The sequence below is a fragment of the Coturnix japonica genome, chromosome 19 (genome assembly GCF_054131305.1).
Source record: "Coturnix japonica strain WE chromosome 19, WE-NBRP24, whole genome shotgun sequence".
In the NCBI taxonomy this organism is placed as follows: domain Eukaryota; kingdom Metazoa; phylum Chordata; class Aves; order Galliformes; family Phasianidae; genus Coturnix; species Coturnix japonica.
This window is the reverse complement of record NC_140681.1, coordinates 4,020,361-4,158,261: the sequence shown is the minus strand read 5'-3', so window position 1 is coordinate 4,158,261 and position 137,901 is coordinate 4,020,361. Positions and strand designations below refer to the sequence as shown.

The 137,901-nt window shown below is 50.6% G+C and overlaps 6 protein-coding genes and 1 long non-coding RNA gene across 29 annotated transcripts; 3 read left to right on the top strand and 4 right to left on the bottom strand.

Moving 5' to 3' along the window:
* The first annotated feature begins 9,506 nt into the window (after positions 1–9,506).
* Positions 9,507–29,465, top strand: MTCL2 (microtubule crosslinking factor 2). Of its 2 annotated transcripts, none has more exons than XM_015881369.3 (15): positions 9,507–10,308; positions 14,813–15,037; positions 15,902–16,060; positions 18,237–18,299; positions 20,138–21,349; positions 22,311–22,427; positions 22,608–22,733; positions 23,028–23,258; positions 23,354–23,461; positions 23,622–23,789; positions 24,463–24,714; positions 24,789–24,860; positions 25,242–25,312; positions 25,555–27,004; positions 27,092–29,465. In XM_015881369.3, the coding sequence occupies exons 1-15, from the start codon at positions 9,601–9,603 to the stop codon at positions 27,239–27,241; spliced, it is 5,112 nt and encodes a 1,703-aa protein (XP_015736855.2). In that variant the 5' UTR covers positions 9,507–9,600; the 3' UTR covers positions 27,242–29,465. The 2 variants fall into 2 exon arrangements, with proteins under 2 accessions (XP_015736855.2, XP_015736856.2); XM_015881370.3 differs by having other exon boundaries at positions 22,308–22,427.
* A 6,603-nt stretch (positions 29,466–36,068) lies between these two features.
* ACSS2 (acyl-CoA synthetase short chain family member 2) lies at positions 36,069–64,657 on the top strand. 11 transcript variants are annotated; one of them, XM_015881360.3, is made up of 20 exons: positions 36,069–36,245; positions 36,343–36,538; positions 50,223–50,314; positions 50,570–50,673; positions 50,944–51,016; positions 51,821–51,896; positions 53,430–53,541; positions 53,918–53,977; positions 55,062–55,100; positions 57,684–57,821; positions 58,045–58,215; positions 59,098–59,231; positions 59,743–59,875; positions 60,250–60,306; positions 60,417–60,497; positions 60,872–60,974; positions 61,124–61,192; positions 61,882–62,058; positions 62,766–62,840; positions 63,055–64,657. In XM_015881360.3, the coding sequence occupies exons 1-20, from the start codon at positions 36,122–36,124 to the stop codon at positions 63,180–63,182; spliced, it is 2,142 nt and encodes a 713-aa protein (XP_015736846.1). In that variant the 5' UTR covers positions 36,069–36,121; the 3' UTR covers positions 63,183–64,657. The 11 variants fall into 11 exon arrangements, with proteins under 11 accessions (XP_015736846.1, XP_015736845.1, XP_085375663.1 ...); XM_015881359.3 differs by having other exon boundaries at positions 60,872–60,980; XM_085519537.1 differs by lacking the exon at positions 53,918–53,977.
* Positions 64,658–65,770: 1,113 nt separating this feature from the next.
* On the bottom strand, positions 65,771–72,236 carry GSS (glutathione synthetase). Of its 7 annotated transcripts, none has more exons than XR_014935750.1 (13): positions 72,210–72,236; positions 71,703–71,832; positions 71,480–71,625; positions 70,639–70,714; positions 70,262–70,401; positions 70,060–70,176; positions 69,735–69,815; positions 69,228–69,320; positions 68,338–68,404; positions 67,732–67,926; positions 67,469–67,550; positions 67,047–67,236; positions 65,771–66,530 (listed from the first exon to the last, which is right to left on the bottom strand). XR_014935750.1 is itself a non-coding variant. In XM_015881368.2 (13 exons), exons 2-13 carry the CDS (start codon positions 71,829–71,831, stop codon positions 66,407–66,409), a joined length of 1,425 nt encoding a protein of 474 aa, XP_015736854.2. In that variant the 5' UTR covers position 71,832; positions 72,200–72,236; the 3' UTR covers positions 65,771–66,406. The 7 variants fall into 7 exon arrangements, 3 of the variants coding, with proteins under 3 accessions (XP_015736854.2, XP_015736853.2, XP_085375667.1); XR_014935749.1 differs by lacking the exon at positions 72,210–72,236 and adding an exon at positions 68,048–68,190 and having other exon boundaries at positions 71,703–72,010; XR_014935747.1 differs by lacking the exon at positions 72,210–72,236 and adding an exon at positions 68,048–68,190 and having other exon boundaries at positions 69,243–69,320; positions 71,703–72,010.
* Positions 72,237–76,147: 3,911 nt separating this feature from the next.
* MYH7B (myosin heavy chain 7B) lies at positions 76,148–97,920 on the top strand. 6 transcript variants are annotated; one of them, XM_085519530.1, is made up of 43 exons: positions 76,148–76,256; positions 76,948–77,103; positions 77,926–78,029; positions 79,302–79,445; positions 79,550–79,706; positions 79,811–79,838; positions 80,785–80,881; positions 81,795–81,818; positions 82,399–82,491; positions 82,919–82,982; positions 83,104–83,202; positions 84,198–84,301; positions 84,522–84,660; positions 84,944–85,062; positions 85,270–85,419; positions 85,512–85,682; positions 86,103–86,282; positions 86,366–86,498; positions 87,027–87,103; positions 88,331–88,418; positions 88,814–88,931; positions 89,504–89,627; positions 90,063–90,199; positions 90,478–90,733; positions 91,275–91,517; positions 91,893–92,069; positions 92,397–92,542; positions 93,122–93,212; positions 93,346–93,735; positions 93,873–93,999; positions 94,112–94,230; positions 94,430–94,626; positions 94,793–95,142; positions 95,374–95,498; positions 95,675–95,790; positions 95,935–96,127; positions 96,233–96,436; positions 96,529–96,654; positions 96,767–96,937; positions 97,036–97,140; positions 97,408–97,503; positions 97,580–97,717; positions 97,806–97,920. In XM_085519530.1, exons 2-43 carry the CDS (start codon positions 77,007–77,009, stop codon positions 97,812–97,814), a joined length of 5,826 nt encoding a protein of 1,941 aa, XP_085375656.1. In that variant the 5' UTR covers positions 76,148–76,256; positions 76,948–77,006; the 3' UTR covers positions 97,815–97,920. The 6 variants fall into 6 exon arrangements, with proteins under 6 accessions (XP_085375656.1, XP_085375661.1, XP_085375658.1 ...); XM_085519535.1 differs by lacking the exon at positions 80,785–80,881 and having other exon boundaries at positions 76,238–76,256; XM_085519532.1 differs by lacking the exons at positions 76,148–76,256; positions 76,948–77,103; positions 77,926–78,029 and adding an exon at positions 78,240–78,350.
* LOC146757806 (uncharacterized) lies at positions 87,645–88,814 on the bottom strand. Its single transcript, XR_014935751.1, has 2 exons — positions 88,490–88,814; positions 87,645–87,990 (listed from the first exon to the last, which is right to left on the bottom strand). It is a non-coding gene; the product is annotated as an uncharacterized LOC146757806 (long non-coding RNA).
* Positions 97,921–98,226: 306 nt separating the features above from the next.
* On the bottom strand, positions 98,227–127,811 carry TRPC4AP (transient receptor potential cation channel subfamily C member 4 associated protein). Its single transcript, XM_015881358.3, has 19 exons — positions 127,665–127,811; positions 119,838–119,966; positions 119,461–119,577; positions 117,953–118,010; positions 116,785–116,840; positions 115,167–115,295; positions 113,941–114,142; positions 111,729–111,917; positions 110,152–110,294; positions 108,069–108,200; positions 107,461–107,519; positions 105,959–106,060; positions 104,536–104,619; positions 104,096–104,186; positions 103,595–103,735; positions 102,340–102,448; positions 102,103–102,215; positions 101,705–101,911; positions 98,227–100,669 (listed from the first exon to the last, which is right to left on the bottom strand). The coding sequence occupies exons 1-19, from the start codon at positions 127,779–127,781 to the stop codon at positions 100,532–100,534; spliced, it is 2,316 nt and encodes a 771-aa protein (XP_015736844.1). The 5' UTR covers positions 127,782–127,811; the 3' UTR covers positions 98,227–100,531.
* A 1,034-nt stretch (positions 127,812–128,845) lies between these two features.
* On the bottom strand, positions 128,846–134,529 carry EDEM2 (ER degradation enhancing alpha-mannosidase like protein 2). The gene is made up of 11 exons (XM_085519529.1): positions 134,404–134,529; positions 134,219–134,329; positions 134,094–134,133; positions 133,753–133,858; positions 133,469–133,594; positions 132,834–133,045; positions 132,110–132,251; positions 131,678–131,802; positions 130,849–130,993; positions 130,205–130,326; positions 128,846–129,495 (listed from the first exon to the last, which is right to left on the bottom strand). The coding sequence occupies exons 1-11, from the start codon at positions 134,505–134,507 to the stop codon at positions 129,010–129,012; spliced, it is 1,719 nt and encodes a 572-aa protein (XP_085375655.1). The 5' UTR covers positions 134,508–134,529; the 3' UTR covers positions 128,846–129,009.
* Between the last annotated feature and the right edge of the window lie 3,372 nt (positions 134,530–137,901).

Below are 137,901 nucleotides of genomic sequence, written 5' to 3'. Positions count from 1 at the left end.
AATGTTCTAGACAAGGTGGTACCAGGTTATCATCCACTGTGTGTGATCAATGACCAGAAAGTGGAGCTATTCTTGATTTGCTCCACACAGTTCTGCAGCATCTGATGCACAGACTCAGACTTGAACAATCCAAATCACTTATTACAAGCTCTCACATCCTTTATATACATCCACAAGTTTCCTTTTTTAGCTTTCCCATCCACCTTTACATGACAACATAACCGTGCATGCAGGTGCTTATCCAATCAGAGCCACGAGCCATTCCTTTTGCTTTGTCTCTTCTTTGAGGTGGCCTTGGTTCTCATGCTGTTTATCTTGCTGCACAGCTGCTGCTCTGAATAGTTTTCCTTGTATTCCCCACAACATCCCTCATTCTTCGTAAGGTCTCGATAATAGTAGTGAGCAGCTCTTAGGCTGCTCCAGCCTCTTCTCCACACACCTTGCAGTGACTTTCCCCGCACCTATCTGATTTCAGAACAGTCCACATTCTTTTTCTTGTATTCTGTGCTGGCTGCCAGACAGTTTAATTGAAGCTGAAGGAAATTCATCATGAAACACTGCAGCATGCCAGGCATTTCATCCACAGCCTTCACTCCTCACTGAGAGGACCAACTCTTCCCTGCCTTTCTCTTGCATCTAATGCACCCGTACTGTAGCTTCTTTTCATCCTGTGTTCTTCCTGGTTCTGTAATCATCCTGTGCCTTGGCCTTTCGGTTCTGTCCTGCCAGGCTCACACACTGTCCTTTTGTATTCCTCCTCAGTAATGTGACCCAGTTTCCACAGCCTCAGCTGTTCTACTTTGCAACTGTGGGGACCGAGGGCCACTAACAAAGCCTGTTGGGTGCAGAGAAAGCAAGCCAAAGTGATCCAGGCTACAGCCATATCCCATTTCTCTCCCAAAGCAATAGGAGAAGCTTTTGCCAACAGAAAAAACAGGAGACAATTTTCCCTGAGATGCAACTAGTAATTACTGGCACTAATGTCTAAAAACTGGTGTGCAACTCAGCTGTGCCAGACACTCAAAGTACCAAACACAGCCACATTGCTCCAAAAGCAAGGAGCAGGTCTTAGAGCAGAGGAGTAAAATATACACTACTGCTCATTAAAGGAAGATACAGGGAAGGTTACACCTGAATGACAGGGTTATATAAATAAGAAAAAGGAATAGTTTGAAAAACACAACTGATCATCTCTTGCTATTGTGGAAGTGGAGCTTCAAAGTCACTGTTTGGACACTAACAAAGAATCCTGAAGGAAGAAAAACAAGCTGGGATTTGGGTTTTGGCTTGTTACTGAAATACATTGTGTGATGCCTATTACCTGGCTCAGCCGTTCCTTGGAACAAACAAGAAGCCAAATTTTTTTTTAATAACCTATCTTCACCAATGCAGCATTGAAAGCTCATTGCCTCTAGCAGTGCAGCAGCTCTCCTGGCACAGTCACGAGCATCACTCAAAGCACAAAGCCATGTGCACATCAGGCTGGACGGATCTCACACCAGTGCTGGGAACGTGGGCAAAACCCATGGGAAGGCTTTAAGGAGTCAGACAGACACACAGAGATGGGAAGGAAGACATCAGCTGAGCAGCCTCCAGATCCAGCTCATGTACCGAAGTCAAGGCAGTCTCTATTTGTGGATGTCTCCCTGCACCCCCCGGCTCAGAGCATGTTTGAATAGCAAACAGACAGCAGTGGGAATTTTGCTCTGTAAATTATTAAGCCTCTCTCAGTCCAGTACTAACTGCTGCAGGATCACTTTGAGGAAAGAGTCTTGGCCTGACTTCAGAGGACTTCAGATCAAACCCCAATAATACTTTCATTTCTACATGGTGGGGATCTGAAATTACAAATAAAATAAAGCAGAAGTTAACATTTGGCACCTGGACTTTTTCCTGTTTTTTGGGGTTTTTTTTTTTTTTTCATTTTCTTTATAAGACACCAAAAAAATCTTGCAAGAACTGCCCACATGTTCCATGACACTGATCAAAAGCATCATTACTAAAGAAGAACATCACTGGACAGGACACATTCAGAAAGACCTCTCTCCTTAACAAGACTCAGATCAGGAGCACAGCATCAAAACATAAATGCCCCAAAGAACTCTCCTACACAGAAAGCATCAAAAACAGAGGGGAAATCCACAGGAAGAGCTCTAGGGCAGAAACACTGCATCTTCTCTAGAGACTATGTGCTCTTCATGGCCACATGCCATGTAGTACAGAATTGCTATCACCTGTAAGAGGCCATAAGGTTACACTGATCTGGCCACTGGGTTTGCCAGGACTCGGGAATGCAAAGAAACAGAGACATGGGATGCAATGTGGATGCACAGAATGAAATGCAGCCCTGAAGCTGGGCAGAACCAGTTTCAGGGGTGACAAGGAGCATAAAGGCAGTGCCTCATACATGCAGAAGGAAGTGCATACATTGAATTCGGACATCCTGCTGTAGACCGATGAAGAAAGAGCAAAAGCCAAAAGACAGGCTAAAGCATGGAGGAAAAAAGATCAAGTGCACAACAGAGCAAGCAAAAAACCCTAACATTAACATCATATTTGGTGCAGTTCCCTGTCCCACAGCACCACCTTCTGACAAGCAGCCAGCAAAGCCACCAACTTGGGATAAACTCACTTCCAAGCATCCCAACACAGCAGGACTAACACCGCACCTCTGCAGAGCTCATACCATCTCCTGAGTGCAACTACACAGAGAGGGACAGAGCCCAACCCACAGCATCAGCATGAGCTTATCTCTCCAGTAAAAAGCAGAGCACACCAAACTGCATTGCCAAACCCACGTTCTTTGACACACTGGGATGGATGAGGGCTCAAGCAGGAGCTGGAATGCAGCAATTATTTAGCCCAACTAAAAAACACCCTGTTGCAATTCTTCCCTCTCTTAAGCCATCTTAACCCCACATGCTCAGCTCCTGGGACACAATCAGTGGTAAAGAGAGCCCAAATGAGTCCCCACAGCTTGAAAGACGTGGCCCAACAGCTGACAAAGCACCAAATAACCCTGACAAGTACCCCTCAGACAAAGCAGTTTCATGAAATCTTCCTTTGGACAGGTCATCAGTGGACCCTAAGCCATACATCTTCAGGATATATATATATATATATGTATATATATATATATATATATATATATATATATATATATATATATATATATGGATTAGGGGATATTTTCATCTTCAAAAATATTTTATGTTTGTGGTCCTGTAGCTTGGAGGCTATGACTGAAGTAGGGCAGCCATTGCTTGCCCAAATCCCCTCCTGTTTCTCCCACAGGTGGGCTCTGTACAGCAAGGAAAGGAGAGCCAAGCTGGGTGACTTGTGTGCAGGGGCTGTGCCTGTCCTTCCCAATGTCATGGAGAGGACACTGCAGGAGGTAATCACCCCCACCTCAGAGCAACAGCAATGCAAAAAATAGGCTTTAAGTTGGGCTTTTTTCCACATGGGTTTATGGGGAAAAAAAGCTTGCCTGCAGCTGCAGATGGCTCGCTTGGATACAAGGGAAATCAGAAGGAAAACACTGTTGCTGCAGGTCATTGCCTGGATCTTCCCATGGGACACATGGACATCTGATGCTCCCCCCTTCCCCCAGAAAAGGAACACTGAGCTCATTTCACCCCCTTTCCCTGATGGGCACCAGCACCAACTGCTTCCCAGAAACATCTGTTGTCTTTGAGGATGATATCACCCTCAGCCAGCACTGCTGTGAGAACACAGGAGCACCAAACAGCTCATTGCCTTGTGTGTGCTGCAGTCCTCCGAGATAAGGCACACCAAGCCAGCACTACAGCTCAGTATTAATGGCTCAGCCTGCAGTGGTCAGCAGCACATTGCCCTCAGCCACTGAGGGATCCCCCTTGGTGAGCAGCCAGATGCTCACAGAGGCAGGCACTCACACTGTGTTAACAATATACATACCCAAAACTCAGCTTTGGTCCACAGCCTGTGACTGCAAGAGCTCAGTGCTTCCAGTTCCTTTAGATACCACCCCCAAGGGTTACCAACATGCTCAATTTATTCCAGCACATTGGAAGCGTGGGGTATCAAACATCATTAAGCTCTGCTTTCAGGCATCCTGCAGAGCTTACATCCAGACTGATTTGTTTTTCTGAGCAGTGAGATCCTGGTGATGAAGGGAGCACCGCACATGCTGGTCCCACAACCAGCATCAGACATAAGTAGCTGGGCAAGCAGCTCAACCTCCCCATTTAGATCTGTCCAAAGAATGATCCTGCAAAGAAGTTTGGGCTATTTTACCCACCCTTACCTTCTCTCCTTGATTCTCTTAGTTCAGCAGAGACTCCTGGCCACCACAAGCCCACCCAGAAGGGGTCAGTGTGGCAGAAACCTATCAGCCCATTAGCCCCCAGACCCCAGTTCACAACACTAAGGCCTCTCTCACACTTAGATTTGACTAAGAGGAAAGACTGAAGGGATCCGCTGCTGGCATCTAAAACTTCAGGAACTCAAGCACAGCATGGAAAAGCTTCTACTCCATTTCAAGTTCTGCTGCAATCAACAGGAGACCAAGATTTCTGCCTACACCACAGGACAAGGTTTAGAGCAGAAACAAGGTTAGACCCTCTATAATTCAGAGGAATATCTTCCCAGCAATTAAGCAAAAAGTCTTTCCATTAACAAGAAGGCAGAGCCAAGCAACCCTGGTGCCATCCCAAGTTTTTGGTAAATGGGCCATTCTTTTTGGCTGAACTAAATCCCCTTGAGCACAGAGGGCTTGGCCTCTGCACTGCCACTCCTCTGGATTTTGCAGCCCGAGTCTCACTCTGCTAATTAGAAGGAGCCTTTAGACAGCACATGAAACAGATATGAAAGGCAAGGAGGGAGCAGTAGATGTTGGGCACAGGGGAGGCAGTGGTAAAAGGCTCTGCTCTTGATCAAAGAGCCCTCCTCACTGTATTTAAAGTTTAAAATGCATTTGAAATCATTGGATTGCTTCTCATGTACAGCCAGCCCTCCTCTTCCTCACCACACAGAGCCCTCAGAGGGAGCTGCTGCCAGCCCCCATGTGCAATTTGGCCCCTTCCACATGAGCTTTCCATAGGCCCAATCAGCAGGAGCAGCTGCACTGACACAAGCCCTAAACACACACATACGTAGGAACACGGTTTCTCTGCCAAACCCCATTTGTGTTCAGGTTTCACCACAAAGAACCTCATTGCAAAGCAAGTTTCTCATCATCCAAGCTGCAGCACTACAAAAGCAGCCACGATGGGCTGCCCAGGGATGCACATTAAGACCACAGACTACAACAACCCAGGGGACATGGTGAGGGGAGTAACAGCCCCCCAGGGTTTCCTACGAAGAGCCACATGTTGCACAGCCAGCTACTAGAGAACACACTCCTTGTAACACAGCCTGGCTTCAGTGCTTCCTTATCCCACCTGCAGTGGCACACACACAAAACAGCCACTCAACTTCAAGCAGAGCCCACACTTACCATGTTCAGAAGGACAGCAACAGTGGTTGAGAACTGAAACAAAGTCCCAACAGCAGAATCCTCTCCAAAAAATCACTCCTGGAGCAGAAAAGCAGGAAGGGACTGAGCTTAAATGGAGCACCTGTGCTGCAGGGGGTTGGATGAGCAGGGTCCCAGATGGGGCTCATTAGGGTGTTGAGGCTAATTAGTGCTTGAACCCAGGGCTGCCTCGTGGTGGTTTGCTAAGTACACGTGTTCCTTGGGTGAGCAAGGCTTATGTGCTGAGCTCTTTTCAGGCCAGCAGATGGAGCAGCTCAGCCAACGTGGTTTGAGAAGCCCAAACGCAAAGCTGAGTGTTTTCTCTCCTTTACACTTAATCATCTGTATAGATTAAGTTATTGTGATCTGCTTATAGTGCTGCCTAACGCTCATTCCTTAGCAGACATCACTCAGCCTGCCCCTTTCCCCTCGCTGTACAAGGGCCGTGCTGTGCTCCAGGCTACAAAGCTCCCTCTGAGAAGTGAGAACAAAATCACCCATACACACCCATCACACTTCATGCTCCCAGTGCTGCTGAGAAGCTCTGCTGGGCATCCAGAAAAAGAAATGAATGAGCAATTTGTGTCCTTCAGTTACCTACCTGATATTATCAGCAGAAATACGAGCACAGCAACATCCATGCGTGTAAATCCTCTTGTCTCGTTTCCTCTTGCTAAACGGTTCCATTACCCTGCCTTTAAGAAACTCCTTCCAGCACCGCTAAGAGGAACTGCAAGGCAGCTGCTCTGCTTCCCGTGGTCACCAGGTGGCAATGCAGGGAGAGAAATGGGGCAGGAAATGCAGATTTGGACGGTTACCGCAGGGCTGTGTCTGTCTGGGTTTGTTGTGGGCTTTGGGGCCGGGAAGAGGCGTGTGGTGTGGGTGGGAGGACATCCCTGTCCCCCATGATGTCCCCCCACCCCCAGCGTAACAGCTCTCTTGGAGAGGATTAGGGGAGCCTCCTGCTGCACAGCAGAGCCACACGGGTTGTGTGTTAAGGGGAGGCTGGGGTGGGTCTTTTATCCACCCTTGTGTGGTTTTATGCCTGTTTGTACACTGGGAAGCTGCTTGTGTTGTACCCTATAAACCAGATGCTGCCCTGATCCCATAGCGCTGTCATCTTTAGGGCTAATCGTGTCCCTTAAGTCCCCATGACCAGACCCAGGGCCTCACCTCCAAACCCCAGCAGAGGAACGTCGATGTGCTGGTGCTTGTGCTGCATGCTCACAGGTTGCTCCTGACTCCAGTGATGCTGGCTGCTTTGCTTTTCCTCCCTTCTCTTGCAGGCAGGCAGCACTTTGCACTTTGCTGATGATGCATGGAGGGAGCTATCATTTGTGATGCTCATGGGGGCTTGGCTGAGGCAGGACTGCACCTTCCTGGGGGCACATCAGCCCCTGGGCAGAGGTTTTTGCTGGCATTGCTCAGGCAGTGGCAAATTTGGGAGAAATCAGTGTAATCTCTACTAGCTGGGAAAGGTGCAGAATGAAGGCAGCCCCGTTGCTATGGCTGCAGCAGAGCTGGCCCCAGCACAGCGCTGCATGAAGCAGCAAAATGATGTGCACAGCTGGAAAGCAAATGCCTTCCCAGGTGTGAGCATGGCAGCAAGGCATGGTTGTCACCACCCTGTCCCCTCCATTCCCATGGCCTTGGTCTCCCCGTGCACTGCCTGCTCCTTTGGCTCTGTGTCCATTATTTATGTCCCTCCTAACAGCAAAACCCTTCTGTCAGTGCAGTACTGGGGAGAGGGAAGCTCAGCAATTGCATATGTATTTGTCATATCTAAATGTAGGTGTTCAGTATTGCTGTCAAACACTGTTTGCATCAAAGAGATGCTGAATGTTGGCTAAGCACTTGTAAATATTCTTCTGGCAAGAAATTAGGGGATCACTGGTTTATGGGGTTTTCTCAGCTTTAGGTCAATCTGGTATGAACTGGGCCAGCAGCTGAGGACCTGCTACAGTCTCAGAGGCTGCATCCTCTGCTTGTTGCTGCCCCAGTGCTCTTTGCTATGAGCTTTTTAGCATCTTAGCCCCAAACACAGCTGACAGCAGCCTCAGAGGTCTGGAGCAGAGCCAGCAGAGAGGGAGCTGCCATGGGCTGGGATTATTGGGGCCTGATCCAGGAGGGTGCTCAGGTGAGCCTGGAGGTGGATGAGAGAAGCTTCCCTCTCCCTGCCATGGGCTGTGCTGCATCCTGGCACTGCTGGCTGCCAGCCAGCCCTCCAGGGCCCAGGGGGCTGGTTAAGCTCATTGCTTTTCTTCCTGAGGCTTCAGAAAGCCGCCCGCCTGCATTTAATTCCAATTTATTGAATAATTCTCCTGGGAGCAGCGTGTTGAAGGCCGGCCACTAAACCAGACCCACGATGAGATGGGTTTGGCTCAGCGTCTCTCGCCGAGCTCTTTAATCCTGGCTGCCCACACTGCCTCCAGCCCCAGGGCATGTTTTGAGGTCTGTTAATGTCCTTCCCTCCTCCTCCCCAAACCTGGCCCTGCCCTTGAGCAGATTTCCCCCAGGGAATGGTCCTGGTTTGTCTGGTTCTAGAGGTGGGGATGTGGATGGAGCTGTGCAGCCTGGGGCCACATGGATGGGAGCAGGATGGCCATGTGCCGCTGCATGCACTGTCCTATGGTCAAGTATCCTTGAGGAGCACACAGCTGTGCTGGGAAACGTGTAAGCCTGCTTGTATGGATGGGGTGTGCATTGTGTGCCTAAAAGTGCCACTAAACAAGGGTGAGGGCCCAGTGCTGGGGCTACCTGGTTCACAGCACGTCCCCAAGGACAAGGCTGGACCCACACTGCTGTTGTGTCTGCAGCCCTGTTGCTCTGCAGCCTGATGAGGACAGCACATGATGTGTCTCACATTACGCAATTAACTGCTGCCCCATGGAAAAATAACGATCCTCACTAATGAGCGTGGCACCAGTTGGTCACGGCAGAGCATCCTGCACAGGGGTACGGGTAGTCATGCAGCAGGACTGGATCGCAGCTCCCTTAATGACACTGCAAGCCACCGAGCTGGGGACGCAGACCCCAGTTGCTTAGGAGAGCGGGTTGCTCGAATGTGAAAGCAGCCTGTAGCACGGTGACAGAGTTATGTCGCCGACATCTGCATTGGGGTCGCGCTGCCCGTTGTGCGGAGCCGAATCTGAGCAGCGTAAAGGACCGGGTCTGTTTCCTGCTGCAGGGCTGCATCCAGCCGCCGCGCTCCTGCTGCGCTGCAGCCAGAGCATTTTTCAAACCCAGCTTTTGGCCGCTCGCGGCGGGTTTGGGGCCGGGTTGTTAACGTACGAGAGACGCGTGCTGGTGGGTGGGAGCACTTGCTGCTGAAGGCTTCCCCCGAGAGGCACCGAGCCGCACGCCACGGGGCCGTGTGTGCCCCAATGGCTCGGCAGGCGGCCCTGGGACACGAGGGGGCACGCACTCATGGGGTACCGAGAGAGCTTTGTCTCGGAGGATGCCCAGTGCTTGCAGCAGTGCCCTGGTAGCACCCCATTCCCGGCAGATCCCTCTCACCCACGGGGACGTTAAGGGAGCCCTGGGGACCCTGATACACCACTGGGACCCCTGAGACCAGTACTGCTGAGGCTGTCCCAAGGGACCCGCACTTACAGGGACTCCTAGGGGACCTGCGCTGCCGAGGATGCGTTGAGGGGGACCCTTATGGGCCTTTCACTCTGCTCCCCTCCGCCGGTGATGCCCCGGGGGGGCTCCCACCCAGGGGAGACCCCCATCCTTATGGGATACCTGCAGGGACCTCGCTCGTGGAGATGTGGGGGAGATGGGGACCTTATGGGGACGCCCCGAGGCTGCGTGCAGCCGGAGATGCCCCGGGAGGGACCGCTGGCATCGTGGGGAACCATCCGCGGGGGGAACCATCCTCGGTGCTGCCCGCGTTCACCCGCGGCGATGCCGATGCCGCCCGGCCGCACGGAGGGGTCGCTGTTGCCGCCAGCATCGTCCAAACCTCCCCCCTTACTCCCCCCCCCTCCGCCGCCTTTTGTTCGCCGCCCGCGCTCGTCCCCGCCCGGCAGTGCGGGGCGGGCGGAGCCGGGCGGCAGCCGCAGCCGCAGCCGGGGCCGAGCCCAGCGCAGCGCAGCGGGGACATGGAGGCCGCTCCGACGGAGCCGTGCCCGCCCGGGCCGCCGCCGCCGCCGCTCCCGGAGAAGAAGAAGCTGCAGCGGGCGCCGTCCCCGGCTCGGCCCAAGGAGGTGCCGGGCTGGTCGCTGGCCAGGAGCCGGCGCGGCGGCTCCGCTCACAGCGCGGCGGCCTCGAGGCTGTCGGCGGGCGGCGGCTCCGGGCACCCGCGGCGGGCGGGAGGAGGCAAGGAACCGCGACCCGACAAGCGGCCGCGGGCGACGGCGGCGGCGGCCCGGGGCGGCGGCAGGGGGGGGGCGGCGGGACGCGGAGCGGCGAGGGCGAAGGGGCGGTGCCGCGGGGCGGAGCCGGCGGCCGGGGCGCTGCGACCGGGACCCGGACCGGGACCGGGACCGGGACCGGGGCAGGGGGGCGGCCTGACGGACAGCAGCTCCGAGGTGTCGGACTGCAGCGCCTCGGAGGAGGCGAAGCTGATGTCGCTGGAGCTCAGCGGCAGCGACAGCGAGTCCCCGGGCAGCGCCCCGCCGCCGCCGCCCTCGGCCGGGGAGGCCTCGCCGCTGCCCGAGGAGCCTTCGGCCGCATCCATGGCCAGCAGCCGCCTGCAGCTCAGCACCTCGCTCGCCTTCTCCGACCTCACCGAGGAACTGCTGGACGCCGGCACCGACGGGCTGCTCCGCGAGCTGGAGGACCTGCGCTCCGAGAACGACTATCTGAAGGTGGGCACGGGCGGCATCGCCGGGTACGGCGTCCCTGGGCATCCCTGGGCAGGGCACGGCATCCCACAGCATCCCTGGGCAGAGCATCACATCCCTGGGCGTTTTGTGGCAGAGCATGACATCCTTGGGTGGGACACAACATCCCACGGCGTGCCAGGTGCAGCACAGCTCATTATCTTTCAACGTGGCATTGCTGGGCATGGCACATCATCCCTGGGCACATCCCATGACACATGAGTAGAGGACAGCATCTCTGGGCATCCCGCAGCATCCTTGTATGTAGCATAGTTCAGCATCTCTGGGCATCCTTGGGTGTAACACAGCATTTCTGTGGTCATTGTACTTGTTCTCTGGGCATGGCATTTCTGGGCATAGAGCCTCTGGGCATCCTTGGGCAGGGCATGGCATCCCATGGCATCTCCTAGTCATAGTGTGTCTTAGCATCTCTGGGCATCATTGGGCATCCCTTAGCAGGGCCCAGCATCTCTGGGTATCCTTGGGCATAATACAGCATCCCGGGCATAGCATGGCATGGCTTGGGCACAGCATCACATGGCTTCCTTGGGCATAGTGTAGCTTAGAATCTATGGGCATCCCTGGGAAAGGCACAGCATCCCCAGGCATGACACAGTTCAGCAGTTTTGGGCATAGCATCCCACAGCACCCCTGGATACAACACAGTGTGGCATCCCACAGCATCACTGGGCATGGGTGGGTATGGCACAGGCAAATACAAGGCTCACCTCGGCTCAACCCAGCACAGCTCAGCCCAACATCACTGAGCAGAGCCTGGCATGGTTCAGCTGGACAGCACAGCCAGTGCTGAGCTCAGCTTGGCTTGGCACAGCCTGTCATGCCATGGGATGGTCTGGCAATGCCAAGCTAAGCTCAATGTGGAGAAACCCAGCTCAGCCCAGCACATGGCATGGCACGGTACAGCACAAAGTGGGATGCTGCCACTGTCCTCTCTGCCTCCTGACACTGGCAGGTCCCCAGGGGCAGATTTTCCAGCTCATTTCCCTCCACCAGTCCCTGTGCTTGCTCTCCACGGGGGCCTCAGACTCCCCGGGGCCTTTTTCCAGGCTTGCAACTGGCTGATGGGCACACAGTGATGCCAGGGCAGGTTTGGGGGTGTGTGTCTTGGGGATAGAAAGGAGATAGATGCTGTGACCTGGCGGGCTGCAGGCATTTTGCATCCTTCCCTCTTCCTCAGGGTAAGACCTTGATGCCACTATCTAGGCTGCAGCAGCACCATGAGAAGGGTCAAGTGTCAGTGCTGTGTTGGTGGCATCCCTTCATTGTGGCAGGTGGGAGCAGGCCAGGTCTGCCTCACAGTGCCAGAGCTTGGGAACGTGTTGGGGAGAGCCGGGTGCAACACCCTGGAGATGCTTGGCCGAGCCCTTTGTCCATTAGCAAAGCCCCAGCTCGCAGCTGGTGTCCGAACCCCTGCCAGAATTAGCAGCAAGAGCTTAAGGGCTTTGATTTATGGAGAGCTGGAAAAATACAGATGAGGCCCCTCCGGTTTCCAAGAATGCGTGTGAAAACGCTGCTGTGCCGGCTGGCCGTGCTATTGCTTCCTCCATCTTCACGTGATGTCACGGCAGGCTGCAGGGCTCGGGGTGTTCTGCTGCAAGGAGCAGCCCTGTCATGGAGCAGTGTCCAGAAGGGCTGCAGGGACGTTGGTGTCCTCACTCTCACTGTGTGGCAGCGCTGCCCTCTGGACCCCCCAGCCATGTTCCCTATATTCCCCTTGCAGTCCCAGGGGTGTGGAGAAGTAGAAGTGAGATGTGAAATTGGCCTGAAAGTGCTTTGAGCATCCCATATCCTCCATGCTGATGGGTTAGGGTTCCCTCCCCTCCGGCACTGATCTGTCTGACCTGTCAGAGGTGGCACATCCTGGTGCTAACTGGAACAGTTACAGATGAAATATCGCTTGGTTACAGCTGGATACAAGTCTCATTTAAAGCGATGTGGTTTGGGGATGGACTGGGTGCTGTCATTGGGGCTGTGCATGGTGCCGCTGAGGTGCTACACCTGGGCAGGGCAAGCTGCCAGCTTGTGCTGCTCCTTCTGGGCTGCACTAACCCGGTGCACGTCTATATTTCAGCATGCCTCTCCCGCTGCTCCCTGCAGCAGTGATTTCCCCAGGCTTAGAAGAAAAACATCATTTGACAAAGGCTTTCAGCAAAACACCAGCAGTGCTGGAATGAGCCCCAGGGCCTCATCGTTCCCAGCCCCACTGAGGGTTTGGCAGCACCCTTCCCATCACCGCTGCCCAGCCAGCAGTGAGCCCCCAGCTGTGTGCAGGGTAATTTATGGGGGCAGGTGCAAAGCTGGGAAGCTCTGGGTTTTGTCTTGCTGTGAGGCACAATGAGAAGGGTGGCTGCTGTGCTCTTGCAGCACTTGAAGAAACCCTTGGTGCTGTCACACAGGGTGCCCCTTACCAGCCTTGCATTGCATGGTCGACTGGGGTCTGTGCCAGGACCCTCTTGCTGAGGGGGGTCCCTATTTTTTTCCCGCAGCAAATTATAGCATAATTCCCTCCTCTGTCCAGTGGGGGCTCAGAGTTCATTGTGAGCTGCTGTGCGTGCCCTGTAGCCCCAGTACAGCTGCAGGGTGCTGGTCCTGGCTTGTTGTGGGCTCTCCTGCTGCTCCCAGCTCTGCACAGAGATGGGGATGTATAGCAGCCCCTACCCACACCCCTCCTCGCCCTTTCCATCCTGTGCTGGGGCTCAGTGTGTGCACAGGGCTGTCCCCAGGGTTCAGTGCTTGCTGCTTGGCTGTGCCCCAGAGCCAAACGCTGCCAACCCCAGCGGGGCAGGCTCTGCCAGCAGCATGACAGCCAGCAGTGCTGTCATTTGCATCATCCAGCTTTGCATCCTGCACTGCTTTCTGCTTGTAGGAGATGGTGCTCATGCTGTGCTGCCTTTTGGGACCAGCACTGGCAAGATGCAGTTGCTCTGAGGCTCATGGGTTTGTGTTTATCTTGTGCTCCTCCATAGCCAATGCTCGGCTCATGCAAATACAAGCTGAGCACTGGCTTTTGCACACCCCATCATGTCTCCTGACACCCCCCTCACCTCCATGGCATGCCATATTCAGCACCACATACGTTGCTTTTGCAATGCCAGTCCTGTTTCTCAAGCATTTCCTCTGCTCCTGGCTCTACCCTTGCATTAATCTGCGTTTTCTGGTTGCATTTTGCAATATGCACAGCATCTCCACAGAGGTGCAGCTGCAGGGTGGTCAGGGTGAGCTGTTCTGCCCACAGAGGGTGTCAGCATAGCGCCCTAAGCTGCCCTCAGCCTGCTGGCATCTTGCTGCTCTCCGATCCTAATCCCATTACCTCAGCTTAGCACTGCAGGGTGCCCTGCACGGAGTGTCCCATACAGCACCTCAGCTGCCTCACAGTCCTGTTCAGGCCACCATTCAAATAGCTTTAGTGGTGGAGCTTTCCTGAACCACCCAACCCAGGCTGATTTCAGCCTTCTTACCCCAAGTCGGTGTGGGGTTTCCAGTAGGGATGTCACCCTGGGGAGCATTACAGCCTTCACAGCAATGTTTCTTGGTGCTGTACATCCTTGTGCTTTGTGCCTGGGGGTTTTAGAGCCATGGGATGTATCTGTAGCGATGCCCTCAGTGGGGCAGACTTAGCAGTTCCCAGATCACCCTGCTCCTTCCAAGGGTCACCCCCTGGTTCTTGCCTGCTCCAGAGCCCCGGCACGGTGCCACACAGCCACCACAGTGCTGGCAGCTCTGGGATAATCAGGGATTGTCTCGGTGACGTCCCCGATTTGCCATCTCACTGCAAAAGCCAACAGTGTGCGACTGTGGCTGATCCCTGCAGCTGCCGCCCTCAGGCTTTGTTTTTCGGGGTGGTGGTTTTGGGGGGGGGGCTGTAGAAAGGGAAAATGCAGCTGGGGCTTTGTATTGGAGCTGGGCAGAATGGCTGCCACCCAAATCTGGGGCAGCTCCAGGCGTTGTGTGTGCTGCCAGCCCAGCTTCGTGCTCCCCTCTGTGTCTGCCTGGTGGCAAACAGTGGGGCAGCCTCAGGGCTCAGCACTGGCAGCTTCGCTCATGTCCCTGCTTTGCCTCTCTGCTCTGTGCCTGCCTCCTTCCTCCTGACACATCTTTTGCAAGGCGACCTACATTTCTCTCACTGTAACTGCTGCCTGGGCTGCTCCCACGGCGAATCCTTTCCCTCCCCCATCTTCCTCTTTTATTTTGGTTTATTTATACTAGAGGTGCTGGCAGCAGCACACGTGGTGTTCAGCTCACCGGGAGCCCCAGAGTCCCCTACAGCTCTATGGGGCTCATGTGATTTCACATCCACATCCTCATCCTACAGGGGACCTGTGGGTTGTGGTGAGTTGTCCTTGAGTCACTGGCATCCAGAAGGGTCAGCCGTCCCCTGGGGCATATCAAGCCCAGTGCTGCTGGCTGGGCAAGGGAAGGGATTGACCGTCTGTAGGCTCTGACTTCTCCAACGTGCCTCTCCCTGCAGGATGAGATTGAGGAGCTGCGTGCTGAGATGCTGGAGATGAGGGATGTCTACATGGAGGAGGACGTCTACCAGCTGCAGGAGCTGCGGCAGCAGCTGGACCAGGCCAGCAAGACGTGCCGCATCCTGCAGTACCGCCTGCGCAAGGCCGAGCGGCGCAGCCTGCGTGTGGCACAGACTGGCCAGGTGGATGGAGAGCTCATCCACAGCCTGGAGCAGGATGTCAAGGTGATGCTCAGGGGGTTTGCTTCCCACATCTCCCATCCCAAGTACTGGGGGCAGTGCATAGAAGTTGGGGAGGGATCTGTCCTAAAGCAGTTTGGGCTGAGATAGGAAGCAAGTTGCTGGGGGACAACTTTCCTCTGTAGCTGGGGACCTGGGAGCTGCTTCTTGTCTTGGCCATTATGGGAGCCTTGCAAGGTCCCAGGCTGGGACAGGGACAAGATGATGACTCTGAGATGGCCTTGCATCACTTACCCCAGCCACCAGCCTGCTGTTAAGCTGTATTTGCTGATCGCTTGTGCTGCTGCCAGAAGGAGTGTTGGCAGCAGGGGATGTCTCCAGTGCTGGGGAGTGGCTCAAGGAGCAGCTCAGATTTTGGAAAGAGGTGACAGAGGGGCCTGAAACCAAGCACTGTGCTGACCCTGAGCAATGCCCCCCACAGGGGCTGCAGCAGGGACTCACTCAGCTCTGGGGGCTCTTGTGCAGTTTTTCCGTAACCTAATGCAGCAGCTCGTCTTTCCTTTCCCGAGGGGCTGCTCCTCTCCCCTCCCAGCCACGCAGCAGCTGCTTTCCAGCACAGTGGAGGACAAAAAAGCACAAAAAGCTGACGGGCATCCATCCCACAGCACTGTGCTGTGCTTGGGGAAAGCAGGGTTTGACCAGTAGAAGCAGGGGCAGGAGTAATGGTGGTGATGAAGGGGATATGTGAACTGGGGACAGCATGTTACCTGGCATGGTGTCTGCTCCAGAGTCCTATGGCAATCTCTGTGGGTATTGTATGGGGCTGGTAGGTGCCCATGAGGTCCTGCCCTTGTGCTGTGGTCCCTACATGCTGCACCCAGCCCAGTGACGGTCCCACTGTGTCCCCAGGTGGCCAAGGATGTCTCCGTGCGGCTCCACAATGAGCTGGAGGCGGTGGAAAAGAAAAGGATCAGGCTGGAGGAGGAGAACGAGGACCTGCGCCAGCGACTGATTGAGACGGAGCTGGCCAAGCAGGTGGTACAGAATGAGATGGACAAGCTCCGAGAGGTGAGGGGAACACAGGGGGCACGTGGAGGGGGTGACCCCAAGGCTCAGCCCCCAGCAGGTGGCCTGGCCTGGTGCCACAGGGCATTCATATCGCTGAAACCCAAACCGTGCTGCAGATGCTCATGAAACCCGAGCGGTGCTGCTCTGTGTGGAGTGATGCTGGGGTGTGCAGGCAGCACTGCACCCAGGGCTGGCTGTGCCCTGATTGCCTGGGAGGGGGAACAGCTTCACACTGATCAGGCTTGTCCTTTGGGGCATAGCTGGCACACGTGGTTCCTCTGTGTGTGTCCTGGAAATTCACATGTGTGCTTATGTAGGACTCCAGATACGTTAGTCTGGAGCAAGCTCCTGGCCAGGAGTACTGCTGGTCCCAATGCAGTGAGGGGACATCCCTTCTTGGTGACAGGAAAGGCATCGTAGTGACAGCACAGGCACGTAATCCATCACAGCACTCATAACCCACTTCCCTACTGCCCGGGATGCGATGGGTCCCCAGGGATCTGCAGGCAGCGTGCCAGAGAGGATGTGGTGCCATTGCCCAGCCCTGATGCCCTCACTGTCTGTGTAGGAACAGGGGTGGGGACAAGTAGGTTGTGAGAATAGAATGGGAGGTCTCCCTTCTGCAGCCCTGTGAGCCCCAGTGGGCTGCTGCTGGCTGGTGCAGAACAGGCTGCTATGTGCTTGAGATTGCTTGAGTTCCCTGGGGCTGGCAGGTCTGTGCTGGTGGGATGCTAACGGGCACAAACCGGGCTGTCACCATAGATGAGCCCTGTGGGGACTGAGTGTTGTGTTCCTGCAGTTCCTGCAGGGCTCTACAGCAGGCACCATGGGTTTACATCCGCTCTTGGAAAGGGCATTTCCCCAGGCACTGGGGTTACTCACCTATTCCAGAACACTAATTAGGAAACGAGTTAACAGGGTGAGTTACCAGCCTCAGCCTCCTCCTCCCTTCTGCTGTAGGATGTGAAACAGTGGCAGAGCTTGTTAGCAGCGTGCAAACAGCAGCAGGTTGGGCAGGGCTGGGCTTTCCCCTGGGGGCCACTTATTTCTTGCTTGAAAGAGGTTTACCCACGGTTGGGTTGCTGTGGGTTGGGCAGTGCATCCCCAGATCTGAACCCCCCCTCCCTCAGCTCTATCCTGGGTGCAGGGACTGCAGTGTCCCCTGACCGCTATGCTGTGGGGTAAGGGCATGACTGTCCCTAACACAGCCGGGGTGAGCAATGCCGACGTGGCATAGACAGCCCCCGGGTGGGGTTCGAGCAGCTCCAGCACTGGTCTTAGCCTTAATAGGAAAGCTGGAGCCCTGCACCTTGGCACAGGCAGCAGCTTACATTTCACAGCTGCTTTCTTTGGCTGCTGGGGCCTCAACACCAGCATGGGAACGTGCCTGGGGCAGCCCCAGCTCTGTGAGCCTGGGGGGGCTTCAGCCTCACTGCATTGCCCACCAAGGCACAGCATGGCACTGCATGACTGGGAACAGGTCAACTTGTGTGGGTTCTTTTTCCTATATGGGGCTCCCTGTATCTCAGCAGTCTTTGCTAGCCTGGGGATTGGCCCCTGTCTGCCCAGGGACCCAGAGAGGGGGCCAGCATTGCTCCATTAATAACTGGGAGCCCCTCAGATGTTACCAGGCGCTCTTTGTGTTGGGGTGATCAGAGGGACAGGAGGATGATTGCTGGGGGATTTAGGGTTGGGAATCTTGGTGTCCCATTCTGCCCAGATGTCACTGTCTCTAGCAGTGTGAGAGCCCGTGGCTGATCCCAGTTCCCCATTTGAGGCCCCATCCCTGGGTGGATGGGAGAAAGGCAGCTGGGATGTGCCTGCATCTGCATGCGGGCAAGGGAGAGACACAGAGGAGCTCCCAAGCCAGGATGCCCTGAAGCCATCCCAGCCTGGGATTCCCCACTCCATCCGGCCCATGACTCAGCCTTTCCATTTACTCTCTGCCTGCAAGGGATATCTCTGGCCAAACCCCATGACATGATGTCAGACACCCTGGCTCCCCCAGCACCAGGGGCTCATCCCACTAGTGCTCTGTCCCTTTCCCAAGCTACTGTGAGCAGTCAGCAGTGCCCTGGCTGCAGTGTCCCCAAGCTGAGGGTCCTGGTTGCTCTGTCTGTCTGCAGCAGGGTGCCATGCTTTGGCTGTGGGTTACATCTCCTTCATCTCTCTGCAGAATTCCCTGAAGAAAAGAGGGTCTCGCTCCATTGGGAAGACCGAGAAGAAGCCGTCGGTGCAGGTATGGGCCATGGTGCCAGTTGTTGGCCACTGCAACTTGGAAGCAAATCCTGGGCAGGGAAGAGCCATCTCTTCCTTTCAGAGCTCATCTGCCTTCCCCAGCCCCTGCACAAGGCAGGGATTGATGCACTGAGCTGTCATTGTCTTCAGGGGTCCCTTGTCTCCTTTATCAATGCAGTACCAGTGGCAGACAGTGCCTTTAGCCCCTTCCATGTGTCATTGTTGCCTGTGCCAATGGCCGAGAGGCAAGGGCCTGGGGTCCTGTGGCACCAGCTTGAGGCCACTGTCACCATCCGTGCCCTGTGCAGCCTGCTGGGTGGCTTTGGGGAGGGGCTGTGCTGGGAGCAGGGGGATTTTATCTGTCACTTGCGGTTGCACTGAGCTGCTGTGAGACGTTAATGCTGTTACCAGGGCTCAGAGGGGCAGACTTGTCATTGTGGTGATAGATATACGAGTGTTTTAATACCCAAAAAATCCTCTTCTGAAGGCAGGCAGCCACAGGATCTATTCTGGGGAGTAGAGCTGCTCTCCTAAAGCCTGGGCAGGGAGGGAGCCCCATAAAGCTGTAAGCATCTCATCATGGTGACCCTGGGATTTCTGGGGTTACTGTGTCACTGCTATCACATCTCACCCCACGTGGGGACAAAATGCAGTAAAACACCCCTCTGCTTCCTTGCTTCCCATGCTGTCATCCTCACAGACCCCTTGATTTAGGGACATGGGACCCAACTGTGGCTCAGTGCTGGAGGTTCAAAGCCAGCCTCAGCTTCCTGGGCTGGCAGCATCCCCCAGTCCCTGCTTGCTTCCTGTGCAGCATGGCCGGGTGCCTCCAGGCACAGCTATCTGTGACTTATTAGTAGCTTCTTGGGTTCCTTTCCTGCCTGGCAGTGCTGGGCACTCATAGAAAATGGAGTTGTTGGGGGAGAATAAACTGAAAACCAAGCTCTGTCCCTTCTGTCCCCAACCCAAGGAGCAGTTGAGGTGCTGCTGGTCACTCAGGCAGGGGGAAGTGCCCGACTGCAGCTTTTTTTTCCTGGAAAAACAGGAACTGAGGTCATGTCTGCCTGGCTGGGATAACAGCCCCATGGCCCCGCTCCCGCCTCCCTCCCCATCCCCCCCCTACACTGTCCCTGTGGCTATTCTGGGGAATAAAGCAGCACCCCAAACCCACACCAGTGCTGCTGGGATGAGGGCACCACAATTTTCGGTGGCTCCTAGAGCTTTGAAGGCACCTCTGCTATGCTGGGGGGGCACTGGGGTGCTGGGGGCAGGGGGAGCTTGAGGTGGGTGCCACCTGGTGGGTGATGCTGGTGGGTCCCCCCTGGGCAGATGCTATGCCAGAGTGACCACATTGGACAGGAAGTCACGAGCTAGGAGTCAGGAAATCCTGGTTCTCTGTCCAGAAACATTTCCATAGCTGAGAAATGGTCTCTCGGAGCAAAGAGCAGATCTGGTTATTGATAAATGTAAAGTCAGCCTAAGCACAGCTCCAAGCAAAGGGGAAGCAAAGGAGCCTGGACAGGGCCAGGGTCCTGGCTGGGGCTGTAAGGTACAGGGTGGGGGTGGGGATGGAAGGCTGGGGGGAAAGAGGCTGGGTGAGGGGTGGGAGCATGAGAGAAAAACAAACACACGTGGCTGCTCTGCCACCACAAAGCAGTGGGAGGGGAAGTCTGTTGGTGACTGGAGTTTTCTCCTGTGGCATCTGACAGCTTTCCTCCCCATCTTGGGTGGTGTCAAGGCCAGGTCCCCGCATCCCCCCTTCATGTCCATGCTCCATGTCCCTCAGAGCCACCACCTCTCAGCCTGTCACCCTAACACTTCTACCCTCTGTGTCCCCAGGAGGACAGTGCAGATCTGAAGTGCCAGCTGCACTTTGCCAAGGAGGAGTCAGCCCTGATGTGCAAGAAGCTGACCAAGCTGGCCAAGGAGAACGATGGCATGAAGGAGGAGCTTCTGAAGTACAGATCCCTCTATGGGGACCTCGACAGCTCCCTGTCCGTGGAGGAGCTTGCCGACTCACCCCACTCACGCGAGGCTGAGCTCAAGGTCCACCTCAAGCTGGTGGAAGAAGAAGCCAACATCCTCAGCCGCAGGATTGTGGAGCTGGAGGTGGAGAACCGCGGCCTGCGGGCTGAGATGGACGACATGAAGGGCCAAGGGGACAGGGAGCTGCCAGGGCAGGATCTGCGGTTCCTGGCTTGCACCTCAACCTGCGGGGATGGAGGGGACACGGTGGCAGAGCTGCGGCGGCACCTGCAGTTTGTGGAGGAGGAGGCCGACCTGCTGCGCCGCTCATTGCTGGAGCTGGAGGACCAGAACAAGCTCCTGCTGAACGAGCTCAACAAATACAAGTCGGACCACGAGCTGGATGTGACGCTGTCGGAGGACAGCTGCTCGGTGGTCAGCGAGCCGTCGCAGGAGGAGCTGGCCACGGCGAAGGTGCAGATCAGCGAGCTGAGCGGCAAGGTGAAGAAGCTGCAGTACGAGAACAGAGTTCTCCTCTCTAACCTGCAGCGCTGTGACCTGGCCTCCTGTCAGACCACCCGGCCCATGCTGGAGACTGATGCTGAGGCCGGTGACTCAGCGCAGTGTGTGCCCACTGCTGGCTGGAGGGACGAGCGTGGCAGTGAGGCTGAGGTGCAGGACAGGGTGCTGGATGGCGGTTCCAGCAGCAAGCTGCTAAAGGCCAAGGACTTGGAGACCCTGCTGGGCATCCGGGACCAAGCAGCTCTCGTCAGCAAAGCCATTGACATCTTGATTTCAGATGCCAATGGCTTCACCTCCAGCTTGAAGGTGTGCCTGGACAACGAGTGCGTGGGGGGGCTGCTTGCTGAGGCCCTGGATAACAGCAGCGAGAGCCCCAGCGACGCCAAGCTGATGAATGTGCTCCTCATGAGGCTGGGTGTGCTGCAGCAGGACCTGGGCTGCTTCATGCGGAAGGTGGACCTCCTCTCCAGCGGCCTCAAGGAGCACTCCGGCTCCTTCCACTTCTCCAGCAGCCATGAGGCCACCAAAGAGGGGCTGCAGAAGGAGCATGGCTCTGACTTGCAGGTACGGGGCTCCTTCCCACGCCCCATGGCCGCCCCACAGCACTTGTTGCTTTATTTGCCACTTTTTTGCCTTTTTCTTCCTGCTTTAACAGAACAAACCCCAACCCGTAACATACCCTGCTCCTTGTGCCTCTTCCAGAGCAATCCCCAAACTAATGCTCACCTCGCTGCATGCCGTGGCACCTGGGACAAGATAGGACTCTGCTCCAACAGAGTGTGTGAGGCAGGAGGTGGTGGCAGGAGTCTGCGTGGCTGCAGTGCTGTGTAGCTGCCTAGACAGGGCTGGTGACCCAGCTGCTCCCCTCCACTGCCACCAGGCTCCCTGCAGAGCCAAGTGTCCCCTCCTCTGATGCTCTCTGCTTATTGGGATGGGCGGCATCCTAAGAACCCCCTGAATAGCAGGCAGCCAGCTTGGAAAAAGCCTTATGGCATGCACTGAGACAGGGTAATTTGCAGAGCAGAGATGGCCAGGCAAATTTGAGTCTGATGGGGAGCACATCCACGGTGAGCATCCTGTGCACCTCCTCACCAGGACAGCCGGGGATGGGGACGTGACCGGGGATGTAGGTCCTATCATGGGCACGAGCCCCTTTCTGGAGCACACTCACTTGTTCAGAGTCCTATTTTTCTGCATGCTGCTGGACTGCAGTCCCACCAGCCCCAGGTCCCGGTCCCCCCTAGTCACTGCATGGCACCGTAACTGGTGTTTGCACATTTTTTCCCTCTTTCTCTCTTTTTTTCCCTTCCTTTCCCCAAACAATCCAGGCCACGTGTCTCATCCTGTGTTTCCTTTTGGTTTCCGCATTGTCTCCCGCCATGGTGATGAAGTTCCTTCTCCTCATCATCCTTTTTGTTGTCTTGTAGTTCTTTACTGTTTCGGAAACCCATTGTTTTGTTTTCTGGCTTTCTTTTCTTCCCGCTCTTTTGGTTTGTTCTCATTAACTTGCCCACGCATGCAGCAGCCTGATTTTAGGGACGCCGACCCTTATCGCATCACCCACACCAAGGACACAGACCCCACACATTCCCGGAGCTACAAAACCTGCCGACCTGACGAGAACGACTCCTATGCCACCGAGGTATGAAGCCACCTGTCCCAGAGTGGAGCAGGAGCTGTGTCCCCTCAGTGGGGCTGGAGGGTTGGTGATGCCCCAGTTGGAACTTGGTGCCCCAGTGGGTGTGATGCGGGCTCAGGGAGCTATGTAGAGATGCTGAGCCCTGCCCGGTGGGTACCCACTACCCTCTCCATACCTTTGCAGATGAAGGAGCTGCAGCTGGTGCTGTCAGAAGCCAATGAGAGCCTGAGGGGGCTGCAGGAGCAGCTCTCGCAGGAGAGGCAGTTGCGGAAGGACGAGGTGGACAACTTCTCACAGAAGATCTGCCAGGTGAGCAGGTGCTGCCCTCAGGAGATGGGATCCCTGTGAGCACAGCTGGGACATCCCCAGGCTGGTGACCTGCATGAGGACACTCAGAACAGTCCTCAAGAAACGTGGGGGCTGAGCCTGCCAATCTCTGTACGTGAGGGTAGAGCCATGCAGGACTTCCCTGTTGCCTTCATGACCCCACTGTCCCATGGATGCTGCGGCTCCCCCTGGTACAGAGTCATGTCCTGGGTCTGGTTCTGGGAGGAGGCACAGCAGCCTGTATGGATGCTGATGGCTCAGTGCATCACTCCACAGCTGAAGGAGGACCACCAGAAAGCCCTGCTGCGGCGTGAGTTTGAACTGCAGAGTCTCAACCTGCAGAGGAGGCTGGAGCAGAAGTTCTGGAGCCAGGAGAAGAACCTGCTGGTGCAGGAGTCGCAGCAGTTCAGGCAGAGCTTCCTTCTGCTCTTCATGAAGCTCAAGTGGTTCCTCAAGTGCTGGCGCCAGGGCAAGACGGTGCACAGCGAGGGCGATGACTTCCTGGAGGTACTGTGGGCAGGGGCAATAGGGCAATAGGGCACTCAGCTGTCCCCAGTCCCTGGCTGGGATCCTCAGCAACCTGCCCACGACATCTCCTGCAGGTGAACAGCATGAAGGAGCTGTACATGCTGCTGGAAGAGGAGGAGCTCACCCCGCAGCAGCAAGCAGACAACAGGACCTGTTCTGGAGATGCCTGGACTCCCAACACGGTGAGTAGAGTGGGCAGGATTGGTCTCTGCTGGGTGTCACTGCTGGACTGCAGGGGGGTCCCGTGCTCTGCTGGCATCCCATGTATGTAACGTGGGGGTGGCAGTGTGCAGAGCTGGGGCACCGAGGTGGCTCCCATTGTTCACCTTTGGTTCCTGACAGCCCAACGAGTGCATTAAGACGCTGGCAGACATGAAGGTCACCCTGAAGGAGCTGTGCACGGAGCTGAGGGAGGAGCGGCGTGGTGCAGGCGAGCTGCAGCAGCAGTTCACCAAGGCCAAAGCTGCCTGGGAGATGGAGCGTGCTGAGCTCAAGTGCCACATTGCCCAGGTGGGAGCTTGGAGTGGGGGGGATGTGGGGCTTGGGGGGCTGCCTGCATTGTCAGTCAGAGCTTGGCTGCTGGGAGGAAGCATGGCACGGCAGGAATCACAATGAGCAACCACTCTAGCAGGCGAGTTTCTATAGCAACAGAGCTGGCATGAAAATTGCAGTGGGAGCAGAGGATGCACTTTATTCCTCTGATGGGCTTGCTTAGGGCGGGTAGGATGGCACCAGGGCTCAGCGTGCTCTGGTCATGCACAATGCTCGTTACCCCAGGCTGCAGCAGCACCAAAGCCTTCCTCTCCTGTCCCATCAGCCCGCAGCCCCAGTCTGCCCTGAGCTCCTGGTGATGACAGTTTGCAGCTCCCTTATGCCATTCTGGAAGCAGCCTTTGGCTGTGCATCTGCTCATGAGAGTGATGCCAGTACTTCTTGGGCCATGTTTCTCTATAGTCTCCATCTCTAGTTCCCAGCACCCCTCTCCCCAGAAGCAAGGAGAGCCTCCATGGTGCCAGTTCTCTTGCTCCAGATGCCATCCTGGCCACCAGCAGCAGCAGCTCTGGGGTGCTCTTTGCCAGCCCCACAGGGATGCCACCCTCTCGGGGTTGTCAGGATTGCTGTGGGGACATTCAACCCCCATCCCATTGGGTGACCATGTGGCTGCCAACACTGTGTTCCTGCAGCTGGAGGCAAAAGCAGGCAAAGGCATCACGGAGCGGACACTACCAGACTGGAAGGTAGCACTGAAGAGGGAGCGCGAAGAGCATCAGCATCTCCTGGCTGAATCCTACAGTGCCGTCATGGACCTGACCAAGCAGCTGCAGATCAGTGAAAAGAACTGGAAACAGGAGAAGGTGGAGCTGCTGGCCCGCTTCAAGGAAGAGCAGCAGCAGGCAGAGCAGCAAGCGAAGGATTTGCAGAACAAACTCAACCAGGTATGGTGTCCCCATGCATGTGTCATCTGCCTCTGCTCATTGTGCACATGTTGGGTGACAGATGTGTTCTCCAGTTGCAGAAAGGAGCCAACCCGTGGGCTCTGAAGCACTCCGAAATGGAGAAGCATGGCAGCAACTGGAAAGAGGTGGGCGAAAGACGACTACATGTGTTGTGGCTTCCTGTTGGGCTCGGGTCTATGCTAAAAATTAGATGGAGGTTGGGTGTACCCTGCAGCAACATTCCCTGAACAGCAGTCTCAAGCAGTTGCAAGGGGGAATTAAGTAGATGGAGACAGCAGAGAGCATGGCTCATCTTGCTGTGCCAATCTGCAGGGGCTTCAAAAAGTTGTTAAGAAATAGTTGTGGGCAGAGTGAGCCATGTGTAGCTTTGGGATTGAGGTGCAGGACCTGACTGTGTTTGGGGAGGTGCTGTTGGAGAGGAGCAGGGTGCAGCCCTTACTCCAACACATCTGTGTGTTGTGGTCCTGTGCCTGACTCCACCAGAGCGTTCTTCTGTGTCCTCCTAGGCTCTGAATGAAAAAATCACAGACAAAGAGACAATCTCTGAAGAAGACGCCAAGGGAACCAACTTAAAAAGGTGAGCATGGTGGTGGCCATCATCCCCATGCTGTGGGGGTTATCAGTGGCCCTCACAGCTGGATCAGCATCCAGCTCCATCTGGGCACAGCTGTGGTCCAGGATTATCATCCTGGAGGCAGTGAGTAGGGCTGGGTGCCCAGCAGGGTCCCGTTGGGGTGGTGCCTCCAGCACCCCACATCATCACCCTGTCCCGCTGCCTGGATGGGTGACTGCTGAGCCCTGTTCTCTCTTCTCTCACAGGACCAAGTCCGTTTCCTCCATGTCAGAGTTTGAAAGCTTGCTCGACTGTTCTCCCTACCTCCCTGGAAAGACTGTGCCTGGGCTGGGTGACCATTCCCGAGGCAAAAAGTCATCTGCAGCCTCCCAGCTGCTGCCCAACGGGATCCGGGACAGCACCGGCCTTCCTCCCCCAAACTGTACCTATGTGAATATCGAGCAACCCGTCTCCGACAGCCTGGCCAAGGAGAAGTTGGGCATCTCTTCCTGGGACTACTCACGGGCCAGCAGCCTCTCGGGGCATGACCCAGCCCAGAAGCAGATGCAGAGGAGCTATACAGCACCTGACAAGACAGGGATCCGCATCTACTACAGCCCTCCTGTGGTGCGGCGCCTGGAGGCAGCTGTGGTGCACAACAAGGAGGGGAAGATCATGATTGAGCCTGGCTTCTTGTTCACCATGGCCAAGCCCAAGGAGCCTGAAGAGTCAGCCAGGGCAGAGAGCACGTACAGCCAGTGGTTGTGCAACTTCTCCAAGCAGCAGCGAGAGCTGCTTGATAGCAGCACAGGGGAGAGCACGGTGCCACCAGTGCCCCGTTTCCCTCCCTCACTGCACGACCTGGAGATCTCTGGCAATATGAGTGATGACATGAAGGAGATCACCAACTGTGTGCGACAGGCCATCCGCTCCAGCTCTCTGGAGAGAAAAGTGAAGAGCACTTCGAGCCAGACCGTGGGGCTGGCCCACGTGGGGACACAGACCACACAGACAGTGAGCGTGGGCCTGCAGACAGACCTGCCACGTGGCAGCCTGCACGGCAAGAGCTGGTCCCCGCGCAGCTCCTCGCTCGTCTCGGTGCGTGGCAAACAGATCTCCACCTCCCTGGACAAGGTGCATGCCAGGATCGAGCGGCCCTGCTGTTCACCCAAGTACGGCTCACCAAAGCTGCAGCGGAGATCTTCCTCCAAGCTGGATGCCTCCAAGGACAGGAGCCTTTGGAACCTGCACCAGGGCAAGCAGAATGGCTCCGCCTGGGCCCGCTCCACCACCACCCGTGACAGCCCTGTCCTCAGCAACATTAACGATGGCCTGTCCAGCCTCTTCAGTGTGGTGGAGCACGCGGGCAGCACCGAGTCCATCTGGAAGCCGGGCTGCCCTGAGGGCAGCAGGGCCAAGGCTGAGGCTCCCAAGTACGGCCTGGTGCAAGAGTTCTTCAGGAATGTTTGTGGGCGGGCGCAGAGCCCCACGGCCCCCCCAGAGAAGAAGGATGCTGGTGGAGGGGAGGAGGGCTCCAAGAAGACCGAGCATTCCAGCCTGACTTCCTACCACCCCACCGAGAGCACCTCCCGCATCCTGAGCAAAAAAGTCCTCAAGCAAAGCAGCTGCGAGGACCCCAAGCTGATATCCCCTGGCCAAGGGAGCAAAGAGGCATTCCCCCGGGACCCTGACTTCATCTCAGCCATGGCCAACGAGGTAATGAGGTGGGGGCCCCCATGTGCTGGGCTGTGCGGTGGGGATGACTGCAGCCCTCTCTAACTGCCCTTCAATCTTTCTTTGCAGGACATGGCATGCGACTGCAGCTCACAGTCCCTCACCTCCTGCTTTGCCCGGCCATCCCGCTCCGCCGCCCGCCACTCACCCTCCAAGTGCAGGCTGCACCCCATAGACATCCCCAGGGCGGAGGAGAAGCCCGGGCCGCTGAGTGAGTGAGGACTGAGATGGGGCACGCAGCCTGGCCTGCTTCCCACTCTCCTTCCCCAAGAAAGCCCACGGGGCCCCTCTTGGGGATGCATCTGTCTCCTGACCATCCCCTCTCTTGTGGGGGTGCTTAGGAAGCAGATGGTGAAGGGCGCCGGGCAGCGGAGGCTGCCGGCAGCAGTGGGGCATCCCACCAGGGTGGCCGTGGCACGGGCAGGATGGGAAGCACCGGGGTCCCTGCCATGGTCCTATGAATGGGACAGCTGCTATGTGAGGCGGTGGCTGTGATGCTGCTGGTCCGGGGAGGGGTGAAGCACAGCAGGGGTTGGATTTGACAGATGGATCCGCCCCATGGCCAATGCTGGGTGCATCCCTGCCAGCTCTGCTTGCAGCGTGGTTGCATCAGCCTTGTGAAGGAGGAAGGCGGGGGGGTCCCTGGGCTGGGCGGTGTGCGGAGGCGTTCCCATCCGGCTCCTGGGACGGGTGCTGGATGCACGTGTGTGGGACACCCCCCCCCCCCCGCAGCCTAAGCCCCGCTGAGCCCCCACCTCCCTGCCTGGGGCCACTTGTAGTTATTTGTTCTTCCAAGTGCTGAATTTCCATATTCCTCGCTCTGTTTTTGTTTTTTAATTCCTCCATCTGCTTTTGGCTCTACCCAATTCTGAACAGCCTGCAATGTAAAACCAAGTGCAATTTAAACCAAACGTACCGAAATGAGCTAAATTGGAGATGTACCAATTGGATTAAGAGATTGTGGGCTGGGAGGCTGCATTGTGGTTCCGCAGCTTCCACTGCCCAGAGGTTGGGTCATCACCATGGGGAAAAGCCTTATCCAGGGAGGGAGGAGAGCAGCATCCTGGCAGTGTTGGTGCTGGGCAAGAAGGGAGATTTCCGAGGTGGCTGCTTGACCTATTTTTGAGCTGCGTGCCAGAGGCTGGGCAGGGATTTGCACAGATGGAACTGCCTGCAGGTGCCTCTGCCTACTGGAGCTGCAGGCATTGCTTGGAGGGGCTCTGGGCATTGCTCCAGAGCCTCTGTGCATTGTTCTGAGCCTGTGTATGTTGCCCCATAGGCTCTGCGCATGGCCCCAAGAGTGCCGTGCATTGAGGCTCTGTACGATGCTCCAGGGGTTCTGTGCATGGTCCTGAGGGCTCTGCACATGGCTCCGGGGCTGTGTGCAATGCCCTGGGGCACTGTGCATTGCTTTAGGGGCCATGTACACTGTTTTGGGGGCTCTGTACACAGCTCCAGAGACCTCTGCATTGCTCAGGGGCTGTGTACGGTGCTCTGGGGGCTCTGCACATTACCCTTGGGGCTCTCTACGCCGCTCCAGAGCCTGTGGGCGTTGTTCTCGTGTTGTGTACATCGCCACAGGGGCTCTGTGAGCTGCTGTCATCTCGCAGCCACGCTCAGAAACTGCTCCTTGTGCCGCAGCTGCTGCCCCCTCCCGTCCAGCCGCACACTGCCCGCAGCAGGACGGCTGCATCACTGCCACGTCGCAGCCTCCGTCAGCATCTCCGCGATGGCTGCTCACTGCCTGTGTCTCCGGACACACCAGCATGAGCCAGGGCCAGGCGGCCCAGCACTGATGGCCTTTCACTCCGAGGGCACCTGGCCGGCCCCACGAGGTCCTTGTCACCCAGCCGTGGGGCAGGCATTGCCCCCAGCACCAGCAGCCAAGGCCAGGCAGCATCCCTGCCTGCCACCCTCACGTCCCCGGCACTGCCGCCGGCATTCTCCTGCTGTACATAGATCCTTTCGGGGTGGTTTTTAGCATTTTCCTTGAAAACTAGGCTTTGTTTTGGTTTTTTAAAGACTCTACTTTTGGAATGTGTGTTTTTTTTGGTTTGGTTTTTTTTTTTTTCTTTCTCATTTTTACAACCGCCTTTTAATTATTTGTAATATTAGTCAGTTCTGTCTTACTCTGTAAATAGCGGTGCTGGGTGTTACCCACGAGGATGGGAACAGGGACAAGGGACGGCAGGGGCTTTGTGAAGGCAGCATCACCGAGAGGCAGGAGCTGATTCAGCCAAGCCTGGGGAGATGGGGATAATGAATACGCTGTGGGGGTGCCAGGTTTGGCCTCAGCCCCTGCAGCATCTGCCCCTGTCCTCTCTGCAGTCCCTGTCCCTGCCCCAAGGTCACATGAAGGGCTCGCTCTGCCCCGATGACAGCGCCTGCCCGCCCTGTGCTGTGCCTGCTTGTCGTGTGATAAATAAAAGCCCTGCAAACCCTCCCGCACCCTCGGTGCTGCTTTCCCAGGCTGCAGGGGGCAGCAAGGGGTGGGAGGTCCTGTCCTCAATATCCCTGCCAGCTGCCCACACCTGGTGTCCCATCCGCTCCCCATCTCCAAGCACTGACCGTGGCTGTGCCGCATGGCTCCCTGCCATCACCCCCGTGTCCTCATGGACTCTCACCCCACACAGACACCTCTTAGCTCCATGTTCTCATGTTGCTGGCATTTCTCATGCCTCCCTGCCCCATCCTGCCTAGCTGCTCACTCCAACCTGCTCACAGACCCCATATCACTGCCCCAGCTTCCTGCCCTCATCACCTGCAGGTCCCAGCCCCCCTCTAGGTTCACTGAATGAAACTTCCCCTCCCTGAGCTCCTCCACCACCTCTTGTGTCACACCCCTCCTTATGTTCCTTCTCTATCTTTTGTATTCCACCCCTTCTGTCCCTGCTCCTCAGTCTCCCAGCACATCCCATCCTTTCTTCTTATTCTCCTTTATCCTCAGTCACATCCCTTTCCACTTTCATGTGCTCTTCCATTGGCCATGGTATCCCACACCACTTTATTCTGCTCCTACATCATCCACATATCTCTTCTCTGCTTCCCATGTTCCACTGCCCTCCACAGTCTACCTCTCTTTCTCTGCATTTCCATTTTCTACCATATCCCCCCCTTCCAGAGCTCCTGTTGCCCACTGTTCCCCATCCCTTCCTCCATGCTCCTCCATCACTCATCATGTTTCATTTCCCCTAATTGCTTCTCCATCACCCACAACCTCCTATTCGTTCTTCCTTCCACCATCCTTCACTTCTCTATTCTCCCATCACCTGCCACCTCCTCTTTCCTTGCTCCCTCTTCACCCACCACATGCTGTCCCTCCTTGTGTTCTACCATCACCTACCTCCCATTCCTCCTTCCTGTGACCTGTCACCTCACCTCTGTGTCTGATCCCTCTCTGCCATGTTCCTCCATCACCCAGCATGTCCTATTCATCCTTACTGTGCTCCTCCATCACTCACCATGTCCCCATTCTTTCTGTGCTTGTCTGTCAGCCACCACATCCCCTCACTTCTGTCACCTCCGCATCTCATTCTTCCCTGCCATGTTCTCCCATTGGCCATCTCCCATCTCTCCTTCCTGTGTTCCTCCATCTCCCACCACATCCCATCCCATCCCTTGTTATCCTCATTGACATCCCATCTTTTCTTCCTCCCACCTCCCTGTCTCATCTGTCCTCATCCTCCATCACCTTGTCCTCATCTCAACATCTCACCATCCCTTCTCATCCTCCATGAGCTCCCACCATCATCACATCCTGCTTTATTTCATTTCCCCTCCCTATCTTTATCCATCCACCTCTACCTCCTCCATTCTCCTCACCTCCCTCATCCTCCTCCACTTCCCCACCTCAAAATCCATTCTCACCTCCCACTTTTGCCCTGCGCCTCCAGCTGTCAGCATTTCCAACCCCTTCTCCATTTCCCATCATCTTCTCACATCTTTCTCCATCTCCCACCAATCTCTGTCTTTCTCTAACTTTTGAGCACCTCTCTATCTCTCATCTATCTCTTCTAGCTGTAGATGTTCCTGTTCCCTGGAGGACAGTTGGACTAGATGACCTTTAAAGAACCCTTCCAACTCAAAAGATTCTATGATATTCTGTGATTTCCCATCATCTCTTCATACCTCCAGCATTATTCCCTCCTCCCCCTGCCCTTGTCCTCCATCACCTACCATCTCTCTTCCTGTCTTCTTCTACTGCCTGTTTTTCTATGTTCCTTCATTCTCCTCCAGCTCCTGCTGTCCCCAATCCCTTTCAGCTCCCCAGCACCTCCTGTTCTTCCTCATCCTTAACACCTGTCCAGTTCTCCTCATCCTCCTGCAACCTTTCATAGTCTTTTTGTCGTCCTTCACTTTCCATCTTCTCCTGTATCTCACTGTCCTCCTCTGCTTTCCACCATCTCCTATCGCTTTTCTTTCCTCCATCTTTCACCTCTTCTTCTTCCATCTCAGTTTCTGTCCCTCCTGCCCACTTCCACCTTCCATCCTTCCCCATCCCTTTTCATACTCTTTCAGCTCTATGTCCCTGCCTTTCCTCATACCTTTTCTCCTGTAATCTCACCATCCCTTATCATTGTTCACCTCCCAGTTTCACTTTCTCCTCCTATTCTTCCACTTTCCTATCCCTCCTCATTTTCTAAGTGTCCCACCTCCCTCACTGATTTCCCCTCTGCCTCTTCCTGACCTCCACTCATCCTCGCTCAACTCATACTTCCCTCCTTTGCCATCTTCTCATTCTCTTTCACCTCCCAACTCCATCCTGTCTTCCATCTTCTCCCAGCCCACCCTCCTGCTGTTCTTGCTCTCCTCCATCCTGCACTCTTACTCCTAGCACATCTGTCCCCTGCTGTTATTGCCCCCTTCTCTTCCTCCTCCCTTTGCCTTGTATCCCATCCCTCACCAACCCAGGAAAGCCACTTCCAGCACAGCCATCCCTGTTGCAAGCAGGAAGGACAGAGACTTGAGCTGAGGCTAGGTTGGATGAAGGGCCAGCCTGCCACCCTATCCCTGCTACTCATGACATTTGCATAGCAGCAGTGATAGCCATAGCTTGCAGGTTGGAAGATTCCTGCTGGATGTCAGGAAACATTTCTTCCTTGAGCTGTACAGCTGGAACTGGTCACTGGGGAAGTGGGAAGATTTCTGCTATTAGAACGCAAAACTCAGCTGAAGTCACTGGTGTTCTGACTTGTTAGCAATAACCCTGTGGAACATGGGAGCTCAGCCAGAGTCTCTTGGAATCCACTGAAGCACTCACACCCGTAGGAGATTTCTCCAAACAATGGAGGATTTCCTAGAGTGTCAAGAAAGGCCAGACATGGCTTTGAGTGTGATGTTTGTGGGACATGAGGAGCCATCACTGCTGCTTGCTCTGTGGTACTCAAGCAGGACCACCCTGTGCTGTTTGAGCATTGCAGACTGCCCAAACAGGATCACTCCATGCTGCTGAAGCAGGACCACCCCATACTGCTCCAGCAAGACCATTCCACACTGCTCAAGCAGGACCACGCCAGGCTGCTTAAGCAGAATCATCCCATGTAGCTTGAGCATGGCCTTCACATGTTGCTCAAGCAGGACCATCCCATGTAGCTTGAGTGGGACCATTCCAGGCTGCTCTATCAGGACCATCCCAAGTTGCTTGAGTACCATGGGCCAAGTCAAAGTGGATTCCAGATCCCAGGCCAGTGAGATACACTGAGATGACTGCTCAGCCCCTCAAGCCAGCAACCCTTGCATCATCTTTGTTTTCCTTCCCTTGGATTGGGCCATGCAAAGGCATGACTGTTCCCTCCCTACCACTTTCGACTGCAGCAGGGCACAAACTGCTGGCACTGCCTAGGGGAGGACAGGCCTTCCTTCTCCAGACTTCCCCATCCCATGGGAGCCCCAGACCCTGAGGGACCTTCCTGGAGGACCCTCTCAGAGCATCCTACATCCTTCACGCACAAAGGCCAGCCAGCTCACTTGATGCAGACTTTGCCTTGTAACGCTGGAGGCTCCCAACCACCCCATGGAGGAGCAGGGTCTCTACCCCTTCCTGAGGTGATGTGTCCCACTGCAACACAGGCAGCCAGAGTCTGGATGGGGCAGGGGTGACATTTGTAAAGCGTTCCCATCCAAATGCCTTCCTGGCTGGTGAATTTGGGAGAGGGTGGAGAGAATTTCCTACCTGTGTTAGAACCTAGCTGAACTTACGTGTCTCCCCAAGCTGGATTTCTTATTCCAAACATTCAAACTGTTGTATATTGTACTGGGATTTTTACATTGAATTATTGTAGAAAACAAAAATCTAAACCGAGTCTGTTTAAAAATAAACAATAAAAAATCTCTATGAAAAAAAAAAAAAAAAAAAAAAAAGCTGGAATAAAATCTGCCTTTTTAGTCGTCTTCTCATTAGTGTGTTGCAGCCACCACCTTAAATGTTGGCTTTCCTATTCCAGGTGCCCCTTGGCCACTGCCTGCCACAGCCCCTGTGGGTGTCAGCCACAGTGAAGGCAGCTCCTGAGGCTTTGTGATGTCTTGGGCAATGAATGAAAGAGTTCCCATTCAGAAGCACTGGGCTGACCTGAAGCCCAGCTGTGCTCCCAGCCCTTCTCTGCACCCATCTCCATGCAGGAGCAAATGCTGTTTCAAGTGAGGTATCAGGATTCAGGGCTGAGCACCAGCCCTGAGTCACCCCCGTGCAGCTAGCTAGTAGCCTTAATGCTGGGAGCTGGAGGAGCTTTCCAGTGCAGCTCAGCTCCAGGCTGCTCCAGGCTTAGGGCAAAAGCAGAAGGTGCCAGGTAACAGTGCAGGGATGTGTGTGCTTGGATGCCATGGCTGGGATGTGCTGCACCATGAAGCATAGCTGTCATGAACTGGAGGCAACATCACTGACCCCTGGGACCCCACATCACTGGCCCCATGTGCTGCACATCTCTGCCCCCCCAGACTCTGTCTCACTGCCCCAGTGGTGCTGGCATGGCTGGCACTTCAGGCTTGCAGGGCTGGAGCTCAGCAGCAGAGGGCACGTCGCTGCCATGGGAGTCATGAGACACCAATGAAACCCTATGGCAAAAGCAGCTCCTGAACCTGTCTCTCTTAATGCACTGCAGACCAGTACAGACTCTTCCAAGCCTGGTATACCTTCCTCTGCATGCCTAATGTCCACCATCTCTCTCTCTCTGACTCGGCTCCATCTTCCAGATGGAAAACAGCAGCAACCAGCAGAGCCCAAATAAACAAACAAGCCTTTGTGAGAGGGAGAGCATCTTTATAAGGTTAATTGGCCCCATCTAGGAGACAGAAAAGCATTTTTGTGTGGCTCAATCACTCTGAAAGCTCAAGCAAACAGCAGTAATGTGTCTCCTGGGTTTGATTTAAAACCATGGTTGCATTATAAGCTCATCTACATGCAAAATGATTATGAATATATTGTGTGCACTCTGCAGACGGTGAAATCATCGGTCTCTGATATTCATCAGCTTCTCTCTGAAGCTTGAAATTCAACCATCTGTCTCCCTGTGACAGCAGAGGGATGGGATGGCTCAGACCTGGTTCTGCCCAACCCGACCCACTTTAGCTCCCCATGCCAGCAGGAGGAGAGGACTGAGGAGCCCAGGGGCTGCATGGCTGCCCACACAATGCCCAGAGCTGCAGCAGTATCGAGCAGCCCCATTTGCAAACAAAAGCACTGATAAGTCTCAGCAGGACCCAAAGGCTGTTATCACAGCGCTGATTAAAATTTCTTCCTGCAGCCAACACAGAGGAGTTTGATCTGCAGCGAGACGTGTGTCCTCGTGTTTAACCCCACCACCACGATGTGCTGATTCATCTGGCACATGTGAAGGGCTGCCCAGCCTGGCTCTGAAATGAGAAGTAGAGTGGAAACACCATTGGGAAGAGCCGCATCCCTGCGGATGTGCCCCTTCTATGACTATTGCTCAGAGCTGGTCCTGAACACAGCTGACCTCCAGAACACTCCATCACCTACTATGCAAAACCCTATGTGCCCTATTCATGCTTTTTTATTCCTTTACTATGAGTGGAAGTGAAGGGCCTGAAGAGAAGCTGATTTCCCAAGGTTTCCTGGTGCGCCTGGAGCTGAGCTCTGCCCCACCAAGGCCTGGCTCCAGGGCAGGAGCCCAGCTGAATGCAAGCTGCTCTGGAGCCAAGGGAGGTGGAGCAGCAAAGTGTGGTCATGCAGCATCCTGCCCGTGCCCTGGAGCCTAGGATATAACTGCAGAGAGACCAGGATGTTTCCATATTTCAGGAGGTAATGACAGCACTGGCTGCTGAGGGAAACACCTTACAGGCTTTGGCCGTGCCTGTGCCATGTCTGCCCATATAGACAGCCTGGGTGCCCATGGGTCTGTCTGTGTAGCAACACAACGCTCCGAGGGTGTGTATTGAACATGGAAAATACCAAGGATCCCAGAATAGACTGGACCTAATCGCTGACAGGAATACGTGCCAAGCACGAGCTTCTGGGTTTTTATCTTCTGGGTGTTCCTGGGCCCCAGCACTAAGTACCACATGGCGAGCAGCAACCCTGATGTGGTAAAGTTCCATTGGCAGGGATGATACCCATCAGTGCAGAAGGATTATTTTCAATATATATATTGAAGATTGCATCTTCAAGGATTCAGCATCCTCCCAGTGAGCTTGGGGAGGGGAGAGGGACATGGGGACACCGCTGATGGGGCAGGTGTTGCCGATAGGGCAGCTATGGGGGTACACTGCTGGTGTGTGGGGACAGCAGTGGTGTGGGGACAGCACCGATGGGGGCACAGCCGACACCACACACCGCCAATGGGGCCGCACAGCCGGCGGGGGAACATGGCTGACAGCGGGACGCAGCCGCTGAGGGCACAGGGCCGACAGGGCGACATGGCCGACGGGAGACACCCGCGGGGTCGGCCGCACACAGCGGGACACGCGCAGCTGGGCCGGGCCCTCCTCCCGTTCTCCCCTCGGCTGCTCCGGGCCGACCGGCACCAACGGCCCCGGGGGCGGCGGGCGGAGCCGCTCGGGCGCTGCCGTCCCCGCCCCCCGGCTCCGCGCCGCTTTGAAGCGGGCTGAGCGCTGCGATCCCGCTCAGAGCCGCCGCTGCCCGCCATGGTGCAGCCCGAGGAGCAGGCCCGGCTGTACCGGCCGCGGCCCGAGCTGCTGCCGGCGGCTCACGTCACCTCGTTGCCGGATTACAGGCGGCTGTACCGGCGCTCCGTGGAGGAGCCGCAGGGTGAGGGTCGCTTCTCTCTCCGTCCCTGTGGTGTCGGAGCGGTTTCCGTTTCTCGGCCCTTCGCGTTGTTAAGCTGTGCCCGTTGCTTTTTTTGTAGAGTTTTGGGGTGACATCGCCAAGGAGTTCTACTGGAAGCAGCAGCACTCGGGGCCGTTTCTCAGGTACAACTTCGATGTGACCAAGGGGGAGATCTTCGTCGAGTGGATGAAAGGGGCGAAGACCAACATCTGTTACAACCTCCTGGATAGGAACGTCGGTGAGAAGAAACTCGGCGACAAAGTGGCTTTTTACTGGTAAAGTCCTTTTGTTGTTACATAGAACGTAACGTCAAGGTGTATGTGTGGTGTTGGTTGCAGCTGGGGTGAATTAAAGCATGATAGCAGCGAAGAGCTCAGCTTTATACCTGATACAGCAAGTGTTTGCTTTCCATGGCATTACAGGCTGTGCTGAAGTGCTGTGATGCCCACAGCCCCTACATGGCTGTCCCCACTTGCAGGTGTGCATGGGGCCATGCCCCTAACAGGGTAGGGAGCTGTGGGTGATGTGGGCTCAGGAGGGGCTGAGATGCAAATTGAGCTTGTTTCCTTGTTCCGTGGGGTTGGCAGGCTTTGCTCCTGGGATGGAAAGGTTGTAAAAACAGTCCTGAGCTTTATGTGTTGGTGCTTTGTGCTGGGGTGTTTATAATGCAGTGGTGCTGTTCTAAAGGCTGCCTTATCAAGTTCAGCCTTTGGGAAGAAAAAATGAAGTGTGTTTTATTCCCTTTATCCCCTTTTTTTTTGGTCTTTATTTCCAGAGTAGTCAATATTTGGAGAAGCCAAATATCACCCACCTCACAATCAGTGTTTGCACTGCATCTGTGTTCCCATGGCTGCAGTGTGGAACCAAAGTAGAGCAGTTAGGATGCAGTGTCTTGTTTGTGTGTGGCTCAGGAGCCCTCCTGTCACTGTGATAAAAACACCAGGTGCTCCAACTACAAAGAGCTGTCCTGAGTGTCAGTAGTTTTGTGCAGCCAAACTGTGTGTGGCTGTCATAGGGCTGTTTTGTAACAACCACGCTACGGGAAGAAGCGTGTTCCTATGGTATGGATACAGCTGCAGATGGGGAGCTTGGCTCATGTAGGTATTTCTATCCATATGGCTGCTGCTTCAGCAGAAGAAAATGGCACTTGCTGCCTAGAGATAATAGCGTTGGTGATACTGTATCTTACACAGGCGAAATGGTGGGAAGTATTTACTTCCCCACTAGTCAAACACATTCTCTAGCTCGCTCAGATGTGAAATGACTTCAGCTTCTGAACGAAGCTCGCCCTGCTGAAGGTGTGTCAGCAAACAGAGCCATTTGGCAGGATCCTGAGCTGCCAGCTGTTCTGGGGGCAGCGGGCACAGCCTTTCATGTGGCACTCAGTTGGCAGCATGCAGCTCTCATTTGGTCTTAGCGAGGGTTTTTCTTGTTATTCTCCCAGCCTTTGTGGGGTATTTGTGACGCTGAGCAACACTCATGGTGCAAATGATGGGTGTCATATGGGCTATCTTCCACCTTAACGTGCTTTTATCCCCACAGTGATTTTGGGTTAATTTCTCCCAGCTTGGGTCTGATGTGAGACTGATTCTGTGGCTGGTGCTGTTTGGGGCTGTCAGCTGTGAAAGGTAACGGTGTAAGAGGCATGGTCAGCATGACATGTGCAGTGCTGACCTGTGAACTCATGGCACTGGGGCCTTGAGAAGCTGGGCTAAGGGTTGTTACTTGTAAAATCACTCTTCCGGGAAGCACACATGCCTCTCAGGGCACATGCTTATCTTCAGTAACAAAATATACTTGCAGTCATCTTGTCCTCTCCCATTTTGCCTTTAACACTGTTACTGAACAAGCCCAGCTTCCTAGAAACGCTTGAGATTTGTCATAGTGGGTGAGCGGTCAAGAGGGGAATGAGAGCCTCCAAAAGCCTAAGAGAATTTAGGGAGAATTTAGAGTGTTGAAATACCACGGCCAAGTTCTGCCTGTAGCCTGAGATGGTGCTGAGGTTAACACTGCTTGGCTGTATGAGAGTTTTAGATGTCATGGCTTCACTTCCAGAGGGGAGGAAATAGGAAAAAGGGAAGAAATGAATCCAAGCGCTTCTGGGTGTCTCTAGGAAGAAATGTGTCCTGGTGAAAGCAAGAGCAGTTCTCTATGGCTGTGTGAAGCTTGGGGAGAGCTGGCACTTCCAGCAGATGGGCTGTGCTGCTGCTCTGAAGACTCGTGTACTGCTGCCAGAACAGGACAGCGTGGGTCCCACTCTGAGGCTATGAAGCAAAGTTGCAATGGGCCAGCAACCTTCAGAGCTGGATGTGCTCTTCCAGCACCAAGAGTGGTGTGTGGGATTGCTCCATGCTATACGACTTGCTCACAGGTGACACTGCTGGGGTGTCACCCTGTTGGTGCAGTTGGAGCTGTAGTTCAAGTGACCCTCCTGGGTTGGTGGGAAGCACTTGCTGTTTCTCCGTTGCCTGTTTCTGTATGATATCTCGTGCTGCTTGTGAACGTTAGAAGTATTTCTGCCCCTGTTGCTTTTGATTCCTCTTTCTCTGTTTGGTATTGCTGATGTGGCCTAAGAAGGAACAGAAGAAGCAGGAAATGCCTGATAAAGTGCTGTTTTGAAAAGGGAAATCTTTTGTAGCTGTATGGAAAGCAGAGGGCTGTTCACTTGGTGGGTGCAGCTCAGGTAGATTCCTGCCCTGGCAACCGTAGGAGTTATGTTCACTGTGTGGGCAAACTCTCATCTCTGTTGAAATGCCTGTTAATCATCTAGTGGGAGCGTCTGCCTGGTGAGGCAGTGGAGGTAAAAATTTAACCAGATGGGGTTTGAAAAAGGGAAGCACGTTGTCTGTAACTGATGTGGGGTGAAGCACTGGTGGTATCTGATGGAAATGGGGCGGAAGTTGGAGCTTGGCACGCACTGCTTGTAGTTTCCCCATTGGTTGTGGGTTTAGCAGTGGGGCTGCAGCTTCTGCCACCTTTGGAAGGATAGATCTGTTCTTTTTCTTTCTGCTTTCTTGTGTTTGCATATAAAGGGACACATGCAGAAAAGAAAAGAGAAGAGGTGGTGATGGCTGCCAGAGCTCAACTGCAGCTTTGCTTTAATGGAAGACTAAATGCGGATCTTTCCTCTTCTGGAACTAGAACAAGGTGTTCATCTAAATGTGATAAAGGATTTAGGGGGCCAGCAGGTATAAGAATTTCTTCTAATTCATCTTTCAGTAACAAACATAAAGAGAATGGCTGTGGTCAGTAAAATTGATTGGAAAGCAAAGCAGTACTTACTCACTGCTTGGTCTCCAGAATCCAAATCAGAATGAATTTTGTGCTTTCTTTTAATTCCTTTGGGTATCTTCACAGGTATCAGTGTGTTCTATCAGTGTCATGTGTGGGTGCTGTAAATGAGGATGTTGGCTGTTAAACAGCTCTGAATCTCTTTGTGTTAATTAGAGCCAGCTTCCATCCGATGTGCTCTGCTCTGTTACTCCCACCAGCTTTAGGACACTCAAACCCTGTGCCAAGTGGACTCTGTTTCTTTGGTAACTTCCTGGATGATTTGCCACTTTCAATGCTGTTCTGACAGTGAAAACTCATTCTTGAATTGTGCAGCTTGTTTAAAGGAGGAAAAAATAATTAACCTGGAAAGGCTGTGTTTCCCAATGTCCATCTCAACTCTTTCAGGGATAGGTAACAGCAGGACAAGAGGAAATGGTTTTAAGTTGAAGGAGGGAGGATTTAGGTTGGATACCAAGGGAAGCTCTTTACTATGAGAGTGGTGAGGTGCTGGAACAGCTGCCCAGAGAGGCTCCGTGCATGGAGGTGTTCAGGGCCAGCTTGGATGGGGCTCTGGGCAGCCTGGGCTGGTATTAAATAGGGAAGTTGATGGCGCTGCTTGTGGCGGGGGGGGTTGGAGCTTCGTGATCCTTGAGGTCCCTTCCAACCCAGGCCATTCTGTGGTCTCCAGCCAGAGAGAAGCTGGAGTACAGGTGCAACCAAACTGCTGCCCCCCCTCCATGCCCCCAGCTGCAGGGGAACCAGAGGAAGTCCTACAGCAGCAAGAAGTGCTATGGAAAAATTACTATGTGTTTGATGTATGCTTGTTGTACCATCCAGGTGTAGGGCTCTGCCTCTACTCACTGGGGAAGGGGTGACCCTACTGGTCTCTGCCGACCAGGGGATTGCAGAGCTTTCTATAGTAGCTGCCCCTGAATGCTTGAGAGCAGTGCTTTTCCTTCAGATGGTGATGACTCTGCAGGGCCCTTCCCAACGCTGCTGCTTGGCTGCGGGGGAGCATCAGCAGAAACCTGGCCTTAAAACAAGGAGTGTTACAACACATTGCTGTTGTAACTTGAACACTTCTGGAGAAGTGTTTTTTCTCTCATCTCATTGGGGTTTCTTCTGTCCCACATGCAGGTACAGTCACCTCCTGGTGTGGTTAATGGTGTAGTGGAAGTGCAAGCAGCTGCTGTGCTTGAGTGCTTGTTTCTGGAGGCTGTGTGTGTTTGTGCTGAGATCTGGCTCCTGCCAGCTTTCTTCTGTCATACCTCAAGGTTGTTTCGTCCTGAGCATTTCTGTTAATAGCTTGTGCTCTGTGTTGTGTCCTCCATCCTCATTTCTAGTGAAATCTCTGAGACGGCTTCCAGCTGAAGGACTGTGCCAGGGGGCTGAAGTAAATGGGTGAGAGCAGTGAAATGCCTTCTTCAGGCTATGGCTGTCCTGTGCTCTTCCAGTCAAAGGAGCGATGTGCGAGTTGTGCTCTCCTGGATGTGAGTTGGTGTTAAAAGCATCGTGTTATTCAGCAGACACACACACACAGACACAAACACAGTGCTGTCCTTCTCAGGGCTGATTCCATGGAGTATCCTGAGCTGAAAGGGACACTCAAGATTCATTGAGTCCAACTCCTGCCTCCCCATACATACATAAATCCACACCACGGCCTTTTCTGTCTTGGGATAGCTGGCAGGGTAGGACAAAGCAGAGGGCTGGCATGTGTCCTTAGCAGCAGTTGTTGGTTCTGCTGTGAGCTCCCTGGCAGTGTAGGAGCATGGCACTGGTGTGATTGCTCTGTGCTAAGGGGTTGGACAAGGAAGCTGTCTTGTTTGGGAGCACAAGGCAGCAGTGAGGCAGTGGAGCAGCTTGTTTTTGGTTAATCAGAGCTGTTTGTTCTCAGCCTTTTGCTTTGCACCCCTTGGTATCTGCTACTGACAGGTATACGATATCCGCCTGTATAAATACAAAGGAGCGTCCAGGAAGTATTTGACCAGTTAAACAAGTTAGATGTCACTAAATGCCTGGGATTAAATGCTGTGCCCCTCAGAGTGCTGCAGGAAGCTGCGTGTGAAATAGCAGAGCTGCTGACCAGGTCGTGGAGCAGCTCACAGGGCCTGTATGCAGGGCTGGGAGGCTGCTTGGATGGCTTTGGAGAGGGCTCTAAACTGTGAGGTGTGCTGGCAAGCAGCCTGGTGGTGATGTGAACCATCCCCAGTGGTGCAGTGGGTGCTGGAGGTGGGAGTAGGGTCACTGTGTGAATGGAATAGTGGCAGGGTTGATGGGGTTATGTAAAATGAAGGCCAGCTGGAGCTTGGTACCATAGCATGTGGGTAAAGCCTTTCTCAGCCAGTCTTCATGAGGCTTTGTAAAAAACGTTAATCAAGAAACTAATTTGCCCATGAATGGAACAGCTTGTCCTGCTGCTGCTCTTGGAGACCAGGTTCTGGGCCTTGGTTCTGACTTGATGCAGCATTTTGGTTTAGTCTGGCAGGCTCTTGACTGAGCTGCTATGAACATCCTATTGCTTGGTGTGCTGTACTTCAATATACACAAGACATGGGGCAGCTTCTATATTATCTAGTTTGATTTAATATTTTACTTGCTTTTCTCATGCTGCTCACTGGACTGACAGAGGGTCCGGCTCTGATTCAGCACAGAGGAGTCACTCATCTTTCTTGAGTTGCTTCTTATACCACTATCCTAACACTGGCTTACACCTCTTCAGAGCCACCTCTGTGTGCCTATGGGTGTGTGCTTGCACAATACCCACCTGGGGAAGTACAGGGAGGGTGGTGTGCACAGTTCATCTGGGATTTTTCTGTTGCCAGTGCAACTTGTGTCTTGCAATTGTGGCAGATATTGGGTACCTTGTGCCTGGTGGGTTTCTGTGCCAGAGCTGTAGGGCTGTGCTATTGATTTACAAGTGCTTTGACAAAACCCCTTGGCTCTCAGCAGCACCAGGAGCTGCCTTCCTCCACACAATGCTGTGCTGGAGCCCCTCTGGCTGGAGCAGCCTTCTGGGTCTGCTTGTGTTTCTGCACACCGCTGGTTGATATATGGAGTGGTACAAAGTCATGAGCTTTAGCAAGTTCACAGCTGGCTGTGTTAGCAGGTGTCTGCTCACTGTTTAGGGGAATCCCTCAAGGAAATGGACGACCTTCCTGCTTCTTGTTTTATTCTTTGCATCCACATACCTGAGAGTTGAGTGCATTCTGCATTACCACCGAGCATCTTCCAAGGGCTGTTCTGACACCGAACAAGAGGGCAGTCCAGCAGATGACATCTGGCCATCACCTTGTGGAGAATCAAGGCATGAAGTTGAAAGACCACCTGATTAATGGCATAACTTCCTACTATGGGCTCAGTGGATGTTTTTTTGAGCCTCCATTGAAATCAACTTGCCTGGCGTTCAGTTTCCAGGCCTTGGCAATTTGGCAGCACATGCAGGGATGCAACACTTTCCAAAGCAGAGCACTTCCCATCTGCAAGCAGCTCCTGAGTGGAGCTCATGTCATGGCCTGACTGCAGATTGTCTAAACAAGGGCTCAGCATGTGGTGCTGGAAATAAGCTCCCCTCCTGTTGGGCTGGTAAAAATAGTCCATGTTCCTGACAGTATTCCTTATGGTCAACATCTAAAATGTTTCTTCTCCTGTCAGTTATCTTCCTCTCCTGCAGCATCCAGAGGATTTGGCTCACAGGGTTGGCAGTGATGGCTGAGGTCACCCAGCTGAAGGAGCCCTGTTGCAACACCACAATCCTTAAGGCATGTTGTTTAAAACAAGCTAAATGGAGCGAGTTCTAAATAAAATAGGTAATAAGATATCGTTTTCTTTCTTGTTGGCTGCTCCCATGTTGTAAAATACCTGCAACATACCGATAGTTAATGTATATCACCTCTACCTGATGGATACCCAGAATCAAACAAGCAGAAAGAACAAAGCTGCAAGAAGAGCAGGATTCTCCTTCCTGCTGAACGTCTTCCATCCATGCAGGAGGGAATATTATTTCTTCAGATGCATCTGGTACTTGTTCAGATTCAGAAAGGCTGTGGGTAGTAGGAGGAGCTGTGAGTGTCTTTAATGAGAAGGAAGGACAAAGGTTGGTTGGGGTTTTTGCTATGGGACACCATGCAGTTGTCTTTAGTGTTTTCATTCTAGTCTGTGTTCCCATATGGCTATTTTCACAGGCAATGAGAAGCCTGATTCCCTGCCTGTAAAGCAGGTGGTGGCTCAGTGTCTCTGGAGAGATAACCATCATATAGCAGTGCTGTGAAGGACAGGCACTGGTAGGCACTTAGCAGGGAGAGGCTGACTGCAGCTCAGCAGACCCTGCTTTGGCACAGTGCACCAAGTGCTGCCCTTGTTTGGGTTTCTTGCAGCAGCAGGAATCTGCTCACTCCAGGTACGTGGTCAGCTTCTGGTTGAAATGACTTAGTTCACACTGACAGGTTTGACAGTGGAGCCTTGTTAGATTTTCTCTGTGTAGAGGGCAGTGGAGTGGAAAATGAGTCTCCAAGTTAGCTGCGTGGACTTAGAATTAGAAGGTGATGCTGATAAATGGATATGTTTTTCCTTTCCCCTGGACTGCAGCTGCCAGGTTTGCCCTGCAGTCTTCTCATACAGTGCTGCCAAATGTTTCTGGGAGGTGCGGGGTGGGAAAACCCTGCACCAGCCCCTCCCTGGCTGCGCTGCCCTTATACAACTTCTTCTTTCTTGATCCTGCCATGATGCAATAGGATTTGAGTGTGACCGCAGGGAATGTGGAGGCTGAGCTTTCTGGCAACCCCCTATAAAAACCTTCAGCCTTCCCAGAACTCTGCTGGGTATTTCCTGCTGTGTGTTACTGAGGTGGGTGATCTGTCCCACTGTTATGAAGTGTTTGATTGGAGGCTTTCTGCAATCCTATATGGTGTGTGGAATGGAATCCTGCTGGATTGTGCTTGTGCTTTTGGGAAGTCAGTTTAGGAGTATTCCCATATTGAACAATCCATGTGCAAGCGAATACATGTGGTGGTGGTGGTGGGGTTTTTTTGTGTGTTTTTTTTTCTTTTTAAAGTGAAACTGTTCTTGCACAACTGAGCTCTTCAGGCTTCAATCTCAACCTACTCTGCTTTTTCAAGGACAGATTTGAAGGCTCCCAGTACTCAAGCACCGTTCCTGTGTCAGACGGATGAGCGAGGCGAGCTGCAGCGTGACACATGGCCATTTTTAGGCTGGGTGGCTGTTACCAAGCCACCAGGCTGTCCCAGCCTCTCCTTCAGACTGCAGGTTTCCTGGCTCTGAATGCAGTGAGGCCAAATGGCAGCGTGGAGGCTTACGATGACAGCTCTGCATGCGGCAGGCGCGTGTTGGCACGGCTCTGGACCACTGGGGGCTTTGCTGCCCACGTGGCACACATGTGAACCCGCTCCCCAGATGGTTGTGGCTCGGCCCAGCCACACCGTGCCTGGCATTTTGGCTGCTCTAATTCTGGAGCCTGAGAGATGGGAAGCCAGGGACTGTCTGGCTGCCCCCTATGACCTTGCACGTGAGGAGGAGCTTGTGTGGAAAGAGCTCTGCCTTCTGAGCTCTGAGACGTGCTGCTGGCTGGGGAGCTGGAGGGCTGCTGTCTCCATCCTGTGCTGCTCCTGCACCAGCTTGGTTCCTTGCTCAGGACAGTTCTGACTGCTGTGGTTTGGATGGCACTGGAGTAACCTTCTCACAGTCCCTGTGCCTGCCCTGCTGGAAGCTTTTCCATGCTGCTGCTGGATTCCACCTGGAGCCAAGTCATGCCCCAGATCCCTGCTGTCCCTGGGGGGCTGACAGCTGGTGTCCCCAGGGCTGATGAGCACCCCTGTCTGTTAATTGGGCACTGCTGTTATTTGGGTGTGGTGTGGGCACAGGAGTTTAGAGGAGAAACAAAAGTTCTCAGCAGTAATGTTGACAGGGGTTGGGTAGGCTTTGGCTTTGTGCCCTGGTTGTTGTGGTTTGTGTGATTTGTATTATTTTTAAAGCTTTATCTTACCTCTCTAATTAGAGCTGACACACTGTGGGTCTGCGGGTGGTCTGACAGATCTTGACAGCTTCTAACACTTCACTTGCTCAGCTTCACTTCATCACTTTCCTGTGCACCAGCTACTCTTACTGGCGTTACAACCCTTGTAGACCGCAGTTATCATTGGTAATTACCTTGCAAATCATAATTCCCACTGATGCAACCTGTGCTTCCTGCTGCTCCGTGCCATTGCTCAGTCAGCATAGTACAAGGAGGCTCTATTCCCTATTATTCAAACAGGTTATTCAAATAATTATTAGTCAGTTCCAAGGAAAGAGAGAAATGGGAGAGTGCTGCTGGTTTATTGGTGGTTCAGCTTCACTTGGGGCTGTTTGGATGCTCTGGGAAGCATGTGTTCCTTGGAACTGTAGCAGGTTAAGAAGCTCCCATTCTTTCCTGCTGCCTGTTACGCTGCAGCTGAGATCTAGCAGCTGAAATGGGCTCAGTGTGCTTGGATGGACAGTCATGCTCCATTGGTTATGTGATGTGTTGGCTGGAGCAGGCTGAGGAATAACAAGCCTGGTAGTCAGTTCTGATGCTTGATGGAGCGCAAAACTGTTTAACCTGCTGCAGTGCAGCTGCCCAGGCGTGGATCTGCCACAGCTTTGCTCCCACGTGGCTGCTCCTGAGCCTTGGCTGCTCCACAGGGTCACTGCTTGAGTTAATGTGCCTCAAGAAACGCTTACCTGCTCCTACAAACCGTTTTTCTTACTGCACAGCACAACGCTAAATCTTTTGCTAACCTGTGTGATCGCTCTTACAGGGAGGCTTCGCCTTGATTTAGCAGCTCTGCATCTCCAAGGTCAGGCTCCTGGCTGTGCAGGCAGCCAGCCTGCAATCCTCCCATTAGCGTGGCTCTGCTGCAGAGGTGATAACCATTCAGGATTCCCATCTGTGTTGTGCAGAGCCTGGCACTGGTGTCCTGCGTGCTGCTGTGCAGCTGGTGACTGCTGTCCTTGTGTGGTCCCAGGTGAATGGCTGCAGGCAGCTGGGAGGCTCTCACCCATGCAGGAAACTTGCCTTTCTCATCAGAGCATTCTGGAAGGTGCGCATCTGTGTGTTTACCTTAAAGATCTTGCATTTAATGAAGTCAGTGGGAGGCTCAGCAGAGCCAAAAAATACTTTTCTCCAGCTGAGTATGCACACAATGTGGAGTATGTAAAAACACAGGCTTCTCAAGTGCTGAAAAAATGCAAATGCATCCCTGCTGTGGTCCAGATGATGATGTAACATTTTGGATCGCAAGCTGTCAAATGCAGGGTCTAATTCCAGGCTCAAACTGTGTTTTGCCACATATTTCATCCATTCTGGGAGGCCTGAGGAGCCGAAAATTGCTTTCTGTTTCAGAGGAAGTCTTGCTGTTAGCTCAGTCGCACACCTCCCATTGCAGCAGAGCCACTGCTGTTGGTTCTCATCAGCAGCGCTTAAAGAAGATGCAGTCAGGGCTGTGGAGCTGAGCGCCTTGCTGTCATGCTGTTTGAGTTGTATTTATTTATTTGTCAGTTGAATTTGGACAAGTGAGCTCCCTATGAGAGGCTCAGGGCTGATAGCTCTGGCTTTTATCTGCTGGGCACCAGAGGGAAGATGCTGCTCAAAAAGCTTTGCTTCCAGGAATTCAAACTCATTTCTGACACGCGGTACTTTACTTTGTAGCTTGCAAGTGGGCATTCCTCTAAATGCTCCATCTGAAATGTGTAATTGTGTTCAGTTTTGTGCCAGAGAAAAGCATGGAGCAGCCTGAGTGCTGTTGCAGCCCAAGTGTAGCTGTGGGCACTACAAACTGTTTTCAGACAAAAGGAAGCTAGGAACAATTGCTTGCTCTTGAGAGTGTGCTCAGAGGCCTTTGCAGGAGATGCAAGTGGGCATCTTCTATAGAGATGTGGCCAGCGCTCCATTAAGGTGCAGATCTTAAGATCTGATCTCATCATTCTGAAGCCTGAGGCACCCCTGCTGATGTTAGCTGTGAGGATGGAGCCAAGGAAAGGGCTGCAGTGCTCCTGCTCCTATTTGGAGGTGTTATAATTGTATTGCAAGGAGATGGTTAGGGTTTTACCCTATGAGGTGGCTGAACTCCCACACACAGCTCTCTTGTTCTCCCTCCTCAAATGAGGAAAGGGAGAAAATACTGAACTGGACTTAAGGGGTGAGATGAGGACAGGAATGTCCATTCCATGGATGCTCTCCTTCCTGAATGGTTCCTGTGTATGCCTCCCACAGGCTGAAGCTCTCCATCCCCTGCTCCAACATGGACCCTGCTATGGGGCTCATCCTTCAGAAGTGATGCTGGTCCAGCAGGTGGCAGCTCCCACAGGCCTCTTGCTCCCTGCAGCTCTTCTCCATGGGCTGCAGCTCTGGATGGGCCCTGCTACTTCAGGGCCTTGAGGGCTGTACCTCCTTCAGTCCACATCCACTGCTGTACCATAGGTCCTATGTGGCTGAACAGGGAGATCTGCTCTGTATGGTGCCTGCGGGCTGCAGAGGCGCAGCCTGATCTATCACAAGCCTTGTCTAGGCTGCAGGGAAATTCTGCTCTGTGGCTGGAGTACCTCCTTTTCTCCCTGCTCACTCAGGCTACCCTGCAGCCCTCCACCTCCCAGCCCCTACCACATAAACCCAATGCAATTATTGAAGCACAAAGCTGGGTTTGCAGCACTCCTGTGTGTCTGGCCCCAAGCTGTTTTGCACAGCACGCTGCTCAGTGTTGCTGTACCTCCATAGCTTAGATGCCTTAGTAGCAATCATTGCATAGTAAAGGCTGGCAGCAGTGTAACAGAAGCAGCTTCTCTTGCTTTGAGTCAGATCGGTTACAGCTGCTCAGTCCAACCCTGAAATCAGTTCTTGAATCTTTGACCTTCAAGTAATAAAATCTAAAAGGAAACCCTGTGATTTCCTGCTTTCTCTTTACAAGCTGTGAGCCCTGTTGTAAGGAACCCATGTAACGGTTTTGTGTTGTGTAGTTCCAAGTGATGCTCTTGGTTACGAGCCAGGGCTGAGCTGCCTGCACTGAGTGCTGCTTCTTGTTCCCATTGATTTTCACTTTGCATCTACATGGGGTCAAACTTGGTTCAGGATCATACCAGGAATCCTCTGTCTAAAACCCTGGGTCAGAAGATAGGCCGTGCAGCAGTGTAGGTATCAATGGGCCTGATTGCTGGAGCACTGTGGAATCCACAAGTATGAATGAGTATCCAGAGTGAGGGGTCAAGTTTATAAACAACAGATCCAGGAGTGGTTTTCAAAACAGGTGACCCAGATGAAGCCACCAGTCCTGAGAGCCCCATCCTGCTTGCAGCAGAAGTTGCAGAGCTTGTACATGCGCCACTGTGCTGTTTCTACCCAGAGCACATCTGCCATCAGAGCGCATGGCTCCCTGGCACTGTCATGCTGATGCAAAACAGCCCTTGTTGGGGAGTTACGTGGGAAATGGGTGTATTTCTTTAACACATTTCAGTGTCGCAGCAGCCCTCCCTCTGCTCGTGTTAATGGGGGAAGAGGAAGCAGCAGTTTCAGCTAGAATGCAGCACTGGACTTTGTGTGCTCTGGGCTGTTTGAGATGTTCAAGGTGTGAGGTTTGTGCTCCCAAGTTAGAGGGAGCCTGGCGTGGCCATGGGGCAGGATCCTGTGCACAGAGGTGCATCCTGGCAGCTCCCCAGCTGGTGTTGGCTTTCATGTGCCTCCACATACCTCAGGGGACACTTTTCAAGGGGAACAAGCAGCTGAGAGCGATAGCTATTCTTCTGGGAGTCACTGATGGTGCTGTGCTGTCTGCCTTGGGGAGAGACGTGGGGAGGTGTCTCCTCCTTTTCTAGGCATAGGGGGACCACAGCTCTGCCACCTGGGAGCTCATTTCAGGTTTCCTTTGTTAGTCTCCTGCCTCACTGTGCAGTGGCTGAAGCGTCCTTTAAATCAGCAGGTTTTTATTTTGGTAACAGACTGTCTCCTTGAGGAACGTGACATTTCTGTTCCATCTCTGGGTGCAGCTCTTGGCTCTTCTTCACACTGCTGTGTCTAATGCCAAGGTCCCACTGAACTGGCACCTTTGTAGCAGGAGCCAAGAGCTTGTTTGTGGAGAATCACAGAGAGAATAATGCATAATTTAACACATTTAATGAAGTGTAACACTAATAACATGTATGATAATGCATAATAATGCAGTAACTTAAATATACCTGCGTGCATTTGTTATGTGTGACCTTGCAAAATAAGACAGCCTTTGGCATTAATCCCAGGCTATCAGAAGGTAGGTATGTAAGGGCAGGGTGTTCCTACAGGACAGTGCTGGCCTGTGTCTCAACCAGACGTGTCTGCAGGCATGTGAGCAAGGGTGTCATACCATAAATCTCAGCTTCCTTTCAAGTGTGGCCATCCTTACTGTTGGGTCTGTCAGCCCCTTCTTCCTCTGTCTCCTGTCTGAAGGTACCATGCATTTCCACTGCATGCATTCAATTGCTTGTAGATGTAGTGATCTGAATGGAATGGGGACCTAAATCATCCTACTGATGGAGAACTTCAGTCTGGGTTTGGATTCAGTTACTCTGTGCTCTGTGCTCAGGCGAACAAGTGAGAACATCAGTGTTGTCCATGGGGAGATTACTTCTGAATGTACACAGTTCCCTTATAGTGCTTGCACAGTAATAAAGATCTTGTTTTTCCAGGGAAGGGAATGAACCAGGGGATTCTATGAAGATCACATATGGCGAGTTGCTGCGCAAAGTCTGTCAGTTTGCCAATGTCCTCCGTAACCACGGTAGGTGGCTGAAGCAAGGGGAGTGTTACATACTGGGAAATCTTTTGCATACTAGACCAGCTTTTGGAGATGGGATGAGCTTTTTTGCATGCTTGGTAATCTATTAAATGCAAAATGCTTCATTTCTCTGGCTGCTTCCACAGCTGTGGAGGAGGGTGTATGCAGGTTTACTCTGCAGCGTGTTCTTACACAGTTGTTTTGGGCTCTGTGGAAGCTGGAAGGAACAACCATGATGTTTTTGTTTTCCTTCCATAGGTGTGAAGAAAGGTGACCGGATTTCCATCTACCTGCCCATGATCCTGGAGCTGGTCATAGCCATGCTTGCCTGTGCCAGGATTGGAGCCATCCACTCTGTTGTGGTAAGAGCAAGCCCTGTGCATCACTGTTTGGGAGCAGCTCTTGGTTTGCGGGGAGTGAGGGAGAAGAACTGGAAGAGCTGAAAGGATGGGTGCTGACCATAAGATGGATGGAAACTAAATGTGGTGCATCCTAGCCCTGTCCTTCACCATGGAATGAGCTCCTCTAGCTCTTTCCATCAATGCATGTTGTTATCATTTATCATGGGATAACAGTGTGGCTGTGGCCATTCCTTTTGTGTTGCTTACTAACTTGGTTGTATGGTCTGCCAGTTTGCAGGTTTCTCCGCAGACTCTCTTTGTGAGCGGATCCTTGACTGCGGTTGCTCCCTCCTCATTACAGCAGGTAAAACGTGCTTCAGTGTCCCTGACTCCGAGCTGTTTCTCTTGGCTGTCTGAAAGATCTGTATTTTAAAAGCCAGATGTGCTTGGAATTGGAAGAGGAAGGGGCAGTGCTTCAGCTGAGCTGCTGCAAGGCGGATGTGCTGCTTGTAGCTGTGCTTGAGGACTGCTTTCCTCTTTGAATGTACTGTGAAGCATCTAAGCAGCCCGCCCACTTTGTCCTGTAAAGCATGATGTCACCAGCTGCTAATAGCATGTTTCCCAACACTTCTCATCCATGTTCCTCTTCAGAACGTGCCAGATGCTCGCAAGATGTATTGTTCACAGGCCAGCCCAAATTTGAGGGATTCCCTCTCTTCCCTATTTCAAGCAAATTCCTGTCACAGCCGTCAGCTTTGCAAAGCAAGGGATCAAGAAAGTGTCAGTGTTTGCATGTAAACCCAATGCATTTTCCAAAGCTATATTTTCTGAGTTAGTGCTGTTACTGTTAATAGGTCCATGGCATGGAAGGGACCCATTATTGTGTGTTCTGGCCAAGTTGGATTATTCCCCACAGAATATTCCTAAGAGACTTTTCAGGTCAAATCTGAACCTCTCCCAGGGAAGGAATTTCACCATTTCCCTTGGCATCTGTTTCTCTAGGCTAAAAGGGCGTATTAGGAAACCTTTCCCATCAGCTGCTTGACTGCTTTCCCTCCTTCTGGTGCACAAGTTCTACTCTGACCTCCTAAAGCTGCCTGTTGTTTCTAGCTGTCCCAGGCTGACTTGGCTGCAGAGCCCCTCTCACACCGTCCTTACTGTTTTGCAGATGCCTTTTATCGAGGGGACAAGCTGGTCAACCTGAAACAAATTGCAGATGAAGCCCTCCAGAAGAGCAAAGACAAGTAAATTCAGATTCTTTTGTGAAAGGGCATTTGTTGGAATCTACTCCTAAGAAATGGGAATGTAAATTTTCATGGTGAAAATAGCCGTGAGCAATGGTGGATCTCCCAGTGCTGTGGCAGGGAATAACACACCTTTGTGCAGTCTGACACCGTACTGTGGTGCATATTAAGATGGAGCTTAAACCTTGCCCAAAAGCCACTTGCTCAACAGTAATGAGATAAATATTTCAGCTGTGGGAGATGGCTGTGTTGTAGGAAGCAGCACTTTAATTGGCAGGTAGCAGTCTATGCACAGGATTAATACCTGACTCCATTTCTTTGAATGCCTTCACTGTAATACTGGTGAAGCATGAAGAGGGGCAGATATTACCGTCACATTTTAAAGAAAGGGAAATAAATGTGATGAAATGACTTTACTAGACTTACAGACACAGTCACTGTCATGCTGGAGACCACACCCAGATCCTTACACTTCCATGCCAAAGTCTCCTCTTCCCATTGCTCTGGCTTCTGCACTGACAAGGCAGATGCACGTCATAATAATAGATGACTTCACTTGGGGAGAAAAACACACAGATGCTGGTCATGACTTCTTTGTAACCTTTTGTTTAGTAGGCAAAGTATTCCTTGTGTAGTAAGTAAGAATAAAGGCAACATATTTGTAGAAGAGAGTTGCTAACACTCACTGTGATTTTGCATTCAACTTGTTAGATCAAACATGCAAATCTAGGGCAGATAGAATGTTCAAAATTGAAACTGCTTAGAAGTGTTTTCAGGTCTTTTGTTTGTCGAAGCAGTTACATGGTAGGACAGAATTAGTACTTAAAGCTGATGGAGTTAACTGATGATGTGTTGGTGCCCTGACAGGTCAGAGACAGGATGCTCTGCTAGTCCCCACGAAGGAACAAAGCCCTGCTCTTTTTCCTGATGTACGATCTGGCTTTGGAAGTTCTTCCCTTTTCTGGAGTGCACAGCTCCATGGAAGCAGCTGCCTAGTATCTTGTGGGTGCTGTGGGAGGTCCTGTGCAGATTCACAGACAGGCAAATTAGGGATTTGCAAGGCAGCGAATTGTGAGAGGTGCTTGTGGAATCCTTCCTTCTTCTTTAGGAATGGTACACGTATGGTTTACCTAATAATACCCCATTAAGTTCTGCACAGACCTTTCCTTTTCTCCAAACTCCACTCCTGTGCTGTGGCATTGTTCGTGTCCCACAGCAGTTCATTTTATGTCTGGGGTTTGCATGGCTGCAACTGCAGTGCAGATGGAAGGGAGGTGATGAGGGGTGAGATGTGCAGCAGGGCCTCCCTGTGCAGCTGTGTCCGGACTGCTCTCCTGTTCCCTGGCTCCCAGGAGTGTCAGGCAGCAGGACAGCTCTTCCCAGTGAGCTGCCTGTGAGGGCGTGCAGGCAGCATACACTCTGGCTAAAGAAAAGCAGCTCAGGTTCTCAGCTCTGCCTTCAGCACAGCCCATATAACACAAAGGGCAGGCATAGCCTGAGCAGCCCCATCTGACAGCTCCTTCCTCCTTGCAGGGGCTTCCCTTTGAAGAAGTGCATTGTGGTGAAGCACCTTGGACGGGAGGAGTCAGCGGACGGGGCATGCAGCCAGTCTCCTCCTCTCAAAAGGCTGTGCCAGGATGTGCAGGTATGCTCTCAGGAGGCTGGGAATTGAGGGAGGGTATTTTTTATTATTCTTTTTCCCCCCAGCAAATTCAGTGTGAAACCACTGCTGTGCTTCTCTCATTGCTTCTGTTTTCTGACTCCTGTTCCTGCTTTCTCCCCTGCTTGCTGTTGCTGCTTTGTGAGTGATACAAAGAAGGGTTCTTTTGTCTTTCCCAGATCCCCTCCTGCTGCTTCCTTTAACACCATCACTAGCTGCCAACCCACAGGGCTCCTGATTGCACAGCAGGGTACAGCTTCCACAGGCTGGAAGCTCTCAGGATAAGGACAAGATATTTGCTTCTCTCTGACCACTGAAGGGTTCTTCCTTTCCAATCATATATGTCTCCCATTTTGTGCAGGGAGCAATGTCTTTCCTGTGCTATAGCTGTAGCAGTGGAAACAGAAGAGAGAAACAGAAGGTATGTTCTTGTGCCTGGCTTCAGGCCCCAACATAACAATCACAGAAACACTGGGAATAGTGCAGTCCCTGCATATCTGGCACAAGAACTGCATCAGCTGCTGGGGCTGTCCCTTGTAAATGAAACCAGTTGGGAGGATGTGGGCCAGAAACAATGGGGTAAGATGGGGTGGAAGCAGGAGAAGGTGTCAGGGAGTCATGGCTTCCTACTAAGCTCCTGAGGCTGTGCACAATCCTGCTGCACAGTGCAGCCAAGTGCTGCCTTTGCCTTGATGGAAGCTTCTGTCACCACCCAACACTAACAGCACACTCTGTATCTTCTGTCCCTAAATGTCGGCCAGTTAATTCACATCAGTGCATGGAGCCATCCCCAGGTGCTGGGGTACGGCCTGGGCAGGTAGCTGCTTGCCCAGCAAAGGGTTGTGTTTTGGGGTTGTGTTTGACAGAGTCTTGGGCTCTGCTTTCAGGAGGATGGTTGGTGCACGTCTCTGGCAGTAGATTGTGTCTTTGAGTTACCTTTGTTTGTTCAGCTGTGTTGATGATACTGGGATGCTGTGCAGCGTTTGCCAGCCTGGCCATGTTACATTGAGCTCATTTGCCTGTCTCTTACGTGCCGTGGGGAGCTGCAAGGAGTGTGAAAAGTGGAGTTGGGCAGCATTTCTGTGCTGCGTTTCCTGGATGAGATGCTATGGTGAAGCCTATCCCTATTCTGACTGCTGGGGATGTGAGGTTATTGAACAGCCATCCAGGCAGAGATGGAGTGGGGCTGCCTTTTACCCTTTGGTTCTTGTTTGGACACATTATTAGGGGTCACTTTCCCCTTTGAGTGCATTTTTATTGCTCTGTTGGCTTTTGTTGGGCGGTCAGTGCACTGTGTCCTGCTCTGTGCTGTTGTACTCAACTGGCTGAGGCCCCTAGAGAAGGCAAACTGGGCCACGGTTGTGCTCAGAGAGCACCTCCTGGCCTGGGCTCCGGATCAGAACAGTCTCCAGCCTGCCAGATCAGCATGCAACTCTTTGCCTGCAAAGCCTTATGTGGATCCTCCTCTTCTCAACTTTCACACCCTCTTTGTGGATTTTTAACAGGAAAAAAAGTCTGAGAGCTCACAGAGACTCCATCCCAAGGTATTTACGTGCAGTGCTGTCTTTCTCTTCTTGGCACTTCCCTCTTGTTCCCCCCTTCATCCCTTTCTAACCACACTGAATCTGCACGGCCACGCGTGTCCTGCTAACTGCGTGACCAGCAGCTGCATGTTAGCAATAGGTGCCACCCTCTGCTTGGCTGCAGACACTGAGTGTGCAGCCCTTTGCCCAGATGCACAAGGGCAGCAAGTGTGGCTTGGGATCCTGCAGTGGCTGTGATACAATCAGAGTGTGAGGAGGTGTGTGTGTGTGCTGGGACTGCCTGGCTGCCTTCTGCTTCCTCTTCACAAAGGGGATGTCCAGCCCTTTCTGTTCTGGTGGAAACAGACTGGCTTCTGTGAAAACACCTGGATGCATGTGAGTATGTTTGCAAGGTGAAACTCAGAACCAGTAGGACTTGCTGCCAGCATCAGGATGACGTTTCACCTCTACAGGCAGTTCTCACAATGTGCTTCCCATCATCACGGGCCGGCAGGAACCACGGGCAGCTCCCCAGGCACAGTGGTGTGCAGGGCCAGGAAGCCTGCAGCCCCACAGCCCAGCCCAGCTCCAGGGCTTTGCTTGCCTGACCAAGGAGCTGCAGTTACAGGGTTTGTGTGAATTGAACACAGGCCACCCAGCACATGTCCTCTGCTAGAGCACTAGGAGAGCTGGGGTTTGCACACTTGAATGGGCTCTTATTAGTCAGCATCACTGTGTGACTTTTTGAGATTCAGATGTTCTCTGGTACCTTGGCATCAGCTGCCCCATGGCCTTGCTGCCTACCCAGGTGGGATGTCCGGTGATGGGCAGGTGCGTGCGTGCTAGCTCCCATCCTAGCTATATCAAGCTCTCAGATGTCCCTGGATCAGGGTGTTCAGCTCTCAGAGACTGCAGGCACCTCTATCACTGCTGTGCCTCATAGCTCCAGGTCTCTTTCCTTTCTAACCCGGTAGAGAAACTGTGTAGGACAGAGGCAGGATGCCCTGTTGTGTGCACTGGTCTGGGTGCTGCCAAGCAGGCCTGGCCTTGGGGGCTGTGTGCCATGCACAGGTCTGAGCTGCTCCATGAGACAGAGGAAGTTTGGTGCTAAAATTTAGTGATCCGTGGAGGAGAGATGCCAGAAGGCAACAGATAGGCTGGTACAAGCTGAGTATGGATGTGTCCCATGTGGTGCCTTGCTGAGAGCTTGCTGATGTACCACACTTATGGAAATTCCCTGCTAAGTAAATCCAGGTGCCGTGGGGTTCTGTGAGAGCTTTCAAAATGGGCTCAGCTGTGCAGTGCTGTCAGTGAAGGGGCAGAGGGGCTGGTGTTCCTGCACCACGTACCGGAGCGGTGGAATCCCAGCGCCTCCAAATGGTCTATGCACATCTCAGGGCTGCAGTGCATCACTGCCACCCCGTGGCTACTCTGCACAGGGGTGCTCCAGCTGAGGGAATTCTGGGGTACATCTGCTTCCTTTGGGCTGCTCTGTATAGCCTGCAGCCGTGAGCTGTTGGGATCCAGTGCATGGAGCAGGTTCCCTGTGTTGGTGAGTGCCAGGAGCAGGCAGCTGCTGTGTCTGCTCAGCCACAGAGTTCCAGCAGAACCACAAGATCCCTGTGCTGATCTTTCCATCCTGCTTTGCTGAAGTGACATCTCACTGTTTGAGTCTCTACCTCTTGGACCAAAGGCACTTTCCATTTCTGTTTGCTAACAAGAAATTCTTGTACGAGTGACTGCTAGAATGGGGTGACATCCTGAGGACACTGTACAAGCTACGCTACACAGTGGGCCCTTGTTCTTTCAGCTGATGTGCCCCTGGTGAACCCTCCACGTGCTGCAAGACTGGGGATCAGTGTGCCTGGCTTTGTGGAGATGGGGGCAGTGGAGGTCTGCTCTCAGTCTGAGGAGCTCAGCTGTCCCCAGGCTCCTCCAAGGAGTGGAGAGAAGGTTGGGTGGAACTGGGTCTTGCACTGAGATGTCCATTCCAGAGATGGTGCCAGCCAGCACAGCTCTCAGAGTGACCTCAGCCCCCATGACAGCCTAACTTATGGGTGCTGGTAGCCCTGTCATAGCCTTGGCACCCTTCATGGGCAGTCAGTGCTGGGTGGTTCAGCACCGGAGGAGCCACTTCTCATCAAGATAGTTGTCTTAAAATCTGGGTATAACAGATTTTCGGGTCTGCAGAGACAAGAAGACTGATGTGTTCCTTTGGTCTTGTGACTCCCATGACAACAAGATCCTGCAAGGTGGCTGGGACTGGAGGATGTGTGGCTGTGACAAGGCTCCTGGCTTGTTTCTTTGCAGCTCAGTGGCAGCCCGTAGAGCCAGGAGGGATCCTGTTTTCTATGAAAGTGTAGAGCAGCCACAGCTGCTCCTGAGGGGGGTTTTGTTGGTTTGGAAAATCTACTTCAGATCTTGCAGGAACTTCTTGACTGGGAAGTTGCAGCTCTGATGCATAATTTGCAGTTCTGGGCAGAAGCTGTGCCATGAATTCCTGCCTGGATAGGCCAAAAGGGGTGACAAGGTTGGGGCTGCAACCACTTGTCCCCTCTCTGTGCCTTTGTGGGGGGCTTGTTCCTAGTCTTGTGCTTTTCTCAGATCCCCTGGGATCCACACGTGGATGTGTGGTGGCAAGATCTAATGAACGGTGCCAGCACGGAGTGTGAGCCTGAGTGGTGCGACTCAGAGGATGAACTCTTCATCCTCTACACAAGTGGCTCAACTGGGAAACCCAAGGTACGTGTCCTATATAGCTTGCTGCCCTGTGGGGATGGGCTGAGCCACAGCAACCCCCCAATGATGGGGTGAGGGAGGTCCTGCCGCCTTGGTGGAGGGGCTGTGTTTGTCATTGTGCTCAGCTGCTGTGTAATGTCAGTGAAACAGTGATGCTCTGCTTGGCTTGGGAGCTGAGGGCCTTGGTGGGAACATGACCTGATGGTTCTGTGCCTTCTCTTTTCAGGGTGTGCTGCATACGGTGGGTGGATACATGCTTTATGCTGCCACTACATTTAAGTATGTCTTCGATTACCAGCCTGAGGACATCTACTGGTGCACAGCTGACATTGGATGGATAACAGGCCATTCCTACATCACATATGGACCCTTGGCAAATGGGGCAACTAGCATATTAGTAAGTGCTGGATGGCCATTGGGTGCCTGTCCTCTAAGAAGTTATGCATGGTGGTGTTTGCTCTGCGAGGAGAATGTTAAGATTTGCTTTTCTCCCTTGTATGAAGCCCTTTGTACCATCCATGCTATGCTGTAGCATGCTGTGGTCTGTGAGGAAGGATGGTATTCCCCAAAGAGGACATGGGTTACTCCTTAGTGGCAGAGAGGATGGTTAGGCTGTATGTATGACTTCCAGGTAATTTGTTTCTCAGATGCTCACATTTCTTTCTCTTAGAAGTGCCAGCCTTGTGTAAACAGCCATCAGGACAACTACAAGCTAATGTGAAAGCTGGATTGGGAGCCAGGGAGTAAAGCTGTTGCTGCTGGCACTAATTTGACAACCTGCATTTAATTCCTGTTTCTCCCTTGTCAGTATATGGCTGTAACTTGTATACACATCAGGAACCAAAGGCTTGGGTCCAAGATTCCCATGTGGAAGAGCAAACAGGAAAATATGTCATGCTGGGAGAATCCTTTTTAGGGTTCTTAGTGCTGTTGGCTGTGGGTCTGTCACTGTGTTTGGACCGATCACCCTACGCCACATGGACAGTCATTTGGGTTGGTGGGACTGCATCACTGTGATAGCCACCCAAGTGTCCTCCCTGCTAGGATGTTTTAGGGGACATTTGCTAGGACAGTTGAGGTGAGAGGGTGCAAAATCCGTCCTGAGGAAGAAGTAAGAAGGGTCCTGAACTGGTTTCACTGCGTGGTGCCCCTGGCATGCCTCTAAGAACACACAGGGGTACAGCTGCTCTCAGCTTCTCTTGCTTGAGGAAGGGCTGCAGGTCGTTGTGGGGAGATGGCAGTGAGGAACAGCTGCATCACTGCCCTGTCTCCCACTCAGTTTGAAGGTATCCCCACCTACCCGGACGCTGAGCGAATGTGGAGTATCATTGACAAGTACAAGGTGACCAAGTTCTACACGGCACCCACAGCCATCCGGCTGCTGATGAAGAGTGGGGAGGAGCCCGTCAAAAAGTGAGTTAGTCCCCAGGAACACCGGGGTCCCTGGCACCAGCACAGCTTCCTCTCTGAGCAGCAGTATTTCACCATATTGTCTGAACAAAACTGGATCTTTGGCCTTCAACACAGCAATTTGCACCCCTTCACTATCTCCATTGTGGCACCCCAGAGCAGGTCCTTAATTTCACTGTGAGCTGCAGCTAAGCTTTGAGACTGCAGGTTCTCCCCTGCTACCCCACCCAGAGCTCACAGAAGTGTGTTGGGCAGAGGGCTTCTCTGTGCTGCAGCTTGGCCCAAAGAAGGGAAGGAGCAGAGCCAAGTGGGAGCTCAAGCAGGAGGCAACAAAACCACAGGGCTTTCCCTTCTTCCTTCCCCCATGGCAGAGAGCTGAGAAGGGACTGAATCATTGAAACACCAAATATATTTGAGAGGCCTGGGGATTCCTGCAGGCTCTGCAGTACCACAGGCTCACAGCTGCTTTTCTTTGCGGCCTGCTGAGCCCCCGTGAGCCCCCTCCTTTCTGCAGGCACAGCCGGAAGTCTCTGAAGGTGCTGGGGACCGTTGGGGAGCCCATCAACCCTGAAGCCTGGTTGTGGTTCTACCGTGTGGTGGGAGAGGAGAGGTGTCCCATCGTGGACACGTTCTGGCAGACAGAGACGGTGAGTCCTCACCTGGGTGTCTCTGGGACTTCTCCCAGCAGAATGTGCTCCCAGCAGGCAGTGTGGGTGTCTGTGCAGGTTTCCCCTAATGTTTCTTTGGTTCTACAGGGACTAGTTGTTCTCCTTGTCTAGGAGCTTTTCCCAGCATCTCATGTAGCTTGCAAGTGTTGTTTCCCCTTCTCTTCCATGGCCTCAAACAGGCTACATGGGGAGACCTTCTCAGAAGGGTTCCTGACAAGGTCTGCTGCTCTGAACGCTGCGCTCACTCTTTATCATCTCCAGCAGCTACAAAGCTTTGTACCCAAACAGACTCTCTTTCCTCTTCCCCACAGGCTGGCATCATCTAACCTCATTCCTTTTGCCTCTCTTCTCAGGGTGGCCACATGCTTACGCCTCTCCCTGCTGCCACCCCCATGAAACCAGGCTCTGCTGTGAGTATCGCTGTTGCCCTGACAGACAGGGCTCCCCACCCCTCTAGTTTGCAAAGTTTGAATGCCTGGGCTCATCTTTCTGTCCTCTTGCTGTCTGGTCCCCATGACAGACGTTCCCCTTCTTTGGTGTGGTCCCTGCCATCATGAACGAGTCGGGGGAAGAGCTGGAAGGAGAAGCAGAAGGCTACTTGGTAAAGAGGGGCTGATCTTCCTCACCATACCCTTGTCTGTTCCCCACAAGCTCCAAGATGTTCTGGGTAGTGTATGCACATCTCTATTTACACTGGATCCCTTGGGTGGTAGGAGCTCCCTTTACTCCTGTAACTCACTGTGAATTTTGTGCCATGAACAAGCTGGTTAAATGATCCATAAACGCACTTGTATGCATGAGCATGGCAGGAGGGAGTGGAGAGGCTTTCTCAGTAGCACAAGGCAGTAGCTATCTGAGTGCCATCTCTTATGGCCACTTCTTCAGCATCTCTATCATTGCACAGCTCTTTTAACTAGCATCAGGCTGCTTGGTTAAGAGTTGACCACTGACTCAGGTCTGCATTTTTCACTGTAGGTATTTAAGCAGCCCTGGCCAGGAATAATGCGCACACTGTATGGAAACCACCAGCGTTTTGAAACCACGTACTTCAAGAAGTTCCCTGGGTACTACGTGACAGGTGATGGTAAGGCTGTCTGGGCAGCGTGTGGGTGCAGAGGCCTGGGGATAGCAATTAAAATCTTGCAATGTCCTGGCCTCAGGATTCCTTATCAGTTGCTTTAAGAGCTGGCACTGCTTCCTCATGTTGTCATTTCTGGCTATTTTTAGGTTGCAGGAGAGATAAAGATGGTTATTACTGGATCACAGGGCGAATTGATGACATGCTGAATGTTTCTGGTAAGAACAACTTTTGTCTTCAGTGGGAGCCACTGTGCTTCCTGATGCTAGTTAAAAGAGCCTCTTTGCTTTTATGGGCAGCATTTCCCCATGTGTGAGACTGCCCAGCAGCCTGTCCTCTAGATGGATCTAATTGCTGGGTCAGGTTTGTTTCCAAATCAGACATGCCTGTGACTTTGTGGTTTTCTGTGGCAGCAGTCCCAGAACATCAGAGTGTGAGTGCAGGCAGTATACAAAAGTGAGTTGTGCCCCAGCCTTGTGTTGGGAAGCTCTGTTTCATTGCACAGCAGTGACCTGGAGCAGCGCAGGTCCAGCCTGTTCCTCCTCAGCTGACCTTGTGGGCAGCTCTCCTTTTACCAAATCCAACTCCTTCTCAGCCTGTAATATGTTTAATCCTGTGTCTGTGAACAATTCACAGACCTGTTAAAGAAGGAAGCCTAAAGATGGGAAGGAGAACAGACAGAGATGGTAGCCTCACCATGCAGCCTGAGCTCATGTGAGTGATGCCTGGCAGCCCACACCACTGCAAACTGGTTTGAGAAAACAGCTGGAGAGAGAAGCAAGTGAAACCAGTCCTCTCAAACATGCAGCTCAGGGCGTTTTACACTTGCACACCTCTTCTTCCTAGTTGCTGTGGGGGACTGCAGGCCTCCATGCAGCTCTGCAGTGCGCTGCCTCTCTGTTCCCAGGCCACTTGCTGAGCACTGCAGAGGTGGAGTCAGCTCTGCTCGAGCATGGAGCCATCTCTGAGGCCGCTGTGGTCAGCCACCCACACCCCCTGAAAGGCGAATGCCTCTACTGCTTCGTGACGCTGAAAGATGGCCATGAATTCACCAAGAACATGATAGATGAGCTGAAGAAACAAGGTAGTAACAGCCAAACTGCTTGGAGGCTGTGTTGCAGAGAGAAGGGCAGTGATGGGCAGGGAGTGGAGGGGTTAAGGGCTTGGGTGCTTAAATGAGGGTGCATGTAGTCTGGGGAATGCAGCATGGACAACTGCATCAAGGTGCCCCCTCTGATTACAGAGCACGGCTGGCAAAGACTAAAATTAGTTCTCCTGGCCTTTGGCTGCTCGTGTGATGCCATCTCTACCTCCTGGGAGCTGGCAACCACAGGGAGAATTTGGGTAGCTTTTGTTTGCATGGAGGGCATGGTTCCTGTGGCTCTCCCTGTTTGATTTCTGAACTATTTGGTTACTTTGGGAGGCAGAAGGGAACATTTGCAAACCCATCTCCTGCAGCCAGAGAGCACTGGCAGAGCAGGGACTGACCTGCCATGGGACTTTCTTCTCTGCAGGAACACATTAGGAAGAATCAATCCTAGCTCTGTCAAAACGGTAACAGTGATTGATGCAGCAGTTATTGAGGTCTCTTGGAAATGGAGAGAATGAGAAGTGGAGTGCAGCTGCCTTTGGGAAGATGTGCTGAGCCCTGTGCTCTGTGAGCACCAGGCTGCCCTGGGAGCTGGGCTCTGCATGCCTGATCTCAGTAGTCCTGCCAGAAAAAAATAGATGCAAGATCTTCTTGTACCTATAATGAAGATTTGTTTTGTTGTTTTTTTTTTTGTTTTGCAGTCAGGGAAAAAATCGGACCGATAGCAACGCCTGATTACATCCAGTATGCACCCAGCCTGCCCAAAACCCGATCAGGTAAGGCACCCAACTAATGTGCTGGGGAGGATCAATCAGTTCCTACCAGTGGAAAGGAATTAACTATCCCTGAAATGTTTGTCAGGGAACAGCTGAATCCGTGGTGGGAGACCCTAGGGCATATATGGGATGCTGTAGGTCTGGGCACTGACTCCTGTTAAGGATGCTGAAGAGATCCTAAGTCCTGCTTTCCTTTTTATGGTTGTCCTTACAGGAAAGATCACCAGGCGGATACTAAGGAAGATTGCTCAAAATGACAGAGATCTGGGGGACATCTCCACCTTGGTAAACCCGGGCATTATAAACCAGCTTTTCAACAACAGATGCAACACCAAACTGTAGCAGCATCACCTCTCCCTGCTGAACAGAACTGTAGCAGCAGTGTCCCAATGAGCAGGTCCCTCGAGTAACTACTGTCTGCCCTGGGAAAGAAACCTTCACCTGTTGAAATTGAATGTACAAATGTTAAGAGACGAAGGAAGGCTGACCCTGGAGAGGCTGTGTCTTGCCAGTGTGTTCATGCCTTGGAGGAGCCTGCATGTCGCATCAGAGATGAGTATCATGCATCTGAGGTTTGGCCTCATTTACACAGGGACTTGTGACTTGTGCTCCTCTGTTTCCATCACCTCGATCTTGATTTTTATTTGTTTTCTCTTGGGGGGGTGTTGATTAACTTTATGTAGTTGAGGGGTCCTGGTGTCCTTCCCTTAGTGTGAAGGAGCTGGGAGCAGGTTGTAGGGGAAGTGGTACTGGAGTTACTTAGTGCAGGCAGGCAAGGGAGGCTCACTTGCCACTGTCCACATGCTGAGTAAGCTTCCTTTTCTACTCAGAGCTATGGGAAAACTTAAAAGCACTCTCACATCATAAGCACAACTGAATTTTAGCATCCACTGTTTTCTAGCTTAGGTCCCATACCTGAAAGGGAACAAGGCAAGGTTTGGGAGCTCTGTGTTTTAGCTGGATTTTTTAGAGCTCTTTGGTACCAGGTTCTGCTGTTGCTACCCATGTAGTGCCAGCTGGTGCATGTTTCCCAGCGTGGGGTCCTTTGCTGGCTGTGGCCATGGTCTGGGTGCTTGCAACCCAGCTTACATGGGCTCATCCTCACAGAGGCAGCACAGCCAAATGTTCCTTTTGAGGGCTGGGTCAGGTGTGTGCTGCTGGTACCAAATGAAGCAGGGCCAGAGCACTGCAGAGGCACCTTTCCCACTGCCAACCAACCAAATGTGGTGTTACTTCTGCTTAAATCTGGCATGACTTGATGATGATGAGAGAAAACAGTAACTCCAGCCCAAGCCTGAACACCAGGACGGTACTACCAAAGCCAATGTTTCCTCATCAAGTTGATTACACTGAACATCAGCCCTGGATTGAGCTGGGAAAGATACCTCCTTGTAATGTCTGTATTGAAGTCACACCTGAGCCATTTGATTTCTATACTTAAACCAAAGGAGTAATGAGCTTTAAATCTTGTTGCAACAGGTTTTACCTTGAAATTGAGCTGGTGTTTGGCTGGTTGGGGAGGAGGTGGTAACTCTTCCAAAGCTCAGGGCAGCTGTTGTTGCAGGTGCTCTGCAGAGCTGCTGCCCAAGTCTCATTTCTTGCCTGCTGCTCTCACCAGCATGGTATCTGTCTGTGACGTGTAACCTCAGTCGTGCCTGTGTCCCACGTGCCACCCACTGCTCCCTTCCGCAGGACTGTGCCACTTTGACATGAGTTCCTACATCTGCTCTCCTCCTCCGTTACTACTGTTGTGTAATTTTGGCTGGAGACAGCTAGAACTCTATGCAAAATGGAATTAAAAAATCAAGAAAACAAAACAGAAACGGGTTTAGAGCGTGTGCAGGAGTAAGTGCATTGTAAATGTTTGTCTGGTGTAGAGTCCAAGGGGAGACCCCTGTGCCATAGCCAGGATTTGTTCTGGACCCACAAGTGTTGCAGGACAGACACTCATCCCTGCGCTGGGGTTGAGCACTGAGGATGCTTATGTGGCTGCAGTGGTGTCAGGTGATGTTTATCTCTTTTCCCAAGGCTGTGGTTCAGTTTGTGCTGCCCCTACACTGGGCAGAGGGCAGAAACTCCAGGGCCACAGCCTGTGCTTTATTTTTTAACTGGTCTGCAGCCAACATAATTCCACCAAGGTGTATGGAAAGCACCAGACTGCATGACACCCACGTGTCATCAACGTGCAGGATGGATTCAGGAGCAGTACCAGGGAGAAAACAGCATGTGCTGCCTCCAGCAGCTCAGAGCCCTGCTCCAGTGCTGCTCATCTCTTGCTCCTCATGGCAGCAGCTAACCTCTCTGCTCACTGCTCCAGCAAAATGCGCACCCAAGGACTAAGATCAAACTGTTTCCTCCTGGAGTCCATCATGCCTCACACCTGCAGCTCAGCATTGGCTGCTCATGCTGGGCTGCAGCACAGGACACATCTCCAATGCTGCTGCACAGACTTAACTGAACAGAGGAGAAGCTGCCAGGTTGACCGAGTTACATGAAATGTCCATGCACAGATGTGCAGCTGCCCAAAAGCCATGCCTGGACCAGCTGAGCTTGGAGGGGAGGAGGACACTGATGGGCTGCAGTGAGCTCTCAGCTGCCACCACAGCTTGTCAGATCAAATTTGGCTTTGCAGGGACCAAGTTGAGCAGAGCCAGCTCCCCGGGTGTCAAAGCAGTGAGCAAGCGTGGAAAGGAGGCTGTGACCCCAGCTCTGACTACAGGACGGAGTTCGAGCAGAGCCCAGAGCAGCCAGCAGCCCTGATGGCTTCACCTGAAGCTGGGGACAGAGTTCAGCAAAGGGCATACCCCCACAGCTTGCACTCAGCCTGGCTTGCAAAACACCCATCATGCTACCCCAGCTCCAGGTACAGTTTAAGATACGTGTCCCTCTTTGCACAGCTATTCTCAGACAAAACTGACCCCAGAGCCTTGTTTAGATTCAGCATGTTTTAATCTCTGGTGGGGGTAATCAGCCTCCCCAACTGAACACCAGCCACAGATTGTGGAAATCAGCTGGCAGATCAATGCTTGATTGAGGCACCTGGACCGCAGGCTGTAGGCACAGCCAGCAGGGACATCAGGAACACAGGCATGGAGCCTCGCTGCAGTCACTGAGCAGCAGAGCTCAGGCTGCCTGGGTGCTTCACACCAGGAAGGGGCACTTTGTGTCACACCTGGAGTTGCTCAGCTGAGCAGGGCTGGAGTGGAACAGGGGTGCACTGCAGACATGAGCCCATGGGCAGGAGCACCCACTGCTCTGTTCCCATTAATTCAGGAAACCTGGGGGAGATGCATCTTGTCATCCCTCAGTGCTGGTCCCACAGTGAAGCCAAGAGATCGCATGGACAGTGATAGAGGTTTGGGGAAGCTACAGCACGGCAGCTGTCCACGTGCATAGGAGCATAACAAAACTGGGATTGGCACTGAGCAGGGTCACCTCCAGCTCTGCAGCAGCCTCCAAACCAGTGCAAACCCCTTGGCTGTCTCCAGCCTGTCCAACCTTGCCAGGCACACCCTGAGGGAAGCAGTCCCATGACAGCCCAGCCCTGTGGGCACTGCACGAGGAGCTCACACCAGGTAGGGGGTGTCCAGCACTGCCACCCCGGCTGCCACCCCACCATCTGCATGTTCCACTGCCTTCGTCCGCAGCAGGTGCCCGGCTGCCTCGTTCAGCACCAGCTCTGTGCCCTGCCTGCAAAGAGAAGGGAGCAGGGAAGCATAGTGGAACAGAAAGCCCAAAGCATTTCTTCCATCTGCAACAATCTGAGTCGTGGCCCCTGCTGGTGATGCTGCCCTTCTTTGACTGGTGGCTGGAATGCTCTGCACGGGAGCAGTGCTGGGCTGTGAGTGCTGCCAGAGTGCAATTGCTTCTAAAAGTTGTAGGAGGGCTTCAATGTATAAGCTGTGGAAGTGTTTCCGTGGATCCTCTATGGAGGGCTTTAAACAGAAGCAGCAGCTACTCAGAGCTGAACATCACCACCTCCACCTTCAGGTCTTTCTGAGTGTGGCTGTGTTGGTGCTGGGATGCTCCAACTCCATGTAGCTGTCACACCACTAACCACCAGTCTGGAAAGCTGCTGCTGGGCACATATCCCACCCAATGCCATCTGTCCCTATCCCTCCATCCTGGAACACCTGCCCTGCTGCTGTGATGTTCCCCTGAGACAGGAGCAGGGGCAGGAACCACCCCACACTGCACAATGCTCACCTGACATAGACACCGAAAATACCAAGCTCTGAGATGCACTTGGAGGCTTTTAGGGGACTGCGTGCCCTCAACAAGTAATTCACTGATGGCTGCGGCTCAATCTTGTCCATCAGGATGTAGGAGGTTCTCTCAGGGCTGTCTTTGATCCTCTGCAAGACCTGCTTGAGCTCCTCACCATACAGGTTGTTCCCTGAGGGTGGAACACATGGGTCAGGTGCTTGTTCTGCCCTGTCAGCACTGGGACCTGGAGCTCAGCAGGAGCAGTGCTCCCTCACCACTGTGATTCATCCCCATAGGCACAAAGTCACTCCACTCCACCCTGCCTCTCACCCCTCCAGCCAGGACCAGGAGACATCACAGTGATCCTGGACACGACAGTGTGAACCACACCAAAACCCAGGGGCACCCGCTCCACTTCATACCTCCTCCTTCTCGCTGTGGTTTCAGCACAAACCGCTCAGGGTTGGCGATAGCTGTGGCAGCAATCTGGTCACCCTCTTCACCCTGGAAGACAGACAGCAAAGCAAAGCACCAGTGAGGAGCAGGAGCTCCTCCAGATACCTCTCTGAGCATGACTACCAGGGGCCCGAGGCCAGCAAAACACAATGAAGTTTCTGAACCATGGAATTACATCATGCAGGCCAAGCGTGTGTCTCGTCTTCACCCTCATTCTGATCCCACTCACCACATCCAGCGAGTACAGCCCAGCAAATGTTGCTCTGATGCGTTTGACAGCCTCGGCGTTGCCAGGGAGCAGCTTCTCCAGTGTCCCTGGGCAGCTCAGCTCTTGCTGCACCTTCTTGGTGCCAGCCAGCTGTGTGGCAATGTCGGGGCACTTCACTGCCCGTGACCTCTCCAGCAGCAGCCGTGCCTCCCAGTTCTAAGACAGAGGGAGAGCAATCAGCCCCTCAGCACAGCCAGGCTTCCACCTCTTGTTTCTGCTCAGCCCTTCATGTGAGATCCCTGTTCTGCCTGCAAGAGCTGCTCTGTATTGTTCTCACCTGCTACTACCAGTCCTAATGCACAGCTGAGGGCACAAAAAGGTTTGTAGTTCAAGCCTTTAAGTAGGTGCTAATCTGCATTAACCTGCATTGCTCAGCAGCGTCTCAGTGCTTCAGACAGGAGGTGCCCACAGGAGTGGTGGCTGCAGAAGGAAGTCACCCCCTTTCCTTACTACAGGAGCACCACATGAGCAGTGGGGACAAGCAGCATCCCAACACCAGCCAGGACAGGACCGTGGGGTGCTCCAAACCTCTGCCACATCTTCTAGGAGCAAGCAGTGGGTGCTGACCTGCTGATCGTAGTTGCTCGGCACGTAGCCCTCTCTGTAGTACACCACTGCTACCTCCTGGCCGTCCCTGGAACAGAAAGCAGCAGCCATCAGAAACAGCAGCTCCTTTGCCCAAAGCCCAGCACGTAGGGGCTGACAGGCCCACAGGCAGCGTGTGATGGGGTTTGCCCTTTCTGCTTTGCCTCCCGAGCAGCTGGGATATGGGAAGCCCTGCCCTAAGCACAGTCTCCATAAGTCAGGCACGCAGCCCAGGGGAAGGATGCTCCAGAGGAAGCACTGCAATGCTTTTCCCTTAACCGCCCGGCGCTGACAACTGTATTCACTAATTAAAAGTGGCGGAGGCCCCAAAGGTCAGAGCATGGAAAAAATCTGCCTGACAACAGAAAAAACACTGGCATGCAACCACAGCTTCCTTTGGGCTCGTGCAGCTCCGAGCACGTTAGCCTGGGGATAGGACTAACGTCACACTTGGCATCAGCTGCCTGCGTGGGTGAGATGTGGAGTGTGCTCAGTGCCAATGCTTCACTGACACGCTGCTTCCTCCTCCAGCACGGGTAACACAGACCCAGGCAGAGCATCACGTGAAGGGTCAACAGGAAATGTATTGGTGCAAACTTCAGAGACAGCCTGGGTGTGCTGCAGATGTGCACGGAGGAAGAAAGGGCCCCGTAGAGCTTAGAGGATGTGATCTGGGGGAGCATCAGCTGCAAAAGGCTGATGTGCGCATGCAAAATCCCATCACAGTGAGAACACAATCACATAATCCCTAAGGGAAGCAGCAGCAGCCTAGGGCACAGAAGAGACTTGCATTCTCAGAAAGCTATTATTTAGACTCAAAAGCATCCCACCAACTCATTGCTGTGTGCCCAGTGCAGAGCCAGAGCGCGCACCTTGCTCCTACTCACACAAAGAGCCTCCGGGAGCCATCCAGGGAGCCCTGCTCATACACGTCCCGGAACCGCCTCCTGATGACCCGAATGTTCCTGCAGGAGGAGCAGGGCGGTCACAAGATGCACACACAGCTCATAGAACAGCCCCATTTCCAGCACCCAGCCCATAATGCTGCAGAAGCAGAATGTGCTGAACACCCCGCCTTCTTTTCACTTCCGAAAGCTTTTCTTAAGAGAAGCCATGTCCATTCTGCTCTGTCACCCTGCAGGACAGGCTCATTGCTGGCTTTCCAGCCTGTGGCTGCAGACACTTTGCTTCCTGGGGAACCTCCTCCCTTCAGTTCTATCGTCCCTCCCCACACAGTGGCACTGTGGCCCTGCAGAGCTCATGGTGGGGCCATGGCTTTTCCCCAACCACTCTCAGCCAACAGGCCAGGAACCCAGGATATGTATTAACCTTAACCTTGCATAGGTGGCCAAATGAGAAGCAGACAGACTCTGCTTTACCTGTCCCACAGCTCATTTTCCACACATCGCTGATCAAAAATATTCCTTTGGGACTCCTCCACCAGGAACATCACCACGGCACTGCAAGAGACACACGGAGCACCATGAACCCTGAGCTCTCTCACCAGGCTCAGCCACCACTGCTCTGTGATCCACAGCCTCTTGGCACAGAGAGCAGGACCTGCCCTGTGACAGCACCACGTGCTGGGCACATACACAAAGGGGAAAGGCAGGAAGAGGCTGGGCTCTATCAGGGTCATTAAACTGTCCAGGAAATACAGCTGTAAACTAAACAGATGCAGCTCCAGGAGCTGGCAGCACTCACCTCGGCGAGCCGTACAGCTCCCAGGCCTTGGCGATGCCCATGGCCAACCCAAGTGCAGGGTTATTGGGCAGCAACCTCGCCGCCTCCTCAGGCTTCCCCAGCACTCTGAGCACCCTCCTGCAGGACAAACATGGCTCCAAACCTGACCCCATGCACCACGGGTCTGTGCTGGGGCACAGGGTGGGCCGCAGCTGCTCCATACCCATGCACAGCAGCAGTGCGGGAGGCGAGGCCACCGAAGCTGGCAGCGATGGTGTTGATCTCAATCTGTTTCAGTGCTGGAGGGCTGGCTGCCCCGCAGTCAAACATGTAGTCAGAGCGGTTGATGCCTAAAAACACGGACTGAGAAGGAGGGGAGGGAGTGAGGTGGGACCCTGCATCCATAGTGTATACAAGTGATGAACAAGCAATTGCTCAGCACCCCCAACTGATGCCCAGCACCCGCGACTGATGCCCAGCCAGCCCCTAGCAAACAAAAGAGAGTGAAATGAACTCCCACTGCCTTGAAAACCCCTTCCATATGATGCCATATGGCATGGAACATCCCTTTAGCCACCCACCCACCCAGCTGCATCCTACCTGTGCCAGCCCTTCGTCCAGAACCTGCTGATGGATCCTAAAGAGCCGTGCTGTGAAATCGTCCACCTTGATGGTGCTGGAGGGACAGCAGGAGCAGGTCAGTCCAATAACCGCACTACAGAGGCACTAAGAGAATCCCTGCTGGGGATATTCCTAGTGCAGTGCATGGGGATGTGGGAGCAAAAGCAAAGGAACACGACAAAGGTCTGAAGATACAGGGAAGGGCCCATAGGCATCCCTGTGCCTGCACACACAGCTCAGGGGCTGCACCAGCTGCCTGTCCTGCTGGGTTTCCACGTGCTGCAGTGCTGAGTGCTTCACAGAACCACAGAATCATTAAGGTTGCAAAAGACCTCCAAGATCATCCACTCCAACCCCAACCCATCCCACCATGCCCACTCCCCATGTCTGTCAGTGCCATACCTCCACATTACCTGAACGCCCCCAGGGACAGTGACTGTACCAACTCCTGATTGTCCCAATGCATAACTACAGAAGTCTCCAAGCTGAACTTCCCATGACACAATGTAAGGCAACTTAAGGCTTTGGCAGCAAGCGCAGACAAGACCAAAGCAGGTTGCTACAGACAAGACTTGAGGAAGCCTCAGGCTACTCGAATTCACAGCCCCAGTGCCAGCAAAGCAAGAAGCCACAAGGCTCGAGTAATGGGGAGGCAGAGGTCACTGCAGGCAGCAATGATGGCACTGAGGGTTGTGCTGCAGTGGGCACGGTGGGCTCATGGCTGGACTAGACCATCTTTGAGGTGCTTACCAACCTTAATGACTCTCCTCAATGATTCCATGGCTCTGCATTGCACTAAACACAACCTGCAACACGTTACCTGGCCAAGGTGCGCTCCAAGAACTCCTTGTCCCTGCTGATGGCATCCACCAGCAGGTTGAAGTCCCGCTGCACAGCATACGCCTGCTCAAACAGGGCACGGGGCACGGCCGAGGGCAGCAGCGTGAAGGGCGCATAGCTCACCACCTGCAGGGGCATAGCATCAGTGTCTTGGTGTGGGGCTGTGCTGCTCTAAGGGGGGGACCAGGAGGGGCTGCACTTACCTCGGAGGCATTGGGCTCAGCATCGGTTCGCATCAGCACACCCTCCAGCAGCGCCGCATCCACCGCCACCACTGCTGCCTGCTTCAGGGCTGCCTCATCCCTCAGCACCGCGTCCCACGGCCCCGCCATGCTGCAGCACCATAAGGTCACCCACAGCCCCCTGAGCAGCCCCGGCTTTGGGGTGAGGAGCTGCAGTGCCTGCCCTGCCCCACTGCTGGTACCCAGCACCCCACAGCTCCCCATGGACACCCATGGAACCCTATAACCAGTATCCAGCCCCACGGCCTCCCTGTTACCTACAGCCCTTTTGCACCCTACAGGCACCCCACTCCCCCCCTTCGCATTCCATGTCCCTCCAGTCCCCCATTGCCACCCTGCACCCCATGGCTCACCTCACACCCTCCCTTCACCCCACAGCCCTGAGCCCCACAGCACCCCACTCCCCCCCTTGCACCCCATAACCCTACACCCCATAAGCCCCCTATAGCCGCACACACCAACCCCTACCTGCTTCCTGCGCTCCCGGGCTGCCCCGCCTTCTTGCCGGCGATAGGACAACAGTCTGGTCCTGCCCCTAAAAGCCCATCGATGGGCAGCATCTCCGGCCTATCAACGTGGAATAAAGCGGTAAAGGGGGAGGGTAGGGCTCAGAGAGCACATGCGTGCTTGGCACTGGGGTGTGGGGGGTGGTTATGGGAGCTTATGTTGGGTATAGGGCATGTTGGGTTTGAGATGCGCTGGGTGTTGGATGCATTGGGTATAGTACGGGGTGGGTGTAGACGACCTTGGGTCTGGATCTTTAAGGTCTGCTCCAACCTAAGCCGTTCTATATGATGCTATGAGCAGTGCATGCACATAACCCATATCTCTGCTACTCAGTGGGCAGGGAGAGGGCGGCTGTGAGCCGGCCGTGCTGCCGAGGTATGCAGGCATTCGATACGATACAGCTGCTGGTGTCCCCAGTGCTCGCTTCCCCTGGTACCCTGTTAAAACACAATCGCTTCATTCTGCTTTGCTGCAGTTCCGGCTGCAGGGAAACCAACTCATGGTGCTTTGGCCGATGCTGTTGTGTCTTGAGATGTTTGCATGCAGGCACTGAAACACATTGTGCAATGGAGTAGCAATGAGCCTCTGGTTCGACCCTGCGAGCAAAAAGGGATGATGTGATGTTCCACAGCTGCCAAATAGAGGCAGAACAATAGGGCTATTTATGTGGATGGAGCTCACAGGGCTCCCCAGGGAGCCCAGCCCCCTCAATGTCCCATCCTGATAGAGCAAAACAAGGCAGAGCTCCTGCACCCCGGCTTCTCCGTCATAGGAATACCAGCTTGAGCAAGGGCATGAAAGAAATCTATTGTCTGCATTGCAATGTGAAATGCTCTGCTAAGGCCAGCAATCTTAAACCCTCCACACGTGTGCCTATTGTTTGAAGTGCAGAACAATTGAGGGGTGCTCTCATGGGCTAAAGATAGCCAGGCAGCTGGTGCTGTCCTTTCCCCTGTAACTGAGAATAAAACAATGCCCGAGTATTGTCTGCATGACTGGAGCGGTGACATTGGACCCTCTGCCAAGGGAGCATCTAAAAGATCAATGAAACCTGAGTTATTTATATACGAGTAGTGTCATTTCTTCCCCCAGAGTAATTTCACTTCCTTAGCTCTTCCACCAGCCCATGGAGCAGCCATGATTTATCAAGTCATGTTTCTTCCAGGTACATTCTCAGTCCTGATAGTCATTTTGGATATTCATTTCTTGCATGCACTAGAAGCACAGTGATCGGACCCTCTTTCTACCCAAGTCTTTTGCCACATCAAGCAGCAGCAACTTCACATACGTCCCCAAAGGCTTTTTGGTGAAAAAGTGCTTTGCAGAGCATGCATTTGCTTTGGATGGAGCCTGGCAGCCCCAGTCTGACTGGTGAGATGCTGTCAGGTGGCAGTGCTGGGCTGTCACCCCCTCCTGTGAGCAGACATTCCCTCTGGATGGAAATATGCCCGAAATAGCCCTTCTGCAGATTGTCTTTATCTGAACAGCCGCCTTCACACTCCTCTCCTGTGCATTTCAGGGAGCTGATAGCGATGATATGTTAAGTGTGGAAACCTCTAGCAAACTGCCCAACACGGAGAGTAATTCTCCTTCCAGCCACTTATCAGAGACTGCTAATGGGAAGCATTCCTCCTGTGGGCTCAGGGAGCAGCAGGGGGATCACCGAGGGGTGGCTGAGCTCCCCAGCACCCCATGGATCTCTGGGCCTGCTGAGGAGCTGATCTGACTGCAAAACACTGAACAGTTGGGTGCTGGTGTTATCCCAGCCCATGGGGAGATACTTATCCAGCCTTCAGGGGCACAGCTGAGGAGCCCCATCCTCATCCATCATCTCACAGGATGCCAACATGTCAAGCAGAGAGCTACAGAAGGGAAAACAAGGGTGCCTCAATGGCTGGAGAGATGGTCCCATTGCTGAGGATGGCTGTGGAGAGCTGTGGGCTGGCCAAGCAGACTGCCAGCCTAAAGCAAATCCTATATAGCTATAGCTGTGGGCTCCTCACTGTGCCCATGGGGCTCCATGGGAGCTGCTGCCCTGCAGAGGATGCTGCTCTGCACCTGTCTGAGGCTCAGGCCTGTCCAGCAACGTGAGGATGAGCTTCCTACCACCCTGAAAACCACATCACAAAGGCCAGCTCTGAAAACACCCGAACTCACGGGAAGTGCATTTTCAGCAGCTGCCCAAAGTGACCATTCCACATTTCCCTTTCTACAGATCTGCTCGGCCTTTGATGGACCCCGCTGGAACATCTTCAAAGAGGGACAGAAACCAGGGCGAGCAGAAGGAACTGCAGAAGGAATCTCCAAAAATAAAATCTCTTTAAAGATAAGGCAGGGTGGGGGTGAGCACAGCACGGGACGGGTACGTGCCCTGAGAAGAATGTACAAGGCTTGGGCAGCTGGTAGGCCAGGGCCAAGAGCTCATCCCACTGCCGGGGCACTCATGGCAAAGGTACCAAAGGCCTTGGGCCCCTCCAGGGTGTGGGTGGAAATCTGACTCCGAGCCCTTGACAAAGCAGAAGACCACCAGGGTGACCTCAGAGGAACCCGTGGTCTACAAATGCCTGCTGCTCTTCCTGACATGGCAACGCTGCTGTCTGGGCAAGGTTTAATGCCTCTGTGACACCGTGGCCAAATGGTATCTCAGGGTTGGTGTTTCCTCGATGGTTTCCCCAAGGGAGGTGCAGTAGTCACATCATGGAGCCCAGTTCTGCATCAGCTGCTCCTGAGTCCTGACAGAGTCATGGGCTTCTGGCCATCAGCCTGGTGGGAGGCTGCCCACATGGGACACAGTGGTGGGGTTAGGGTTAGGGTTAGGTAGGGGCTTACAGACTGCTCTATCCTGATGGGCTCCATACCATCTTGTTAGTGCCAAAAGAACATGCCTACAGACTCCTCTCCATTTTAATTCACAGGGAAGACTGGTACCTTGCAAAGCCCTTACATTATATTGTGCAATCAATGAAAGCAATGCCAGTTCCTCCCCTTCACTGGGGCTCAGGGCACAGGGACAGGTCTGCAGTCCTCCTTCATCACTCCAGAGTCATTTTAAAGGGTTTGTTTGTCATTTCCGTGTCTCCAGGACATGGCCACAGGAGTGGGGAGCCAAGGGACAGTTCAGCACTGATGCTCCCCTTGCTAAGGAGGGGGATAGCAACCAGCTGTCCCCATCCAGAAACCATTCCTATCACTTCTCTGGTTAGACTCACTTCCATCATTGGAAACTACCTGCTTCCATAGTGGCAAAGTGGTTTGTACTGGAGTTCATGGTGGTGCTGTCAGGACAGGGCTGTGCTTTGGGTGGTGATTGCTGCATTGCCTGTGGAGTCTTTGGGGCCAGCATGGGTAAAATGATATGGAGGAAACTCCACAGCCCCTCTGTATTGAGGGATTTTGAATCCTTCCTAGACAGGAACCAAGCTCCCTCACTGAGGTGACTATGCTTTGGAAGCAGGGTTTGGGCATTTAGCTATGGGCAGAATCCTCCCAGAATCAGTCCCTGTTAAAACCATTGCATTTCATTTACCAGTAAAGCAAAGTTGAGACTTTTGGTGCTAAATGGGAAGGGTCTGGTGTGACCCTACTACCCCTAGGTAGTAGGAGCCAGCCCTGAGCCCTGAGCCCTGGTTCTCCACTGTTCAATGAGGAGTGACTGGACCAGCACTGAGCCAGAGGTTTGGGTGTGCTGACCCAGGGAGGCAGAAAGCAAAGCTCTCAACTCCTTGCTGCTTTGCAGAGCTGCACTGCCTGCAGGGACTGCAGTCCCTCTCTCTGCCTTTGTGCTCGCCTGACAATACAGGAGTAAAAATAACCAGGCTGCATCTGCAGGGAGATAAAAGTGAAGTTTGCCTTTTGTGTCTGTCCGGGCAGTGGGACAGCAGCACCAATGGAGCTGTGTGGACATGACACATGGGAATTTCTGACATATCTTTTCCCACTCTGACCTTGACAGACACAATAAAAAGGGGCTTTGCAGCATGCACACAGCCACTCAGTCCTATCACTAAGGTTAGTAAGAAAGAGCATGTCTGTGTGCGCGCTTCTCTTCCTCTACTAACCCTCCTCACCTCCGCAGGGTGGATGTTTCTGCAGGACGGGGGCTGACTGCAGGCACAGGGTGGGATGAACCTGAACCAAGAGCATTTTGCTATAGTTTCTGTGCTTTGCCAGCTTGCCTGGTGGTGTTGTTCCTAACAGTGTTGGCATTTTGGCGTCCTGCAGCGGGATGTTGCATGAGATGGATGTTAGAAAGCAGTGTCGTAAAAGTGCCTTTCCAAGCAGCTGTCAGCTCGGTCCTCTAGAATAAGGTCTTCCAAGGGAATCGTGCCTCCGTTCCTGCTTTTGTCATTCTGCAAGATTGCTCAGCAGCATGAACACGGGTCTTTACAGAGGCTTTGTGTAGAGCACCAAGGCTCCAGCAGGACTGGAGTAGCTTTTAGCTGGCTTTGTCAAGAAAATGGGTGCCACCACCAACATCTCGCCAAGCCCTAAAACACAAGTGTTGCTTTTGACACCAGTGTGATACAGGCTTGCACAGCAGCAGAAGGGATCGTGTTGTTACTGCAGTTATTATTTGCTAGTATTGTCGTCGCTGTCTTCTCTCACTCTCTAACATCAAGAGCATGTTTGGTGACTGATAGCAGCCCAATGATGGGTGCCTTCTCTGTGCACTGACCTCTTACCTCTTCCCTCCTTTCAGCGTTCAGGTGTCTTTCATTCTTCTTTTGCTGTTGCCAAGTCCTCCTCCAGCCAGACAAGATGTCTATGCTGGACATGAGCGAGTTTGGGGAGGCTGCTGAATACCTCCGAAAAAGCTACACAGAGCAGCTGAAGCTTCAGACGATCCCATTTGATGGTAAGCCCCAAGCTCTCGGTCATGGCTCTCAGTGGAGATGCTCCCATCCCTTCCCTGGGTCTGTTCCCTGAGACATTGCAGGTGCTGCAGAGTTACCCCCGGCACCCCAGAGAATGGGGGGATCTCAGAAGGTTTCTGAGTGTCCCTTTGGCTGAGGGTCTTCTGTGACCCTGAGGGACAGGAGGACTGGGGGAGATGGGCTGAAGGACTGGTAGTGGCAAAACCTCCTGCATCTCTATTGGAAGTGTGCAGAACTTGCTCTAAACCATCCCACTCTGCCCTGTGCTTTCTGATACATCAAACCAGGGGAATTTCACTTCTTGCCTTCCTTTTTTATTACAGTTTGCCTGCAGGCACATGGAAAACATCAGACTTCATTCATATATTTGACACAGGCAAATTAAACAGCTGCCAAACATGGAAAAGGCAAAAAAATCCTCACTCCTATCACCGAGACTGTAGGAAGGAATAATCGCTGTCCTTCCACATTACCACACTGCATTCACGCAGCATTCTTTTGACACTTTTAAATAGTTTTCTACACATCACCATATGCTTCCCTTCCCTTCCCTTCCCTTCCCTTCCCTTCCCTTCCCTTCCCTTCCCTTCCCTTCCCTTCCCTTCCCTTCCCTTCCCTTCCCTTCCCTTCCCTTCCCTTCCCTTCCCTTCCCTTCCCTTCCCTTCCCTTCCCCTCCATTCCCCTTCTTTCTCTCTCTGCTGTTCCCTTCCTTCTCTCTCTGCTCTGTCCTTTCCTTTTCTCTTCCTTTCTCGTTCCTTCTATCCTTTCCCTTCTTTTCCCTTCCTCCCCTGCCCCCTCCCCAGGGAAGAAGCGTGCTTGGATACCGGATGAGAAAGAAGCTTACATTGAAGTGGAAATCAAAGAAAGCACCGGTGGCAAAGTCACTGTGGAAACGAAAGATAAGCAAGTAAGCAAAATACCTTTCCTTTTCCAAGGGCCTGCAACTATGTGTGGAGGGGGGATATGTGTGACAGGATCACATCTGAACCTAGCCAAGCTGAGAACCCATCCCCACTTAGCACTCAGTTGTCCCCCGAGGGCTGCCCATGGCTTTGTCACTGTGCAGTGTCAGCACACTGTAGGCCAAGGACCGCCCAGCATCCCCCACCAAATGTTTCAAACCCGGGGTACCGGGCAAGGAGAGAGAAGGGGACAGGAATCAGCTCCAGCTCAGCCCATTGCAATGCTGAACCATTAGCCTTGCTAATCTTGGAGGTAAAAAGCAGAGGTAAGGAGACAGGTCTTGCTTGTTTTAGCCTGGATTTGCAGTAGATTAAGCAGTACTGGTTGGGGAACGGAGAACAGGCAAAGAACAACGAGCATTACAAATAGCTGCAAACGAGATGAATTAATATCTCCTCCTCAGTGATGCAAAGTGCATGGCAACACTGCTGCCATGCAGAGACTCTTACTGGTATAACATGGGGAAAAAGAACCAGGTGCTGACCTGGTTGTGTTTGTTACCTAGCTAGATTTCACGGCATTGAGAACTGCTTGTGCCTGCCTGACTTAACTACATCTAATTGCCTTCGGAATGTGCCAAGGCTTTGGAAAGGTTTTTATCCGAAATGGGAGGAAAATAATAATAATAATAAAAGAATTCCTCCTATGAAAGGTAACTTACTGTGGAGGGGATTTGCCAAAACCCGAAGCTGTACCTGCTGCCTCACGATCTCACTTCCAACCGAGATGGTTTCAAGAGACAAACCCCACTCTTACTCTTCCATCTATTTCCCTTCTAACCCATCTAACACCTTTCACCACCCCGTGCTTAATGCTCACCTATTAAAGGAAAAAAAATCTAGGAAAGATTTTGTTTCAGATGCATTAACAAGCCCATTTGCTAAATCCAGGCCCTTGCATCTAGATATGTAAGGTGATAGTTCCCCAAGGCTGGGATTTGAAGGATTAAATGGATCCAGCTCGAAGTGGTGGGGTATGCACTTCAGCTGTCTGCCCAAATAACCACAGACCTCTTTGATGGGACAAGGGGTGCTGAGCACTATACAGGGGCTGTGCCTGTTCCCCTGCCCTGAGGATGGCACCCCCAGGAGGGCAGAAGGACCCCATGGGGCAGAGGTGATACCTGCAGGGAAATGTCCCCATAGTGGAGCTGGGAAGATGTAGGGCTGGAGGCTGCATTGGGTCCAAGCCCAGTGCCGCCATGTCACTCTGACAGACACGGGTGGTGAAGGAGGATGAGCTGCAGCCCATGAACCCCCCCAAGTTCGACATGATCGAAGACATGGCCATGCTGACGCATCTCAACGAGGCCTCCGTGCTCTACAACCTCAAGCGCCGCTATTCCCACTGGATGATCTACGTAAGCTGCCACGGCTGGGGGGTCCCTGCCTCCCTTCCCCCCACCAAGAGGGGGTGGGCTGCCAGGGCTCCCCATCACCTCAACCACCCCCTTCCCACCCACAGACCTACTCGGGGCTCTTCTGCGTCACCATCAACCCCTACAAATGGCTGCCGGTCTACACTGCGCCCGTGGTGGCGGCCTACAAGGGGAAGCGGCGCTCTGAGGCTCCACCACACATCTACTCCATCGCTGACAACGCCTACAACGACATGCTGCGCAGTACGGGCGGGGGGCAATAGTGGTGTAAGGGGGGCACTGCTGCCAGCAATGGCGGAGGGTTGGGGGGGGCAAAATGCACTGACTGCTGCCTCCTTCCCTTGCAGACCGCGAGAACCAGTCCATGCTCATCACGTAAGTCTCTCCCCTCGCTTCCTGCCTTCATTTTCCCCCCCAGCCGCCATCTTGCTGCCCTCCATCCCACCCTAGAGGTTGTCAGTCTGTCCTACAGTGCCAGGCTCCATCTTTGCACCATGGATGGTGGCCGTGACCAGAGGGAAATGGCAGCGATGGCGGGCGGAGGGACAGCGGGCGACGTGGGAGGGTGTAGGCCAGGTTGATTTCAAGTGACATATAGATAAGGGCTATATAAAGGACTCAAAAGGACCCCAGGCTTCTGCCAGGAGCCACGGACATTTTTAGCAGCGGCCATAGCCTAATTAGGTAATGCAGGGGCTGAGGAGAGATGCTTGGCTCTGGTCCTGCGTGCTGTGCTCCCCGGCTCCCCCCTCTCTTTGTCATCTGGGATTACAATAGGGAGCAGCTATCTATAGGGATGAGCTCACCAGGCCCTTTGCAGTCGATGAGCCACCCAAGCCCCTTGCTCACCCAGCCCTATGTGGGTACAACCTGGGCAGGATCGGCCATGCCACGCCATCCTGGCCATGTCCAAGCAGCCAACAAAGTAGGGTGTGCTGAAACCAGTCAGCACTCATCCCGTACTCAATCCCAGACAGCTGAAGCCCTGGGGCAGGGCTGTGTGCCCACCAGCACAAAGCTCAGCACCGCCTCAATGTCTGCTGGCACCTCCTGACAGCCACACACAGCCCCATAGCAGAGGGGCTATGACGGCAGGCTGACATGGTGCAGGTTTTGCTCATTTCCACACCACATTTGCCCTCCCTTGAGAACGGCAGAATGATCACCCCATCACCCCATCCCTCCCTCGTGCTTCGCTTACCCTACACAGCACAACCAGTGGGGTGGCTGGGCAATGCCGGTAGGTTCGCAGGGTCTCTGTTTGAAGTGTTGCCTTTTCTTTGCCTCATATCCTTGATCTGTGTATTTCTGTTACCCTAAGCGGAGAATCTGGTGCTGGTAAGACTGTAAACACCAAGCGGGTCATTCAGTACTTTGCCATTGTCGCAGCCTTGGGCGACACACCGGGCAAGAAATTAGTAAGACCTTCTTTTGAAAGAAATTCTTGCTGTTTTCTTCCTTCCTTTTTTTTTTTTTTTTTTTCCCTTTTTCTTCTGTTTTTCTCCCTCCCCCCACCTCCCTCCTTCTTTCTCCCTTCCCCATTTCTTCTTTTTACTTTCCTTTTTTAATTCTTCTCTCAACTTTTTGCATTTGGAAACGTGTTTTGGTCTGACCCGCTCAGGGCTTGGCTTTTCCCCTGACTTTTGAACAAGCAAGGCTTGAAACTATCTTGCTCAGGGGGGGAATGGATATTTTTTTAAGCACCTGCTCACTCTGAGCATCCTGGAAGAGTCATTTCAGATGCCCTCTTTATCTTCTCTTCCTTCCTTCTTCAACACCCCACAGATCTTCTTAAGGAGCTCAATGAGAAATGGAGTAAAGCTGCCGTTTCCCACCTTGGCTCTTTTAAGCCTTGCTTTTCTTCCTTTTCTCCTCTTTTTCTTTTGTTGTTCCCCCTTTTTGTTGTTTTGACCCTTTTCTACCTTGTGCTTTTCTTGCTCTTGTTTTGATTCTTTGGTGCTGGTTATTTTTGTGCTGCTCTTGCAATTGCTTCTTTCTTCTTGATACATTGAGGCTCCAGCCTGCTTTCCCCTTATAGAAGCAAACTGGCTGCTTTAGGTATCAGACAAACAATACTTCAGTATTTTCTTTACTCTTACTTGGTTTGGATTTAACTGTTCTTGCTTTTTGATGCATTTCTTCATTTTCTTGAGCTAATCTATTTAACAACTTTTTGGCATCTCTTAAAAAAGTTTAATCCTCCCATTATTCTTTTTTCTTGGGCCGTTTTTGGCACTAAATGGCCATGTCCTGCTTTTCTGACCGTGCTTCTTGTGGTTCTTACCTGGCTTTTCTGGATTTCTAAAGATAATCTTCTTTTCTTTCTTTTAGGCAGCTCTTGCCACTAAAACTGGGGTAAGTGTTACAGACTCTTAATCTTTAATGCTGACGACAGGGTTCTGCTGCAGTGGATGCCATGGCAGGGTGATTGATAGGGAATGGCTCAGCCATTGTAGCAGCTCAGCTGTATGCCCGTGGCTTCCAGCTCCTCTTTTGGAGCACCAAGGGGCTGCATTTAGCTTATACACATGGCCAACTGCATTCACTGATGCTTGAACTATCCAAGTCCTTGGTTTGGTGGAAGGGGAAATGCCTGGCAGAACCTAAAATGCTTCGGAATGTGTGGCAATGTGTGCTTGCTCTTGGTTGGCACATGTAGCAACCTAGGAAGGGAGCAAAGGATTTCTGGGTGCAATTTAGGCAAGGGGAATCCCAGAGAGAGCATGGCTGCAAAATCCAGCTCTGCTGACCCCAAATTCAGCTGCATCCCCTCGTGAGACAAAATGAGACTTCAGGAACAGTGGGCTCTAAAGGCAACAAACAAGCGCAGCAGGCAGATGGGCACAGAACCTCACACTCCATTTCTTTGTGATGTTGGTGACTGATCCCCTCTGGCTGAGTGAGAGCTGATGCATTCCTTGGTTTTGTTTTACAGGGCACCCTCGAAGATCAAATCATTGAGGCTAACCCAGCTATGGAAGCTTTTGGCAATGCCAAAACCATAAGGAATGACAACTCCTCACGTTTTGTAAGTGTCTTAGAGAGACGTTGCTGATGTGCAGGATATGCATAAGCTAAACGCATCACTATTGCTTTTGTATGGTGGGGGTGCAGAGGTAGCTCATTTCTAGGAGGACTGGACTGCAGAGCCAAACTTCTGCTGACTAAATTGGTGCAATGGATGGTGTGTTGGTCAGAATGAATTGCCCCTGTCCCTTCCGTGGACCAGCAATCAAAGCCCGGAGTACTTCAGCTGAGACAGATAAATGTGTGCCTTTTAGGCAGCTGCATCCCTTTTGTAAGCCCAGCCTGGGTCTGCGTTGGGCTGTAGAGCTGATTGACCACAGGTGGCTTTGATGTCTGCTCTTGTGCTTTAGCTATACGAGTTTACTAGGAGCTGGAGTTGTGTCTGTGTAGACAAAGCCCGGTCTTTACTTCCCTGTAAATGCTTTCAGGGCAAGTTCATCCGCATCCATTTTGGCCCCTCAGGGAAGTTGGCCTCTGCGGACATCGACATCTGTGAGTACCACGTGCCAGCTGCAGGGGGGTGGATTTCTTTCTCCCTATTTCTGCTGATGTTGGGTCACCTCCAGGGAAAAGCAAACCCTCTTTCTAACCTCTGTGCCTTGTTTGTTTCTAGATCTTCTGGAAAAATCAAGAGTGATTTTCCAGCAACCCAAAGAGCGAAGCTACCATATCTACTACCAAATCCTCTCTGGAAAGAAACCAGAGCTGCAAGGTAAGGCAGCGAAAATTACAACATAACCTTTACAGTGTGACAGCTTGAAAATAGCTGGGAAGAGCTCTGCTTTGGGTGTCAGGGCCCTGCTGTGCACAGGGGCTGAGCAAACCCAGCTCACTATACAGGTCTGGCCCTCGAATGCTTTGATGATTGTGCAGGATTGTAGGATTTTCAGGTAATTCAGGGTGGAGAAACCAATCGCTTTAGTCTGAAAACTAAAGCCATTTCTGCAGCTGTCTGGAGGAGGGACAGTGATTGCTGAGCCTGTCTGCAGGGTGGGAGTGCACCTTGCTAAATTGCCTTGTGCAGAAACTCCTTGTTGAGTGGCTCTGCACTGACTTCACATGCAGGTGGGATATCTACTCATTTTGGGGTGGGGGGGAAGTGTTTTGCAGTCTGCTCTGAGCTCCTTCCACCCTACAGCCATCATTTTCCTTCAGGTGAATTTGCAAACAGCTGCACCTCATTCTTGCTGCAACAACTCAGGTGTTGACATATCCTAAATGTGTTCCCCAATACAGTCCCAGCTGACCCTGAATTTGCCCTGGAGCCACTCTTGTGTGCTGGGCAGCCCTGCCCTCTAGATGCCAGGTTGCACGGAGTGCTCAGGAAACCTTTCCATGCTGCAGAAAGATGGGTGGCACGATGCCCTGCGGAGGTCAGCCACTTGGCTGCAGGCTCTCGAGCCCTCTGCTGGCTCCAGAACAATACCTTATTAGGCAGGTCTGGATTGCTGCACTGAGCAGTAATCTTATCTGGTGGTCACAAGGACATGGATGGCCACTTCTAAATCAGTCTGCAACAAAGCCATCTCCCAAGATAGCAAGCAGGAGGAACATCACAGAGAGGTGGACCCATGGGAAGGCTTGTCCTGCTGGTTGGTGCCATCTAGTTGAGGCCAGCGTGGTCTTACCTCTTCTGTATCCAGTGTTGCCCCTTTTGCACCAGCTTTGTCACTCTGGCCTCACTGCATGTGTGTCTTCCCACTACAGACATGCTGCTGCTCTCCCTCAACCCCTACGATTACCACTTCTGCTCTCAGGGTGTAACAACTGTGGACAACTTGGATGATGGCGAGGAGCTCATGGCAACAGATGTATGTGTGCTTCCTTCATGCCACAGAGCCAGAAGTGGGACCTGGGGGAGGTCATGGGCGTCCTGGGGGAGCTGGACTCATAGAGTGGGATTCCTCAGCCAGATGTTCACCAATTAGAGCATCCTGTCCCACTCAGCCCCATTGGGAGACAACAGGAGCACCCACCCTCGCCTCAGGGTGCTGATTTTGTTCTGTCTGTGCTATTTTGTCTCCCCCTCAGCATGCCATGGACATCCTGGGCTTCAGCAACGATGAGAAATACGGCTCCTATAAAATAGTGGGCGCTATCATGCACTTTGGCAACATGAAGTTCAAACAGAAGCAGCGGGAAGAGCAGGCAGAGGCTGACGGCACTGAAAGTGAGTTTTAACCTGTGCTGCCAGATTCACTCAGTCTGAACTGAGCATCCAACCTCCAGTGAGGGCAGGTTGTGAAAGCAGCCCTGGGCTGGTCTGTGAGTGTCAGTGATTGTGATCCCAAGCAGCTGCAGTGTGAGGACACAGAGGAATGTGTAATCACTGTACAGCCACCGGAGCAGACTCTGCAGCAGTATAGTTAGCACTGATCAGCAGAATACCTGGTGGTTTTTCTTCTCCCGCGGCTTACTTTCTAGTTTCCTAATGTCTTGTTATGGTTTTACAGGTGCTGACAAAGCTGCCTACCTCATGGGGATCAGCTCAGCTGACCTCATCAAGGGGCTGCTCCATCCTCGTGTGAAAGTGGGCAATGAGTACGTGACCAAAGGTCAGAACGTGGAGCAGGTGGGTGTTTCAGGACACAGGCATCGATACTCATGCTGGTATGTGATCCTCTGCAGTCAGACCCTTTGTATAGTGTTACCTACACAGGATGCCTGGTATTTAGGGAGGAGATCCCAGAGCGCTATAAGGTGCTCTGCTGGAGCTTAATCCCTGCAAAAGCAATATGATGCGTGGTGCTCACACCTGCTCCCTTGTTTCCTTTGGCAGGTTGTCTATGCTGTGGGAGCCCTGGCTAAAGCCACTTATGATCGTATGTTCAAGTGGCTGGTGACTCGGATCAACAAGACCCTGGACACCAAGTTGGCCAGGCAGTTCTTCATTGGAGTACTGGACATTGCAGGCTTCGAGATCTTTGATGTGAGTTCTATATCCCCCTGCAGTGGGTTCGGGGGAATGTTGTAAAGCTCTGGAGCTTTACCTGCTGAACCAGGTTGGTTTTGTTCTTGCAGTTCAACAGCTTTGAGCAGCTGTGCATCAACTTTACTAATGAGAAGTTGCAGCAGTTCTTCAACCACCACATGTTTGTCCTGGAGCAAGAAGAATACAAGAAGGAAGGCATCGAATGGGTCTTCATTGACTTTGGCTTGGACCTACAGGCTTGCATTGACCTGATTGAGAAGGTAAAGCATGAACCAGGACACTGAACTGGTATTTCTGATAGCTTGTTTGTAAAGACTGGAACAATGAGAGATGCTTTGCTACCAGAAATAGTTAGTCTCTCCCCAGTCAGTGGCAACTGGACAACTTCATTTTCCCTAAGAGCCTTCAGCTCATTGATTGGACCTTCTGCATCTGGGCAAGAGCAATGTCTTGTAGGCCTGGCCAGTCCCACTCTCACTGGGTAGAAGAAGCAGCCTGGGGTACACTGGGAGCAAGGAGGGTTTGCCCCATGGCAGATATCTTGTACTATTTGCCTGAGTGAGGACGTGACCAGGTCAGGCCTTGCCTCACATTGCCCAGTAGCACGGAGGGTTCTCCATTCTGGGATGACACATGGCAAGAATTATATCAGATTTTCTCATGCCGCCTTTGCTCTGCAGCCAATGGGAATCCTGTCCATCCTCGAAGAGGAGTGCATGTTCCCCAAAGCCTCTGACATGTCGTTTAAAGCTAAGCTCTACGACAACCACCTTGGGAAGTCACCCAACTTCCAGAAACCCCGGCCTGATAAGAAGCGGAAATACGAGGCTCACTTTGAGCTGGTGCACTATGCTGGTGTGGTATGTCTCTGCCTGCTCTTCTGCAGCGCTCACACTCCTCTTGCAGGGCTGAGCTTAACTTTGCCTTTCTCCTTTACCCGCAGGTGCCGTACAACATCATTGGGTGGCTGGACAAAAACAAGGACCCCCTGAATGAGACAGTGGTGTCTGTCTTCCAAAAATCCCAAAACAAGCTCCTGGCCTCTCTCTATGAGAACTATGTGGGCTCCAGCTCAGGTGAGGAACAACCTCATCCTTCTTTGAGCTGGACTTTGATCCCTTAACAGCAGAGCCTCATCACACCCACACCCAGCTGTAGGTGGAGCAGCCTGGGCAAAGGCAGGACCCATACCAACCCTTAAAACCTCTCACCTGGGTGGGTGCTCTGGATGTGCAGCACTAGCCAAGGGGCTTTAGGTGGCCGTGCAGAAGCAGGCTGAGCCTATGTAGGTCTGTACGACTGGTAGACCTACAAGAAGTGAAATAGGATGTGTGAAGGACTGACCTGTTGCCAAGAGATGGGGGGGGATGACATCAAAGCTGGATGCTGTGGGAGGAGTTTTTGTCAGGTTAAGTCTGCAGCTGGGTGTTCTCTGCTTTACAGAGAGCTATCTCTGTATCTCTGTATATCTCTGCTGTCTCTGCTTTATGGAGAGCAGGGGCTGTGGGCATATTGCTGACATTTTCAGTACAGAGAAGCTATGGAGTCCTTCAAAGCAAGCTGACACTTTGCTGCTGTACTTAATCCATATTTTAACCCAACAGAGGAACCTCACAAACCAGGGGCCAAGGAGAAACGTAAGAAGGCAGCTTCCTTCCAAACAGTGTCCCAGCTACACAAGGTAAGAGCCAACCCCTCACATGTGGCCATGAGGGATTTATGTACAGAGCATCCCAGCACCAGTCCTACTCCCCTTCCAGATCTATCTTACACATGAGCTCCTCAGTTTTGAAGGATCACAAGGGATCTAGAGAGTTTTCTTGACTAGACAAAAACTCCTGGTGTCTTCTACTCATCCCTGGGCAAAGGTTGATCCTGTGCCTGGCAGAGTCCCAACCCTGTCCCCGTGCTGCTAGGGAAGGATGTGGGGCTCCAGGCTGGGAGAGCCATGGCTCCCTTTGAGCTGGGGCTTGTGTTGCTTCTGCCCCACGTGATGCTTGTGCAGCTCCTTCACCTTTGAGGGAGCGGCAGTTAAGACTTGTAGTGATGTTTAGATAATGTATTACATGAACATCACTTTAAGTCTGTGCTACTTCTCTCCTCATTCTTGTCGGCCGGAAGGACAGCCTTTGGGCAGAAGAAAATGGTCTCTGAGCAGGCAGCTCTCTGCTCTCCTATCCATGGAGAGCTACGTGACAGCTCAGGATAACACGTGCCCCTGATCCCATGCTGACCATGGCATTTATTTGTCCATCCCAGAGTTCAGTCAACTTAAATACAGCACAGAGAAGTGTCTGTAATCCCAAAGCTGTGGTCTGCTGTGTCAGCATTATGGTGGCAGGGTGTTCATAGAGAGTCTTACTATCAGATCCACTGAGAGCTCTGGTAGCCAAGGAGAGGTTTCTGGGGACAAGGTTCCTGAGCAAACCCCATTCAGGGAAGCAGGTGGTGTTTTTTCTTCTGGACAACTCAGTTCCTGGGAGGTGTCTGTGGTGAGAAGTTGCCCCATGATAGGACATGCCAGAGCTGGTCTTGGACTGGCTGAACCTCTAAGGTGGGAAAGGCAGCCTGGGGAAAAAAAACAAGGATGCAAATGCTTTTCCCACAAGAAGAGGCAGGACTGTGAGTCATCCCAAGATTCAGGGCCTCTGACATTGTTCTACTGTAGGGCTTTAATCCTCAGCTCTGCTGTCCTGCCAGGGCATGCTGGTCTCCAAGCAGATGTTCACGGAGTCCCTCATGAGCCAGAGCAGACACAAAGCCACTGCAAGGATGGAGGAGGCTCAGGCTGGCCTGGCAGGGTCCTCTGTCACTGCTAAAGGGCATGGGCAGCACTCTGGGGTACAGGGAAAACCCCTATTGAGATGAGTGCTGCAGTTGATATGGATGCCCCATGTCTGCCCTACAGGAGAACCTTAACAAGCTGATGACCAACCTGCGCTCCACTCAGCCCCACTTTGTCCGCTGCATCATCCCCAATGAGACAAAGACCCCAGGTATGCATGGACCGAGACAGCACCCTGGCAGCTCGTCCTGGCAGGGACTCCTGTCCCACTCCTGTACCCACCTGCTACATGGTCCTTTCCTCGCAGCAGTTCTGCTGTTGCTGAGACCTGACTCCATCTCTGTGTGGCCCTTGCCAGTCTCCTCTATCAGGGATGTAGTTTTGCCAGGCTCCCAGCCTTGCACTTGTTTGACATCAGGCATAGATGAATTACTCAGACTGATTTCTATCCTCTTGGGCCTGGGCTGCAGCACCATTGCTCTGTATACGCTTAGAAAACAGCTTAACACCTGTGTTCCCAGAACAGCTCTCATAGGCTGTTTGCAGAGTTCAGGTCATGCTTCCTCTTGGGCTGAGTGTTTCATCTGTCCCTACTCTCACCCCTAGGAGCCATGGATGCCTTCCTGGTGCTGCACCAGCTGCGGTGTAATGGTGTCCTTGAAGGTATCCGCATCTGCCGTAAGGGATTTCCCAACAGGATCCTCTACGCAGACTTCAAGCAGCGGTAACTCCCTCTTCTCCCCTCCCAGATAAAGTCCCAGATTGTGCACGGCTGCTCTGAAGCCCACACTATGTGCAGTGTGTACACAGGGCAGGATAGCTGTGTGGTTATCTCTGTGGTGCTAAATGTGGATAGTTTTGTGCCAGGCACAGTGAGACTGCAGGAGTACCGATATTTAAGGTGCTGAATGCAGGACTGATGCAGGTGATTGGTGGCCAGGCACAGGACCTCTGATCCTGGTTCTGATATCCTTCTGCTCTTGGGATCATTACCATTCCCCAAGTTGGCTCCACTTATCCTGTTCAGCCTGGGCCTGAGCCAAAGTGAGGCCAGTGGCCTCCTCCTGCACTGTCCTCCTCCTGTACAAGGGCTAAGATATGGCAAGGTCTCCTGTCTACTCTGCAGCAGATCCCAAACTGAAGCCTAGAGCTCCTGGTCCATTTGTGGCTTCAGCACATACTGTAGTGATGCACTGCTAGGGGAAATGGCATAACTTGGATATAGGGACAATGATGGAGCCACCAGTTCTGTGCTGAAGTCCTCTTGAATTCCCTCCCCCTGCTTTGTGCTTGCAGCTACCGTATTCTGAACCCAGCAGCCATTCCAGATGACAAGTTTGTGGACAGCAGAAAGGCCACAGAGAAGCTGCTGAGCTCTCTGGAACTGGATCATTCCCAGTACAAGTTCGGTCATACCAAGGTGAGATCAGGCAACTGCTGGTCCTTGGGAGGGAGGCATTATACTGCCCATCTCACTGCAACCCCAGTTGGCTGGTACTTCCCAGCCTGCCCCCTGTCTGACTACAGCTCTGCTGAAGCCCTGTGCTCTGCAGGCTGAGCGTGACCTCCATGAGACTGAGGGAAGGTAAAAGTGAGCTGAGATGAAACAGTTGTGGGTGCTGCTGCCTGAGCCCCTACCACCCACTGCAGCAACTAATCCTACTGGGGGTATGTAGGGAGGGATGCAAGGCAAGGAGAGCTGGTGTCCAGCTGCTCCCCCCTCTGCAGAGCCTGGGCTCATGCTCTGCTGCTCTGAATATCCCCACTTTGGGCTGCACATATTGCTAAGGTCATGTCACCCATGAGCTCTCTGTCCTCTTTATGTTTGACTCTGTTCTCACACCTTTGCCTACAGGTGTTTTTCAAGGCTGGTTTGCTGGGCTTGCTGGAAGAGATGCGAGATGAGCGCCTGGCCAAGATCCTGACCATGCTGCAGGCCAGGATCCGTGGGCACCTCGCGCGCGTTGAGTATCAGAAGATCATCAGCAGGAGGTAGAGTTGTGGGGGCAGAAAGAGTTTTGTGAGTGCTTCTTTTTTCCTCTGTGCATTTCAGTTTCTGGGTTGCCTGGTCTGCTGGTTGGTAACCCTGCACATAGCAGCGGGTTGAAACTGGATGAGCGTTGTGGTCCTTTTCAACCCAGGCCATTCTGTGATTCTGTGATACTGCCATTTGTCTTGCTGGTGGAGAATGGAGTCAGGTGTCTGCTGCAATTAGAGCTGGAGGTGGGTCATCTACACCCATGATGATCCTTGTGCTTGTATTCTTCCAGGGAAGCCCTCTATACCATCCAATGGAACATCCGAGCCTTTAATGCTGTTAAGAACTGGTCCTGGATGAAACTGTTCTTCAAGATCAAGCCTTTGCTGAAGTCTGCTCAGACTGAGAAGGAAATGTCCAACTTGAAGGAGGAGTTCCAGAAGCTGAAGGAGGCTCTGGAGAAGTCAGAAGCAAAGAGGAAGGAGCTGGAAGAGAAGCAGGTCTCCATGATCCAGGAGAAGAATGACCTGGCTCTCCAGCTACAGGCAGTGAGTGCCTCACCCTCTCCCTGGCAGCATAAACATAGTGCAGGGTCCGTGGGTAGAGAAAGGAGCAGAGAGTTCTGGAGTTTCCTTCTTCAGACTCCAGCAGTTCTGAGACCCAGGCATTGCCACAATCCATTTGAAATACAGTGTTAGACTCGGTGAAAACCTGAAGCTGCATTCCAGGCTTGTTGTCTCATGGCTGCTGTGGGAATTCCTGGTTCCCTGGCTCTGAAAAGGGTGATCTCAGGTGGAGGTGGAAGTGATGGGAATGTTTGCTGTCCAAGCTGTGGCTGATGTGTGGCAGTTCTGTGCCAGGAAGTGTCAGTTCAGTGTTTCTTGCCTCTGGGCAGAGTTGGTGCAGTTAACTCTTTGGCTCTGATCAGTGTTAGCTGTTGTCTCATGGCCTGGCATGGAGCTCCTTTCTTTATACCTGATCACTTTGGGTTTGCTCTGTCTTCCACTTCTTGACTTTTGCAAGGACATTGTGACTGCTGTATGCTTTTGGGGCAGTGGGTGAACACCAGCTTTCCTGTGTCTTTCTTAGGAGCAAGACAACCTGGCAGATGCAGAGGAACGTTGTGACCTGCTGATCAAGTCCAAGATCCAACTGGAGGCCAAGGTGAAGGAGCTGACAGAGCGTGTGGAAGATGAGGAGGAGATGAACTCAGACCTCACTGCCAAGAAACGCAAGCTGGAGGATGAGTGTGCAGAGCTGAAGAAAGACATCGATGATCTTGAGATCACACTGGCCAAGGTGGAAAAGGAGAAGCATGCCACCGAGAACAAGGTAACTGACCCTTCCTGCAGGGAACAGCCTAATTTCTAAGATATGTCAGCCACTATAGGGGTATGTAAGGGAATTCTTGGGGACAATACTGTTAATGTGTTGGGAGATGAGGCTGAGAAGAGTGCAAAAAGGTTGTGGGAGAGAGCAAAACCCCACAGTGTCCATGTCTTACTGCATGGGATTGGCATGGGCAAATGATTCTGTGTAATAGCAAATGTTTGGGGGTTTTGACCAAAGCCAGCCAAGGGGAAAGGAGCTGGTTGCTGTTGTGGGGCTGAACTGCTGTTGATCGTGGATTCCTGCCTTTCGTAGGCCAAGCTGCTGTATTAGCTTTGCATCATCTAAGAAGTTGCACTTTTAACCTATCTGATCTAGGTTAAAAACCTGATCGAGGAGATGGCTGCTCTGGATGAGATTATTGCCAAGCTGACCAAAGAGAAGAAAGCACTACAAGAAGCCCATCAGCAGGCCCTGGATGACTTACAGGCTGAGGAAGATAAGGTCAACACGCTGACCAAAGCCAAGGTCAAACTGGAACAGCAAGTGGATGATGTGAGTCATGGGCCAGTGACACTGAAGGGAGAGTGGTTTGACTCAAACACCTCTGGGCTGCCACTGAGTGGGGTCTGGAACATGTGGTGATTATTGATTCCCATGCAATAAGACTAACTGGTGAGCAACCTCATTGACAAACTGCCCCTGAACCAAGTGGTGGCCCATTGAGAGCACCCCTGGGCCAACAGAAAGTAACAGGAGGCCAACTGGGAAACAGCTCAACTCCCAGGGCTGGGTGAAGTTCCCAAGCAATGGGTATGGGGGAGGTCAGGCACTACTGGGGGTTCTTCTCCCTCCCTAGCCTTGTTGCCCTTTCTTCTCCAGCTGGAAAGCTCTCTTGAGCAAGAAAAGAAAATCCGCATGGACCTGGAAAGAGCTAAGAGGAAACTTGAAGGAGATCTGAAGCTGACACAGGAGTCTGTGATGGATCTGGAGAATGACAAACAGCAACTGGAGGAGAAACTCAAAAAGTGAGTGTGTGGTGCAGGCAGGGCTGTGTATTTTTTATCTGTCAGTGCCTGCTTCTAAACCAGGTAGAAACATGGTCTTTGCAGGAGCTGTTGGGATGTGGCTTTGCGCTCTGCCACATGTGATCATGTCAAAGCAATAGGAGGGTTTAGTTTTAATGGGTGCTGTGCAGAGGTGCTGCAGAGGTCCTGAGGGGTTTCTCAGCTGCAGAGACTGTCAGATCAGGGAGTTATAGGGCTTCCTTTGAACAAACTTGATTCTAATTCAGAGCTGAGACCTCAGCTATAAGTACAAACTTCATCACCTGGTCGCTCCAATCCCCAGCTCTAGTTGGGGAACTGGAGAGCAGCACCTGGGGCACCTGCAGGTAAAATCTAACAGCCAGGCAATCTGCCACCTCCCTCAGAACATCCCGTCTGCTGCTCTTCACCCTGTTGGTCACTTTCCTAAGAGGGTTAGTTTATTTTTCCTCTGATCCTGGATAATACAGTGCAGGGAATACGTTTTCTCCAGCTTCAAGATATGAAGGGCAGGACAGCGTTTGTCTGAGCAGAGCTGAGCTCTGCCTTCTTTCTGTACAGGAAAGACTTTGAAATGAGTCAGCTGAACTCAAGGATTGAGGATCAGCAAGTGACTGAGGCCCAGCTGCAGAAGAAGATCAAGGAGCTCCAGGTATGGTCTTGTTCTCAATAGCCCAATGGCCCCAGATTCCCATCAGATGTAACGTGCCGGGGTCATCTGTGTAGGTTGGCCCATTGTGGGGAGCAGAGATGCTGGAGCATCTGCCCCATCCTGTCCCTCCTAGGCCCGTATTGAGGAGCTGGAGGAGGAGCTGGAGGCTGAGCGCGCAGCTCGAGCCAAGGTGGAGAAACAGCGGGCAGAAGTGTCCCGGGAGCTGGAGGAGCTGAGCGAGCGGCTGGAGGAGGCTGGAGGAGCAACGTCTGCACAGCTGGAGATGAACAAGAAGAGGGAGGCTGAATTCCTGAAGCTGAGGAGGGACCTGGAGGAGGCGACGCTGCAGCACGAGTCCACGGCGGCTGCTCTGCGGAAGAAACACGCAGACAGCGTGGCTGAGCTGAGCGAGCAGATCGACAACCTGCAGCGTGTCAAGCAGAAGCTGGAGAAAGAGAAGAGCGAGATGAAGATGGAGGTGGACGACCTGTCATCCAACATCGAATACCTCACCAAGAACAAGGTGGGCGCTCCACGCTGGGCGGCTTGTTCTTGAGCAGGGCTGTGAGGTCCCAGGGCAATGCAGTCGCTGAGCCCCTCCTGGGAGGATGCTCTTTGGGCAGAGCCTCGTCTCATGTGGACTTTACGTGTTGTATTCAGGCCAATGCTGAGAAGCTGTGCCGCACCTATGAGGACCAGCTGAGCGAAGCCAAGTCCAAGGTGGATGAGCTGCAGCGGCAGCTGAATGATGTGAGCGCACAGCGGGGCAGGCTGCAGACTGAGAATGGTAGGTGGGGGATGTGTGGCTGTTCCTGTACTGGCCACAAGATGTGTGTGGCTGTGGGCTCGTTCATGGGTTTCCAGCCCCATCACGGCTGTTCGGCTCTGTTTGAAACCAGGGGAGCTGAGCCGGCTGCTGGAGGAGAAGGAGTCCTTCATCAACCAGCTGAGCCGTGGCAAGACCTCGTTCACACAGACCATTGAGGAGCTCAAGAGGCAACTAGAGGAGGAGACCAAGGTGAGACTGCTGGGGTATGGCTGGTCTCAGGGTGGCTCAGTGACAGATGGCAGTGCAGTACTGAGGAGGTGGGATGTAACCTACATACAGATGCACCAAAACAGCCTTTAGCCACTGAAAACCAGAGTTCCTTCCCTGCTAACATCCCAGCTGGCATCTGGCATCCAACTGCTCGTCTCATGAGCTGTTCCTTCCTCAGAGCAAGAATGCCCTGGCACATGCCCTGCAAGCATCCCGCCATGACTGCGACCTGCTGCGGGAGCAGTACGAGGAGGAGGTGGAGGCCAAGAGCGAGCTCCAGAGGAACTTGTCCAAGGCCAATGCTGAGGTGGCCCAGTGGAGAACCAAATACGAAACAGATGCGATCCAGAGAACAGAGGAGCTGGAGGAAGCCAAGTGAGTCTCATGCCAGGATTAGGTTAATTGTGGGTGGCAGGTTTCTATTTAAGGTTGAAGCCCTCCCAAATCCAAGGTGTTTGGAACAGGCCAAGGCCTTCCCTGTGGAGCTGCAGTTGGGCTGGCACTTGGGCTGGAAGCGTTTACTCCTTGCTGCTGTCTGCAGGAAGAAGTTGGCCATTCGGCTGCAGGAAGCGGAGGAGGCTGTGGAAGCTGCCCACGCCAAGTGCTCCTCACTGGAGAAGACCAAGCACCGGCTGCAGACGGAGATCGAGGACCTCTCGGTGGACCTGGAGCGAGCCAACTCTGCCTGTGCTGCCCTAGACAAGAAGCAACGCAACTTCGACAGGATCCTGGCCGAGTGGAAGCAGAAATATGAGGAGACTCAGGCAGAGCTGGAGGCGTCGCAGAAAGAGTCACGCAGCCTGAGCACGGAACTCTTCAAGCTCAAGAATGCTTATGAGGAATCTCTGGACAACCTGGAGACCCTCAAGAGGGAGAACAAGAACCTGCAGGGTAGGTGTTGGGGTCAGGCTTTCCACTCAGACTGCTGGAAGGGAGCACAGCAGGGCCCAGCAAAGGGGGCTGGTTCCTATTCCCCAGGCACAGCCTCAGCACTGAGGCTGCTGCTCCTCCAGGGTCTGGGGAAATGTGGGCTCAGCTTGGGGGGGGGGGGTGATGAGTGTGTCCTGCATGGGGCTGGCCCTGCTGCCCTGCTCCTGACCAAACACCTTCTGCTCCTGCCAGAGGAAATTGCTGATCTTACCGACCAGATAAGCATGAGCGGCAAAACTATCCATGAGCTGGAAAAGCTGAAGAAAGCCCTGGAGAATGAGAAGAGCGATATTCAGGCAGCGCTGGAGGAGGCTGAGGTGTGTCTGTGCTTCTTACAGATGCTCACAGATGCATCTGTGCCCCTGGACTCCCTGCAGCTATGGGGAAATGGTGCTGGGGTGGCTGGATGCACCCCTGTGTTCTGCTTGTGGGGGCTGGGATGGGAGGAGAGGCTTCTATGGGGGACTTTACCCAGAGCTGCTGTTGTCTGTAGGGAGCCCTGGAGCATGAGGAGAGCAAGACGCTGCGCATCCAGCTGGAGCTGAACCAGATCAAGGCTGATGTGGACAGGAAGCTGGCGGAGAAGGATGAGGAGTTTGAGAACCTGAGGTGTGTGTTGCATGGGGACAGGCTGGGCTCTTGCTGTGGGCTGAGCCAGCATCATGGCCATGATGAGACAAGCACCTCTGGCTGATGCTGACCCAGAGCAATGTGCCCCGTATGAGTGGGGCTGACACACCATCCCTCCTGCAGGCGCAACCATCAGCGTGCCATGGACTCCATGCAAGCCACACTGGATGCTGAAGCTCGGGCCAAGAATGAGGCTGTCCGGCTGAGGAAGAAGATGGAAGGAGACCTAAATGAGATGGAGATCCAGCTGAGCCATGCCAACCGCCAGGCTGCCGAGTTCCAGAAACTGGGCCGCCAGCTGCAGGCCCAGATCAAGGTGTGTGTGGGGGGATGTGCTGACTGCTGTCCCTGTGCCACCCCCCCATTCTCCCAGCTCTCTCCTCCTCATTCATATCCCCACTGACCCCACGCTGCCCGGCAGGACCTGCAAATTGAGCTGGATGACACCCAGCGTCAGAACGATGATCTGAAGGAGCAGACAGCAGCCCTGGAACGCCGCAACAACCTCCTGCTGGCGGAGGTGGAGGAGCTGCGGGCTGCCCTGGAACAGGCTGAGAGGAGCAGGAAACTGGCAGAGCAGGAGCTGCTGGAGGCCACCGAGAGGGTCAACCTGCTCCACTCACAGGTGAGGGGCTGCAAAATGGCCCCTGGGGCACAGGTGAAACAGGAGCCTGTTGGGTAAGGCCAGTCCTTGTGGCACTGCCTGTCTGCCTGCAGAACACCGGCCTGATCAACCAAAAGAAGAAGCTGGAGACCGATATCTCCCAGCTGAGCAGTGAGGTGGAGGATGCTGTGCAGGAGTGCCGCAATGCTGAGGACAAGGCCAAGAAGGCCATTACGGATGTAAGAGCGGGGTTATAAAGCATGCTGCTGGGTGAGTGGGTGGGAGGAAAGGGTCTCAGAGCTCTTCCAGGCAGGGCTGCCCAGTGATGTCTCTGGGCACTTGGCTTTGCAGGCTGCTATGATGGCAGAGGAGCTGAAGAAGGAGCAGGACACGAGCGCGCACCTGGAGCGGATGAAGAAGAACATGGAGCAAACCATCAAGGACCTGCAGATGCGCCTGGACGAAGCGGAGCAGATTGCTCTCAAGGGGGGCAAGAAGCAGATCCAGAAGCTGGAGGCCAGGGTGAGGAAACAGGGGCAGAGCCCTGGTGGCACTGAGGGGCTGGCTCTGGCTGTCCCTGCCTGGGGTCCTGTGGCTGAGGTGGCCTCTCCTGGCTGTAGGTGCGTGAGCTGGAGGGAGAGCTGGATGCGGAGCAGAAGAAGATGGCTGAAGCCCAGAAAGGCATTCGCAAGTATGAGCGGAGGATTAAGGAGCTGAGCTACCAGGTATGGACACAGCTCCAGCCCCACACTTTCCCCCCTTTCCTCTGACCCTCATGTTACTCAGCACTGCCAGCATCCACCCCCTGCTCAGTGTTGATGGCATAGACTCAGCTGAAGACTGGGACACAAGCAGGGGCAGCCTATGTGGCATGGAGCTGGTGGATGCAAAGGGCCCCTGGAAGCACAGGGCTGCCTTGGACTGGGGCTGCAGGGCTGAGGGGTCTTTCCCAGCACTGGGCCCCTGCTGACTGGGGTGGGGGGCACTTGCAGACTGAGGAAGACCGTAAGAACCTGACCCGGATGCAAGATCTGATTGACAAGCTGCAAAGCAAAGTCAAGAGCTACAAGCGCCAGTTTGAGGAGGCAGTAAGTGCACGTCCCCACCCCTGCAATCCTATGGGGGTACTCAGGTCAGTCCCTCACCCTGTCCCTGCCCCCCCAGGAGCAGCAGGCCAACTCCAACCTGGTGAAGTACCGCAAGGTGCAGCACGAGCTGGATGATGCTGAGGAGAGAGCTGACATCGCTGAGACGCAGGTCAACAAGCTGCGTGCCCGCACCAAGGAGGTCATCACCTTCAAGGTAAGGCCCAGCCCTGCTGCACACCCTCTGCAGTTGGAGGAGCAGCTGCGTGGCACCAACACCCTTTTCCACCCTTCTTTCTCACCAGCACGAGTAGCAGGAGCCTGGCTGCCTGCCCTGCCACCTGCTGCACCTCGGAGGCAAATGGCTGCAACAGTCACTGCCAGCTTCACACCCAGTGAATAAATGCAGCTGTGCCAGGACCGGCTCCTTTGTGTCTGTGCTATTACTGGGGGCTGCAGCATGAGGTGCAGGGTGAGCTGGGATCTCTGGGGAGCATCTTTCACAGCCAGGCAGCAGCAAAGAGGCCTTTCCTCACCATGCACCACGTTGCTTCAGGTGGCAAAAAGAGCCTCGTCCTCACTCCCATCACTGAGCTGGGGCAGGGTGGAGTGCAGAACAGACCTCACCAAACCTCCAACCATCGTTAAGCACAATCCTGAGCTGCACAAAGAGGTTGATCAGGGCTTTGGCGAAGGGACTGTGAAAGAAAAGACACCTTCCATTAGTTTCTTTTAAAATAGATTTCTTTAATAGGTTTCCATTTAATACGTTTACTTTTACTTTGCAGTTAGTAAATTGGCATTCACCTGGGCAGCACACACCTCAGCGCTCCGTGGGGATAGTGCAGCCTTCCAGATGTGTTAGTGACCGGGATCCCAGCTCTGTCCCCATCCTTTCACCCACTGCAGCCTCTGCCTGGTCCCAAGGAGCACTGCCCGGGGCAGCCCCTGTGCTGGGCTCTGTGCCCCTTACAAACAGAGCCAGCTCCTACAGTCCAGCACCTGCTGTTGCTGGAGGCTTCTGCAGCCAGCTCAGCCTGAAGGTGAATGCAGAGCCAAGCTGCCTGCAGCAGGCAGTGCCCACAATGAGGGCAGAGTGGAAATGGCCACAAATACACCCACATGGGGAGGAAGATTCACCAGCCAAGGACAGACAGAGCCTGGTCCCTCACTGCTCGTTACATAAATACAGAGATGTAAATGAGACTTTGCAGGTTGATAGCAGCAATCATTGGATACACCAATTAACTAGACTATGGAAAAGGCATCCCTTAACTTAAAAAGCCTTTTAATTTGAAGCATTTATTTGAAGTGTACATCTATTACAGTTAAGAAGATGCAAAGATACACCAAAAAACACAAATACACAAGAACAAAAAAAAAATTACAGATGAGAAAGAAATTAGCCAGGGGAAGGGAGAGCACAGGGTGAGCTGATGGAGAGCAGAGGGGCAGCCAGGAGCTGGAGCTGGGCAGAGGCTGAGCAGGGGCTAAATGCCCCCAGGAGCTCCTGCTCCAGCTCAGCAGCTCTGAGCACCCTGCAAGCAAAGCAGTGCCTGCTGCTGGAGCAGGACACACGTGGGAGATGAGCAAGGGGTGGCTTCAGAGAGCAAGTCCTGTGTGTGGGGCTGGAAGCCTCCTCCTCTCAGCCAGGTCCCAGCACAGGGGACCCCTCAGAGGGGGCTTCGTTCTGCTGGTAAAGGGATAGAGACCAACCAGCTCTGGGCCCCAGAGAGAGCCAACATCGCATTGACTCACAGAGGTTAAAAGATTCCTTTAAAAACTCAGCTGCATTTCCCCTTCCTTGAAGCTGGAGCTGCAAGATGCAGATGGTTTGAATGCAATGTTTGAATGCAATGCAGTGGTGCAGGATTGCAGACTGTACTTCAACTCCAAGAACATGACATTCTTGGAGCAACACAATGAGCACTGGGGAGCTGGCAGGGTGTGCATCAACCTGGCAAGCATGAGTTGTGACTGCTAGAACCTGCTTTCCCCCTTCCAACACATCCTGCTCAGTTCTTTTTCAGCTAAGAGTGTTTATTCCCAGCATTTAACATGTGCTGGTTCGAACAGATCCAGGAATAACTGACGTCTCCACTCAATATTGCACTTAAAAGATTTACGTGTGTGTTGATGTTAAGGACTGAAAGCAGAGACTGTCACACATTGCAGGTGAGCACTGAGAGCAATGGGTCCTGAAAAGGAGTTAAAACCAGATTAGTTACAAGCCCCAAGTTTAAAAAAGAATTAGTACATTTTAATGCTAGTGCTCCATGGAACAAGGCAACGCCTGCTGCAATTCCACCACTGCAATGTCCCTGTGCTCTGCAGCACTGTGAAATGCCTTTGGGTGGGGAGGATCTGCAGGAAAGAGAGCAGGAGCAGAGGATCTCTGCTAACACAGACAGCGGCTGAACAGATTTAGTACCAAGTGATCCAAAAGTAGATGATAAAGAGGTGACTGGAGCAAGGGCTCTCAGGAATTAAAAGCACACACACTCACACACACACACTCGCACTCTGACCAACCCTAAGCCCCCTGCTCCAAACCCCAACAGAGGAGCTGCACCTGGAGGGAGCCCTCTGTGTGTGTGGTGCATCCAGGTCCCAAACAGAGCGGCTCCTTGAAGCTCACATTTGGATGGAGGGCAATTGCTGTGCTTGTCGACTTACCAATTGTGATGGCCATGGGAAAGAATCATAACTCAATTGGCACACACAGACTGTCCTCATCTGCCAGCTCAAAACTCATCCACATTTGATTGGGAAAGAGAATAAGTGGGGTTAAAAAAAAAAAGGGTGGGGGGAGCTCATTTTTTTTGCAGGTGATTCTTTTTATCCCAGAACAACTGGAAAATACATCCCTGAATGTGAACCCAGAGAGCTTTCAAAGTCTCATCCATCAGAGGTCGGAGATGGGGGTGGGGTTCCGAGTCGCACACACACAGCACAGCACAGCGTATCCCTGATAATCCACGGGCTGAGAGGTACCCTCTGAGTGCTGCCCATCAGAAGCCAGAGCAAAGAATTACTCCTCAGAAAAGTCTCTGTCAATGTCCATGTATGCCTCGTCGATGTAGCTAACTATGGCACAGGGGGATGTCCGGTCTGGACTGAGCAGTATAGATACAGTCTCTTTCCAGTAGGTAAAACTAATACATGAGCTCTGTGGGAAGAGATGGAGAGCAGTTAGTGTGGTCAAACATGACGTGCAGCAGCAGAGAAAACTGAAAATTGCTTCCTATGCAGCCCAGCTTCATAGAATCATTTGAGCTGGATGACCTCTGAAGGCCACCTGGTCCAACTGCCCTGCAATGAATGGGGACACCCACAGCTCCATCAGTGCTCAGAGCCCCACCCAGCCTGACCTTGGCTGTCTCTAGCGATGGGGCACCCACCACCTACCCCCATTCTAAAGAACTTCTTCCTTACATCCAGTCTAAACCTCCCCTCTTGTAGTTTGAAGCCATTCCCATCACAACAGACCCTGCTCAAGAGCTTGCCCCTTTTTTACACCCCATTTAGATACTGTAAAGTCACTCCCAGGCCTCCCCAGAGCCTTTTCCTCTCCAGGCTGCACAGCTCCAGCACTCTCAGCCTGTTCTCATAGGAGAGGCATTCCAGCCCTTGGGTAACTCATAACCCTGCAGAGAGCAGCACAAAGGTGGGCAGGCAGGGCTGCTCAGAAGCAGGCCATGCTCACAAGCCAACTCCTCCTCTGTTGCCCAAATCAGGCACAAAGCAGGTCACTGTGGTGCTGCAGATGATGCCAGAGCTGGGAGAGGGACTCCCACTCCTGGGCAAGACACAGAGACAAGACACCCTCCCTGCTCATATCCATCTTGTAAAGCCAAAAGGCATCTCCTGCAACAACCAGATGCCAGCAGCCCCATTTCACACTATGTTTTGTCTGCTATTTACCCACTGGACAGCCATATCTGATTCCACGCACCAAACAGTAGCCCAAAACACAGCATATACTGTAGTATGAAAGCACAGCACCCTAAAACAGTGTGGCAGACAACTTTGCCCTCAGCAGCATCTCCTGTCTGCAACCATGGAAGCATCAACGCAAGCCATGGCACAAGCTGCAACACAATGCCTGGCCACTGCAGGGCCCAGGGCACACAGCCAGCCCCACTTCTGCCAGTTGTCAGATATTGCTGCAATTGATTCTGGCTCTGGTCATAGGTCTACATACATTTTCTAAGCAGGTGCTGTCTTTATCCTTGTTGAGGTAATGCTGTTGCCAGAATCGCAGAAGACTGTGGAAGTTGTTCAGGATGAAGCCTGGATACTTCTCTGTGTATTCCATCTGTTGCAAAGTGCGCAGATAAAATGGTAGCTTTTCTTTCCTTCGGGCCAGCATTAGGATAACTAAACTTGTGTTCAAACAACTGACGTTTTCCTAGAAATAAAAACAACACAAAAATCAACATCTCAGCTGTATATGTGTCCTCACAAGGCGTGAGGAGAAGTGTTCCCATTTGCATCAGGAAAGAAGAGATGCAGATCTCCTCAAGCAAAGCCTGATCCCAGCCCAGCACCTCAACATGCAGTACCAGCGAGATAACAAGAAAGTAACTGTCAGCTCTTTACCTGTGTAAGTGTCTGTACATGAATAATATTAATGAGACGGAAAAGAAAGGACATTCTCATGGACATCTGGGACATGTATGTTAACAGGCGGCACTCTGACAGGACTTCTGCAACTGCAGCAAGAGGAAAAAGACACTCATCAGGTGCTTGAAGTTCAGACACTCTGAGCACACACCACAGCAGTAGGAGCTTGTGGTTAGGCTAGAGGAACAAACGTGCATGGCAATGTTCCTTTACCTTTAGCATCAGATTGATTCTCAAACCGGTCCAGGGACAGCGTGATGCAGCGAACCAGCATGTTGGAGTCAACCAGTGAACTGTTGATCTGGTTTAAAAATATCTGGAACTAAAGAGGAATAATTCAAAATTCCATTAAAGAAAAGCAGAAGTCAACAGGCCATCTTCTTGGGCACACATTGATGAGGTTTCACAGGGCAGCACTTCATGCCCTTTTCAGACTGTGTATGGCCTGCAGGTGTAACAAACTAATTACCTCATTAGTACAGGGGAACTGCAGTCCTAAGCAGGAAGAGATACAGAGTTGGGCAACAGTAAGTTCATCCAGATTCTCAACACTGAACAAATACAGTTCTTGAAGGTTATCAGAGAAACCACCTTGAGTTCTGAGCACAAACACCTGAAGCATGCACAGATGTGGAGAACTTCCCCTCCAAAGGGAGAGTGAGGCCTAGGCTAAGTCTGAACGCCAAAACACATCTGGTTATTTTCTTCTCACACAAACACATACACTCATTTGTGTTAACCCTAACAAGAATAAAAAGAGATGTGAATTCCTGGCCTTGTAAATACATCTCTGCTTCTGTTCTCCATGATCTGCCAGATCTGACAGCAACCAGAGGAAAACTGAAGATACATAAACAAGAGTAGGAGGCAACTCAAAACCTACCCAAGGGCTGTGCATAAAAGCACAAAATCACTTGGTAAAAAGAGAGCTACCCATTCTTGACCTACATGTACAACCCAGCCTCCTATGTAACCACATCAGATGGGACTTAAAATGCCTACAAGTCCAAATAATATCAAAGAAAACATCTGATGGTGCAAAAAGGCATATGGGTGTTTTTAAGTCATCTCCATTAAGGATGCATTTACTCTTTTAAACAAGCTCCAATGAAACACTGTTTGGAGCCCACCTGAATGCTTGTAACCAGCAGGGTAACCCAAGTGGCAGTGACTTCACACTGTTCTATCGCCTCTGAGCCCTGACCTTGGCCCTGTCTGACCACATACCTGGGCAACACATTCTCAGCACTTGCTGACTCAGAGCAACAGGGAATGCTCCTGTAAACACAACTGTATGCAGCGACACGTGTGCCCATGAAGAGATTTTGGCAGCTTGCTCTGTGTTTACAGTGCACCAAGCTCAATGGTTGGACCAAAAGCAGCAAATGAATGTGAGTTTCCAAGTGCTACGTTTGATTATAACAGGGTGTAAGCTGACCCGCTGGTGACAGCTTTTACAAATATTTACCTTCTCATCCGTGTTGATGTACTTGTTGAACCTCTTGAATGCATCAATATTGAATTTCATCAGTTCTCCCAGAAGGTCAAAGTAACTCTGAAGCACATCCCGTGATTTGCACTCACTATCAACAATGCAGTACAGAATATGCTGGCATGGGAGGAAAATGTGTTATTGTCACAGTTGAGCCCAAGTTCTGCACAAACTTTGATTTAATCACTAATTTCAAACACTTTCCTGCAGGTTTAGGTCTTAAATTTGAACCAAGGACAAAAATTCAGGAGTCTCCTATTAATTGACATTCCCAGTGATGCAAACCTATAGAGTTGGCCACCCTGTAACTGGTTGCCATGAGCAGAACTCACAAACACTTTGCAAAACTTGTTCTGTTGCTACAGAGCAGAGTATTTAATGCTGGATTTTTACCCCCGTTTGAATTCTTTACAGATAAATCCTTCTCAGTCACTACAGAGTTATGTTACGGAGGCAGCTTGATGAGTAATTCATTACCTCCAGGAGTCCTCTCTTGAGCAGGAACATCTGGTCTGCATAGGAGGTGGTGCCTCGCAAAAAGCTTTCAACTGCCCTTGCTTGCCAAAACCTGAGAAATGAAAGAAAAGAAGTTTTACTTTTGGAATAAGGCCGGGAATTCTATCACAGCTACAATTTAAACCAAGTTTCCTAACCAGTTTCATGCCAATCTGAAGCTGGAGAGATATGTGTTGATCCTGCAGAAAACCACTGCCTGTACTGGGTATGAGGTCCAATGCAAGCTTTGGCTCTCTCCCTCACCTGCATTGCCACTGTTAGCCAAGCACAACAAAGCCACATTATCTTCACAGCTTATGGTTCCTGAGCATTTTCAACTGCATTTTCACGTGAGCTGCACGAAAACAGAACAACCTTCCGTTCAACTCAAAACATCACAATGCAATGTAAAGCCAGCCTACCTGAAGGAGGATTCAGCTGGTTCCTTCTTCATGACCTGAAGCAGTCTGGTCAACAAACCTCTCTTCCCATCACAGACAAGACTCCTAAAGCATGGGAAGAAATGACAGTGTGACTGGGAGGGCTGGCGAACACCGCACCTTGTACAAGACTGAAGTGCTCCGAAAGATAAACGCAGTGTATTCAATATGCATCATGAAAATGCATTAACAGTTCTACCTCTTCTCACTGGCTTTGGTAAACTCCTGCAATACCTGCAATACAGCTTACAGATAAATCCTAGAAGGAAAAACACTCCTCTTCTCTCAACGTTTTAACAGCAGGACTGGTCAAAAGTTGAACAAGATGACCTGAGAGGTCTCTTCTAACCTTAATGATTCTAAGACTCTACATGAGGGACCCTCCTGCATGTACTGATAAAACTATAGGGGCTGAAAGGACTGCAGTACTACCTGTATTAAATAACATCCTCAGTGAAGTATTTACCTACAGGAACTCTGTGCAGAAGCAATGCCTTGAACTCTTGTATCAAGAAAGGCAACATGGAAACAAAATATGAAAGATAGAAAAGAAGCCAGGTTCATGCCAGAAACCAAGCAGTGTTGCACATGTGGCTACACAAACCACTTTAAAGAGGCAGAGCAGGATGCCTCTCACCACGCTTCTCTACTCAAAGATCCTCAGCAGGCGCATTCATCTGATGCATTCATGCATTAACCTGCTCATTCTCACCAGCGCCTCTGCTGGACAATCAAGAGTGTGTTGATCACACCCTTGTGGGAAGTGGTTTAGCAGGCATTCTAGCAGTACTCTGACAACCAACCTTTGAGGTTGTATCAGAGCTACGTATTAAAAGAGCTCTTGAAACCAAAGCAGCAAGTCTAACAAATACTCAACTATAGCACTAGGGATTCTGTAAGCAGTTGAACATATCAATGTATTCTAGCTTACTCTAGTTTTTAGCCACTCTTAAAATACAGACTTTAGGCAGACATTTTTGGAAATACTTATGCAGCCCCTAAACTGACATTGTGTGCACAAACTGACTGTGAATCTGAAAACTAAGATTTCCCAGTAGCAGCAATTGATGCATTAGAGGGATCCCAGCTTAATTCCCAGCTGTGTCTGCAATGCCAGTAGTGTGATAAGCCCAACATGCAGCCAAGCCAAGTACTTTATATGTCTGGGCTGTGAAATTAGAATCTTCATTTTAAGTTGCTTCTCTTTTTAAAGAGAGCACAAGCACACTAAAGTTTGCTAATGAGCATAAATGCCACAGAAAGCTAGACACTTCCTGTTGAAAAATGCGACTGAAATCAAAGCAAGTATGGTGGATCTCAAACAAAACTGGTGACATCAAATTTCCAGTGTAAGTACTTGCATAATGCTGGGAGCTGCCGTCATGAACCCTCTGTCTCTACTCACCTGTCTGTGTTGACAACTGCATCAACCTCGGGGATGTTGGCTTTATGGGAGATTGCACTCAGCTCATTAAGTTCTTGGCTGTTTAACAGGAGATACTTGTTCCTAAAACAAGACAATTGGGGAGTAGGGGGGAAAAACAAGATGAATCCATCCAAGTGGCAAGCACACTTGCAGTTCTATTGGAAGTAATGCCACAGGCCTCTGCGGGCTGCAGAACAAGGCAATCAGTTTTCACCTCCATCTCTCACACCTTTTCACTCTATTACCCTCCTCCACAGCACTCCCCCATGCTAGGCCCACCAGCTGCTGTTTAGTAACTGGTCTCCCACACAACTTCAGCACCAAGCAGCTCTGAGATGCCTATTCTGTGCTTATATGTTCATCATCACATGGAGAGTCTTACAAATATTTGCTTCCAGATGGCTTTAGAAAACCTCTGCAACAGCTGGATGCATTTCTGCAGACATAAATAGCCAATTTCTATCATAGCTTTCAATAGGTCTTCTCCACCAAATAATGACTATGCTGCTTATCAGTAATTAGCCTCAACTGGAAAGCAGCAACTGCCAAAGAGTACTCAGTCTTCCTAGTGTTTTATAGCTTTGAACAAACTGTTTACTCTGAAAATATCTGAAGGCTTCATAAAACACAGAAAACAGGAATGGATATTAGAAGCCATTAATCAAAACATGGAAATTATAAAGAAAATAAGTTATTAGACCAGAAAGGTGACTGGAATGCCTTCTTGCTTCAAACTCTATCTTCCAGATTAGTGCCCAATGAGACTGCCTTGTGAAGCTTCTTTTGATCTGCAGGTTTCTGTAATGAAAATACAGCCTCTCTCTCCATGCACAAACAGTTCTGCAAGTTTAGCTTATTCGTCATTTTACTGCAGCCACTATCAGGATATAAATACTTCCTCCCATTGTGTCCTCAGCTAACTCCACTAAACTCATTTCGTACAGTTCAGGCAACTGCTTGTTTAAAAACCCTGACTAGATTCCACACATACCATCTGCTCAAGTGCTACAGATGAAAGCAGTTTTCTGCCTAAACAAGCCTGAGATCCTTGTAGTAGCTATCAAAGTAACAGCATCATCCAGAGAGATTCTATTGGAAAACTCAGAGTGATTCCTCAGCAAACAACGCCTTAAGGAAGGATTTGTTCCTCTTATGTTTAAAAGCTCAGCACATCCCTGGTTCTAACAGCTAATATTGCCAAATCAAAAAGGCTGCCACTTCCAGCACGCATACGTAACAAGCTTAATGGTACCAGATAAATCCTACACATAAAATACCTGCAAGGCAACAAGTGCAGATGTGCACATTTAGAGCAATATGCCTCAAATGCAGAAGTTTGTGTGGAACGTGAAACCATCTTGTAGGGCTCAATTACAGCAAAAGGACAGTGACAGAATTCAAGATATGACTTTTCAAGTCAAACTAGAACAACAATTATCTCTGTATAACAGCCACAATATACCACAGCTTCTCATACTCACTCGTGGTGATCACTGAAGCTCTGAAGAAGCCTCAGGAACTGTATCTTTAGAGTGATATCCTACAAAAGAATAAAGAAATGTCAACAAAGCTGCTTCAGTATTTTTGGACATCATTGGTCATGAGGCTGACATGAAACAGCTGAATTGGAAACCTACCCAAATCAAACCCATTTGAACAGCAGAGCAAATGATCTGCATAAACAGGGAAGGCTGCACTTCTCAGGCTTCCCAAAAACCAAACAGTACTGGAGGCTGCCAGCAAGACTATGCATGCAACAGTTAATTCACTGCTAGACCCATCAGTAATTATTTCATTAAGTCTTGGTCTTCTCCTAGCTTTGGCCTCCAGGAACCACAGAAGGAATGCTCTTCTCAGTTCCCAGTGCAGAAGAGAGGAGAAGTGAAACTGCCCTCTGATAAATGCTACAATGCACCACAGATGAAGACTACAGGGAAAACAATAATTTGCAGCTGAAGAACCTGAAAACCCAGAGTTCCACCGTGTTTCACTAAGCTTATTGTACAGGCATTCCTTTACTCAATACAATTTCTTAGATCTGTATGATAAATAACATCAAAATCTGTACAGAACTTAAAAACTGACTCACTGGGCTACAGTCACAGTTTTGATTGTGTCCATGCAGAACAAGAGCAGATGCTGAATGCTTCCTCCAGATCAGTTTGTCAAACAAATTATTGAGGCCAGGAATCAGTTTGAATTCTGCTATCATTTTGTGAACCTGGAAAAGAAGAGAAAAAAGGATTCACTTGCTGCAGCCTCATATACAGATAAAACACAGCATCTCCTGACAACAGAAAAAGGAAATACTTTACCAAACAGCATATACATGTAGTAACACAGATACTCAGCATGGTGTGCAGCCTGGTGGGCACAGACAGAACACACACTTTGGGAAAAAGCTGGGAGATCGCTTGCAACACCCTGAGAATACATCCATACATAACCTGTGTCACAACACTAAGCTGCATATATTCTCTGCTGCCAGTCACCCTCTGAGCGTCCTTTGCCTTTCTAGTTCATGCAGCTGAAGCTTAGGTTGCCCTTTGAAGACAACAGAAAGCGTGGAGACAATTTTTGTTCACACAATCTACAGAGCAGTGGGCAGCTTTGAGCTGAATATCTGTTACAATAGGAACATGCAAGACAGAGTAGAAAATGAATGAGGAGAGTTAACTAAGGGTGTGACCATAATGAGAAGGAAGCAGAGGCACAGATCTGCAGTGAGACACCACTCATCCCCAAGGGTGTGATCATCCCAAGGTGGCAGCAAACAGGAGCCAAGTCACTGCAAACATAGTTTGCAATACATGCAAGTATGTCAAGTTTAAACCAAGGGTTTAGAACAAACATTCAACAACAGGTTTAGTTTGTTAAGGACATGCATCATGCTTCAAGCAAATGTCAGATCATTACATTGATGACCACAGTGAACTGAAGCAGATTTGTGATGCCCTTTAGAAATTCTGCACAAAATATACATCTAGTAAGATCCTGCAGTTGCTTACACTGGAAGACTGAAGTTACAGATCCTATGCTTTTATTTCTTGATAGAAAAAGGACACCATCAAGCAGCTGAAATGCTTGTCAACAAGAATGCTACTGCATACACTGCCACTACCTGCCCACTGCTGCTCAGCTGCACATAGAGTAGCTCAATTCTAATTCATGAGTTCCTCTCAAGAAGGGGAATGGATTTATATCTGCCACAAAATTCCTTGGAAGTTTTAAACAGATTAAAGAATTAAGGATGTTATCATGTGTCAAGCAAGAACAGGGAATTCTACATAAGGATCTGGCTCTCAGCAGTAACTGTTTGGGAATTAAGTAACTTTAAATCTTGCAACAATTCAAATCCCATCCTGAGAACAAGAAGCCAAGGCAGTTTTACCCCAAGGCTTCCCATGAGGGCAAAGGAAGAGTAAGGAGTTTTTCTAGCAAATAAAACTAGGAGTCAGCTTCAAAGCCAGCTACTTCAGCAGCATATTTCCTCTGTTTACTATTATATAGAATTTCTTTCTAATGCAGAGCATCTCTTTGCAGGGTCACAGTGAACAGATAAGTCACCTTGCAGAACTGTACTACAAATACACTTCTACTTTAAATTCAAATTAATATATTTAAAGGATTGCCTATGACAAGTATTTGTGACTCCTATAGGGTAGAAGGTGTGCTCAAGCAACAGCCCCCAGTACAGCTAACTCTTGCTTAATACAACAGCCCTTCAAGGACACAAAAAAGATCCTGGATCCTCCCAGTCTTTAGGGCATCCCAATATACTGCTATTCCAAGCTGCTCTGCTAAGCTGAGCAGATTGCCAGTACTGGAAATCTGTCAAACCTGCACCAGCAGATTGCTTCCTCTTCACCTCCTCAATATGCTTTCAACCTGTTTGAAATTCAACTACAGCCACGCTGCAGTGATAGGTTCTCCAGAAGTTACATAAGATAGGGAACAAATCATTTACTTTTCATTTCAAATGCAAGAAATGCAAATGGAACATATGGATATGACTGCTATGAAGCACCCAGAACTGACAAAACTGAAGTACATCTTCTCAGCTTTATGTCTTGAGCTTTGCCCTTCATGTTTCTTTATCCATGACCTAATTAATGAGTGCTTCAGCCTAAAGAGATATCAACTTCTGCATGTAACCATCCATAAATACTTACCTGATTCCTTTGTCTCCCCATGAGCAACACACAGAGGACATACAACACCTCCAGCTTATACATGATCTCGTGCATGATCTTCATAGACTGTGGAAGCTGTGTTCGTGTTGAGGTGTTGGCCAAACCACTTTCATCAGAAGACTCTGAACAAGATGACAAAGATGTGAGCCTAAGGCGGTTTCAACAGGAAAGGATTCATTACAGCTATTACTTCTACACTCAGACACAGCAGATGTAAGAGCAGTGTGTGTGCATGAATCCTCAACTAAAAGTGGTGGTGTACAACAAATAACCAATTTAAATTAAATGCAAAGGAAGGAGAAAAAATACAGCTGAAATTTTAGAAGAGAAAGTCTGACTTCTTAAAGTTTAATTTTTCCATAAGCTGAATGAATCATACATCAAAATAAGCAAGATCAACTAATATGCATTAGTATATCAATGAATCAGAAAGAGCATGAAAGAAAAGGTTATAGAAACATGGGCGAGAGTATCAGAAACATTTACTGTTAATCTACTTGCATTATGTACCTCACTATTAGTATATATTTAGGACACAGTTAAACCATTTTCATGCCCTATTATACTGCTGAAGGAAGAAACTGGATGCCACAAATTTAAGTAGAAAACAGAAATTACGAGTGATGTGGATAAAGTAAATAAGGGCAGAAAAACCTGCAGGTTGCAGTTCAAAAAGTAATGAGGTCTTTATAACATTCATAACTAAGCTGCCAACCACGCTGCTGGAGGATAGTGTGAGTGTTTTTGAAGCCTTGTGAAGAAACATTCAGTAGACAAGAACATGGAAGAAGGAAACCATCAAAGGCTAAAAAGCACAGACGCCGCCTTTGACTCATACATCCCTAAGCCACAAGTCAGTGAAGACTGAGGCAGTATTCTGGGAAAGTATGTCTAGGTTTGTCTGCTAACTGATGTTGTGGGTCAAGAGCTGCAACTGAGCATGTTGCACCTCAGCAAAATTGCCCTCTGAATCCTATTTCAGATTACTGAGTAGTCCCCGTTTGCACCAAAGGGTGCATAAAGGTACGTGCAAGGCACTATTGGAACATTCACATCCTCCTCTTCTTGTGTGTTTTTCAGAATACAACCTTATTTCACAGCCTTCTCTTATGGTTGCATTGACTCTTCTGAACAGTCCCTTGGAAGAAGCTCCCCCAGCAACTAACCCCATTTTCCTTCTGAAAGAGGGGGTTGCTTGCTTCATGTCAAGTGTATGAAATGAATTCCATTTGCTTAAGCTTCAGAGCAAACCCTGGTAAAGTCACTTACCCCACTTATCAGGTATGTTCTTGTCACAGAGGGAGATTAGTTATGAAGGTGCACAGGATAACAAATAAATGGTGTGAAAAGGAGTTGTTTTTTTTTTTCCTTTTCACTAACTTTAGCTTATGAAAACTAAATCAGTGCTACCAGAGAACAAAGCAGGAGTCAGACCTAAGTGCTCATATTTCAGTATTTCATGCAATAAAACCAGAATTGATACTGTTTGAAAGGAAAAGCAACAAATGACAACCACACATTAGCTGGTGGTGGCTAGAGGAATGTGGGCCAGATACCTGTACTGCTCTGCTCTGCCTCTTCATTTGCCACTCTCATTAATGCATCAAGCACGAGGGCATTGTCCAGCCAGGTGTACCATTCTTCAAGCTCCTGAAGGAAGCTGGAGGTGCCTGTTGTTTCAGATACCTTCCGTGTTGCCAGTTTGCATAATCGTTCAATGAAACCTGGTATATTCAGAAGTGTAGCTGAAAAAGAAAAATCATTTTGCTGTGATTCAAGATCATCAATAGTCAAATCCTCTATACCACCAAGTATCAAAACACCTGCATTAGTAATACGGAAGAGTACAGAGAAACATATTCCACCTACTTAAAAAAATCCAAAGATTGAAGATTGATTACACTCTCCTACTAAGGACTGGAAGACAGCATTCATACCCCAGGCATAACTCAGCACTGACTTGGTTTATATTAGACTGACAATGGATTAAAAAGTAGTTCTGTCCTACTCTGACTGCTTCTTTCTGGCCAATTCCCTTTTGCCAACACTGTTGTTATCCAGCCCACAGAGAGTCGGTATCAATTTTCAGCCAGATTAGTTTCTTAAGTAGGAAGAAATTAAGCAGCAGCCGATGCAAGGGCCAGCTCTACCTTCCTGTTCCTCTGTACAATGCCACCTCCAACGTTTTACCTCCTGCAGACCTTTGCCTCAGAGCAAATTGAACCAACTCAGTTCAGTACCTGTTTGGAAAAGGCTTAGTTTCTTATGTATTAGTTTCCTGAGCTAGTTCACCACAGAGCAGAACGGGAGGGGAGCACACGACACCTGCCCCACACTGAAGGATTATAGAACCACTGCACCCTTAAAAAGAGCAGTTAGTCCAAGGCCAGGAGTCACCAATCTGTGAAATCTTTGGGGGAATTGAAAGGTGCCAGGAGGTACATTATGTCCCAGTATTTTCAAAGAATTGTAACTGCAAGACCTGTTCAGACACACGTCTAAGTCTTTGCACTTGCAAATAATGTAGAAAAACACAAACAATTTAGCCATCAACTCTATGCTAACAGCTGTGATTCTGACCACTGGTACCATCTTGGAAAGAATAAACACCGTGATAAAAGGTTTTAAAATTGAATAAGCTTTATAATCTTAGACACAGCTCCGACCGTGCAAACAAGAAACGGTTAGTTAAACATTTGCTTAGGTAAGTTCAGCTCTGCAGGATCTAAGCTTATTGTTCAAATAATTTAAATTAATCTTTGCACCCACAGCAGCATATGCTCACTGCTGTTTACAAGCAAGCTCTGGTGATCACAGGGCAGAAGACAATACACTCCACTAAAGGTTCTCAGCTTCTGCCAGCCATATTATACTCTCCGTCTCTTGCTATGTACTCCATATCTGGCAGTGGTTACAAACAGAGCTTTAACAATCATGGCTAATGCAGAATGCAGATGAGAGACACAGCTCCAACCCCCACCCTCCAACTCTTTTCTTTATTTTCCCTGAGTCCTGAGATGACCTGGCATGAGCCTACAGAAAAGTCTGCTTCAGAAGCTCAAAATCTTTTCATTATATGAAGAGCTGAAAACAGCAGACTCCATCTTTGAGGGTATTTCAATTCAAATATCTTGCCTGGAAAGTTGAGTATGAATTCAAGACTTGTGCCTCTAAGTGTGGCTTCTGCATCTCTACAGCACAATGAGAAAATGGGCACTGTGTCCCAGGTTCAAGTTCAGATTACACCCATAGATTGCAAAAGCTGGCATGGTAATTGTAGACGACATGACTAACATCAAACATACTTCCCTTGTTGATAAAGACAGACATCCTGCTCATGACAATGCCTGATTAAAATCAGAGCAGGGATTATTCTGAAAGCAGCAACAAAGCTTGTAGAAATTCAGTTCAGGAATTAAGGAGGACAGGAAATTAATGAGAGACGCTAAAGGAAAGGTCGTGGAAACAACCAAGCTACAGAAAACAAATCCAATTATCTTAAGCCATTCAGTTGATCAAAGAGGGCTAAAATGACAGAACTCATCTGATCTAATTACTGATCACATATGAAAGTGAAAGCTAGAAAGTTTCATTAACTGAGAAGACCATTTCTACGAGACCGTTCGAAGAAAGGGAATAAAGACAAATGCTTTTTAAGGCACATCACTCAGGGCATCTGCTACAAACACAGTACGGATCTGACGTTGAGAAGAGCTAGATTGTAAATGGTTGTGATTTTTATGTGTTTGTTCACAATGTAACAATTACCTTGATTAACTTCAGCTCGAGAAGGACCCAAGTTTTTTTTCTGCTGGGCATTTTTTGCTAGAAGGGTGTGCTTGTCATCGCTTCCTGTGTCTAGTTCTGAAATTGTGACAGCAAGGATCCTGCAGAAATTTGCAAGCTGTTGCTGATCAAAACTGGACACAAGGCTTGCAAGATTGGGAATATCATCCAGTTGTATCATTTCCTGGAAGAGACAACATAATCTGCTGAGTGAATCACACATGATATTCACTAAGGCATGGCCTGAAAGTTTCGTCTACAGTTTCTCCCTGGTGAGATTTGTGTATCTCAGTGTTAGTAGAAGAGAAGCAAATAGGCAGTGACAAGTAAAGAGTTTGAAAACAGCTGTGCATCCACAACTGGCATCACTTATGTTCATCAATTCCAGAAGGGTATAAATGCATCCTTAAAGTCTTCAAAGAACCCATCCCTCACTGTGTAGACTACTTCAAAACCATTCAATAGACCACTGGCATTCAGAAATTATGTTTCAGGTTTGTCCTCTGCTTCTATCTGCAGTCTCCTGAAGGCTCACAGACAACAACTAACTCCTAGTTTTCTTTTCCTCCCAGTCCACTTCATTAAGAGAGATAAGAATGATGTTGAAACCATTTTCAGCATAAACTTTTACTAAGAACTAAGATAGTTTCCTCCCTAGGGAAGTACAACACCCTCAACTTCAGTCAGAAAACTAAAAAGCAAAACCAGCAACAGCTACAAGCCCCTGACACTCTCCATATTAACACACACAAGGTGCATTTACTCAGGGTTACACCCCAGATGTTTTACTTGCACCATGTCACAGTATTAAGCTGCAATGACATCAGCAAGTATTTCAGTGCAGGCTCAAAAACCTTTTTCATGCAGATGATCTCATTTGCCCGTTCCCTCAGCCTGCAGCAAACAATTTCAGGTAATGTCAGAGACATGACAAAAGCCATGGTAAGAGAGAAGCACAAGAAGCTGAAATAACAGAAATAATCAATGTGTAATTAGAAGGAAAGGACTATCATCCCGTGCAAGTCATGCAGAACCATTACAAGTAGCCACATACATAATCTGGCTTCTGCCTGAACTGTAATTAAAGATAATGTTGGTGTAAACAGTCATGCTTCAAACAAGCTACAAGAACTCAGAATACTATCTTAAGAGTGTCATATCCCCACTGGCCTGGATAGCCACACAAAAATAAGAAACCAGTAACAAACCTTTTTTACTCCCAAGATATCTTCAATGAGTGTTGCAGTTTGTAGGAATGTCTTTTTGTTTGTCATCAGTGTAAACAGGAAGAGCACAAAGTCATTTCTTTCTGCCAATCGCCTTATGACTCCCTCCGTCTAGAAAGGAGAAGCACAAGTAGACACAGTTAGAACCCACCTTGATGAATCACCTGGCACAGGCACATGTAGGATAGTTTTTCAGAGGCTGTGTTACTAAATCAGCTGCTCCTGAGACCAGAAAGCACTGTGTTTATGGTGACCAAAAGTAACTCCAACCCTTGTTTGAAGTTCAAATGGGCTGTACAAGAACTACAGACTCCAGGATGGGAGGCTACATCTCAGAACAGTGTTGTTTACTTGCTTAAGCCAAGAGTAAACACTGCATGCCTGGAAACACGTCAGAGAGGCTTGCCTCTAGTTTCTCATACAAATTATTATCAGCTCCATTTCATAGTATGCAAATTCAGCTCCCAAATTCCTCCTGAACTGTCAGCGTTGCTTTCAGAGCATGAGTAACCAGAATCCAGTGTCAGCCGTAACAAACTCAGCAAAGAACAGAACAGACATACTAAAGCATGCTAAAGAGTAATTTCTGGGGCCCCCACACAGCTCATTACAGGTAGTTTTCGTGCTCTGATCTCTGACAACACAGATTATCTACTCTGGAATTAAACATAACTTAAATCTCTATGCTGGAAGCATGAAAAAGGTTAACGCTGCACACACAAGATATCCACGATCCCAAACACTGCTTCTTCAAGCAAGCAGTAACAACACAGTAAATCAAGTCAAACACAGCTTGTTTCTTAGCTATTACAGTATGCACAGTTTGCAAAAGTCACATTAGCTCTGGTTTAAGAAATATAAGTTGTGTAAGTAAAACGTCATTCCCTCTGCTCTCCTTTCTGCAGTCAGATACAGAGTACTCAAACTCCTGAGATAAAGCTGCTGTCTTTGGAAGAGCTCCAGCCCAGTAACTACCTTCTTGGTTTGTTGTTTTTTTTTCATTAAACAATGCTCCCTAGGCTATGACATAATGAACTGTGTGATTAAGTAAACAATGCTGAAGATGTTTCCTGTAAGCATAATGAGAGGCATGCCCTTCTAGATCTCCATTAAAATTCTAAAGCTGCTTCCATAGCTGCCACTGATCTGTCATCAACTGGTAATTGAACTGATATTTAGTATATGAAGAATTTGCACAATTGAACTTAAAAAGTGTTTCTCAGTAGTGTTACTGAACAAGATACAATATAGCTTGGGTTACAATGTGGGCTTTCAATCCCAGTTTCCAACTTCAAGCTTGAACGCATGACGTTAGAAAGCTCCACACAGCTTTCTAATGGGAACATGGAGACTCAAAGATCTAAACAAGAGAAGTTAAGCTTGACAATGTGCCTAAGAAAACAAAATATCCGAATAATAATCCATAATATAGGGTGGCTGTGTATTCTAAAGGGACTGTAATGAAAAGTTTCAGAGTAAATTCATATTATGCCTAAAAGGGCCTGTTATCTTGTCAAGTATAAAACAATCACATCATTTAAAACACAACCAGTGTATCAGTTAAGCTAGAAGAACACTTTTTTACAGCAGTCGTACTTACACATACACACGTGTTGTACAGTATGCTTAAACAGTCCTTGATGAGGTCATCACTTACTGCAAAGGAGAACACAGACATTCACTAGCCTTATGATGACAAGGAATACTAACATCCAAAGCAGTGATATGAACAGCTATGAAAAGAGCAAGAACTTCAGGTCAAGTGCTGGCTTACACCATACCTGCAAATACTTGGAGAAGAAAAAACAGAGGAAGAATCACTACCTACCCTAATTGCTTGTTTCTTCCACAACAACTACTCACCTCTGCCTTGGACTGCAGACAATAAGGTGTATCTGAAGTCTAGTGCACAGCTTAGTCACACACAGAAGTAAAAGACAGAGCGTAAGCAAGATTTCAAAAGGGGAGAGGGAAATCAGAAATTAACTCAAAGTCTGTCAAGTGAAAGCCTGCTGACAGATGTATTAATTCCAGTTATTAAACATGAAAACAAAAAGGGCCTCTTCACGTGGTTTTCTTCATGCAGCATCAGGAAATGTCAGAAAAGCTTTCAATGCTATTTATACCAGCATTTCAATATTTCAGATGTATTTTCGGTACAGACATACAACAGCTGCCTCAAGCTCAATTCACTTCACCTTTGAAGTTCTCTGGCATGGCGCAGAGCATGACATTTCCTCAGAAGGGTTGTGTGGAACCAAGCGAATCATAGACAAGATAAATGAAAACACTAAATTCAAGCTGCTCCAGCAGGAAAACTGCCCTGAAGTCATTGCTCCTCATTAACAAACGCTCTTTACATCATTTTGGAAATTACTAGTCACTATGCCTAGGTTGGGAAAAAGCATACTTTACATTATCTTACAATCCACACAAATCCTATTACATAAATAATGTTAGTGGGTTATTGTTATTAATCGTTAACAGCAGCTGTAGTCACAGTGAGATGAAAAGTTTCTCGTGGTTGGAGATTTTCTGCACTGAGAAAAGTTATGCAGATAGCATGATTGCTCCTGAGCTTCACAGCAGGTGAGTATCCTAAACCCCAACATGAATCAGTACTACTGAAAATAAAGAAACCAGTGACTCATTTTGGAACAGGAAATCCATGGCATGGAGAAAAGAGCAACAGAAAAATGGGACAGCTCCTGTCTCAAGAAGGGCACACAGCAAGAACAAAGGAAAAGGCAGCAGAAGTATTTACTCACTTTTTTGTTTCTTTTTCTGTGTCATAAGAGTTGGTCTCATGAGAATTTCTACTAAAAGCTGAAATGACAACAGATAAAGAATAAAGGGAATAATAACTGGGATACAAATAACCAATTAATTTGTCAGTGATGAACCCAAACTTAGTCCCACCTCTGCTGAAATCACTAAGATTCAGTCTGTACAGTAAAAAACCACTGACGTCAGACTTAACAGAAATAGCTGTGCTTATCCTGAAGAAAGAATAACAATTGTATGAAATAGTCTTCCTATGGCAAACTATTAAGAAAGTGAATCTACAAAGAAAGTGATTTCACATTCCAGGTAACATGAAGGATGGGTATCACACATCTCCCAAAGTAATGAACCTTCAGCAATTTGCAAATACATACCGATTTTGAAACAGCAAATCTTGCTGGACTTCAAAATACATTGCAACTATAGATTTCAGTCTGATCTGTACTCTGTAACCCAAGAAAGCTAAAAGAAAACTAAACCTAAAACAACCTGCTACCAATCGAAAGCTCAAACGTGTGCACTTAGATTTAAACATAAAAGTTCTTTATATTCTTGTAGTAAATGTACTGCAACAAGAAGTACTGCTGTTTCTGTTTTAAAATAAAAGGTATTATTTTAAGCAGTTTCATATTATGTTCCAAATTTATTGGGTAGCTGAAGAACTTTGTCCTCGGTTGACAAGATATTAGCAACTAAGCCAGTGTTGTTCCCAGAACAATACACCCTAAATAGATGTTTTTGAAACAAAGGCATGCTGTTGTAATAAGAGTGAATCAGCAAAGAGACTGCAAGAACCATAAAGTCAGTCCACTGAGAAACACGAGTCAGATGTTTCTAATGAAAGCTAAGACTGCAGCGGCTGATGATTGGGAATTTGAGTAGACTCAGGTATCTCTGTAACACCAAATTGCAACCAATATCTACACATAAACCAAGCAGCCCTGCTTAGTTGTTTCTTTTTCCATAGATAAAATGGTGCGCACTGCAGGCCAGCAATAAACACAGACCATCTTGCTAACAGAGCACACTTAGTGTGCTTAACAAGTCCCCACACACCTTCAGTGGTAAAGGAAATTCTCAGTGCTCTAAATCTGACTGTATTGCACTTAATCTTACAACTAGAAAACATTTGAAGCTATTTCTTAATATCCTAGAGGTCTTGTAGCTCATTACAAGCAGGTTACCTGAAGAAACAATCCTGTCTTTTATGTAACATGGAAATATGTCTCTCCTGCACCAAGGACTCCATATCTGGACTAGGTACTGCAGGTGGGGCCTCACCAGCATAGAGTAGAGGGGCAGAAGAGCCGCAATGGTAATGGTTAACATCAATACAGTAAAATCATTCTGCAGATTGCATTTAGAAGAGTCTCAAAGATCCTATTTATGAATGTAATAATGGCACAACTATTTTGCAGAAATATTTGGAAAAAACAATCAACCAACCAAAAAACCACCCCAAAACACAGCAAACCAAATAGAGCATGCTTACATCAACACCTCCAAACAAGTCAAATGTGTATGTATTGGGGAAAGTGGACTCCTGAGCAGCTTTTCTATCTTCTGTCACAAACGCCATGGCTTCCATTGAAAGAAGTGGAGAGATTTCCTGCATGCAATGGAAAAGAAAGAAAGATTCACAACGAATACTATTCATCTGCATATACACATCTTCCATAGAGCATCCATGTGATCTACTGACTAATCAACTACAGGCATTCCTAGCTCTTATCTACATTCAGTTCACAGGTACAATCATAGAAACAGTTTCTAAAATCACTGTTAGTATGCACATGTAAAGTAAGCCTTTATAGAAAGCAACAACAAAACAGCACATGGATTCCAGAAGAACACAGCAGTGGACACTACCTTTAAGATGCTTTGGCACTGGGAGAAATCACTGTTTGGGTGACTGTGCTCATATAGCTTTTGTAACAGCAGGGGAATCCCATTCCACTTCGCTTGTTTATCTCTTTCCTTCAACAAGGCCTCTGTGATCTGCAACAAAGGAAGAATTTAATTCCCACGTGTCCAGTGCGTAATGCTCAGGAAAACAATTCGTCCACAATAACAATACAGGAACAGCACAGCACATTGGTCATAAATGACAACCAGCACCTCCACCACCAGGGGAACAGCACTGTGTTATCACCTGGGAAGAAGGCTGCAATCACCAAGAACATCTCAGCATTTGCTACTACATTTTTGCCAACTTCCTCCAGCTTTCCACCTTCTCAAAACACACAAAAATCCTCAATATTTATCACAATGTTTATTTACAATAAAAGTGGCACAATATTTATTGCACCTGAACACAAAAAAAATCAAGCTGCAGCACAACGCTGATGAATATTCCACTCAAAGAAGCTGCAGCAAGTGCTGCAAAGCAGGAAGGCCTCCAAGGTGATCCAGCAGATGCTCTAAAGGAGGAACTCCTTTGTGAAGCCCCCATTGCAGTTAATGTTAACCAAAACACGACCCCTCTCCTTAATGGGGCTTCACCAGACATACCTAACAAATCTGCAGGACTGACTTTTGTACAGAAAGTTATGGCCGATGATGACAATCTTGTCCATCCTGCAAGATTTCTGGCAATATGTTTTACACACCCATCCCCAGGCCAGCAGGACCATATTTCAGTGCAATGCTAGTGGATTTTCAATTACCCCAGACCCCATCTGCCCTCTCTATGTGCAGTCACTCCCTGATCCCTGGTTAACTCCATGCTTCCTTCCATGCTCATTGTTCCAAGCTGCAGCCAGGAAATCTCCTTTCTTATTGTTTCAGCCCAGGCATCCTTCTCAGCTATACCTCAGAACAGTCCCCAAGGGCTGTTCAGTTCCTGATTAGACACAATTATATGCAAATATACTCCAATTTCTGAGTGAGAATTTAACCCTTTTCTTTTCTCTCTGTGCAAGACAGCATACAGTGCATCCTGAAAACCAACACAAGCACATGATGGCAGCATCTGTGGATCCTCTCCCTTCTTACCTTCCCGGATACATAAGGCTTGTTTGTTTTTCCTTCAATCAAATACTCAAACCGGTACTTTAAGAATCTCAAGGCTTTTAAGGGTCAGTTTTTCTTGTTACAAAGAATGATCAAAGCGATATGAGCAAACCTGGTCCATAATGCTGTTCTCTTCAGTTTTCAACTTTTCTCATGTTTCCAACTTTGAATAAGAGTCATCAACCAGCATTGCTGGGAAATGACGCAGAGCTCCTTCTATGGAAGCTGTTCCTACAAGAAATGGTAGGGCAAAACCAGAAAGTCAAAATGGCTTTGCGTCACCTGGGCTGTGAATAATGGGTCAGCTCCTTTGAAGCCACAGATCCCCATTCCTCCCTGCAGCACCCAGCAGAGAGCACGATGTGTTCTGCCACTGCCCCATCTCGGCGTGGGAGGAGCACACAGCACTGAGCTGCAGGAGGAACCAGATTAATTGCTGGGTAAAGTGTAAAGAACGCCAGGGAAAGGCTCCAGCTATCCAGCTGATGGAGATGATACTGCAGCAACACTGAGGTACATGGGCTCCTCTCCCCAACTGATGTATTTGTGCTAATCTGCAGAAAACTTCCAGTCTTGAATTTCTGAAAGACTGTAGTAAACGTTTCCTTACTCTCATCTTCTTTTAACTTCTTTCCAAGAGAATTTTTTTCTTCTCTTGATTTAAAACCCATCTTTGGTTTCACTGCAAACTCCAGCCTGTGCTCCCCATTCTGCAGTCATGAGGCTGCTGTGGCTCTGAGTATTTCCATTGTGGTAGGGCTGTATTTGCCAACATGAAGATTTTGGATTCTGTGGAGGGATTCAAACTCAATTAAATCGTACGGAGCTGTCTTCCTTTACAGCCATTTTGGTTAAGATGTGTATCTCTTGATTGCTGTAACTGTAGCAAGTCACCAGTTTTCCCTTATGAGCAAAGTTGTTTTTTTCCTTGCTCTCTTTGGGTAGACATCCTGTGAGCAGCCATCAGGATTAGTGGGGCCCCCTTCCCTCTCCAATACATTTTTGGTCTCACATAATCAGGCTAAACTCAATCAAATGTAGATCTCTCAGAACTCTTCACTCACTGGACTGCAGCAGAGGATACCTGAGGGATCCCCACAGGAAAGTTGTGATGTTAGACCCTATCCAAACTTGCCAACCACCCAGCCTGGTGGGAATGTCCCAACCACCTCCCACTCCAAGCTGTGGCAGCCTGGATCTGCTGGAAGGGCACAGACATTCAGGAGGATTTAAGCACTGAGTTGAAATGCAGCAACAAGCCCCCCCAGTACAGCAAGGTAGGGCATGCACAGCACTTCTCACCCAGAGGATTGCAACCGATCAGTTCCCAGCAGATTACCCATGCACCTATAGCTACAGTAGGAATACTTTCCCAACAGTTAATGTATGCTGAGGAAGAATTATACACAAAGTCAAAGAGACCGCAGATAAATCTATATACTTTTCCTCCTTCCTCCTGTTAGAAATCCTTTTGTGTTCCTTAAGGGCATCAGTTAGCAGTTTCTAACATTCAACAAATATTAACAAATCCCTAAGCAGCCCTGTGCTCCTATCTCCCTGAATGCACACCCCATCTGCCAAGCTCCCCCTTCCCTTCTCCCCAGCACCTGCTGCTGTGTTCACGCAGGACCACAGTGCTCCAGGCACAGCCCCTGCTGCCAATGGTCAGAGCTGCACCATGTGCTGCAACACCTGTTACCTGCCTAAAGCCTCTCGCAGTGATGATTGCTTCAAAGCCTCTGTACGCCTTATTTCACGTTACCCTTCAAATGTTTCAGTCTTACTCAGCAGTCATTACAGGAGGGTGCTTTCTACTGATATCTGAAAAGGCAGAAACAGTTAACTCAGGTGTCCATGCATCTTTCACACCACTAAAGGACTCATTCTGGGTCAGATTTTAAAACCATCTTCCCATCTGTAGGCCCTGATTATAGATCTCAAGGAACAGATACAAGCACGTGGCCTCAATGTATTTAGAAGGAAACAAAATCCTTCCTATATCCCTTCTGCCAAACCTTTTAGGCTGCATCTTTATAAAACAGGAAACTAATATTTGTGCAATGAAATATTTAATTTTCCTCCCCACAGCACTAACTTAGGAAGTTGTCTCTGAAACACCGCCAGGAAAATGATTATTCACAGTTTTGGGGACCGTCCAATCATTTCTGCTCTTTATTGCATTTTCCTTCCCTGTCCTTTGGCCAATCTGTTTCTTTCCTCCCTCTCCTTTTCGCAGACATCCTACTACCACCAGGCTAACTCCTGCCCCATTTCTTTTTACAAGGCAGCATTACAGACACGTAACCTCAGGCCTCTGCAGCAACTCTGGTAAGTGCTTAAGGACTAAGAGCAGAAGCCCACAGCTCCCAGTTATCTGCTGGTTCTTTGGCATGGTGTCAGCGGTTCACCATGACACATGGAGACCGGGGTAAGAACACGTCAGAGGCCCCCAGTGTTTTATTTGTAAAGGCAGCTCTCTCTGCAGGTGGCATGAAGTTGGCAAAAATCCCTACTGCCAGCCTCCCTGCAGCCCTGGGGTGTGGATTACACTTCTTAACACTATGGCTCCTGCAAGGCCCAGCCTGATCCTGCCACCTTCCTCCTGACATCCCAAAAGAGGGGACAGACACAGAGGCACAGTGACAAGGACAGGCCCTGCCGCAGCTTCCAGCTTGGCGCAGCCACCCCTGTGAACCCCAAAGCAGTGCTCCACTCCCTGTGTCTGCAGGAAGAGACCACACCTCATCCACCTCCAAAATCTACAACCCTCTCTGAGAGCAGAAGGACTCCAAAGCAGATCTTCAGCAGCAGCAGCTCTTCAGAATCACTGCAGGGCTTAGTGGAATGGCTACCAGTGTTTATTGTGACGATCTCTTGCTCAGAGAGAAAAAAAAAAACAAAACAAAAAAACATCAATAAGATCGTAAAATATTAACTTTTCACTGATTACTCCTGCCTTAAAACTGCCAGTTTCTTAAATCCATTTTGAAAGCAAACAACATGTAAAGATAGCAAGGAAAAGGCAGGAGCAAGGAACTATCACACCTGCAACTGTTTGCCTCCCACTCACGTTTAGTCAAGCAAAATAACACTCCCAGAGACTAACACTGCTACTTCTCAATATCATCTCCAGCATATGACAGAGCTCTGCTCCCTGTTACATAAAAGCCAGTGCAGGCTGTCCAGCACTAGCTGGCTGTGCTCTCCTGAAGAGGTCTAAGCCTGCTCAGAGCAATACAATTAGAGCTGCTAGAGGGGATTACATTCACGTGAACGTCCATTCGTTGTTGCTGTCAGAAGGAAACAAAATTGGTTGGAAAACACAATATTTTCAGAGATTTCAGAATGGGAGGAGATGGAAATCTGCATGAGATGGTAGAAAATGTTTTCCTTTCACAGCAAAATAGTTCAAAGTGAATAGGGACTACACAGCCAAGGAGAACCACAGAACAGCAGATTGTGAGACAGAGCTGGAAAAAATGGACTCTCTTTTCCACTCCGATTGTTTCAGCTAAACCTTGGCAGCCCTGTGAGAGTGTGAGACCAGTGCTGACGCTCTGCTCTTGGGACTGCACCAGAAGCATGCTAATTTGCCAGCAAATCTCTGCCTAATCCATTATTATACCACTTCTCTACAGGGATTCACATTGCTGCACCTAAATGTCTTCTGGTTTTATGTTGTAGACATGCTTTTCACAGCTCTCTTGCAGCAGATGAGGTGTAGTATACCCTCTTGCAGATGGGATGAAGTTTTGCTCAGAGCCTGGTCAGGTGAACCAAAATGTTCCCTTACCTTGATGTAACTGCAGCACAAACCCTGTTGTGTGTTACTTACAATCCCTCTGTGCCAGGACAGGCACCACAGGCCAGTTCACAAGTAATATTTTCCTTATAGGCTGTGTGTCAGTTCTGGAAAGTCAGTCTGCTTCTTGTTTACCAGCACCTGAAAAGCCCCTTTCACTCACTCAATGCTCAGCACCAGGGCAAACCTTTATATGAGGTTATACAATCTGAAACAGAGACATCCAGGGTAGCAACTGATGCTAGCAATATGGCTAAAAGGGATATATGAACAGGTAATGGCAAGGTTTACTAAAACCTGCTTAATTCATCTAACACTGTAACAATAATGCATACAGGCCAGCTGCCAAGAACATGGTGACTTCTGGTAGGTGAGCATGTGGCAAAGATCCAGGTTGTAGAGGTTTAGTTGGCCTCAGTGCTGCCAGATATTGACGGAGCTGTTGTCCAAATTATTTTCACGTCCTTGTACGATCAGACTGATGAATTTCCAGACATACAGACGTGTTATTACCATCTCAAGAACTGTTTTCTTCATATCAAAAGAGATTCTGAGATCACCTAAAATCAGTACTCAGAGCTTGGTTACAAACAAAGCAACTCCGCTGTTACCCACAGAAGAATATTAATTGCTTCCCAGGGAGCAGATGCTGGAAGTAGCACCAATACTGTGGGAGAACAGGGCTCGGATGGCAGGAACCACAATAAGCAACAGCGTTTCCCAATCTCTCTGAAGTAAGTGCTGGAAAAGAGTTTCTCCACAGGACACCAGATGTGCAGCTCACACAGCCTGAGACAGCTTCCCTGCAGAGAACAGTAAGGGTACCCTCCTGACTCTGTTCTAGACCCGAACACAGCAGTTTGGAAGCCCTCTGCTCTCAGGCTTTCCAAAGCAAATGAGCTAAGAACCCCAATCCAGGGCTCCACGCTGCTACCGAGGAGTCAGAAGAGGAAAACGGTCTGATGAGCTCTGATAAAAACAAGACTTGAAGTACCCAAAACTGCCTCGTGCTTCTTTAAAGGTTACGTCAAAGCGTTTTAAATTTAGATCTACAAACAAAAGACTCGCTTCAAGGTAACTGTACAAAGGCACAATTCACAACGTTGAAAATCATTCAAGAAGTTTCGTGTTGTTGGTGTTCTTCCTTCCCCTTCCCCTCAGTCTAAGTGATTCAAAACTGCATTCCTACCACATTTGTGAAGCACTTGGGAGCCCTACGGCCCAAGCTTGAAGTTTCTCAGCTCAGCAAAGACACAATGAAATTTATAGAGAAAAACAAACAAAGAAGCAACAAAATCCTCCCTGAATTCAGGCCTTGTGAGAAGGAGGATGTAACTGGCAGAAGTCTCCTTGATTTCTCCAAGTCTGGCCACTTGTGGTTGGATCAAATAATTAAAACATGGTACAACACTGTGCTTCTCAAGCTAAACGAAGCCCAGAGCAGACACAGCAGCTCAGCACTTCATGTTGGTGCACAGCATGGTTACAGGCTTATTTGGCTTCAATTGCTATGGGAGCCAGAGCGTAGAGGCAGAGCTGGTTGAGACAACACGCTCTGTGCCTACATGCCTGCAGAATGCTCTCCTAAAACAATCCCATTGAAACAACTGCCTGAAAAACAGAGAGTAACAGGGTTAAATCCAAGCAAGCAATGTGCTTTTTCTCCAAGCATTAACCAAACTGGCATCTGAATGAGGAGTAGAAGCAAGACAAAGCAGCAGTTTACAAATCACCTCCTGCCTCTTCTACCTACCTCATGTACAGCATTAGGGCTGGATGCTGATTTGGATGAGCAAGTACTCTCCTAGAAATCGCTCAGAAGCCTTCTTAATGGAGGAAAACACCCTGATGTCTGAACTAATGAAAATCAATTAAATCCCATTTCCATTACATTTTAAGACTTAAGATACTGTAGCTTAATAAGCGACCACCAAAATGTAAGTTCTTTACGCCGTGCTTCGGTTTCCTGGCTTTGCACCTTTCCACGTTTAACCTTTAAAAGAAATACTGACTGTTCTTGGCAAGAAGAAACGACCAGTCCAAAATGCCAGAGCAGCTTATTAAGGAAGCTGCACACACACACACACACACACAGGACAGGCAGCAGCCCAGGTGAACGAGCTGCTTTCATTCCTCACTATTTCCCAACATCATCAGCTAAGAAGGATGACGATTTCCAGCAGACCTGGAACATACACAAGGATAACCACCCACACGGAGCTGTGCCCCTCACAGCCCCAGACAGCAGAAAAACCCCTTCATCCCACGGCGCGTTTGGTTGGAGCTTCAGGATTATAAATACCTGAGGTGTGGGAGCCATAGTGGTGAGTCTGGTCTCTTTTCAGTAGTGAGTGGGGACAGGACTAGGGTTAATGGGATGAAAGTACAGCATAGGAAGTTCCGCACGAATGTGTGGAAGAACTTCTTTACAGTGAGGGTGACAGAGCACTGGAACAGGCTGCCCAGGGAGGTGGTGGAATCTCCTTCTCTGGAGATATTTAAGACCCGCCTCGACGCCTACCTGTGTGACATGGTGTAGGGAGCCTGCTTTGGCAGGGGGGTTGGACTCGATGATCTCTAGAGGTCCCTTCCAACCCCTGCAATTCTGTTACTCTGTGAAGGGCCGCCTATCGCCACATGAAGCCCCCAGCCCAGCAGCACAGCACGGCTCTGCCCTGCGGCCTATCCATAGGACGGGAGATAAAGAGCCCGCAGGAGGCCTGGCCCACGTAGGTGGGGGAGCCTCAAGCGGGCCCAGAACGGCTCCCAGTGCGGCCTTATGGCCAGGCCCCGGGGCAGGCCCAAAGCGCAGCACAGCGCTCCGCCCGCCCCACAAGGCCTCGGTCGCAGCTCCCCCATCCCATAACCCTTCCCCACGTTACCTGCGCCCCCCTCGTGAGGCCTCGCCCGCTGAGCTGCCCGTGGCGGAGCTGAGCCAGGATGTTCGTGGGGGCTCCGCGCCGCCTCCGGCCGCCGGGCGCAGGGCCTACACCCGCCATGGCCGCTGCCCCGCTCGGCCCGAGACAAACAGGAAGCGCCCCCTCCCCCGCTGCTTTGTACGACGGACGGATACAGCGCCCCCTTCCGGTCAGCGGGCGCCATGCCGGAAATAGGCCGCGCGCTGAGCATGCTGGGAAATGTAGTCCTGGGGGCTTGGCGCATGCGCGGTGTGCGCTGGGAGGGAGCATGGCGGAGGGGATGTGAACAAGTGAGGCCCCAAGGGGAAGTTTAAAAAGAGGAAGGAAATGGGACAATTTCATAGGAAAAGCGTATCAGATTCTGAAGAAAAGAGCACATTGCAGGGTAAACCAAGCCTTTGCTAGGCCATGTTACACCTCAGTTTGCAGATGGCATTACCTGGATGCTTCCTAAACCAGTTTCAGGTGGGCAGTACTGACTCGTGCTGATTCTACGCGCTCAGTTCCCCATGTCACAAATGCCTTCCATCCATTGAGCCATCCTTTGTGCTCGATAGACATGCTAGATCTACAAACACGAGCCCTCACCTCACGAATCACAAGGTTTTCCTAACAAATCACAGGCATTTCAGGCAACAACACGTTCATAATGAGGCCAGTGAAAAAAAAACAAAGCAAATCACAGAGGAGGGATTTGTCATCTCAGAGCTGCAACTAGAGATAGGGAACCATTTGGGCTCGCTTTTATGGAGCACAGTAAGCTGTGGACTCTGCAAAAGGCTGCAATACTTCGAAGTTACTGTGAAATAAACACAGTACCTCTCAACCTGGACAGGCTTTTCCTTCTGAACGCCTGCTTGCTGTTCAGGTAACCAACTGTTTTGAAGTTAGCAACTTCATAGCATCAACAGCGAATCACATTTATGAATCATAGAATCACAAGGTTGGAAAGGACCTACAAGATCATCTAGTCCAACCGTCCTCCCTTTACCATACCTACAGAAAAACCCCAACCCATATCTCCTAGCTCCCTATCCAGATGCTTCTTGAACACTGCCAGGGATGGGGACTCCACAACCTTCCTTGGCAGCCATTCCAGTGCCTGACCACTCTCTGAGAGAAAAAGTTCTTTCTTATGTCCAGTCTAATCAGCAGCAGCAGAATTTAATGTGAAGTTTTTCTTCCACTTCATACAATTCACATTGTGAGGTACGACTTTTTCCCCATTACAAAACTAGAAAAATATATTCCCAGAGTCCGGATCAAGTTCAAGTATAAATTACTATTTATACTGATAATAAACATATACTCAAGTGTTGTCCAAGAAGACCTGTCCCAGTACAGCGAGTTTAGAGTTAAAAGATTGACTGGGGCAACTCAAAAGGGAGCGTGAGCTCTTCTTAGAGTTTCTTTTCTTTCCACCTAAAGATGCACCCGTGGGGTCTTTCACACATCCCCCTTCAGCACAGTCAGAAGTCTGTTTTAAGGGGAATTTCTTGTTTTTCTGAAGTGAGTAAAACTCCCGCATCAAATCTTCCACTTCCCACTGCTCTTCTTTCCTCTTCCTACAGCAATGCAGTGCAGCAGGGTCTATGGGATGAGCTTCGGTGTTGAAGATGTACCCTCCAGCATTCAAGATGCATTCGCCATAAGGGGTGATCACAGCATCAAAGTCTGATCCATCGTTGTGAATGAAGTTGTCTGGGTCAAACAGTAGGTACAAGTATTTCACTGTTTCAGCCAAAAAGAAGGATTCCATGCGGTTGTCCAGCCTGTGGTCTCTCAAGTCTTTGATCTACAGAAGAGAACCAGTGGGTTACATTTATCTCCAATTCAAGAACTCAGGAGGGGAAAAAAAAAAGAAAGTAAAACCAGCTTGCAGTTCAAACAGCACAGTATCAACACAGCCCATATTTTAGATGGTTGTATACAGTTTACCAACACATTTTCAGCTGTTTTGAATTAGTATAATCCAGTGATATAAAACAGGGAACTAAGTCAAAAGAAATATGCTTCCTACAGGGGTAAGGAGAATATTTCCCATCATTTACCTAATTAAAAACAAACAAACAAACAAACACTTTCAATCTTCAGAAAAGAGAACGTCCAGCTGTTTAATGAGTGGATGGGATCCCGTAGGAAACTGACTATAGGGACAGATGAACTGATCAGAGCTGGCAACTCTTTAAGGATGCTTTTATTAGAGTACCAGAGCTCTCCATCCTCATATGTAAGAAATGAAACGGGGAAGGATGAAACCAGCATGGCTGAGCTGGTCAAATTGAGATGTTATGTTGAGATGTTCTTGTTTCCACTGCCTGTACATGTGGCCTGGGAAGAGTACTCCCAGAAACATGATTGGCAGTTCAGCTTTAGAGAAAAACAAGGGGTTTGTTTGAAAAAGAAGCTGTGTTTTAATAGATGTGATCGTTTGACTTGAAGCACAAAATCATCCATAAGTAAAACTTGTTACCCAAAAGCTGCTATTTAGCAGCCACACTTACAGTTGCAAACCCACAGTCCACCTTGCTGATCTTCTCTATGGACTCCACTGCATCTCTTCCCAGTTCTAAGAGTATGGGATCTCGTGTAGCACGGTACAGATACATTGCGCTCTCAATCAGCTCTGCCAAAAAAAAAAAACCAACCCAAAAGATCTTAATAGGAAATGGATTGCACTGTAGTACTACAGACAACATTAATTCTCTTATGCATTGATGTCTGCTCATATAACTGGAATTAATTTGATTCGGGAACTCAGCAGAACTAGAACAGTCTTTCACTTCTTAAACCTAAAGGTATAAGCAGTCACATTCATATTTCACATGACTTTAAAGTAAAACCATTCCACGTCAGAGAACGTAACACAAACCTGTCATATCCGACACCAGGAACTCAATTCATTAACAGGGCCTCTTTATATAATAACACTACTGTCTGCTTTCTTTAATAACCCTGCCTTTGTGAATAGCAGAAAGCAAAGCATTTGGCTTTGACCAATGGACATCACTGGTGAAACCCATGCAGGACCCAGTCAGAACTAAGCTGGGCAGGAGCTTTCCAATGGCAGTTACTGCAAACATCTGCTCTTATCTCAGCACCAGAACAAAACCAGAACTTCACATTCCTTTTTCTTTCATTTGCTTACCTGGCCTGAGTGGGTATCCCTCTCTCTTGTCTACTGTATAGCCCTGAGGAATGTTGTAGAACTCAGGCAGCCCACCAAACTGCTTCCAAACAGTGTAATAGTTGAGGAAGGTTCGCATGGCATTATCTACATCCCCAATTAGGCTCTGAGAGAGACAAAACAATCAGCAAAGCAACGTCAGAGTGAAGAAGAAACAGTACAAAGGTTGATTCAGTAACACTCCCATAGTCAAAACAAGGGATGAGAAATGAGTTGCTCGGGAAGTCTAAATGGTATGATAAGCATTTAGACATGATGTCTTAAGAATAGGTAGTAATGAAGAGATATCAGATACTGCTTTTCTGTTGGATAACATTATTTTGGGTGTGCAAAATTCCAAGTCGCCTTGATTTCCAGTTAACAGAAGGGTTTAGAATCCTTTAGAATCCAGTTTGTTCCAGTAGGGATAACCAAGTCCCAGACCAAACATAGGTAGAGATAAGAAAGCAAACTTCTCAGTGTATTCCTGTAGGAAGCATTCCCAAAAAGCATGTGTTTATGTGGTAGCAGCAGCAAAGCTGTCTTGCTTTCCCTTTAGGTCCCCATCCAGATTACAAGGCCACCATCAGTTTGCTACATCAAAACCACCTTCTACGCTTAGTAACTTTGTTTAATTAGACCACAGGAGGAGTCAACATTTACTGTTCCAGAAACTGAGTACTGCTGCAGACATCACCAGAGATTAGAACAGAGCTTTAAGCCAGCACAGACAAGGGTTATATCTGTGACTTATATTTTATAGATCAACTTAAACAGCACCGCTGTATGCTACCAATGCGACAACTCTCACCTGTAGGCCTGGCCAGTAAGCCTCCAGAGACTGAAAAACAGGCATGGACACTGTTCCTTTGTACATCTGAACCCAGAGGTACCAGTCATCAAACTTTGTGTAATTTTTGATAGCTTTGTTATATTCTATGTATTAAAAAAGAGAAATAAAAAGCAAAGGTGAGGTGGTAATAAAACTAATGTTCTTTTTCAGAATGACTGGAGTCCCTGTTTCACCTCAGCTGTGTCAAATGAATGAGCTGTGCTTTCCTCCTTGTCAGAATGTGATAACTCTTATCACAGACCATTCCAAAGCATTACAGCAAAGACACTGGGAACAGTCCCAAATGGAACTTATTAGCCTTATACTCCCACAGGGAAACTTTTACAGGTGAATACAAGGGCACATTCCTGGGACCCTTCAACACTAGGGAAAACAAACAAACCTGCTTACCGAGGAACATGGCCATCAGCTCCTTGTCCTGCAAGAGAATGGCTCCTTTAACAAGGTATTCAAAGTAGGAGTCCACTCCTGCTCCAATGCCAGCATCTTGGGCCACCCATTTGGCAGTTACCACATCAATGTGGTTACCAACCTGGAGGAAGTGTAGGGAGAAGGAAAGGGAATGTTAGAGTAGAGACAGAGCCCATCTTGTAATTAATTAAATTACTGAAATATTAAATTATTAAATTCCCCGACAACACCACACAAAAAGCCTCTAACAGATAAACAGTAATACAGTGACAATATTAATGAGTGTTTTCTCTAGTACAAGAGATGTCTACCAGCACTAGAGAAGTACAAGCCATAGGAAATCATTACTCGTGGATTTTCTGCTTCCAGTACAAACACTGCACTGGCCAAAACAAAGTATCACGCTACTGTAAAAATCCACAGTCTGCACATCATATGATTGGTGCTAATTTCTATCTTATGAAAGCATAGAGAAGGATGACAAGGTACAGAGCAGGATGCCAAGAACATCAGGGGCATGAGAGAGCTGCCATGCTAATGTTTAAATAGATCCTTCACACCTGGCAGTCTTCAGCCTTCAAAGAGCTGTAGGAGAATTTAAGAACAATTGGGAAAAAACCCTTTTTCCTTAGTTTATACTTTCGACACTTAAAATAGCATCCCCTTAAGCTACATGAAGCTTAGAGCCTATTTCCTCACTCACCAGACCAATATCTGAGCGGTTTTTCCACAGTGCCTTCAGAGCCTTCCTGGCAACATCCTCAAACACTGGATCACCAGTGAGGTGGCTTAAAGTGGCAAATTCCACTATAAAAGTACCAATTCCAGCAGTACAGGTAACTGGGGTCTCCCCTGGGTTTACTCCATGCAACAAGTTCACTGTTCCGTAGGGCATCCCAGTGGGAGTCTGAAAAGCTGAAATGAGATATTTGGATCACGTGAAGGCATTCACTGTCACATCTTATCAGATTGATAAGGTGCACCCTGCAATCCCAGGCACATACAGCAGCAACTGATTGGGATGGAGCTACAGAAACTACTGCAGATCTACTCCTCACTGTCCAGAGCAGGGTCTGCATCCCTGCACAAACACAGCAGGCAGTGAAACATGACTACAAACAATGGTCAGCAGCAGATAAAAACTGAGCTCAGGATTGCTCAAGGGTAGCCTAGCATAAGAAGGAAATGGTGTTATGCTGTCAGAGCACACAGCACAACCCAAAGAGGGGCAGACAGGGCTATTCTGTAAGCTCACAAATCAAGCAGTGCCATCTCCCTCCAGCACACCAGTCACTTCAGGAACCACAATTCAGCAGCACAAAACAGCCAAGCTCTCACCTGGCAGCAGTTTACGAGCTGCTTCCTCTGCCATCCTTAGGAGAGGTCCAGAGCACGGCCATCCCACCTCCACCTCAACGCCAGCCTTCTTGGACAGCAAGTGAGCAGAAAGGAGGCCACCAACCACTGGAAGATGCATAGCAAGAATCCCATTAGGAAATGCTGGGATAGAGGGAGTACAAAGTCCCAAACCGGTTGTAATTTACCCTGATGCAGAATGGGATGGCACATAGTTAAGACCCCGATTCGATGCCTTAAAAGAAGCACAGAAAATAGCACCTCACCTCGGATATTTGTTTCAAAGACAGATGCATTGACATCGATGTCAAAATCCACCCCTTCCTGCAGCACCGTGACCACACGCTGGAACTCAGTGACATTCCCCAGTATCTGCAGTGTGACAAGAGTGTGACAGCACAGGAAAACAGGGGCACAACCCCCAAACAGGGGGATAAATCGACTTCTTACATGGGCAGGGAGTGGTAGGAGATCGGGGAATGGCCTTAAACTAAAAATGGGAGATTGGGGTTAGATATAAGCGGTTATTCTTTGCTCACAGGGCAATGCCGAGCTGGCACCGCTGCTCACAGCTCTGAGTGCCATCCCTGCAGCTGCCCGTACTCACCAGCAGCGTGTCCAGCGCATCGATCAGCGTCAGCGAGAAGCTGCGGGGAATCACGGAGCAGCTGCAGCTCGGAGCAGCTCACGCTCAGCCCGTCACCCCTCCCCACCCCTCCCCGTCCCCAATACCTGCCCCACGTGTCGTGCCCGTCGCAGGTGAGCGGCCGCAGCTCGTCGTAGGGGAAGGCGCTCTCCAGGTAGTGCTCGTAGGCGTGGTAGAACATGGCGCGCACCCTCTCCCTGCAGCACACACAGCACAACATAACTCACACCCTCCTAACCCCGCACACCGCCCCTCCGAACCCCGCACTCACCGGTACGAAGCCACGTCCAACCCTCGGGCGGCCGCACCGGGCACCGCGGGGATCCGCAGCGAGAAGAGACACAGCAGCGAACCGAGAGAGCGGAGCAACGCCATGGCCGGGCCGCCGGCAGAACGCATGCGCTTAGAGCTCAACAACTCACATCCGACCCGCACATCTCCTCTGCTGGCTTAAAGCCGCTCCTCCTCATCCTCACATCATGCAAATAGTTGCTCCTCTTCTTGCTTTCAAGCTCGGTACTGACCCTAAGCAAGCCCTCCCTCTCCACCTCCCCGCTCCGCTTTGGAGGGAGCTGGAGCCAACAGTTATTAGAGCTGCAAAGCAGGATGCTTTAGGAGAGGCAGCCCGGTACTCTGACATAGGATGCATAGCAGAGCCAACCCAGCGCTCTGACATAGGATGCATAGCAGAGCCAACCCAGCGCTCTGACATAGGATGCATAGCAGAGCCAACCCAGCGCTCTGACAGCCCGTCCTGCTGTTCAGCAAGACGAGGGGCTGCAGGTGGCGTTCCCCCATCAGCTAAAGCCAAAGTGATGCTCCGCCGTGCTGCCCCGCTAGGTGTCAGTGCTCTCATTTCGGTTCTGGGGCTGTTTAGCAGCTCTCCGATTCTCCAGGCTGCAGCTGTTGCACGGGGAAGTATCAGAAGTGACGCTGCTTTCTGTCCCTCCAGCTGGGAGGGATGATGAGAGTCGATGTCCAACATGCACCGAGGGCAGTGCTGTCACTGCTCCGGGGACACTGATGGACCAGGCGGGTTCTAAGGTTGTGGTTTGTGGGGAGCACAGTCAGCAAACACACACAGCTGCCATGGGATGGACATCACTTGGAGGTCTGAATGGTGTCTGATGCGCCCATAGCACACAGCAGAGGGACACCAGCACAGCATGCACGTTTCCTCTGATCATGCAGTGATATCTGCACTGATGCAACAAATCAGAGGTTGGGGAAGCAGTGCTTTCAAACAGACATAAGACTGCAATATTTCAGCTGCCTCGGAGATAAGTGCTGCTCCATATGTCTGTCAATGGCTCTTCGGGCTTTAGGACTTTATGAAAAGGCAAAATGATACCAAGTTTCATTTGGATGTGAGGGGGAATGTAATGACAGGGGTGTTGAACACGTTGAACTAACTTAACATTATGGCATCTTTAGGCTGACGGCTTGTTTACTACTCGCTATTACACTAAGTAGCGCTGTTGCCCTGCTTGCGATTTTGATGCCCATTAAGATGGAAAGTATGTAAATCAGGATTAGCCATTAATATTTATTATTCATGTAGGAGTTTGCCTGTTCTGAGAAGGGGCGTAAACAGGAGTTTTCTGAGCTCTGAAAACTGTTGCTGAGGTGGTTCTCTTGAAACAATTTTCCTTTGCAGCCAAACATCGATTCTTAATCTGAGTGGCACCCAGAGCGGGATGGAAATGATGATTGATTTTTCTCCGAGTGCTGTGGGCTGCTGCAGTTGAGATTTCACTATAAAAGACATTTCCAATTGCTTTCTTTATAAGTTCAGAATTGATTTTATTTGTTTAGCACCCGAATGTAAAAGACATACAGCCCAATTGGAGACACGGCCTTCCTCTTGCTGCTGTGATGTTAAGCCATGCTGCAGATTCAGAGACAGCACTTGGAAGCGACAGCAAAGATGAGATGAGCAGGCTCTGCAGCACTCCTCCGTGCACCTTCCCCGAGTTCAACTCTCTCTCTTTACATCTCCCCATCCTTTCTTTTTCCTTCACCATCCCGACTAACTTAACTAACAAGTAGTTGCAGAAGCTGTTGATAGGCAGCAACCAGAGAATTAATGCAGTGAGAGCTCCTGTTCCAAACAGGCTCATGCGGGAGCTGTTGTACTGTGTTCACAAAGAGTTGTGGCTCCATATAGAATTGAATATTTTATGCAAGCCTGGCTTACTGTTGAGGTTTTGACAAGTGAGAAAGCAAAAATAAAATGGAGTTAACATCAATGTGTCTTGGTTTTTAGTGTGAGGATTGATGGCACCCACGTTACATGACATCGATAAAGTCCAAAGCTGCCAACTGGTGCAAATGAGGTTTCATTTTCTTGATCCGAGTGCCAGCATTTTCCCATAGGGATTGTGGCTTTGATATTCTTTTACCGGGAAGATTTAGAGGTGTTTGGATGATTGGTGTCTGTAGAATTCAGATGGGCAGAGCAGAGGATGGGCTGCATTTTCCTTCTGCCTCAGTTCATCATGTTCTGCGGTCAGTCCCTTGGGCCACATGAGCCTGGGCTGTCTGGGAAGGCATTGATTGTACATCCTGTGTTTTTCTTGTGGATTCATTCAGAGATAGAGGGGAAAAAAAGATGGAGCTTGGGACTATAGATGTTCAGCCTTATAGCACACATGGTGGAAAGGGTTGGGAAATCCAGTTTGGTTCTTGGCTCCAGATTGATTTAAAAACTCAAAAAAAAAACCCTTTCTTCTTTTTGTCTAAGAGAGTAGCCCAGCTTTCACATTCTCATGCTGAACATAGCAAAAGGATGGAGTTCATAGCTGGAAAGAAACAATGAGTTAATCCTCCTGTGTCTGGAAACACAGAGAGACTGCAGAGATGTTTTATTCCCTAGTTTATGACTGTGTAAAACAAATACACTTGTCGCAGAACAGGGGTCTCCTGCTGCTAGGAAAAGGTTGGAACAAAGGTAAGTTTGTTTTTTGAGGCAAGAGACAAGGGCTGTGTGTATGAGCTGCTGATGCTGCTGGGTGTCAGGGCAGGCAGCGAATCTTCCTCTCCCATTGGAGTTTTCTTTACTGTCTGGCAAAGCTGTGGACAAAGACAGATGTGATGGGCAGAACCCATCCAGAATTGGCCACTTCTGCAGTGAAAAGTCATTTGGGGCAACCAAAAGGGATCTGAAGGCGGCCTCACATCACTGTGTTCCCAGTTCTTCTCCCCAGGGAGCTCCTGCCCCTCATTCACTGCAGCAGGATTTGGCAGCTGCCATTCATTTTATCTTCCTCTGAAGCACATGAGATTGCTGAGGCATAACACAGGGGTGACAGTGCTGCAGTTGATCTTATCATCTCTTTAGAGCAGTGTTTGTGCTGTTGGATTCTGGCAGTGACCTTTGGGCTCTTTGTCTTTCTGTAGCATACTCTGGCCCATAGGAGCATCACTGCTGTGTCTGAGCCCTTGTGACACTCTTGTCTCCTCTCCCATGGCCTGTTCTGCCACTGGCTGTAAGCAGAGGGGTGACCACAGCGCTGCAGAGAATGCAAACAACCAAGAGAATTGTCAACATGGAAATTACTTTTTAAGAAGTCTTGCATTTCTTGTTACAATCATTATGGGTGCTCAGGTAGCTTTTGTGACACCAGAGATCTGTATTCCTAGCAGTTCTGCTGCTGTCTGGTCTGCTGATGTGATGGAATTGGGCTTTGAAAGCTTCCAGCTCCACTGAAACAGAAGTAGGTTCCCACTGAAACCAACACAACAGATCTGACACCTATGGATGGACCTC

Bases quoted from the DNA above. Each gene is read 5' to 3' on its own strand.
- MTCL2 (XM_015881370.3), top strand. From the start codon at position 9,601: ATGGAGGCCGCTCCGACGGAGCCGTGCCCGCCCGGGCCGCCGCCGCCG. The intron at 22,734-23,027 runs GTGAGCAGGTGC...ATCACTCCACAG, and splicing joins TCTCACAGAAGATCTGCCAG to CTGAAGGAGGACCACCAGAA. The intron at 25,313-25,554 runs GTGAGCATGGTG...CTTCTCTCACAG, and splicing joins AAGGGAACCAACTTAAAAAG to GACCAAGTCCGTTTCCTCCA.
- ACSS2 (XM_015881359.3), top strand. From the start codon at position 36,122: ATGGTGCAGCCCGAGGAGCAGGCCCGGCTGTACCGGCCGCGGCCCGAG. The intron at 50,674-50,943 runs GTAAGAGCAAGC...ATGGTCTGCCAG, and splicing joins GAGCCATCCACTCTGTTGTG to TTTGCAGGTTTCTCCGCAGA. The intron at 60,307-60,416 runs GTGAGTATCGCT...TCCCCATGACAG, and splicing joins CCATGAAACCAGGCTCTGCT to ACGTTCCCCTTCTTTGGTGT.
- GSS (XM_085519541.1), bottom strand. From the start codon at position 71,945: ATGGGGAGCTGTGGGGTGCTGGGTACCAGCAGTGGGGCAGGGCAGGCA. The intron at 71,626-71,702 runs GTAAGTGCAGCC...ATGCCCCTGCAG, and splicing joins CTGAGCCCAATGCCTCCGAG to GTGGTGAGCTATGCGCCCTT. The intron at 70,177-70,261 runs GTATGGAGCAGC...TTTGTCCTGCAG, and splicing joins CGCACTGCTGCTGTGCATGG to GAGGGTGCTCAGAGTGCTGG.
- MYH7B (XM_085519530.1), top strand. From the start codon at position 77,007: ATGTCTATGCTGGACATGAGCGAGTTTGGGGAGGCTGCTGAATACCTC. The intron at 78,030-79,301 runs GTAAGCAAAATA...TCACTCTGACAG, and splicing joins TGGAAACGAAAGATAAGCAA to ACACGGGTGGTGAAGGAGGA. The intron at 83,203-84,197 runs GTAAGGCAGCGA...TTCCCACTACAG, and splicing joins AAAGAAACCAGAGCTGCAAG to ACATGCTGCTGCTCTCCCTC.
- TRPC4AP (XM_015881358.3), bottom strand. From the start codon at position 127,781: ATGGCGGGTGTAGGCCCTGCGCCCGGCGGCCGGAGGCGGCGCGGAGCC. The intron at 111,918-113,940 runs GTAATTGTTACA...TTTCTTTTTCAG, and splicing joins TCGAGCTGAAGTTAATCAAG to CTACACTTCTGAATATACCA. The intron at 104,187-104,535 runs GTAGGCTGGCTT...TTCATTTCTCAG, and splicing joins CCAGCTGAATCCTCCTTCAG to GTTTTGGCAAGCAAGGGCAG.
- EDEM2 (XM_085519529.1), bottom strand. From the start codon at position 134,507: ATGGCGTTGCTCCGCTCTCTCGGTTCGCTGCTGTGTCTCTTCTCGCTG. The intron at 134,134-134,218 runs GTATTGGGGACG...GATTCCCCGCAG, and splicing joins GGGCACGACACGTGGGGCAG to CTTCTCGCTGACGCTGATCG. The intron at 130,994-131,677 runs GTGAGAGTTGTC...TGTCTCTCTCAG, and splicing joins CTTACTGGCCAGGCCTACAG to AGCCTAATTGGGGATGTAGA.